This window comes from Chionomys nivalis, chromosome 11 (genome assembly GCF_950005125.1).
Source record: "Chionomys nivalis chromosome 11, mChiNiv1.1, whole genome shotgun sequence".
Taxonomy (NCBI): Eukaryota; Metazoa; Chordata; class Mammalia; order Rodentia; family Cricetidae; genus Chionomys; species Chionomys nivalis.
The window spans coordinates 56,646,442-56,790,620 of record NC_080096.1 but is presented as its reverse complement, the minus strand read 5'-3'; the positions used below and the strand labels follow the sequence as shown (position 1 = coordinate 56,790,620).

Genomic DNA, 144,179 nt, shown 5'->3' with positions numbered 1-144,179 from the left:
TTCTTTGGGACTTAATAACTGCGAGAACTGGGCAGGACAGAAAACTCAGACAGCAACACAGTACAAACAATGTCCCTTTACTTTCTAAAACTGTTAGAGTTGAAGAGCTGTAGAGTATGGCATTTATATAACTTAGGGTTCTGTAGATGTGAGACACAATTGCTCCTGGCAGCACCCATCTATTCCCGAGAGAATGTTGAGCACAGAAGACACTCCCACTTGGAGCTTGTTTTCTTCTTTGCAAGACTGGCCTTTAGGAAAGGAACTGTCCATGCACCAACCACTGACAAAATGTATGATGTCCAGGCAGGAAAAACAGGATAAATGAAAAAAGACTGTCAAATCTTGCCAAGACAGGGTAAGACAGTTTTGAAAATTTTCTTGCCTCTGAAAATGGTCTGTCAGTTATTCTAGGCCTTAGCCAAAGCTGGTTGCTCCAACATTGCAAATGAGACTTGGGGTAATTGTCCAGGTAGCTAGTTGTCTCTGTCATTTGTTGCACATTTTGGAAGTTGCTTGATTACACTTCCTGCTTACTCAAGTAATATTATTTCCCTTCTCGGATCTTTGATGGGGTCGATGACTAGATAGTTGAAGTTACTTTCCTCTCATGACTTGGCCAAGCTATTTATATATAAGACTTTAACTCATTAAGATAGGATAATTATTGAAACATTTATCACATATTTCTTGCTTGATATTGTTTATGCTGGTTGTATTTTTAATTTTTATACCTGATATTTGTTCTTATTGTACATAACTTTGTATTAGGCTTAGAACTTTCTTATTTAAACAAAAAGGGGAGATGCTGTAGGAATTCCTACTGACAGTAGCCTTTAAGTTACCCGCCTACTTGGGCATGGCCTCATCTACTATTTATGCCAATGTAAACGTGCATCTGGCCTCTTTTCTGGCTGTAGGATTTGGTTGCTATTCCCCATTCCAGCAGAGGATTGTGATCTGTGAGTCTACCCCTAAATAAATAACCCTCTAATATACTCAATTCTGAGCTAGTATGGGATTTCTTTTAAGTGTCCTTCTTCAGGAGGTTGCTTTTTAAATGGCTTATTGCTGTATTTTTCACATGCCTTTTTAAAGTGATTGGTTTGGCTAACAGTATTCTGCTCTCAGGGTAGTACTGGGGATGGGTTCCAGTGCTGAACTCAGAACATCCATTGAGCTTTAACTCCAGCCTTGGGGAGAAAATGACACCTCAACCTTACTACAACCCTGTCCCAAATTAAGATGGTAAATATTGCCCTTGAAAGAATAAGGGTGATTTAAAAAATTCAGCCACTGATATAATCTCAGATGTGCAATTACAAATACAAAGTCACAAAATTGTGAAAAGCCGAGGTAACATTAGTTAGTAATCCCACAGGAATGGCTCCCATTATGAGTTAGATGAAGTCTCAGGTGAAGAATTTACTACTGTTTATAAATATCCTCAGAGATATAAAAAGGGACACAGATTAACTCCCAAATGAAATTCAAAGAGAACACAAAAAATAGTTAATAAAATAAGGAAGTTGACACAGGATATGAAAGTGCAATTTAATAGAGATAGAAATACTGAAGAACATGAAATATTGGAAATGAGAAGTTCAATAAGTCAAACAACAACAAAATAGTTGAAGGACTCAGAAATAAAATAGATCAAAGAGAGAATACAATATCAGAACTTGGAGATAAGATCTATGAATTAAAATATTCTTACAATGACACAGATAAATTAATTTAAAAAGTACAAATAGGACATATGCTATCTATGTGACACTATGAAAAGATTAAATACACAAGCTGTGGGCATAAAAGAAGAATTTTATGCTAAGGACAAAGTATTTTCAATAAAACCACATCAGGAAATTTCCTAAATATAGAGAAAAAGGTGCCAATTCAGGTAGGGCGGCATGAAGAACTCCAAACAGGTGTGACCAGAAAAGAACTTCCTCACAGCATAATATAGTTAAAACACTGAATATGCTTAACAAAAGTTCAAAAGAGAAACACCAGTCACACAGAAAAACAAATCTGACAAAATAAAAGCACATTTATTCAACAGAAACTGGAAAAGCAAAGAAAGCATGGAATAATGGTCAAGAGCTAATAAACATAACTGCCAGCCCAGATTCTACACACCGACGAGACAGATGGACGTACACAAGAAGCCACAGGGGCAAACAAACTACAATAGATCAGGAGAGAAGAAACATTACTAAAACCTCGGAACAATGACTGAATATGTACCTTTCTACAATTATTATAAATAGTCTCAGTTCCTTAATCAAAACTAGCAGTTTGAATTAAGACACAATATCCATGCATTTCTCTGAAAAAAAAATTAACAAAACAAAACACAGCCTTAGGGTGAAAAGATGGAGTTAGATAGTGGAGGTTGATAGAGTAAGCAGGTGTGGCAGTTCTATTCTCTGACAAAATAGACTTCAGGTCAAAATAAGAGACATTTAACGAGTTGTAATATTCACCAAGAGGACATCACAATTCTAAACACACAGGCATCAAACATGGGTGCACTCAGTTTCTTGAATCAAATACTACAGGATGTAAAGATACAGACTGACCTCAACACAATAATAATAGGTGCCTTCAATACTTGTGCTCACTGATAGACAGAGCATACCAACAAAAAATCAGCAAAGAAACAGCAGAGTTAAGTGGCATCAGATCAAATGGATTTAATAGACAGTTATAAATATTTCACCCGAATGTTGCATTGTAAATATTATCCTCAGCTTCCCATAGAACTGCCACTAGAATAGACCATACTGAGGGACACAAATGTAAATCTTAACAAAATACAGGGAAATTGAAATAATTTCTTGTATTATTGTATCCATCTGATCACAGGGGAATAAAGCAAGAAATCAATACAAGAGAAACTACAGTATGCTCACAAATTCATGGAGATTGAAGAACACATTATTTTTTTTCTAAATTTATTTATTTATTAAAGATTTCTGCCTCCTCCCTGCCACCGCCTCCCATTTCCCTCCCCCTCCCCCAGTCAACTCCCCCTCCCTCAGCAGCCCGAAGAGCAGTCAGGGTTCCCTGCCCTGTGGAAAGTCCAAGGACCTCCCACCTCCTTCCAGGTCTAGGAAGGTGAGCATCCAAACTGCCTAGGCTCCCTCAAAGCCAGTACGTGCAGTAGGATCAAAACCCAGTGCCATTGTTCTTGACTTCTCAGCAGCCCTCATTGTCCGCTATGTTCAGCGAGTCCGGTTTTATCCCATGCTTTTTCAGACCCAGTCCAGCTGGCCTTGGTGAGTTCCCATAGAACATCCCCATGTCTCAGTGTGTGGGTATACCCCTCGCGATCCTGAGTTCCTTGCTCGTGCTCTCTCTCCTTCTGCTCCTCATTTGGACCTTGGGATTTCAGCCTGGTGCTCCAATGTGGGTCTCTGTCTCTGTCTCCTTTCATCGCCTGATGAAGGTTTATATCCAAGAGGATAACTATATGTTTTTCTTTGGGTTCACCTTCTTATTTAGCTTCTCTAGGATCACGAATTATAGGCTCAATGTCCTTTATTTATGGCTAGAAACCAAATATGAGTGAGTACATCCCATGTTCCTCTTTTTGGGTCTGGCTTACCTCACTCAGGATAGTGTTTTCTATTTCCGTCCATTGTTTTTTACTGCTGAGTAGTACTCTAATATGTATGTATTACATACTTTCTTCATCCATTCTTCCATTGAAGGACATCTAGGTTGTTTCCAGGTTCTGGTTATTACAAACAATGCTGCTATGAACATAGTTGAGCATATACTTTTGTTGTATGATGGGGCATCTCTTGGGTATATTCCCAAGAGTGGTATTGCTGGGTCCAGGGGTAGGTTGATCCCGAATTTCCTGAGAAACCGCCACACTGCTTTCCAAAGTGGTTGCACAAGTTTGCATTCCCACCAGCAATGGATAAGTGTACCCCTTACTCCACAACCTCTCCAGCAAAGGCTATCATTGGTGTTTTTGATTTTAGTCATTCTGACCTGTGTAAGATGGTATCTTAAAGTTGTCTTGATTTGCATTTCCCTGATTGCTAAGGAAGTTGAGCATGACCTTAAGTGTCTTTTGGCCATTTGAACTTCTTCTGTTGAGAATTCTCTGTTCAGCTCAGTGCCCCATTTTATAATTGGATTGATTAGCATTTTACAGTCTAGTTTCTTGAGTTCTTTATATATTTTGGAGATCAGACCTTTGTCAGTTACAGGGTTGGTGAAGATCTTCTCCCAGTCAGTGGGTTGCCTTTTTGTCTTAGTGACAGTGTCCTTTGCTTTACAGAAGCTTCTCAGTCTCAGGAGGTCCCATTTATTCAATGTTGCCCTTAATGTCTGTGCTGCTGGGGTTATAAGTAGGAAGTGGTCTCCTGTATGCATGTGTTGTAGAGTACTTCCCACTTTCTCTTCTATAAGGTTCAGTGTGTTCAGACTGATATTGAGGTCTTTAATCCATTTGGACTTGAGTTTTGTGCATGGTGATAGATATGGATCTATTTTCATTCTTCTACAGATTGACATCCAGTTATGCCAGCACAATTTGTTGAAGATGCTCTCTTTCTTCATTGTATACTTTTAGCTCCTTTATCAAAAATCAGGTGTTCATAGGTTTGTGGGTTAAAGTCCAGGTCTTCTATTCGATTCCATTGGTCGACTTCTCTGTTTTTATGCCAATACCAAGCTGTTTTCAATACTGTAGCTCTGTAATAGAGTTTGAAGTCAGGGATGTTAATGTCTCCAGACAATTCTTTATTGTATAAGATTGTTTTGGCTATCCTAGGTTTTTTGTTTTTCATATAAAGTTGATTATTGTCTTCTCAAGGTCTGTGAAGAATTTTGATGGGATTTTGATGGGGATTGCATTGAATCTATAGATTGCTTTTGGTAGAATTGCCATTTTTACTATGTTGATCCTCCCAATCCAAGAGCAAGGGAGATCCTTCCATTTTCTGGTGTCTTCTTCAATTTCTTTGAAGAACACATTATTGAATGATGAAAGGGTCATCAGAGAAACCATAAAGAAAAAATCTTAATTCCTTGGATCAAATGAAAATGAATATACAACATACCAGGGCCTATAGGATATAATAAAAGAGTTCTAAGATGGAAAGAATTTTATCGGTATAAGTGATTAAAGATTAAAGTTTTTTCAAATGACTAGTTTAATAATATACATTAAAGCCTTAATAAAACAAGAACAAACTAAACCACAAATTAATGAGACAAAGAAATAATAATGATTGGGGCAGAAATTAGTGAACTGAAACAATACAAAAAATCAATGGAACAAAGTGTTAGTGGTTTTTTTTGACATGATTAAGATTTACAGACCCTTAGTGAAACTAACCAAAAGAAAGAGAAAGGAGTTTCAAATTAATAAAACTACAAATGAGGAGACACTACAACAGACCAATGAAATTCTGATGATTACTCAGACATAGTAAGAAAATCTGTATTCCAGTGAATTAGAAAATATAAAAGAAATGGATATATTTCTAGACACATATTACCTACCAAAATTAAACCAAGATATTATAAACATCTTACACAGATGTATTAAAAGCAACAAGATTAAAGCACTAATAAAATATCTCTCAACTAAAAATGCTTACATCTAAATGAATTCAAGATGAAATCTGCCAGACTTTTTAAGAAGAATCAACACTGGTTCTCCTCAAATTTTTCCATAAATAGAAAGGAAACAATACTGGTAGTTCATCTTATGAACTCAAGGTTACTCTCATAGGTACAATGGACCCAGGGACATGATAAGAAAGTAAAGTTGTAGATCAATCTGTCTGATGTCCATAGATACAAAATTTCTCAATATACTTTCAGACAATGTCAGCTACATATCAAAAATATCATTCACCATTTCTGAGTGAACTTCATTTCAAGGATGCATGGATAGTTCAATGCACACAAATCAACAAATGTAATATATCACATTAGTAGACTCAAGGACAGAAGTACCATTATCATCTCACTAGATGCAGAAAACTTCCTTGACAAAGTCATACATCCCTCATGATTAAAAGCCTGTAGTTGGAGCTGAATTGAAGACCTGGAATTAATCAACATTCCTTTAAACACCTGATTTTTGACAAAACAAATCAAATGGAAACAAAGAAAGCATATTTAACAAATGGTGCTGGCATAAGTAGATATCAACATGTAGAAGAATGAAAAAAAGACCCATATCTATCACCATGCACAAAACTCAAGTCCAAATGGATCAAAGACCTCAGCATAAAGCCAACCACACTGAACCTTATAGAAGAGAAAGTGGGAAGTACACTTGAACGTATTAGCACAGAAGACCACTTGCTAAATATAACCCCAGCAGCACAGACACTGAGAGAAACAATTAATAAATGGGACCTCCTGAAACTGAAAAGCTTCTGTAAAGCAAAGGACAACAGTGAACAAGACAAAACGACAGCCTACAGAATGGGAAAAGATCTTTACTAACTCCACATCAGACAGAAGTCTGATCTCTAAAATATACAAAGAACTCAAGAAATTGGTCATCAAAAGAACACATAATCCAATAAAAAAAAATGGAGTACAGACCTAAACAGAGAACTCTCAACAAAGGAATCTAAAACAACTGAAAGACACTTAAGGAAATGCTCAACATCCTTAGTCATTAGAGAAATGCAAATCAAAACAACTCTGAGATTCCATCTTACACATGTAAGAATGACCAAGATCAAAAACACTGATGACAGCTTATGCTGGAGAGGTTTTGGGGAAAAGAGAACACTTCTGCATTGCTGGTGGGAATGCAAGCTGGTACAGCCCCTTTGGATATCAGTGTGGCAATTTCTCAGAAAATTAGAAAACAACCTTCCTCAAGACCCAGTAATACCACTTTTGGGTATATATCCAAAGGATGCTCAATCATGTCACAGGACATGTGCTCAACTATGTTCATAGCAGCATTGTTTGTCATAGCCAGAACTTGGAAACAACCTAAATGCCCTTTGATCAATAAATGGATAAGGAAAATGTGGTACATTTACACAATGGAGTACTACACAGCAGAAAAATATAACATCTTGAATTTTGCAGTCAAATGGATGGAGCTAGAAAACATCATTTTGAGAGAGGTAACCCAGATCCAGAAAGACAATTATCACCTGTACTCACTCATAAGTGGTTTTTAAACATAAAGCAAAGAAAACCAGCCCACAAATCACAATCCCAGAGAACCTAGACAACAATGAGGACACTAAGAGAGACATACATAGATCTAATCTACATGGGAAGTAGAAAAAAACAAGATCTCCTGAGTAAATTGGAAGCATGGGAATCTTGGGAGAGGGTTGAAGAGAAGGGGAGAGGCAGGGAGGGGAGCAGAGAAAAACGTAGAGCTCAATAAAAATCAATAAAACATTTTTGAAAAAGTGCAGGAGAATTGTCTGTATTCTGTTAATCATGTTATAAATAAATGCTGATTGGCCAGGCGGGAAATATAGGCGGGAAAACCAAACAAGAAGTAGAAATAATGTAATGAGAACAGGAGAATTTTGATTAGGAGGAAATTGATTCCTCCCACTCCTGCCCAGACCACAGAAGCAGCAGGATGTGAGCTGCCCCAATGAAAAAGGGCACTGAGCCACGTGGCTAACATAGATCAAAAAAATGGGTTAATCAAGATGTGAGAGTTAGCCAATGAGAGGTTAGAACTAATGGGCCAATCAGCTTATAATTTATGGAGACCTATGTGTGATTTTCTTTGGGAATAAACAGCTGGAGAACTGGGCAGGACAAAAACCACAACAACAAACAAGCAGGCCTGGCCCCTCCTTGTTACAAAAAAGGGTTAAAAAAAAAAAAAGAAATCCTCCTGTTTCTACCTCCCACACTGCTGGTGTGTATGGCCATGCCCAGTATTTCAAACAGTGTCCAAACTCAAGTCCTCATGCTTGCTTAGCCAATGCTGTTACCCACTGAGCCATATCTCCAGACCAGAAATCCTGTAATTAATCACATCTGATACTCTGAGTGCTGTTATTAGGGGAATTTAGACCATTAACTTTCAAATCTGTTATTGAACAATATGTGTTCATTCCTGTGGTTTTGTTGATTTTATGTGTCTGGTGTTTTTGTGTTCTTCCCTTGCCTAACCACCATTCTAGCATGGTTGGATGTGTTTACCTTTTGTTTCGGTTTGAAGAAATTCCTTCATCACCTGTAGTACTGGCTTGGTGGTCATTGATTCCTTTAGCTTGTGTTTAGTAGGGGTTTTGTCCTCCATAAGTTATGACAGATAGTATAAAATTGTTGGTATACGTAATAAATACACACACATACACACACACATTGAAACAGACAATCAGGTCTTCAAACAAAACTTTTTCAGTCTGTTTAGTGTTACTTATATGTATACAATTTCAGGACTAATTATTGGGTTTTGGATAATCAATTAGGGGACTTGTCCTTGGTGAAGACTATATATATATATATATAGAGAGAGAGAGAGTATATCAGCATTCCTTAGTTAACTGTAATTCTTTGTCTCTAATGGTGGGACCCATGATATTTCTCTTTTCCATGTTAGTGTATCTGTGGACATTTCCTGACCCTTGCTCAGGTCCTGTTTAGGCAGCTGTATTTTTGAGATATCTTGGGTGAAACCTCCCTGCTGTTTCCATAGGCATAATCTCACAATATATTTCCTGGTTCTCGGGCTCTCACATTTTCCCCACCCCTTTCTTGCATGGTGGTCCCTGAGTCGTAGGTGTAGGAATTGTGCTGTAGATGTACCAACTGGCGCCAGACACCTCAGGATCTCTGCATTCTCACCAGTTGGGATTTTCTGCAATGGTCTCTGTATAACAGACAATTTGCTGGATAAAGTAATCTGTAGCCAAGCCTTCATTAAGACTATTTAATTATCACCTTAGACATATTTTTCTTAGTTATGAGATTTTCTACTTCCTTACTGAGATATCTATGTGTTCATTAATGTCTACATTGATGATTTTTTTTTTTTGAGATAGCCTTTTTCTGTGTAACCCTGGCTGGCCTGGAATTCACTATATAAACCAGAATGGTCTCAACTTCACAGAGATTTGACTGCATCTGCTTCCCAAGTGCTGGAGCAGAAGGAGGGAGAACATGAGCAAGGAAATCAGGACCACGAGGCGTGCACCCACCCACTGTGACAGTGGAACTGATCTATTGGGAGCTCTCCAAGGCCAGCTGGACTGGAACTGAATAAGCATGGGTTGAAACTGGACTCTCTGAACAAGGCGGACAATGAAGGCTGATGAGAAGCCAAGGACAATGGCACTAGGTTTCGATCCTAATACATGAACTGGCTTTGTGGGAACGTAGCCTGTTTGGATGCTCACCTTCCTGGACCTAGATAGAAGTGGGAGGACCTTGGTCTTCCTGTAGAGCAGGGAATTTGGACTGCTCTTCAGTATCGAGAGGGAGGGGGAGTGGACTGGGGGGAGGAGAAGTGGAGTGGGGATAGGGGGAGGGGAGCGGGGGGAGGGGGCAATATGTGGGAGGAGGGGGAGGGAAATGGGAAACGGGGAGCAGTTGGAAATTTTAATTAAAAAAGAATAAAAAAAAGAGAAGAAAAAAAATAAAATAAAATACAAAAAGAAAAAAAAAGATAGTAGTAGTGGTGCTACTATGTTTAGCCTCCCTTAACACTTTCAAATACAGTTATTGTATTTGAAATACATTTCAAATAAGGACAGTTATTTTAAGTCTAATTACTCTGACAACTATAGTTTCTCTGATATCTACTTCTGTTGTCCTTTTCTCTTGCCCTTTATGCATTATAGATTCCTTACTTTTGCATGTTTGATAATTTTATGGTTAGATATTTTTGATGACTCTTGTTGAGAACCTGAAATTGTTTCCTCTTGCAAAGCACTGACTTTTGTGTCAGCAGGCAGATAGTTTGCTGAGTATTATTTAAATATTTAAGTATTGTTTAGCTGTGCATTATTTAAATTCTTATCCTTGTTATTTGTTTGCTTCTTGTTCTTTGTAAATTACTTGGTTTATTGGTATCTGTTCAGAGTTAATCTGGAGCAGCCATTACCCAAGAGGAAGAGTCACCCTTCTGGTCTAAGGGTCTTCCTTGAGTCTGATATAAACCAGGAGGTCCTTGGTGGAGTCTAACTGTTATTGAATTGAACACCAACACCAAGGTGGGAAAGGCCCTGGAATTTGGCTTTAAGACACACGTTGCTGCTGGCAGTCAGGCGTCTCCAAACTTGGGCCTGGGAAGTTTGGTATTTGGCAAAACATGCCTCTTTGCAGGTACCTTCCTTTCAAATTCCTTTACTACAATCCCGCCCACTTCAGAAAACCTTAGCCTTCGTTTCTGCTGTATCTACCCAGAAAGACAACTGCTCTCTGCTGGGATTTACTTCTTGCACTGTAGTTTGGAAAAAGACATCAAGCAGAAGGCTGGTGTGGATATATAGTTCAAGCTACATAGTCCCACCCCACCCTGTCACCTGAGCAATTACAGCCCTGCACTGTCTCTCATCCAGTGATGGAAAACAGTAGGTTCATTTGGTTTGTTGTGTTTCAGAATTCGATCATAGTAAGATCCCGATTCCTCCATCATGTTAGAGTCAGAACCATTCACACAGATGAATGTCCTGCAGATTGACTCTTCAGCCACAGAAATATGAAAAATAAAAATATTAGTCAAAATCATTATAGACTATAACACCTATTTTCCTGACATTTAAAATCAGGTAGTAAATACTATGTAATCTTTATTAAGAACTTAGTCATAACCATACACAAAATTTGTTGTGCTAGATAGACTAACAGCAGTGAGAGTTGTTCAAAACGAAGAGAGCAAGCATGAACCTTGTATGTGATCTGTCACAAAAAAGAAGCAGAAAAGTAATGAACCATCCAGTGTTTCAAGGAAAAGCTAGAGACGGAGGCCTGGAAAGCAGCAAGAAGGTAGGTGATGGGAAATGTAGCAGAATTGAAAATGGAAAAGCAGAACAGAGAAAGGACAAGCTTACTCAGCTTCAATTCCAGATCCCAGGATGGGGGTGAAGGAGCCTAGGGACACAAAGGGACAGGGAAGAGTAAGCAGGGGAGTGCCAGTTACCCCTGGCAGTAGCATATCACTGACAGTGGAACTGCAGGAGAGCTTCCTGGTCCTTGATGGCTATGACTTCGTTTTAGGGAACCGGCTGGTCTACAGATGACTGCTCTGCTCCAAAGAGGAAGTCCTCTTAGGGCTCTTCAAACTACTAAAGCAGCCCCCTTTAGACGCGATCTCGCCTTAGAGCTGTGCTCCTCAACCTTTCCGATTCTGTTATCCTTTAATACAGTTCCTCATGTCATGGTGAGCCCCAATCATAAAATTTTCACTGCTATTCATAACTTAATTTTGCTTCTGTTATGAATCATAATATAAATATCTGATATATAATCCCTGAGGAATGCCATATGACCCCCACAGGGGACATGACTCACAGGTTGAGAATCACTGACTTAGAGGCTAGCATGTACCTTGGTACCTCTGGAGACCCTAGCTGGTGCATACCTTACTGGGCAGAAGACAGTCTCCCCAGAATCCTGCTATTTCAGCTACTGTAGCTCAAGCCAGGGCTTCACTTGCACTGGCTCCTCAGGACCCACAAAGTCTTTTTCCCAAACTGTAGCTTTATGAATGCAGCTGCTGCTGAAAAATCTCAGCCAAACTGCATCTGTCCATCAGGTGATGGGAAAGGTACAAGGTTCATCATGAGAAATGAGTTCCAGTGGCTCCAATTCTTTACACCACCTGGACTTGCCCAGAAGGAACTAGGGACAATCTCCTTCTAGTCTGTGGCCATGGGACTATGGCTGCTCACACAAAAGCCATGGTACCACCCTAGATTGTCCCTGTGTGCCAGGACAAGGTATGATCTATGTTCTTAGACCACCAGGACTGTGGATAACAATGCCACAAATGTCCAATCAGTGCTTTCCTTGTGCTACTTAGGGACACACTTATACAGTACATATTCCTATCTTGTTGTATGCATAAATGAGTGAGGTCTTCCTCTTCAACTAATCCAATTTAGCTAATGCTTCAAAGACATGCCCAGAGACTTATTTTCATGATGATTACCGATCTTGCCAAACTGATAATTAATATTAATTATCATAGTAGGGAAGGTATTTATAATGTCTGAAACTCCAGGAATATGAATACTAGTATCCTAGCCCAAATAGTTCCTTATGTGTACCAGGGGACCCAGGGAAGGCATCCCCACAACACCCAGACTTGGTTGCATAATAGCTAAAGGCCCTGTGCCTGTACATGTGTTTGTCACTTTGGACCTTCCTAGGTTATGTAGATATCTCAGATGAATATAAGCAACTGATAGACCCATAAAGTGCCACAACTGTCCCCATAGGATGAAGGAAAGTCCTTTCATTCCCCTACGGCCTTGAGTTCATGGTTATCAGAACCACAAATCCACAGCATTTTTGTGCCAAGTCATGAAATGAGAGTAGAAGGTTCTATCCAGTTTTATGGTTCCAAGTCCATTGGTGCTGATACTACAGCCACAATAATCTTAGTTAATCCTGAGAGTCATGAGCAAAGTCTCTTTTGCATGCTACGGCTTAGGAACCATGGGTCGGATGCCATAACTCTTAGCATTATCTTTGCATGCCATTAAGGACTTAGGATAGTGCTCTTCCTATCCCATACCACGGATAATATGGAAACTATTGCCATGGTCCCATTGCTATCAATGGTAGGCTTAATGAGGCCTGAGGATACACCACTTTGGAAGCCATGTTCATTGTAATATTGTAAATTACTGTCATTAATTGTCGGATCCTAGACTGTTAACTCATAGACACTGCTGTCATCAATCAAAGATGAATAAATCACAGAGACTACACCTTTGAGTTCCTCTAAAATTATACCCAAAGCACCCATCTAACTGACATCCTGTAGGACACCTGAGTCTTTTCCTAAAATTGCTATTCTATAAAATTGACAGAGGTGTATGTTATACTAGATATGCAGACATCAGTGAAGAAGGGTATGACAGACATAAAAAAAAGACACTTCCATGTGAAGACAACAACTCTCTAAAAATAGAATTTGAAGGGAATTTGTACACAAGCAGGAGAGCGTACACAAGTAGGAGAGCATGGTGGATTCCTTCTGCCATACACAGAGATATTTCCAGGCCGTGCAGTGCATTGCAGGACATATTCGGTCATTACTCAGATAAAGAGGGCTTATGTGCTACATGCTCATTCTCAGAGTTAAAGTGCTGAGCACAGCTCCTAACTGATGGTCGCAAAGCTGGCAGTAATAGTACCTCTACAAAATTGACTTTAAATTTGTATCAATAGACCAAGATCCATACCAATGTAAAGTATTCGTTTCTATATCATATCCCCTTTTAAATGAAAATGAACATTTATAAACAATCATTTTGGGAATTTTGGCATAGTTTTCTGCTGTTTGTTGGCTGAAGTATTTTTAGGGTTCATGGAAACCTTTCAGGGGGTCATGTTACATCAAACCACATTACCCTGGAAAGAATCCACAGGTTCCCATCCTCTGTGGAAACAAAAGCAGAACCTCTTTTCCAAAGCAAAATATCCTTAGACCCAGATTTTGAAGTCAGTATACCTTTATGTTTTTTTGCTTAGCAGCCCCAGAATCAAATATCTCTCTGCTGTCAAAAACACAAAGAAAACACAATAATATACGTAATTCAGACTCTCTGTGTATATTTCATCTTTATGTGGATTATTTTATTCACTCCTTTAATCTATGATTGTCTGTTCTCTTTTATATTACTTTTACTATCTCTTTAAAGATTTTATTTTATTTTTTAAACCTATTTCTTTTTATAACTGTCTATACTCTTTTTCTTCTCTCTCCCAAGTTGGACATTTGTCCAACACTGTGACCCATTCAAAGGTCTTTTTCATATAAACCTGTCTTAATTGCATATCTGTAATCATTTTTTGATCAGGAGAACTTTTTTTTTAAATGCTAAGCGGGCACGACTAGAACTAAGGCTTCTTTGCTTTTTGGCTCCACCCAGTTCAACATGGAAGAGGTATGTTCCCTGCCAATTCTGCAAGTCATGCTCACCGCCCCAGCTCCAGTGACGCAGTGGTCCTATGTCACCATTAAGTAATTTGTGACACACTGCTCACAGACTCCATATCTGTGGAGGCCCTCCCAAAACAGTCAGAGTTTGTTCTGCTAGCATGAACTAGGAAGCCCGATCTTAAAGAAACTGTGCAATATTTTGCCGCTAACACTGAATCAGGAAGACTTCTCTTAAAGGAACCATGTTTCTTCTTGCCACCAGGAATCAGAGTCTGAAAAAAATGTAGCTACCAAGATGCTGTGCTTAACTCTGTTCTTTTGTGTCTGAAAATTCCTTCCCAAGCTCTTTCAGTTTTTATGTGGATGTAGTTGCCCCACGTTGGTGCCATTTGTAGATGGAGACTGCTTGTTTGTTTCCCAGCCTCCCAGAGCCAAATAATCACACAGAAACTATATTACAGCACTGCTTGGACGATAGCTTAGGCATATTCCTAGCTAGCCCTTATATCTTAAATTAACCTGTTTCCTTTAATCCGTGTACCACCACAAGGGTGTGACCTACTGGTAAGGTTGTATACTCTTTGGCAGCTACATGGTGTCTCCTTGACTCTACCAACTCTTTTTCTCTATCTCTATCTCTGTTCGGATTTCCCACCTGGCTTTGCTTTGCTAAGCCATTGCCAAAGTAGCTTCTTTATTAACCATTGGTAATGAAACATATTCATAGCATACATAAGGGAATCTCACATCACTAAGCAATGACTTTGTCCAAAGACACAGGCAAAGAAGGAAAAGCAGCTAACCTGGATTACATCAAATTAAGACACTTTTGTGCAGCAAAATGAAACAGTCAACATAGTGAGAGGAAAATTACAGAAGCAGAATAATTTTTTCAAAACATTCTTCTACCAAGAGATGAATATCTAAACAAAGAACTTCAAAATTTGAACATGAAAACATCTACTTAAAAGATAAAATAAACAACTAAGGACATAACTAAGAAATACAAGAGTAAATTGGGTACTAGCCCAGGCTGAGTAATGTTCAACCTATCACCCAGGTTACTAAATGAAAGTCTCAGTGTGGGATGCTTCCTGATGAATTGATGGCTGGGGTGAGAGTGGGGGCTCCAGAAGCCCCCAGAACATCAACACAGGTTCTTGCCATTCCCCTTGTCTTGCTTCCCAGAAATGGCTGATAAATCTTTTGCTGAAGATGCCATATATCTTGGATGCAAGATACAGAAAAAGATGGAAATTGAGCTTAAAGGTTTCTTCCTTCTGGCCCAATTTCACAGTGCCATAAGGAGCAATACAGGCTAAAGGGGTGCAGCTAGGGATCCATGGTTTCAGCCGCTGAGAACCCTACAAAGTGCAATATCAACCTGCCAGGGAAGAGGTGCCCACTCATGCAGTAGTGGCTTGGCTGCTAGGGGATAAAGGACACTCTATCGTAATTTCTGAGATCCATTCCTCAAGAATAAGCCCTTGCCTGGTACTACACACCCACTTAAGAGCCCATGGCTGAAGACATCTTAGGCCTATCTGGGACAATTAGCATTTGGCTAAGTTGGCACAGCACCAAGCTGCCTTCTAAATACTTGTTTGTTCTCATAGATGAATGCTATTCTCAGACTTAAAAGAAGCTGCTCTTCATAATGAAAGATTAACGCAAAGGTAGATGGCTGCTCAAGGTACTGACAACAAACGTTCAGCCCTACATAGCATTCATACCACCCACTCTAAAGTTCGGGGAAATGAGACCAAAGATGGGGTGTAAAGAAAGTCTGGAATGCTTTCAGCTTGGCCAGAGAAGCTTCTTTTGCTGTGGGTAGCTTTCTGTGCAGACTCAACATGGGTCAAAGTGCTGAGAATAAGTGACTGAGTATTGAGCCCTAAATGGAACATTGATGTCAATCACCTCTTCTCAAGGCCCAGGGAATATTGCAGAAGAGTAGGAAAGAATGTACAAGACAGAGAATGGACCAGAGAGCTGTGAAATGCTACTCAACTCACAGCAACTTTAGTTACCTACTCATTATTTACACAAGATCAAGCCAGTCAAAATTTCTGTGTTGATGACAGACAAGGCTCCGCACCTAGCTAAAGAGGCACACCAGTGGATGATGTGTTGGGCAAGAGAGAGAATCTTTTTTGCTTGGGTTTATGGCCATTGGTAGATAGCCCACTGGTAGATGGCCCCACACTTGTGTGTGTGTGTAAGCAACCCAAACTGGATGCAGAGGGATGAAAAACAGAAGACATGAAGTTGGGTGTGTAAATGCTGGAGGGGGTCCAGGAAGGAGGCGGGGATATGATCATAATACACTGTTACATTATGAAATTATCAAATGATAATTTAAAATCTCAAGTAGACATTTAAAAGCAAGTGAACACATCTATGAAAAATACAATATCTCATTAATCACCAGGGAAATGTAATCCAAATCAGCATGAACTGATGTAACTCCAGTCACAATGGTTATCACCAAAAATGTAACACAACAGCCATGAGCAAATAATGCCGGTGAGGATACATTGGTGCATGGGGATGCAAGTTAGTACAGCCAATATGGAAAATAGTTTGAGAACTCCTGGAGAAAGCCAAAGCCTGAAGTACCTTATGATCCCAAGATTCCATTGCTGGGAATCTAGCCAAAAAATAATAATAAAATAAAATCTTTACTCCAAAACAATAATTGTGTTCCCAGTTTTGGTGGTTTGTTTTTTTTTTTTTAATTTGTTTATTCATTTTATGTTTATAAGTGTTTTACCTTCACATATATCTGTGCACCACTTGTGTACCTGGTGTCTGTAGAGGCCAGAAGATCCCTTTGGGTTGCAAAGGGTTGTGAGCTGCCATGTCAGTGCTGGGAATTGAAGCCACATCCTCTGGAAGAGCAGTCAATGCTCTTAACTGCTGAGTCACCTTTCCACATTCCCATTTTTATTATGACACTGCTTGTAATACCTAAAATATGGAATCAACCTAGATGCCAATAAAGGGATGAATAGATATAGGAAATGTGCTATATAGACAGACTGGAGTACTATTTAGACATTAAAGGATGAACAACTGACATTTATAGCAACATGTGTGCAATTCGAGGTCACTATGTTAAGGAAAATAGCCAGAGAAAGACAAATGCCACATTTCCCCACACTCTCAATCATTTCAGAAAACAAATAAGTCAATAATTTTTAGAATAAAATGGAACTACAGTTGCTAGAGACTGGGGAAGGCAAGCCAGGGTGGAATCAGAAAGATGTTCAATAAACGGCATCAAAACCCAGAGAGCAGAAATTCATTCATTCTGTTTTTCTCCCATAGCATAGTGGGAGTAACTATGGGTTAAAACAATGTATGTTCTATTTAAAGGTTACTAGAAGAATATTAATTTCCAGCACATAAAAATGGCTAAAGGGGCTGGGGAGATGGCTCAGTGGTTATGAATACATACTGCTCTTGCAGAGAACCCAAATTCAGTTCCCAGCACCCACAAGGCAGTTCACAATCCATGATAATGCCAGCTACAGGGGATCCAGCATCCTCCTCTGGCCTGTGTGGATGGACACCTGTACTCATGTGATGGAGGAGGGTCATCTGTCTATCTGTTGCTTTCATTGGTTAATTAATAAAGAAAGCTGCTTGGCCTGATAGGGCAGAATTTAGATAGGCGGAGTAAACCGAACAGAATGCTGGGAAGAAGGCAGTGAGGTCAGTCGCCATAGCTCTCCTCTCCTAGATGGATGCAGGTTAAGAATATTCCCGGTAAGACACCACCTCGTGGTGCTACACTCATTAGAAATGGGTTAATCAAGATGTGAGAATTAGCCCGTAAGAGGCTAGAGCTAATGGGCCAAGCAGTGTTTAAATGAATATAGTTTGTGTGTTGTTATTTCGGGGTATAAAGCTAGCCGTGTAGGAGCTGGGGCCGCAGCCCACCGCTCCCACCATCGACACTCATGTGCACACACGCACACCTACATATAATTTAAAATTAAATCAAATCTTAACGTTGGAGAAAAGGAGAGTCTTGCTCTACCTAGATAAAGCATGCGGTATATACACATCAGATTACCATCATCTACCCCATGTGCTGTAGGGACGCTACCCCTCAATAAAAACAAGTTTCTTTTTTTCTTTTTTTTTTTTTTTTTTGGTTTTTCGGGACAGGGTTTCTCTGTGGTTTTGGTTCCTGTCCTGGAACTAGCTCTTGTAGACCAGGCTGGTCTCGAACTCACAGAGATTCACCTGCCTCTGCCTCCCAAATGCTGGGATTAAAGGCGTGCGCCACCACCGCCCAGCTAAAAGCAGGTTTCTTAAGAGGAGACTTGGCCTTTCTGAATGATCAAGCTGTTGCTAAATTTCGCCTTGGACCCCCTTCCCCTTCAGTGTTGTTCTCTTACCTCTCCAACGCCCTCTACTTCGTACCATCCGAAAACTCAATTTCCCTGGCTTACTTCAGCTTATTCACAAAATGAAAAAAAAAAAAAAACCTACTCCCTAAATTACTCTTCTTTGATTCATCTCCAAATGCTTACTAGAAATGCTTTCGGTTTTACTCCTCTAGAATGGTCTCCCACACTTATGACAGGTATGAATCGCCAAGCGTTTCCACTTCCGTTTCTGTACTGCCGCGGGTGTCACGCCTGTCGGTTTTCCAAGAGGAGTTTAGATTATGTTCAACTCTTTAACTTACTTCCGGGAAATTCAACACACTGGCACATATCACGTGCCAGCTTTTCTCCAGGCCTGGGGCTAAATGCTGTATCTTAAGGGTGACTTGGTGCCTCTTCCACAAAAGGAAACATAGAAACACACTTGCTGGGCTTCTTAGGAAAAGCCCCAATGTTGAGGAGCTGTTCTTGCACTCGGCTCTCAACTCGCTCAAGGCTTTACAAAACTTCAGGCTTCTTATGAGTATCGTACATTTGGATGTCTCACTACAAATCGACATTTCTTCCTGTTAATTTCTCTTCTCGCATTAGTCTTTACCTCGGTACAATTCTGTTTACTTTAACGTTTGCATACTGTGTGACCCAGGTGCAGTGTGATAAACAGAAGGGACTGAGCCTATAATCTAAACTATTACTTCACTTGTTATATATAGAATAACTCCAGGTTGCTTTGCAGTCGTGATGTCTAACAGGATGGCTGTTGGAGTTTACCAGAGTCTGGTCTGTATGGGAGAGGGCCTGTGAGCTGCGTCCTAACTGTGACTCAATCGGGTAGGGCTCATAGTACATTTTCCCCACTGTAGCCAACTCACCTCATTTGTGAAACCTTATAAAACAAAGAAAGCAAAACATGCCTTCTGTTTGTGCCCACTAGAAGATCAGATGATGGTGTGAACAATTACAAATGCTGATGACTGCTAAGTCCCTCCAGGGCCATCATTTCCAACACCTGATGTGCATCAACCCATTGGAGCCGCCAGCAAAGCTGGGTGCTATTATTTTTCTCTCACTGATGAGGAAACCGGAAGGCGGATCGTTGGATTGTGCGAGCCAGTGTGGACAATTCCAGGAAGCGGGAAAGTTAAGACTTGGACGCAGGCTGACTCACGTGACAGAGCAGAGCCTTTGCGCTCAGATCTCTGCCCCCCACCCCCCACCCCCGAAAAAGAAAGATTCAAATATTGCTGCAGAACCCTAGAAGGTAGTGCTTGCTAAACAAACAGGATTTTGGCTAGCCTTCACACTACTCTCCAATTCCAGACTGTGTTTTCTCCTCCGACTTAATTTAATTACACGTGAAGCTGTTCTGATAGCCATCCGTCACTGTTATATTTTCCATGGCAGCTGTCAGCCAGACAGAAAATCTTCATATTAAAGCAATTGAATCGATCCCCCTCAAGGCATGTGAAGCTAACAGGCCCTCTCCTGGGACGGTGCTCTTGCTCCAGCTGTTGCTTTGCAGTCAGGCTCCGTGTCCTTTCCAGACTTCATCTTCTTGACTTCTCTGCCAGTTGCTAACCACTTCCTGTTTCTCTAAACCTGCTGTGCTGCGCAGCTGTCCTCAGCCATACTATGCCCCTTCTAGCTTGTATTCACTCGCGTTCTAGTTTCGGTCCACCCCAACCCCCCGTGTCTGTGGTGTTTATGTGTATGGCACACGTGTATGGATGTGCATGTGTAAGCCAGAGGTGGATATCACATGTCTTTCTTATTTCTTGCTCACTGTGCACTTTAGATACTGATGCAAAACCTCTCACTGGAACCCAGATTTGGCTAGTCTAGCGTGCCAGCTCTCCCTGGGGGTCCTCAGTCTCCACCTGAGAAGAGCTAGGGTTACAGGTTTACATTTATATGGGTGTTAGAGATTAAAGCCAGGCCCCCATGCTTGAACAACAAGCACATCACTCAGTGAGCCATCACCCCAACTCTGGATCCTCATTCTTATTTATTCTTATTTATATCACTCTGGGCTATACCATGATCATTCATTCGTCTGCTGTTTCAACACACTTTGGGGCTAGGCACTGTCACCCCAATTTTGCATGGTGCCAACTGAGCAGCCACCCATGCTAGGGTGTTTAATGTCATCTGAGACAGCTGCCATTAAGAATATTGAGGTAAGGGGAATCTTAAGTCTCGAAAAATCGTGGGTATTCCTGCCAAGGAAAGTTTTCTCCATACTTGGAAGATTAAGCCTATCTAAAGGCCCAGGGGAAGAATGGGCTGAAGCTTCAGCATTCTTCCAAAAGACAAAACACTTTATAGTTTGAGTGGAATCAGGGGAAGGACACTAGGGAACATGGAAGAGGCAGCTATCCTTACTGTCTCCGTTCAGCTTTCCTCAGCTGAGTCTCCTTCTCTTTCAAAGAATAAATGTGTTTAGAAGTTACCCTGAAAATCAGAAATGTTCTGATAAGAAATTGTTAGTTTCTCCCAAAACATAGCATGTTAAAGTTCAGTGTGGTTAGGTATTTAAGGATTTGAGAGTTACATTCTTAGTGTAGTGGTTTCAACACACACACACACACACACACACACACACACACTTGAGTTTATATACACAGGCTAGGAAGCTGGGGTTCAACTCTGTGTAATTTAGCCCCCCAAAATGTACTTCTCAGTAGGCTACTATACAGGGGTCACAGTGCTGGATGGATCTGTCTTGTATTTCCAGGGAAAGTACATTTTGCTGATGTTTGGATGCAATCCTCACAGATGTCAGAAATTATGTTAAATGAAAGAATAGTGATGAACCAGAGAGGAAAGACTTCAGAGTGATATTTCAGCCATAATGAAACAATGTCCAAATGGCAGGCATCTTTTCAGCAGTCACGTGAATACACTGGTCAGGTTAGTACCTAAGAAGCCTCGGTAAGGGGTTTTACCCCATCACGCCCTTAACTTTATAGTGGTAACCACATCATCATAGTCAGGAAGGAATTTGGCATGTTCTCCAGAGACAGACTGGTAGGATCTAGAGTCAACTGCTGTGTAGGAACATTATATTCATGGCAGATCACATGCACACTGGTGCCCTGATGAGATTCTTACCAAGTGTGTTTTTGGCATTTTGGTTTGTACCAGTATACCCTTCTACACTCACAAAACAATGAACGTCCATAGCATTGCGTTTTTCAGGACCATTTAGAGATCTTTGAGAGGAAATATACTTCAGTATAGGGGTTCAGAAGTTCAACCACAGGCTGTCTTGAGAACAAGAAAGCAGCTGTGTGCTCAGTTCAACTCTGAAGACTGAGAGTAAATAACATTCGGGATTACAGACTGAGGCCCCAAACTGGAGAGTAGCAGGTAGAGTAACTGTGTGGAAAGTGGAAGCTCAGAGAAGCTGATATGTTGACATGGACAAATGTTGACATCCATGGACAGAAGAGAAGAGGCATCCTAGATGCAGAAAAGGGAGCAATAATTTGCCTTGTGTTTCTGATCCTTTTGGTTCCCTAGCTGATTAGATGTTGCCCACCTACATTGAGGGCTGGTCTTCATCACCATACCAATTCACATACCAACATCTGCTGTGGGAGATCCTTCTGTCTATGCATTGCTTTTATTGGTTAATGAATAAAGAAATTGGCTTGGTCTATAGCAAGGGAGAAGGAAGGCAGAGTCAGGGAGAAGCCATGGAGCCACTGCTGGAGAAAGACATGCTGAAACTTTGCCGGTAAGCCACTGCCACGTGGCGATACACAGATTAATAGAAATGGGTTAAATTAATATGTAAGAGTTAGCCAATAAAAAGCTAGAGCTACTGGGCCAAGCAGTGATTTAATTAATACAGTTTCTGTGTGATTATTTCTAGTCTCGGTGTCCAGGATGAACAAGCAACCTTCTTTCCCCAACAAACATCCTCCAAAAAGAGCTTCACAGGACAACAAGTGAGTCTAATCAAAGGCAGGTCACCCATGTTTTCCCTTCAACAAAAAAAGGATTGGGTTCAGCACTTGTAGGAGTAGAGAATAGATAATGCTTTACTATCCTTTAGGGAGCTCTTCAGTCAATGTCATAAAACCACCATCACTGCAAGTATGTGTGCACATGCATGTGTGTGCAAATTCACACATCAGTATGGTCCTTAGGACACTCTTTCAATATAAATTTGATAAATTACTCATTAAACTGACCTTTAAGTATGACACACCCATTTTAGAGCTAAAATGGTTTTGCTGTTAACCAATAGAAATTGACATGCTACCGAATACACACACACACACACACACACATACATACACACACACTGGTAGTTTAAAAGTAATCAGCCCCCATAAACTCATGAGGAGTGGTACTTTTAGGAGTTGTGGTCTTTTCGGAGTAGGTATAGCCTTGTTGGAAGAAGGTGTCACTGTGGGGGTGGGCTTTGAGGTCTCGTATATGCTCATGCCACACCCAGTGTCTCAGATAACTTCCTGTTGCCTGTGGGTCAAGATGTAGGACTCTCAGCTCCTTCTTCAGCACCATGTCTGCTTGCATGTTGCCATGTCCCACCATTGATGATAATGGAATAAACCTCTGGATTGTAAACCACCCAATTAAATGTTCTCCTTTATAAGAGTTGCAGTGGTCATGGTGTCTCTTCTCAGCATTAGAAACTCTAATACACACATGTGCATGTGCACACACACACACACACAGACACACACACACACAACATTATCTCATCCAGAGAAGTCAGGGAGCAATAAAAGTTGTCCATCTCAAAAAAAAATGGTAACTTCCTTATTAAATAACTATGTGGTGACTGACTGCTTCTTCATGTCTTGAGTTTTAAGGGCAAGTAATGAAATGACATTTTCTTGAGTTGGCTTTCAATGTATTTGTTGGTAGGAAGTTTGACCTTCATGTTTTGCTCAATACTTATTTCCACAGCCTTCTTACCAAGTGTGAAGGGATGATTATTATTTCTCTAGCTCTGGAATTTTGAAAACTGAGCTACAGAGGGATGGACTTTGAAACCAGGTGACATTTGACGATTCAAAGCGGGTGCTTACATGAGCTGGATTTTCTACGCCGCCACGTAACACTCAGGCCCCCTCACTTCTCTCCCTGCTGCTTCAATCATCCACTGGGATTGAAAACTTTTAACTCAAGGGTGTCTAGGACCATCACCTGGGTTTTAATCAGCTCTCGCAGGAGAAAACAAAGCTGAAGTATTGCGCCTCCCTTGTTATCCAGCATCCAAAGCTGGATTTCTCCCTGTTGCTATGGATGCATTTTTCTAGTTCAGTAAAATATCTAAAGCGTATTTCCCAAGTCATTAGAGGCCGGAACCAAGGAAATCTCCGGAAAAGTTTTATACTTTTCAAAAGACCAGTTTTTATTCATAATTTGTTTTTTCTACTTCTTAAATTGTATTTTAATTCTTACACCCTCTAACTCACACAGGGTGTGTATTCTCCATTAAATGCACTAACCAGGACTCAAGAATTTTTATCTCTTGATTTAGCAAAGAAAACAGGAAGAAGGAGGAAGAACAAAAATTAACACACACACCTCACCACCACCAATCAACCGACTGATTGCTTTGAGGTGAATAATCTCTGAGTAGGAGGTTTTAAAAAAAAATCTATATTCTTTACCACTAAAATTAAGGTCATGCTTTAGTTAGGGTTCAGGGGCTGTGATAAAACACTGACCAAAACATGGGAAGGAAAGGGCTCTTATTTGGTTTACTTATCCTGCATCGCTGTCCAGAAGCCGAGTCAGGAACCTGGAGGCAGGAACTGAGATGAAGCTATGGAGGAACACTCCTTACTGGCTTGCTCCTCATGGCTTGCTCAGTCTGCCTTCCCACACAGACCAGGACCATCTGCCCACAGGTGGTACCGCCCCCAGTATCCTCTGCATCTCTCCTATTCTCTGCATCTATCACTACTCAAGAGTATGCCCACAGACTTGCCCGCGGGCAATTTGATGGAGGGATTTTCTCAATTGAAATTCTTCTTCCTAAATAACTCTAGCTTGTGTCAAGTTGAGAAAGATTCAGCAGGACAGGTCAGTATTGTGACAGAAATGATCAAATCAAATAAATTTGCCGTGAAATGGGTAGGCTTAAAACAACAGAGCTCCATTATCACCCAGGTCTAAAGCCGGAAGTCCAGAACCAAGATGTTGGTTTGTAGGGATATATTCTCTTGAAGGCTTTGGGGACAATCCTTCCTTGACTCTTCCAAGCTTCTCATGACTGCATTTCTTGACTTTGTATTTGTCCTCACATGCCCTTCCCTGTGTGGTGATGCCCAAATAAATGCTCCTTGTCTAGAAAGAGCCATGGTTGTTGGGTTAGGGCCCACTCTAATCTAGTGTGCCTCCCTTGTAATCACATAGGTGAAAAGCCTGTGTCCAAATGAGTTCATTTATGAGTCCATTTGTGGTAAGGATGGTGACCTCAGCAGATATTTTTGTCAGGACACAATGGAGCAGACAGTGTCAACAGAGTAGAAAGATGACTGTCCAGTTACGTGACCATGGAGGAGGGCATTACACATATTTATGGGTGGCAAGCGGCGGGAGATACATAACGTGCTGTGCTGTCAGATGGTGGTTCCCAGTTCAGAAGCAGCAGGCGTTATCTGGGTCCTAATTAACTATGCAGAATATCAGACCCCACTTGAAGTGTGTACTGAATCAGAAGTTTTGACAGTACTTCCAGGTCGGTGACTTTTACATCCAAGTCAAAGGAATACCACTTGGAACTGGTGGCTTTTGAAGCACTGGTCTCAGCACCTTTGACTTCATTCAAGCTTGTAAGATCGATAATAATTGATTCCATCTAATCCACCGAGCCATAATCTCTAGGGGTGAGCCCCAGAGAACTGGTTCAACAAGCTTCTGGATGGCAGGAACTCCAAGAACCACAGACTAACAGGAAGTAATTGAGAGCTATTACTGATAAACAACTGGTAGAGAGAAGGAGTTTCCTGGATACAGATATGGGAGGCTCCAGAACTAAGGAAGTGTAACAAGAAATACCCCAGCACAGGGAAAATAGCAAATACTCTCTAGCCAAGAAAATGTGTTTTATTATATTGGACAGAAGTCAACTGGTGACAAAGAGTATCTCGAGGGTTGCGGAATTGGTAGAACCACGAGCAACCTGCAACTCCTGTTTATCATTTGAAAAGAGAAGGCTTAGGACAGTGGCTCTCACTCTGTATTTACAGAACTGTATATATGAACCTTCCCATCAGAAACAAGAGGGACTGGAGCTGAGGACACAAATATACAGTCTTAGGAAGCACCACAAACGGTTTGAATGGATAGCTATGGTTGGACTTCCTTGCCTCAGACGGAAAGAACTGATGATGAAATAAAGCCATAGCTATTTGATACAGAATAAAATTTGCTCGATTGTAGTCTTTTACTGTCTATACATATGCCTATGAAATAATTGCTGATAAATCTAAATGCAGTCAAAATGTGTGGCCTTTGTTCTTTTCAATGAATTCTGTATTTATAAAATTGTATTCTAAGTTAAAGAATACTTTTGTAGACTCAAGAGAACCTCAAAATATGACAAATTCACTGGACAATCTATCTGTCACTATTTGCTACCTATTTTATTTATTGAAAATATTTGAGACAGATTCTCATTATGTCATTCTGGTTAGCCTAGAACCCACTATGCAGACCACTGGCCTCGAACTCACAGAGGTCCATCTGCCTCTGCCTCCTGTGTGCTCGGATTCAAGTCACATATGACCATGACTGGCTACACTATTCTTTATGGAGACAGTCAGGTCAGTAACTGTTCAGGTGCTCGTGACAAGAATGTGACCTGTACTTGGCTGTGGGGGGGGTCATTCATTTACCCATGGGCCTACATACCAACATGTACATAAATACATGATTAAATAAAATTCTCAAAAATGCTTGTTTTGTGGTGATTATGCTTACTGGGAGAAGGTCAGGGAAAAAAATGACAAAGTTCCCATTTTCCAGATGGCAATAAATGGGGCAACAGCCTAGACAGTGTTGGGCACAGGGACTGGCCAGGAAATGCCTAGCTGAAAGGGCTGCTTTCTAGGATAATAGTTAGATAAATGTTGTGTTTATAGAGGCTATGTTTGTATAAAGAACGAACCAAAGTAGCTTCAGTTTCTTTTACCCAGAAACTCTTGAGAATGTAGAATCGGGTAACCCAAAGTGACTGTGACTAGGTGTGTGTTGTACTGAAATCTAACTTAATTAGAAGTTAATTTCACAATCAATTCCTGTCACACTAGGCACGTTTAAAATGTTCAATAGTCATGTGATTACTGTCTATAATATCAGGCAGTGCAGTTAACTCCTTCCACCCGGGGAGGGGGGGCAGAAACAAGGCCCCACCCATTCTCCTAAGATCCCAAGGACAATGCAGGCATGATTCTACCAAAGCTCGTTCTGGGGAACCAATATGTTTACTGGGCTTCATTACAGAGCACAGGTCAGGAGTTTGCTTGTAGGGGTGTGGGCACCCCTCTCCAACAGGCTGCACAAGGAACCTCGTACACAGCAGGGTTGATGTCCCCCCCCCACCCCTGGGTAGGGTAGATGGAACCCCACTTCCCCGTCCTTCCCTCTCTACCACTAGCCCCTCCCCAAGGCAGGATACAATTAAGACAGTGTTCCAAGCAGTGTTTGAGAACTCAGGGGAGGGCTTTGTGAACCCTCCTCACCTCTCCATGGGGCAATGTAAACAGCCAACAAGCCCAACTGGGGTGATAATCTTTTTGCAAGGGGCCATAAATGAATTCCCCAAAATGGTGGTTGCTAGGCTTGGAAAACAGTCACACACTGCAGGCAGCAAAAACCATTTCAAGTGTTGCGGAGAGTATTATTGGACAGCAGCCTATCTGCATTTAAGCATCAAGAACTAATTTACAGGGAAGCGAATGGCACTATGGCTTAGTCAAACACTTCAGAGTAATATGGGAGAAGAATAGCAACCTTTGAAAAATATTTCTGCATTTTCAACTCAAGCCTCCCCATAGAAATGTACACATGCAATTGTAAACACCTGGCTTTCTTTGTGAAGGCAAATGGCCCTGTAATCTTGTTCCCACTCAGTCATTCTCCCCAGTGAACAGAATCTTTTCATGCTGTTTTTAAGACTTAAGTTGGCTCTCAATTACACCTAGGAACATGAAAATATTTTTTTAAAACCTAAACCATTGTAATGATTTTGAGAATATTTCCCAGGTTACCCATAGGTTTAAAAATAACACCAAAAACAAACAAAAAAAGGACACCCCCCCCAAAATAAAATAAAAACAAAAGCCAAAAAAACAAAACCATGTACTGCAGACTGATGACGCATTACGTATGACTTGGGAGGGGGATTTAGCCATGGAACAAGAAGTCCAGAAAGGATGTGAACATCTTCAGGACTGTCCTAAAGGTCAGGTCCGTAGAGCCGGGAGCCGAGCATCCTGGGAGTCCCCACACCATCCTTTTACTAAGGTATGATCTGAAAGTTTGTATCCAGCCGCCGTGAGAAGGGTACCTGAACCTCTGGGGAAGGGATTGGGTCCTGATGATACAAGCTTTATGGAGGGATTAAAAATACTCACAGAAATTTGTGTGCTCTTTGCTGTTTCTGGGGGACACAACAAAAGACTATCATGAACTAAGCCAGGCGGTGACCAGAGACTGAACCTGCAGATGCCTTGACGTTAAACTTCCTTATAAATCGTCCAGTCTACCTTGCTAATACAGTCTAAGCGGACAGAGGCAGCAGCTCCCCCAAGTCTCCTTCTCTGCCAGCATCTTTGTTTCCAGCTTTCTTCTGTTCTACTTCTCTTAGGGAATTACATAAAACACACGGATTATCAGATGGGCAAGCTCAGGATCTGGAAAGGAGCCAGCGCGGGGCCTGTTCCTGCTTCCCCCCGAACCTCCACCCCCTCCACCCCGCCCCCCACCTAGCAACACCACACACCCACCCACCAACTTCTGGACTCACTGAGAACAGAAAATAAAAATTATTCAGCCATAGCCACTTTATTGGGCTTCTTTATCACACTGTTTGTCCTGTCGTTAATCTGTTTTAATACTTTTAAAAGATGTTTTTTCTTCTTAATGGCGAGAGGTCCCTAAGACAGTTTGAGATTATTTATCAAATAAAATAGTCGGAAGAACACTCTTCAAGCAAAGCTGAAAGAATCATGAATATAAGAGATACTGATTATAAAATCTAAAACACATGCGTACTTTAAAACTACTTTATATAAATAAAAATCATCAAACAGTGTTTCAATAATAAAGTAATGTATATGAATATTTAACTGTGATAAGAATAATCTTATTAATGCACAAAGTTGAAAATAGCCCAAGTCATCAAAAAGATGCCCGGACATATCAAACTGATTTCAGAGGAGCCACTGAATCTCCTCTTGGTCCAGGAGACTTTTTGTGAGTTGTTCACAAAAAAGAAAATATTTCTGCATAGACAATCTCCCAGGCACATTTGCTAGACTATTGTTCTTATAAATGGTCACAGAAGCAATGTTTTGTCCAGGTTTGCTCTTTTCCTTTGGTGAGGAAGCATGACCCTGCTGCTGGATTCCCTGCTCCAAGCATGTCTTCCGACCTGATCTCCATTTACAGGTACAGTGCCGTGAGGAGCCTGCCAATACCGTGTTCCTCCCTAAGAGTCGGGAGAGCGCAGACTGAAGGTGTCTGCTACAGCACTTCTGGGCTGGCTACGAGGTGCCTTCCTTTGGAAACGGCAGAGGTTTTGAAACCTGGAGGAATCTGAAGTTGCCCCTGACATTTAGACCTCACAGAGGACATTTTCCCCTAGGGTTCCACAACATAAGATCTCCCAGTCACCTTTGGTCCTGGGACGGTGACAGTGGAGAAGGACTTCCTGGGAAGACACAGAATGGAGTCCCATTCCAGCAGGCTCCAGAGGGTCCCGTAGACCCTCCCAGGACTGACCCTGCCTGGGAGAGATGGTTTGGGTGGGCATCACCTGTGCTGTGTAAATCCCCACAATCTCCAAATTTACATTTTTTGGGGGGCTTTGTCTTAAAGTTGCCATTTCCCACACCTCCTCCCTCACGGTCTTTTATGCTTTTTATTTACTACTTTCCAAACTTCAAAGTGATTTTAGGCAATTATGAGTATGTTTATTTTTAAAATTGTTGGGATATAAGCTATCTTTTTGAGGGGCCAGATGCTTGGCAGGTATAGGCACTTGCTACCAAGCTTGATAAATTGAGTTTGTTCCCTGGGCCTCACATGGTGGAAAGTGGAGAAAGACTCATGTTGTCTTTTGACTTTTACACGTGCGCCTTGGCAAGAAAGCACACACACATGCCACGCGCACAGAAAGAATAAATAAGAAAATAAATAAAATATATACTTTTAAAATAAATACAAATTGACCATCTCCTCTAAAAGATCAGCCATCACTTTGATGAACATGAAGCTGAGAGTTCACTAGAATTACATTGTGAATCCATTCCTGCCTTCTCTCAATCTCGATCATTGATATTTTCCAATCTCTGTAAAGCAGTTAAGGCAGAGCCTCATATGCTCTCAGTTTTCAATGACTTTCAACTGCCCCAGTGGTGACCAAGTACTGTCATAGAGAGCCTCTCTGCTGGCAGCAACGATTCCTCAGAGTGTACAAATTAATAAAAGTCCAATTGTCAATAGCCCCCATGGCTCCATTTGTTTTATTGCTGTTTGGCCACATGTAGGACACTGTTCTAAATACTAGGGATTTAAAACCAGCAAGAAAAATAGAGACAGACTTGTTGCTTCCATTTTCATAACTTCACAGATGTCTCTACTTCCATGACGTACTTAAAATCCCAAGTCCTGACTTAAAATATACCTTCCCTGGGCAGGAAAACAGGGCAATACTAGAGTAACCAGTGGGTATGGCCCAACGCTGCTGTGAAGCACTTGTTCTAGATAAACACCAGTATGTTCGCCATAAAGCTCACAACTTCTTCGATAAGGGTGAGAAAACGGGAATATGCTTGGATTAGAATGTAGGCTCTAGAGCCAGATTCCTTGGATTTGAATCATTAATCTCACTAGGAGTAGCTAAGGTATAGGGGTGGAGGGAAGCACACTTATGGAGAACAAATCATACTATACACGTAAAAGCAGCCTGAGTTTCCTAAAAGAGAAAGCTGGTCTGGGTGGGAAAATGTAAAGGAAAACAATAGGAAAACCTACGCAGCATTGAAAGTAATAATCATTCTGCATGTTTGCCTTCATACAATGCAACACAAATGTATAATGTTTCTATGTGTTATTTTTATATCAACTTAATATGGAGTATCTCATTTGACAGGTGAAGAAAGTGAGTATTAGTAAGGTTGACAGATGGACTCCAACCACACAGGTGAGAGAAAATGTCACCAGGTGAAGGCGCTGCAAGGCTCAGGGACAGGCTGTAACCTGGAGCGGACAAGCGTCATTCTCAGTCATGTGGGATTCCTCTTCTGAATTAAGGATTCCTGAGAACTGAAGTTCCTCATAAAATATGTAGATATGTATCTTCTTTACTTCGCACAAATAAAGCAGGAGTTCACGCTGCAGGGTAAGGGGAGATTCAGAAGAAAACCAGGGAAGGGTGACTGTAAACTTTAGAGGTTTCCAGGTTCGGAAGGTTTTTACAACCTGCAATTGTCAAACAAAAATTACAACCCTTTTCCTCCTGGCCCTAGACCATTTCCAAGCCAGCAAACAGCAGTAGAAAGTCCTAGTTGAACTTCCATGGTCCCAGAGAAGTCCTACAACCCACTAAGGTCCAACTTTATTTTCTTTGTTTATTTTATTTCTTTATTTTTATTTTTTTTGGTTTTTCAAGACAGGGTTTTGTTTTTAATTTAATTTAATTTAATTTAATTTTTTTGGTTTTTCGAGACAGGGTTTCTCTGTGGTTTTGGAGCCTGTCCTGGAACTAGCTCTTGTAGACCGGGCTGGTCTAGAACTCACAGAGATCCGCCTGCCTCTGCCTCCCGAGTGCTGGGATTAAAGGCGTGCACCACCACCGCCCGGCTTGTTTTTTAATTTTTAAAACAATCTTATTTTACACACCAATCCCAGTTACCACTCCCTCCTGACCTCCAACTCCCCCCCTTCCTTTCTCCCCACCCACCCCCCATCCACTCCTCTGAGAGGGTAAGGCCTCCCATGGGGAGTTCACAAAGTCTGTCACAACACTTGAGGCAGGACCAAGGCCCTCCAACCCTTCCAACCCCCCCCCCCCCATATCTAGGCTGAGAAAGGTACCTCTCCATAGCGAATGGGCTCCAGAGAATAAGGTCAGACTTTATGAAGAAAATACAAAACAAAACAAAACAAAACAACAAGAACAAAAATCCTGAGTAAGAGGAACATATCTATCTTTGTTACTGGGTGTGAGGATTCACAAATGTCAACAGAAAAGTATTATCTCAAGATCCTGAACCAGGCAGTTCTAACTGCAGGGTCAGCCAGCGCCAGGCAGCACCTGCTTCTTCATGAATGAAGAAGGTGAGTCCCCTCTTTGTGCTTCCTCAGCCTGCCCTCACGGTTCCTGTGGCATGTGTGTGCTTGCCTGTGCTTAGCTCGCAGCGGAAAACCACTTCCCCTCTACGTGGCCCTGAAAATCAGAACCACATGTGGTTCCAGTCTTTCTTCTCAGTTTTATTTTCCAGGTCTTAACTCATAATTGCCCTCCGGGTTTCTGAACTGGTAAGGGAATGTTTTCAATTGAAACGAGAGTTCCTGCCAAAAGGAAAGCGCATGAAAACACAGTCTTCGTCTCATATTTGGTAAATCCCCTACTTTCCATTTGAATTCAGAATGTGGAGGTTAAATTACAAGAGCATTTTCAAGTACTGTTTAAAAAAAAAATCTGTGTATATTTCAAACCACAGGCAATCTTTGAATGAGCCTGAGTATTTAAATTGTTTACATGCAATTTATTGAGAAAACTTTTTGAATGGAAATGGACAGTCTACCAAAATAAACACATTAATTCACTGCTTAGCTTCTATTGTGAAATGAAAAGGTTCTTCCGTTGGATTGCTACACATTGCGATCAATGGCGACCTTTTCAAAGTAAGTTGTTCTTGCCAACGAAAAGAAGAGATGACTTGGATTTCGGATAGGAAGAAGTCCTCTGCTGGTACCCAGGAAAAGTGATGGTGTTGAACCGTCTCTTCTGCTCATCTTTCTATTGATTCTCACTTATCAGCAACATGTCTCCTTACATTTAACAAAAATTGAGTTTCCTTAGCCCCAGTTTTCTATATTATCTCTTACCAGGACTTAGTATTTGAACTGAGGTTAGTAACTGCCGGAACTAGTGATTCTCAAAACCTCGCCATTGCCAAATACTCCTTTGTGCCAAGAGATTTTAGAGCAATAGCTCAATTGGTGAATCTTTAAAGTAGACAATTTTATTATCCTTGTTCAAGGGAGGAGGATGGGCTTCAGAAAGTCAAGAAATTTGTTCAAGATTACACGATTTATTAGTGTTTGAGTGAAGATTCAAATATACACTTCCACCACTCTCGTTAAAGCCAGAATTTCTGTTTGGGGTCTACACAAAACAGCAGAAAAAGCCTTTTAGATTTAGTTATAATCTCCAGTAGAGAAAGAAACCAGATAAAACATTACATTTTGGAGTGAGAAATGCTAAATTCATGAACAACCGAGGCTTTGCAAAAGCTGCATGAGTCTCTAAGGATCTCGGAGAGCAATTTACCCACAAAACTTAGCACTGAGAAGGGAGAAGTACCGAAACCTCCTAAGCCCCAAGGTTGTCCATTTCCCAATAATGATAAAGGTTTAGGACTGGGTAATTATGTTTTAAGATTTCATTGAAGTATGAAATACTACCATTATGTGATTCTCAGAAATTAAATCAAAAGTTATATCAAGTAGAGCTTATTTTTGTGTTCTCAGGAAAATGGAGTGATAAGTGGAACTCTGGGTAGCAGGGCTGAACACAGGAACTCGGGGACTAAGATTAAAGCCAATATATCTTGATCTTACAATCGAGATTGCTTTAGTATTATTAAACGATTATAAAAAAATCATTATCTGCTCCTGAATATGTTCATCGTTCAGACAATATACAGAAAAAGAAATAAGTTGAATCCTAAGTCTCAGATACAGTTTCTTTACAATTTTGCCATTTGGGTTTAATAGGCTTTATCCATTTCTTACCTATAGATGTTTTCTCATGAACTATGTGAAATTATCATTGGCACTTAGTGTCTTGGCTCTGGAGTGTGTGTGTGTGTGTGTGTGTGTGTGTGTGTGTGTGTGTGCATGTGGGTTTATGATCAGGTGTGTTGCTGTTCCTGCTTGGGCTGCACATTTAGCAATCAGAGGCTGAGACTGGGTATCAATCTCTAACCTCAGCTTATTTTTGTTGTTTGTTTAAATTTTTTGTTCATACACCTTATGTTTGAGACAAGGTCTCTCGCTGAATCTGGAGGTTAATGAGTCAGGTAGACTGACTGGCCAGTGGAGCCCCTTCAGCTCTGGGTCTGCAATCATTTAACTCTGTACCCAAGCTTCACATTGAGGCTGGAGATGCAAAGTCGGGTCCTCGGAAGCAAGCACTTTACTGCCTGCACCAGCCCCTCAGCCTCACTGTTCTTAGTGGGTATCACACGTTGCACTGTGAAACCTTAGCAAGATTCAATTGATCTTCCAGGACTTGAAATTTATATTTTATCTCCCAGTTGCAATTATTGTAAACTCTTACGAATAGATGACACTAACATCTTTTCAAAATTTGTTCAATAATTTCCTTAGCAGAAAATTATAGAACAGAATGGCCAAATCAAAGGAATAAACAGTTTTGACCTGCTATTGATTCCCACAGTTATTTCGTTTGCTAAATATTTGAGTATCTCAAATAACTCAACTTGGAACCCATACCATTGTGTATAGTCAATGTGTGTCTCTTCCACTAATGTTAGATGTCCACTATTTTGGAAAGCAGGGATTGGAGACTATTTCGTGTTTCTCAAGGCTAACAAACAGATGGGGTTTGACACACTTAGCACAAATACTGTACTACTTTTTTCTATGGAATTTCTCCTAATGTAGTGGGCATTCTAGTTCTTATTTCAGAGATTGGAAAGAAAAATAATAGGAAAAAAAGGACGTTAAAGGAAGGAAGTGATTTCAGAAGAAATATATATTTTCTTGGCTCTCCTCTTAGCTGTGGAGAAATCATGAAATGCACGAAGCTTAGTCTTGAACCCTCTTCTCTGTGTCTACCCTTTCTCTGCTCTGGCTCTGACCCCTCTGTTGTCCTTTCTGTGCCTTCATGGTTGTTCCTATTAGGGTCATCACTGCTTTTCCTCAGAGAAAGCTAAGGGAATGAACATCATTTATGCACATGTGAAATATCTGCTCGCATGGGCACTTCAACTGATCTTCAAAATTTTGAGACTGTCTGACGTGGGTGCTGGGAACTGAACATGGATCCTCTGAGAGATCAGCAAGCATTTTTAACTGCTAAGCTGTTTCTCCAGACCCTACAAAGATATTTTAAACAAAAAAAATATTTAAAATTCAAAAAGTCACATGAAATGACAAAAGCTAGAACTGCGATGGTCTTCAATTTGATAAGAGCCACCTAGGTCTGTGATTGTCACCAGTATATGCTGGAAAAGGCAATCAACCTGTTCAGCTGTTTCTAGGTTCTGGATTGCCAGACTACTGCTATACTAAAGCACCTCTCCATGTATTAACTTAAGGTTCAAATTCAGCTGTTAACATCAGACAGATTGCAAGGAATTACCTTTAACTCCAGCTCTTTGTCATCTAATTCTCTCTTCCGGGCTCTGTGGGCATCCATATGCATGTGTGAGTACACACATGTAGATCACACACACACATACACACACACACACATAATAAAGAGGGAGATTATTGGCCATCTTGAGTCTCAAATGTCACCTCTCCTGTAGTGTCCTTATCTCTGGTGGGTATTTCCATCCTGTTGCGTAGCTCAGTTGCTTCAAAAAACCAGTTAGTTTTTCTTCCAAGGCACACAGATAAAGATAATCAGAAAATCCGGTCAGTTTCTCTTGGGCTCATCTGGCATTTCTTTTCTTACTATTGGAAATTGATAGCATGAGCAAGTCAGCTGTATAGTTGTTCCTGCTGCAGAGCTTAGACTGAACACTTAGCCTGGTAACCACATAGTAACCACTGTAGGACTGTAGGACCTGCCAGTTCCTCAGGAACTAGACAGACTAGGCATTAGAATAAAAGGATATTCTTCACTGTGACCTCCTCCACTGTGAGTGTGCGTGTGTGTGAGTGTGTGTGTGTGTGTCTGTGTAAGCATCCAATTATCTTTATTAGCCATCACAGCTACATCACACAGCTACAGATCTAGACTTCCATTGCTGGGGTTCTTATTATCCGCTGTGTTCAGACACAGCCTGGGAGAGTGGATGACTGAGTTTAGGGAGATGTGTTGTCAATCACAAAGATGCCCTGAAAGTGTTTTTGCCCATCTGTTGTGGAAGTCTGTTACTAGCCCAGCTCCCTCACTTTGAAGTTATGGACAATTCTACCTTCCAATAAATTCCATTTCCACATAACAGGTGAAAGCTAAGTTTCCATTGTTTTTAGCCAAAAGATCCTGAAGGTAACTCCTGAAATCCTCGCCTGCCTCTGTAGGGCGTCTGGGCTGCTGGGTACAAATACAAAAGACCCAGTCAAGCTGAGGTCTAGTTATGCTCAAACAGGTCGCTGAGGCTGTGTGTCTACTCTCACAGCTAGCTGACTGCAGTCATGGGTGTTGAGAAGGCTTTGACTCCGTTCCCTAGGCTTGGTGGCCCTCTCATACCTCTGTGACTACACTTAATGTCCTCCCTTACTGTTCATCTTCACCTCTAGATCAAGACTTCCTGAGGACAGGTCTTGTGCCTCTAATGTTCTGGATGCTGTAAACTGTCCAGTACGCATGTGCAGAATGATGGCTACATAGAAACACAGAATGTGAAGGGTTTTTCTGCTGCCATCCATTGCGAGTGTATTCCAAACAGTCTCCCCCGACTGACGAGAGTTACTACACAATGAGCTGGCTGGAGCAATCCAATGTTGGGATCAATCTGAATCTGGCTTCTCATCTTTACCCAACACTTAAAGAAAATGCCAAATTTTTAGCACACAGATCTCTCATGTGAACTGTGGCTGGTCTAGTTCCTGAAGTTTAGAGACTGTGCTGAAGGCTGTGACTTAGATGACATTGTGACTCAGAGGTGTAGTCCTGGCTTAGTCGTGTAGTCAAGGTGTGATGCGTACCTGGTTGAGAACTGTCACAACCCTTGAGAACCTTATTCCTGTGTGAATGAACTGGGGATGCTTATGAAAGGTATTTCTCTCTATGTTGGCTTTATTGAGAGTGGATGAGATCACCGATGGCCAACTCACCCGAGGCAAATCTATTCTGTGTACAACCAGGTGAGTGACCATGTAGTATGAAGGCAGTGTGCCATCATCAGACAAAGAGTGCCACACAGAGGCAGCCTCTTCCCAGTTTATTCAGGGCAACCAATCAGAACTTTGGGGCACCCTCTAAGTCCTCCCATTATCGCTTTCTTTTTTTGGATCATCACTGATCAAATAAAAAAAATGGGGGACGAAATTAAAGAAGAGGAGAGAGAGGCAGGAGCAGCATCATGAGAGGCCTTAGCCTTGGTGAAGATGTCACAGCTTGGCGGTCCACCATCCTTACTCAAAGCCTTTAGAAGGCCTTTGGCTTTGGAATTCCTAATTACTTAGTCTAAGAATTATCTGTGGTTTTCACTTTCTAAGTCAGGACTAGAGAAGTAATATAAGAAGCGGGGAATGAACAAGACTGGTACCAATCCCTATGATAAAACTTCTAAAGACGGAGAGCTTCTGTGCCACTGTGTGTGTGTGCACATACATGTGGGTTTTCACATGGCTGTATCACCAGGGAATAAGGAGTGAGGTCAGCCTGGAAGTCCGGGGTGGGACACAGAGCCTATTGAGTTTCCCAGCAGGAGGCTGTTGGGGCAACAACGTCTGTGGAATTGTGTGATAAGAAACGGTGAGCTTATTGAACACAGACCTCAAAGATGGAAGTCTAAGTCATTTCCTCATCCTACAAATAAATTTGGGATACTCATGAACACTGTATTTCATTGCCTAAATATGGGATTATCATACTGCTCGTCTGAACTACCTAGAATAGGTCAAAAGTTTGAGCTAATCTGGATTTTGTGAAATTTCTATTTTGGCAAAGGGGTGTAGTATTTGGTGATAGACAGCCTTGTATTTCATCAAGAGAATAATAGAGAATAATTTCCTAAGGAGATGAAGGGGTGCTACTGTTTGTTGAGCACCTAGGACATGCCAGGCATCCTTTTAGAAACAAGCAGAACAAGTGGCAGGTGAAATATGGGCCTGTCCCCACCCTCTCCTTCCATATACTTCCCAACCCAACAGGAACTTGGGGTGAAACTAAAGACTTAAGATGAAGCAATTTGGAAAAAAAAAAAAAACCTTTTTCAATCAGAGAAGCCACTATAATACGGCTCAGAAAGTTTGAACTCTTTGGGTTTATAAATTCAATTAGACTATAAAAAAATATAAAAATATATAGAAAGAAAATGAATTCCTCATGTAGACCACATTTATTATTTTAAGGGCGTGGTTTGGAGCCAATATTAAGCTATGGGACTCAAAGCTATGTAAGAGTTTAAGAAAGATCATGTTGCACCCTGCAGGGGAAGAAGCCAATGGCACTGCTCCTCCCTGGTGTGGTCTGTCTTTCCTCAACGGGTGCCAAGATTCACACATGCACAACAGAGACCAGTTGGTCCCAAGCCAGCTCATCAATTCTCTGCTTGTGTTTTAAGCTATTTATAAAGTTTGCAGCAAGCATGACAGAGAGGATGGTTTCTAGCATCTTTTGAAGATCTCTGTGGTACTCAAGTTGCTTGTTTTCCAAAATGAAACCTAAATGGTTCCATTGCAACATTGTTTCAGGAGGTTTGACATTGTCTGTGCTCCAGCTTCCTGCTGCTGCAGACGGAGGAAGCTGAGGTGACCAGAGGAGACTCTCGGGGAAAACTGAACAAAAGAGGGGGCACACACAAAGCGCTATCCATGAGAGAAGACAGAGAGTAGCTCATCTCGTATCACGGGGTGAATTGTCTGTTCATCGCCCACATGCTGCAGCTTGAACCCCTGACACTTCCCAACTTTGATCTGTGGAAATCGGATTGTCGAAGGGAAACTGGGACAAGCCAAGCTGGAGGAGAGTGGTCAAGATGACTACCACCTTGTATAAAGGGAGAGGTTAGGGGACACATACACGCAGGGCGAAGCATGCTAGAGGCAGAGATAGAGTTAGGAGAGAGGCCTTAAAGAACCTCGCAGATGTCTGAGAGAGTCAACCCTTTCCAACACCGTGTTCTGGGATATTCTTCTAAGACTGTGAGTCAGGACATTTCTGCTTTTCTATGTCACTTAACTTGGGGGACTTTGTTACGGCAGCCCTAGTAATCAGATACACTATACCTATATTTCACCAGCGTCGATGTACGCAGGTGTGAGATGGGATATTAGGCAGAACTGCCATGGCCCCGCTGGGCATGGAGAACACACGTCCTGTGTAGTCGAAGGCTTGACACTATTCTCCATGGCAGTTGCTTGGGAAACAATTTAAATACCATTGAAACCATGTTGTGTGATGGTCTACACTTCACATTTATGGGGGAAATGTCAATCTACATTAACCTCGAGTGACTTCTTATGTCCAGACAATTCTGGAAGGTCTCTGCTGTAGAGACACCCTGGTCAGCCCTCTTGGAGGTTCCGGGAGCATGGAAATTATTCATCAGTAGCACCAACTGTTGCTTCTGCTCTGATCAAGAATTGGACTTTCAGTCCTTTCAAACATTGGCCATACGAGGACGGACACTCTGGGCATGTGTGGAAAGAGAAGCTCCGATGAAGGCTGAGAGGTTTACAAGGATCTGATCCTGTGATCTATGCCCACACACTCACCCTCAGCCCTGCTGCAGGCCACCGAGCCTTTGACCCAGACTCTCAGCTTCCCCTCCATTTCCAGTCACACCCTTCTCCCGTCTATCCCTGCTATCTATGAGCAGAGGTTTCTGTCCACAATGAAGATGTGGCCACGCCTCTTAAAAGCCCAGCTTGCTCAAGCAAGCGTCCCAGCTTTAAATGTCAAACTCCCCTTCTGCCCACGCTAGCCCAGGCCCTCCTTTCTTGTCACGTTGCACGTCACGGCATTTCCTGAATAGACCATGGGGTTCTCTGCCCCCTTCTTTTCATTTTAAAACGTTCGTATGGTTCCAAGTCCAAGTTCAAGTCTTACCTTTATAGAGTCTGCTCAGATCTTATCAGATAGATACAGACTCTCAGCTGCGGTTCTGCAGGAAATCGTTCATTGTAAGGATGGCATTTATCAAGTTATCTTCTTCAGACCTACACATCTGTTTCCTTGTGGGAAAGAGCTTCTTGAGTCAAGAGTCCGTATCTGCTGTCTGTGTGAGCTCAGGGCTGATGCAGCGTTTGGTACTGTGTGAACTAAGGAAATGCAGGTTGAATTTCATGGAATGACATAGCTATGTGCTTCCACTATGTCATATCTGAATAAAAATGAGAGGGCAGTTAACACGGATGCCCTAGTCATCTTCCTTTAGGGATGTCACTGAACCCCAGATTAAAATATTAAATAGGAGAGGACTGAAGGTTGCATCATAAATCTCTAACTTTGGTTAGTGTACGAGCATCAGCTCGTGGAGGAGGGACAAGCAATGTCCCAGACAGGCATGAGTGAAGCCCTGTCTCTACTTTGAAGGTGGGCCTAGGGAGTAACCCTCACAAAACTTAGGGTGAAATAAACATATTTGGGTTATGCTACAAGATGGGCTATTGCCCGGGAACATAGGTTTCTAGATTATCTACACCCCCTTTACTATTTTCAAACTCAGATCATGTAAACATGCTGAGAGGTTCCTCTACCTCAGAGGCAGCTAAACAGTATTTTCAGACACATCTTTTCCCCCAGCTGTCCTTTGAGCTGGCTTTCTTCAATCAGTCCCATCATAGAAGAGTGCCACCTAGAGGACAACCGCGCACAGGCCGCATGCTGGTGAGGCAAACTTGTCCTTAGACCTAAGGCTGGACACGCTGCTAGTCTTCCTAACTTCATGGCTCTAGAAAGACTTTGGTCTATACTACCATGTCCTAATTTGGGGACATATGACTCTTTATTATTAGTGTTCATGGGCATGAGATGGCAATATTGTCAGGAGCCCAGTCCAGGACAAATGTTAACCCTCCCAGAGTTAGGGGTTCACCTGATTCTCCCAGGATGAGGTGCTGGCCCTGGGGCTGATGGGTAGAAACAGATGTCTAGGACTATACGGAAACATTATCAAAAATCAGTGAGGACTGGTACTCCTTCTGGCTCCTGCTTCTCCACACCCGAGCCTGTCCGTTATCCACCTTTTCCTCGCCATTTCAGACACTTGAAATAACTGGCCTTGATTTCTAAGTAGCCACATATCAGAGTTGGAATTTTAGGAAAGCATTATGCATGCTTGTCATCACGGATGTTCAATATACAGATACTTACCCAGCGTCTGCAACTGTGGTAAAGTGACATTTATGTAGATTCCACTGCGATAACGGTTGGTTCTTCATCAGCAGCCTGATGACTCAGAGCTGTGGGGAGGTCTTTCTGTGCGCTGCTGTGAATTTGTGTTGCTCTCATTGGTTGATAAATAAAGCTGAATTGACCTAGAACAGAATAAGGATGGGTGGGAAAGCCAAAGGAGGATGGATTCTAGACAGACTCCCTCAGCCAGATTTCCTGTAATTCATGGACCACAAGGTGATAGGTAGATGGGTTAATAGAAATGGGTTAATTTCAATGTGAGAGCTAGCTAGTAATAAACTTGAGCCATTGACCAAACATTTGTAATTAATATAAGCCTCTGAGAACTGGAGGGCAGGAGAGAAAAGTCTCAGTTTATTCCTCGGGACTTAATTTCAGGAAGGATGTTCCAGAAAGCACACCTAACTGGTCTTAAGAAGTTCTCTGGCAGTGGTGGTGCACACCTTTAATCCCAATACTTGGGAGGCAGATGGATCTCTGCTGAGTTCAAGGCCAGCCTGGTATAGAGAGCTTCCAAGACAGGCTCCAAAGCTACACAGAGACACCCTGTCTCAGAAAAACCAAAAACCAAACCAAACAAAACAAAAAAACCCACAAAAAAAACCAAAAAAAGGAAAAAAAAAGCAATTCTCATAATCTTTATTCACTTTGAAGTTAAAGATTAGGCATCGTCTATCAGCTCTTTGCTGGACCAAGTCAGGCAGCCTACCGGCTTCTCACAGCAGCTCTGAAGGGCTTGGGGTAGGATTATTTCCAACTTTACATAATGTTTCAATATGATCCAGTTAGCAAGTGGTTAAGCCCACAGCAGTTCTCAGGTTTGTATTACCATGTACTCTGAGTTTTTGCCCCACGGTATACCCAGCCTTAAAAAATATATATATTTCAACCTTTAAATTCATGGTTTCTAATTCATGTATCTGGATCAGTAGTCTATCTTCTGCGTTGGAAGTGGTCTTACTAGTGGGTTTTCCAACGAAAACAGAATGAGCTAATCTGTTCAAGAGTGAAGAGAAAGAGAAATGCGCCGCATCTCTCGATGGAAAAATGTAGCCCGTTTCCATTTTTTAACATTCCTATGAGATAACGAAAGCAGCGCGGGCCAGACTTGAAAAGGAAACTACACACAGGAGTTTCACGCCTGTGCAGGATAAAACCAGAGTGGTTGAAAGAAGGAAATGCAGTCAGCCTGGGGCTTGATGACTCAGCGCAGTCAGTCACCTCCAGAACCTTCCTAGGAGCTGCTGTCTGGATCCTGGGAGGGGCAGAAGGAGGAGGAAATGTCTGGACATTCCCTCTAGGGTGGGACAGGGTCCATTCTGAAAGGGGATGGAAACAGTCTTTTCTGCCATAGGCCCCAACAAGCCCCGAGAGGTTAGTGCAACTCTCGGAAAAAAGCCAGGGGCTGTAATACTGCAATGTGAGCCGCTGCCCCATCTCCTCAACTGTGACGTTAATGCTCCGTAGTTGAATAAAAATAACAATTGACATGGTAGTAGATAGCAGCAGAAGGTGATTTCCCGTTACAACTGTGCCTCCACTTTTTTTTTTATTCTTTTTTAATTAAAATTTCCACCTGCTCCCCGTTTCCCATTTCCCTCCCCTCCTCCCAAATATTGCCCTCCCCCCACTTCCCTCCCCCTATCCCCACTCCTCTTCTCCTCCCCCCACACCATTCCCCCTCCCTCTCGATACTGAAGAGCTGTCCAAATTCTCTGCCCTGCGGGAAGACCAAGGTCTTCTATCTACGTCCAGAAAGGTGAGTGTCTAATCAGGCTAAGCTCCCACAAAGCCAGTTCATGTATTAGGATCAAAACCTAGTGCCATTGTCCTTGGCTTCTCATCTGCCTTCATTGTCCGCCATGCTCAGAGAGTCCAGAATCAACCCATGCTTATTCAGTCCCAGACCAGCTGGCCTTGGTGGGCTCCCAATAAATCAGTTCCACTGTCACAGTGGGTGGGTGCACCCCTCGTGGTCCTGATTTCCTTGCTCATGTTCTCAGCCCATGCAGCCTGCTGAGCCTCCCTGAGCCTCCCTTGGTCTCCTTGTGGGCAAAGATTCCTCGAAGTGTGTCAGGACGATTATACAAGAGGACCTCTCTGCCACTCCCCACGCTATCTATCTGTTCTGCAGCAGAATCCATTGCAGACAGTATTTCCTTAAGAAACATTATTTATCACTATCATATTTGCATTACTCTACTGCAAATATTTGCATCATGATGAACTTACATGATCCAGCAATTTTTTTTTCTGAGTATGCCCTCCAAAGAAGTCAAAGACGGGACTTGGTTGATGTTTGCATGCTCATGTTTACAGTGTTTATAGTGGCTGATTGGTGTATATGGTTTGGTGTGTGTGTCTCTGTGTGAGGTGTGTATGTGTAGTATGTATGGTGTTTTGTGTATGTGTGGTATGTGAGTGTGTTTTGTGTGTGATGTATGTGGTATTACTGTATGTAGTATCTGTGTGTGTGTATGTGGTATGTCTGTGGGGTGTTGTGTGCAGTGTATATGTGGTGTGTACGTGTGTGTGGTATGTTTGCACTTGCATCATGAAACTTGAATTTAGTAAAAAATAATGAAATAAAATGGAGACAAGAAACTATGTATCTAAGGCAAATACTTTGTTACAGCTTGACAAGCGTGTACGTTCCGAAACCATTACCACAGTCAAGTGACCAGCCTTGTCCTCTCAGGATGCATACTGTGTGACACTGTCATCTCTCATTCCTGGTTCATTCCTGGGTATAACTGCCTCAACCACCAAGTAACCACCAATCTTTCCGTGTCATGCAGAGTAGCTTTTCTAGAATTCGGTACCAATAGAGTGATACAGAGTTTACGCCTTTGGGACCACCTTCCTTTTAAAAATAACACTGTCTTTTCTAATTCCATATCATGTGTTCTGATGATATTCACCCTCTAGCTCCTCTCAGATCCTACTGCCCTGCCATCCAGTTCTGTGTCCTTTCTTTAAAAATCTACTATGGCCGGGCGGTGGTGGCACGCGCCTTTAATCCCAGCACTTGGGAGGCAGAGGCAGGTGGATCTCTGTGAGTTCGAGACCAGCCTGGTCTCCAAGAGCTAGTTTCAGGACAGGCTCCAAAACCACAGAGAAACCCTGTCTCGAAAAACCAAAAAAAAAAAAAAAAAAAAAAAAAAAAACTACTATGTTCAGTTTATGCTGCATAAATACCCCTGGGTGTGGGGCTATTCCTACAGTGTGATCAACCCACTAGACTAGTTCACCCACCTTTGTTTATTTATTTCTATTATTTAATTAAAAATTTCCATCTCCTCCCCTCCTCCCATTTCCCTCCTGCTCCCCCATCCCCCTTCTCCTCCCTCTCCAGTCCAAAGAGTAGTCAGGGTTCCCTGACCTGTGGGAAGTCCAAGGTCCTCCCCTCTCCATCCAGGTACAGGAAGGTGAGCATCCAAACAGACTAGGCTCCCACAAAGTCATTACGTGCAGTAGGATCAAAACCCAGTGCCATTGTCCTTGGCTTCTCAGTCAGCCACGTTGAGGGAGTCCGATTTGATCACATGCTCCATCATCCAGCTGGCCTTGGTGAGCTCCCATTAGATCAGCCCCACTGTCTCAGTGGGTGGGCGCACCCCTTGTGGTCCTAACTTCCTTGCTCATTGAACCACCTTTTTATACTCGACACTCAACATGATTTTTTTTAGAGATTCCTTAATGTGGCTGCATCTATTGGTGATTCATGCCTTCATTCTATTTCATTTTTACTGCTAAGAAGCATTTCACTGTGTGGATCTATTTATTCTCCCATTTGTGATATGTGGTCTGTTAATCCTTAATTTCAGGCTATTATAAAACTCCTAGAATATTTATATACAAGTCTCTGTATGGATACAGTATGTATTTGGGGGTGGACTTTTTGAATCACATGTTTGGTATGTTTTGCCTTTTTAACGAACTTGAAAATGACTTTCCAAAGCAGCTTGGGGTTTTCGTTTGAGGGATAGGGAATGAGAGTTGCAGTTACTACATATTTTTGTCAATGCTTGATTCTTCTTTCAACTTTGGCCATAATAAGAACTCTGTAGTGGTGCCTACTATGGATTAAGTTGAATTTACTAATCCATAGTGCTTCACAACCTCTTGCTCTACGTGCCAAGTGTCTCTTTTGGTGAAGCAGTGGTCCAAAAGTTTGCTCATCTTTTAGTAGGTCATAATGCTTTCTTATCTCTGAGTTTTTTGTTTCATTGCTTTTTCTAGGCAGGGTTTCTCTGTGTAACAGCTCTGAACCATTGAGTTCTAAGAGTCATTTATCAGCTGTATGTGGCTGGAAGGTCTATTCTCTCAATCCGTACTGTCTTTTCATTTTGGAGTGGACTGTATTTGTTTTAAATTAGTTAATTATGAGGGAACATAATTTAAACTGTGTTTGGGGCCATTCTAAGAGCACTCATAGAGGGATTTGCAAACCAGCAGGGATTTCAAACAACAGCAACTGAAACCGGATATGTTGAATGGAGAGAGCCGTTTGGTGGGAACCAGTTTCTGGAGTACTCTTCATTGAATCAATTAATGAGTTAATTAACTTGATCTTATTAATTAGGAGAAAGCTGTATGGCACTTCTAGTCCAGCACTGGTGTTTGTTGAAAACCGTTAATTCTGGGGGATTTAAGACAGTTAAACAGAGGGTTTAAAAACAACATGGAGAAGAAAGAGATTTAGGAAAGAGTCTGTTGCTCAGGTCAACGATCATTGTAACAGATTTAGAGAAAATGCCCATGGTGGGCAACAGTGTAGCTCTGATCTACTCTCAGCTCTAGCTACCTCTGCATTTCTCACAGCTAGAGAGGAAAGACAGAAGCCCAAAATGGTTAGGACCTTGTCATCTCTCCAAGGCAAATTTCTCTCGGTTCACACCCAGGTGCAGCCAAGACGGGCAGTGACCACAGCATGACCTCGTGCTGGAGCTGGCCACTTCACATTCCTTTATAGCCTGACTGCCCAGGTCTTCAAGCATGTCTTCACCCTCTTCGTGTACTTAATGATTCCATTGTGTCTTATTTGATGGAAGTGCCATTTACATACACTAATCATTTTATTGGCCTGTTTTCTGACTATTGTATTTTCAGAGTATTTAAAAATACATACGGCAAATATTTTCACATAATCCATGGCACACTCCTCATTTTCTTAAAGCATGTTATGAGTAAATACACAATCAGATGTTGTCTGGGTACCTAGAATGGCTTAATGCCACTTAAATATCTAAATATCAATTTTTGTTAACTACAGGAAGGGCAATACAAACATGTACTTAGGTGTTACCATGTCTACATGTCTAGGCAACACTTCTATTCCCATGTAGCCTATTGCTTCTGAAGATCCCTATCATACTCATGAGCTTGAGAAGGCTGCCCTGCTAATCAGCCTCTTTAGAATCAGTGTCTTGATGCTTTACGCAGAAGCCTGAGGTAGCAGAAGGCAAGGGAAGAACTGGTGCTCTCTCATCGCTTAGTCTTGTCTGGTCACCCCACTATCGTCTTTTCTCCATATTATTTCACAAATGGACCTGGACACTTTCTGTTCCTCAGATATTAAAATTCTCCACAAACAGGGCTTTGAGCAGTTTTGTTTTGAGACAGGGTCTCACAATGTCTCTGTGGCTAGCCACCATGCCCAGTTTGAATGGATTCTGGAGGTTTGAAGAGGTTGACAGAGAATATCCTGACATCAGTACACACCACTTCAAGTTTCGAGTGAGACTGCCTGTTCTGAAGAGTCTGGTGTGTCTCCAGCAGGAAGTTGTCTGACTGACTCCAGGGAGCATCATATGTCCAGGACATTTGAGGGGTTGTTTCCTCTGTCTCTCTTCTTCTCAGAACAAATTAACATCCCAAACATGTTATCTTAAACCATTTTATGTTCCTGTCATATCATAATCAAGAGTAAGTAATTTGCAAATAATAGAGGTTTCTTTTGGCTCCCAGTCCTGGAGGCTGGGAAGCTTTAGATTAGGCAACCACATCTCAGACTCCAGTCTCATAATGGAAAGCAGAAGAGAAGGGAGATGTGCACATGAGCAGACAGTTCTGAACTTCCACAAGACCGGACTCAAGTCTTCAAGAGATGGGGACTCTGCACCTCCTCCCTGTTAACACAGCCGCACTGAGGAACTGAAGTCCCATTCCCACAGACACAAACATGCTGAGGAAGCTGAAACAGCACCACATAGATGCTTTCCTGGCTTTGTGTTGCTACACTTAACGCTTCCAGCTCTACTCTTTTATAAGTCTCCTAGAGCATTATCCTCGTGAGTGTTCGGATGCCAGCTAAAATGATATTACCTTACCATAGCTTCCATACACAGTTGCCTGCTTAGGCTCAGCAGAAGCCACCCTTTAGGTTAGGGTTCTTTTGGGGGTTTTCACTGATACTGTATGCTGTGAATATGTTTTGTTAACATTGGTTAATAAAGAAGCTGCTTTGATCTGTAGCAAGGCAGGACAGAGCCAGGTGGGAAATCCAAGCAGGGATACAGTAAGAAGAAGGGGGCACATGCTAACAAACCACAGGCACAGCAAGATGTACTGGAGAGCAAATAATGCCATGAGGCCACATGCCAAAAATGTAGATTAGTAGAAATGGGTTAATTTAAGTTGTAAGAGCTAACTAGTAATAAGCCGGAGCAATAGGTGAAATGGTTTGTAAATAACATGAAGCCTCTGATTGATTATTTTGGGAATGGGCAGCTGGAAAACAAAAGCACTGCCTCCTTTTACAGTGGTGGACATACTCTTGGCACTCTGGATAGCTAGTAAGCTCAGCCTGGACTGTATTTTAAATTGCACAGAAATAGCTTTTCCCCCAGTTTATCTGTATGGTCCAGAGAAGACAGCAAATACAGTCATTGCTGAGAATACACCATTCTCTCAGCCACTCTAGACACTGGCTAGCCTATGTATTTCTATATTCTGAACTTGTATTTGACTCCAGGCAGAAGAGAGCCTTGTTGAAGAAGAACTTCTGAGAAGGCTGGGATGTGACATTGCAGGAAGTAAGAACTGTGTTTTCAGGGCACTTCACTGTTTGGGTCCTCCAGGTGCAGACTCATTGTGATGAGCCTTCTTGGTTTATCACTTTGAGTCAGGAAGGGGAGCCCTGTGCTGTCAACACAGCAGTAATTTGTCCCCGGACAGAGTTCTTCTATTGAGAGTTCACTCTTTGAGATGAAGCTCTCGGAGTTCTGAAATGCTCTCAGAGAAAATGCCTCAACGCAGTAATAACTGCCACGATTTTTCATATTGCTCTGACTCCAGAAAAATCTCCACTTGTTGGCAATAAGAACTTGGAGCAGTTACTAGACCTTTTTGAGACTTAGTTTTCTGCCTGCCCTAGAACATGAAGGAACAAAATTATTTCCATCCAAGGGGCTCATGTGGAAGATATCAAATCAATTGTGCCCATAGGTGCTCCACACAGTGCCCATTTCATCAGGGTCTCGCAAGACACAGCTGCTGCCTGTGGTACTAAGGGCCATAGAGACCCAAGTTCCCAAGGGTTGGACACAGGGACAAAACTCTAGCCAGTTGCCAAGTATCAGAGGAGTTCCTTAAAAGCTTAATTTTTCTTAGGACAGTGGGAGAAATTATTGTCCTCCGTCTCCCCTGAATACCTCTTTCTCTTATGCTTTCTCTTTTCCCACTTAGAGACCAGACATGATTTGAGTCATACACCTTGGATTTGGCCCTGAGAGTGTGCCTCTCTAGAGTTGCAGAGCAGAGGGAAGCCAGAAGGACAAATGAGGGGCCAGGAGCAGAGGACTCTGAAAGGTAAGTGGAGGACAAAACTATTCAGGTTTTGGGGGCCAAAAAGGGTCTTCTCTCTCTTTGACACATTTCTCTGGGAATAGATAGATACCCCCCCCCCCTTCCCTGAGAATCCATTAGGAGAAAGGAAAAAGACACTTAATAAATGTCAGGGGTTACTCGGGGCTTCTCAGTTATAGGCATGGACACATTCACATTTTATAAATCTATTAGAGAAAATCTTTCCTCTGACAGCAAAGGTTTTTTTAGGTAAATACAACAGCTGATGTGCTCCTCTGGCTACCCCAAGGCCCAGCCAGGTTCTAACTTTATAAGCATAGAGCCCCAAGAATAGAGTAGAAGCACAGGGCACTGGGTTCTGGCTCCAGAACCACCTGCTTGTCACTTCCTTTTTCAATCCCACAATCATTTCCTTAGAAGCTTTAGCTCCCCTGCTATCTCTTACCTTGTGTGATGCACGGGCATTCCATTGATTTTTAAATTCCTCAAAGTCGGGAGCCAGAATCCCCACTGCTTTTTAGGAGCGCTATACAAAGAACATCTTGTAAAGCAGGCCCAAGTTACTAACATTGGTGGCTACAGAAATCAGTAGAAATTATATTGCAACGTTGACTTTTATATCGTAAATATTTTATTTTCTTAGGTTAAAATTTTAAATAAAGAGTAGAAAATAATTTAATTTATAAATTAATAAAAATTTCAAGTCTTCCTTTGACCTTTCAAATGCAGTCCATTCACGACCAGTCACAAGGGCAAGACTGTGACGCCTAAAGATTGCCTGCAACCATCGTCCAGTCTCAGAGATATCAGCTCACAGGTCCTCAGTTCTGGAATATATCAGTAAGTCTTCTGATGATGGAAAAGTTACTGAGGATTTCTGCTCGGACCACCATCCAGGCGCAGCTGCTGTACCCCTTGACTTCAAGGAAGCTTTGCACCCTCCTGTAATAGCTCTTCAAACGTAGAATGGTTGGGAAGTTGCTCGGGGTCCATCTTTCATTCGCTGGCACTTCCTCTAGGATTTTGTTCAGAAAGTCTATCTGATCACGGAGTTCACCCAAGAAGCTTTCAACGATGTTCTCATTCCACCCAGTGCTGGAGGAATTGTTTTTGAAGACATTGAAGATATTCTGAAGCATCTCTTGGATGACGAAGGCAGCGTCTTTCTTCTCCATCTGTCCTGGGCGCTTCACCCCCATAGGGATCTTGAAGTTTATTCTGTGGCCAAGGCAGTTCTGTCCATCCAGCTGTTTCAGAAGCTCCAGACATACTGAATTGCTGCTGCTTTGTCTGTGCTCAAGGTCCTCGTAGTTGATGGACAGGGCTATGGAGAGAAACCCTAGCAGGAATGCAGCTTGGAGGATCCACCTGTTGGTCATGATGGAAGTTGGGCTGATGCTGGCTGCTACCTGCAAGATGAGGCAAAGACTGCACAAGGCTGCAAGCGAGAATGCTCTTCTTCCATGGTCTGAGAGGGCTTTTTATACGGGATGGTCCTTTCTGGTTCAGAGGAATTTCCCATTTTCAGTTCTCCCTTTCAGTTTTCCTTTGTCACTTTTTTCTTTTTGTAACAGCTTCTAATATTCATTTTACTTACATCCATGCTGATTTTATACACTATACATATTGGGTTAAAATATATACAAACTGTAAGGTTCTCTAAAATGTCTTAAGTTTCAATAATTGCTGAAACAAAGGAAGAGAAACACCCAGGAGAGAACAAAGGAAAGCAGGCAACCCTGAAGATAAAAATAACTCAAACAGCCAAGGTGTCAACGGAAAGCCAGGCAGAGTAGCAGTTCATTCGGGATGGCTTGGCTTCTGCCCACTGAAATAGTGGGCTGGTGGGAGAGGACCTCTGTGAGTGCCAAGGGGGCTTGCAATAGTGTTCTACAGGAGAAACTTCCTATCAGCAAGCTACAGCTCCCTTGGGAGAGGGCTCCATGCCATAGGAAAACTGCTCAAAGTGGGATCCAATCTGAGCTGTGTAGAAACAAAAGAGACCAAGGAAAGGAAATCTGTTGGGTGGGCAACTGAGAGAAGTGGCCGCTTTGCCCAGCACTTCCCCCAAATCAACAGAAGAGGGAGCACTGAGAAGCGAGGAAAACCACCCAGTCTTTTCTAGAGCCCGGGTGGATGAGCTGCCACAGGAGAGATTACTGGTTTAGAACCAATACAGAGTTATAGTAGCACAGTGTTTCTAGAAGAAGGAGAGTATTCCAGAACCACAGGCACACAGCACAGATCACAGCTCGGTGCTCTCATCTAAGAGCATGGTGTATTTAGAAATTATTTAGAAGAGCATAAACCAGAGTGGGAAGCTCAAGAAATGAAGGAGGTAAGCAGAAATACAATTTAAAAATGGGTTTGGTTGAATTAAATACAGTCACCAAGGTGAGCTCTTTGGGAGAAATCTCCATTGGAGGAAAACCTTGAATGTTTTGAAAACTGTCAGCAGCTACAATCCAACAATACATAAACACTATTACATTGACTAGAGGGAACGTGAGGTTTGTTCAATATCATAAGACACATAAAGCACACCAAGTGGATGAGAAAGTCAAATGATCAAACTCCAGGAAAAAAATGAAGGAATATGAAAAGTGACGGTGGAACAAGGGTGGTGTAGTACATCAATATGTGAACCCCAAGGCATAGCGGAAAATACTGATCATGTGACTGGAATCAAATTAGACAATTTTGGTGTGTCAAAGCCACTCAGAAAGTTGGAGGAAGAGCAGGGCCAGAACCACACTGACGGTGCACAATGAAAGGCTCCATTTTCTTCACTCTCCAAAAGGTCCTGAACAGAAAAATTTATAGGAAGCCAGATACCAGGAAAAGAAACTTGGGTTAATAAAGATGGTATCTGTTCAATGTTACTAGGTTTAAAAACATACAAATCAAACAAAAAACAGGGCAGTTATTTTTATTTTATTAATTTTGAAATGTACATTTATTTAGTGGGGGTGGGTATGTGGGGTTGTGTGGGTACCACAGTAGGCAGATAGGAAGTTAGGGGACAACTGGTAAAAGGTGATTCTCTCCTTCTGTCATGTAGGTTCCTGGAATCAAACCCAAGACTCTGGGTTTAGTGCTGAGTACCTTTATATACTGAGCTGTCTCACTTGCCAAGGTAGCCATGTGCAGTAACTGTATTTTCCAAGGGCACAAAACAGTGAAGCCATCAGCTCAAATGTCATAAATTTATTCAAACATTTTAAGTCTACAGATTTTGTTTTTCAAAACCAGGTGGAACAGGGGTTGCTATTTCGTATGATTTTAGGTTTTTCCATGGAAAGGTAAGGGGTCTGTGTTTCCTTTGGGGTCTGGGCAAATTTTTTTTTGTTTGTTTAAGAGCTAATAGTGATTTTGGAGGGTAGATATAGAAAAGTGGATATAACTTCTACTTTGCTATCTGGGATTCTTGCTCTTGAGGTTTTCAACCACTTAATATAAAGTATTAAGTCCTAAAGCCAAAAACCAAGTTGGCCATGAAGGCACAGGCCTGTAGTCTCAGCACTTGAGAGGTCAAGACAGGAGAATTGAAGACCAAGGCCAGTCTGGGCTGCACAGCAAGTCTGAGATGAGCTATGCTGGCTCATTTTATGTCAACTTGACACAAGCTAAAGTTATCTGAGAGAAGGGAACCTCAATTGAGAAAATTCCTCAATAAGTATCCATCTGCCGGACATTTTCTTAATTAATGGTTGACGTGGGAAGGACTCAACCCATTGTGGGTGGTACCACAATGGAGGCCTAAGGTTCTATAAGAAAGCAGACTGAGCAAGCCATGGGCAGCAAGCCAGCAAGCAGAACTCTTCCATGACCTCTGCATCAGCTCCTGGCAAATACATCCAATCAAGTATCAATAGAAGTTATGAAGGGATGACACAGAGAGGATTAAAGAAAACATCTTTTCCTCTTCACTTTGTACCCATAGACCTACTTGAAATGGGGCTTTCTCCATTATAAGAAGGTATCTCAAGACAGGGTCATAGGCAGCTTCATAATTTAATGCACTTTATTTGGGGTAATTTAAATATGTTATTAGATTTTGATTTCTTCATATCCCCCTTTAAACATTCTCTATCATGAGCACATGTGTTTCTTTGGATAATGGAGGTATACAAGAGTCTAGTACCCTATAGTTGCAGTAAAGAACGATTCACTCTATAATTTGTAAACATCTAAAGGAGAGTCCCAACACGAAGGCATTACACACGTCCAAGAAGTGGTATGATGGTTTTGATGTTAATTGTTCTATCAAATAGTCAATCTCCATGGAGGGCCCATTGGTAGAGTCTTTAGAAGACAAGGCCCAGTAAGATGTCACTGGACCATCGTGGGAAGGGGGTTTGTCTGTCTGTGCCTCAGTTTGCATTCTGGCCATGAGGTGAGGTGTGCCAAAGCACCCCTCGAGCTTTGGTGGGCTACATCACAACCTCAAAGCAGCAGAAAGGATCAGTAACGGGAGTGAGCAGCAGCAATGAAACTTCCCTCTCTGCAATTTTATTCTCTCAAGTGTGTATTGCAGTAATAGAATGCTAACACAGAAGGAATTCTAACCCCCTTGCTTTGATTATTACACACTGTGTGCAAAATGATTTTCACAATCTATTGTGCATACACCAGTAAAGCACTAAACACCCCAATTATACGGAAAAACAAGGTGTAAAAAACACCTCCAATGCAGCCATACAAGAATACAGGGAGGAAAACAAACAAGAGGAGGCACACCAATAGTCCTCGTAACAGTCCTTAGAAATGGGTGGGCTCTTCCTGTTTTTGTTCATCATGCGGTTTCCTAGCTTCTCACTGCTGAATATGTATTCTTAAAGAGACTCACCTAGAGCAAAATGGAATCAATGAGCCTTAACTTTTGAGTTTTGCCTGCCCCCCCCCCAAGAAGTTGCATTCTCTTTCAGCCTTTTGCCTTTTGCATGCCAGCTCTTATCAGAACTGCAGCTACTTCATGATAGTAGAAGTCTCTGAATGAGCTTCTAAGACAGTGATTTTCTTTCTCTAAACCAAAGCCTGCTTCTGCTGTTGCACACCTAGAGGCACCAGCGAGGGATTCCCTAAGCCTCAAGCTCAAGGGAAGCTCTTTCCTTTTCCCTTTCTCTTTCTTATTCTCTTCTCTTCTTCCTCCTTTTCTCTTGTTTCCTCTCCCCAAACCCCCAAGCATTATTTTTTCATTAGTCTGGAATATACATGACACAAAGACCAAAGCAAGGATTTCCGAAGGCTTTCAAGGTAGTTGCGCTGTTTCATTTAGCCAGGAAGAGACTTGTAACCTCCTAGAGAGTTGCCTTTCCCTTGCTACATGCAGTGGCCTCTGACCTTCCTCACTAGGTGGCACTTGGAGATCTCACACTCAGCTGGCATCACAGGAGAGGCAGTGGTAGACGGGGCATTTTAGTCCCCCTTTGAGGGCACTCACTATGCAGTATACTATAAAAAATCAAGCATTTTGCTTTGTAAAAATTAATGGGCCGTTGGTATTTTTTTTCTCTGATTTAGCAGATAATAGAGGTTTGATGTCCAAAACTGAGTAGCTGTGTTGGTTTGGCCACAGCATGGTTAGAGAGAATAAAGCTCTCTAAGAAACAGTATGTAGTCTGACATAGGTTTCTCTAAGCTACTGCATAGAGAGTAAAATGAAGGGACTCAAAATGAAAGTAAAATACAAGCTCTGTTAATGAAAACATATGTAAAAATAGCATCACGGGGCTGGAGAGACGGCTCAGCAGTTAGGAGCACTGGCTGCTCCTTCAGAGCCCCCAGGTTCAGTTCTCAGCACTGAAATGGCAACTCCCAACTGTCTCCAACTCCAGTTCCAAGGCAGATGACACCTTCTTTCAGCCTCCACAGGTGCTGTGTGTATGTGGATCACAGGCACACATACAGGTAAAATGCTCATACACATAGATTAAAAATAAAACTCTTTAAAAGCAAATTAAATAACATTATAAATAAAATGCGATGCAGAACTAAATATGCCAGATTTTTACATAGGGCTGAATTAAGCTATTCCAACGTTAAAACAGATTGCTGTAATTATATTTTATTCTGGTCATGGTAGTACATGCTTCCAATCTCAGCGTTTTGGAAGTAGATGCAGAAGGATCGCTTGAACTTTAGAGTTCAAGGTTACCCCAGGTGATGTAGCATGAATGTCTAAATAAATAAATAAATAAATAAATAAACAACCAGAGCAGTGAGCTGACTCCATGGGTGAAGGTGCCTGCCATGAAATCTGACGACTTACGTTTGATACCCAGGCCCTATATGATGGGATGAGAGAATTGACTCCTGCAAGCTTTCCTCTAACCTCCACATGCAGGCTGTGATGTAGGCATGCCCCCAAATCATACATACGTGCATACACACACACACACACACACACACACACACATTTTAAAAGGAAATTAAGAAATAATAGCAAAGGTGTTTTATGTAATTCCCATGATTACTACAGAGAAGAATCTGTATTACCTACCTAAGATATAAAGACAAAGAAATGAAATGCAGCATTAAAGTAAATCGCTGGAAAATATTGATAAGAGAAAGAAAAGAACAAAGGAAAAGCTCTTATCTACCAATATTCACTTTGAAAGGAAATGAACTAAATTCTCCAATAAACAAAACAAAACAGCATGGCTGAAAAGGTTTTTGAAACGTGTCTAAAATCACATTCCCTGAGAGCAATGGGAAAAGATTTCTCTTCACACAGCAACCACAGGAGAACACAGGTAGCCATATTACATTGGAAAAACAGCTGGGTTTCGAATATGAATCTCTCCTGAGCAACATGGAAGATTACTATACAATGCTAAAGGGACAAATTCATCAAAAGTGTGCGGTCATTGTAAATATATATGCACCAGACATCAGAGCACGGACAATGCAAAGGAGAGAGCAGCAGAGCTGAAGGGAAGGGGGCACAGATGCTGATAGCAGCAGAGAGGTCCACAGCACTGAGGACACTAAGCTAAGGAAAACAATAGCGAGGAAGAAAATTAATATAGCTACCATGGTTATGATAATAGTTAGAAATTTAAAATGAAATTACACATAAAGATAATGTACATAAATAATAAAGCACATTGAATGTGAGCTACCTTTTAGGATGAGCTGAGTTAACATTCATTTTCAGAACATTTTATCCCACAACAGAAGAATAAACAAAGAACATAGAATATCTTCTGGGAAGAATATGCTTTTGGCCCCAAAGTGAGTCTTAATAGTCTTAGGCAGACTGAAGTTGCAGTATCGAGCATCACACTTCTAATGGCATAAAATTAGAAGGTGTGATGCTCGATACTGCAACTTCAGTCTGCCTAAGTGGGAGGGACCCAGGGAAATATGTGGAAGACAGGGCGGTCTCCTGTACAGTCAATGAGTCAACAAAGAAATAAAAAAGGAAAGTAAAATATGTAGAATACTTGGAGGCACAGATGGAAACAACATACCAAACTCATGAAATGTGGTAGCAAATCTGACAAGAAAAGGGGGCACCTCAAAAGATAAGCCTGATATTAAACACTAAGCTAGTAAGAGAAGAGTCAGTTAACCCCATAGTTCTAAAGGGAAAAGGATGACAAAGATTGGAGCATAATACATATTTTGAAACTCCAAACAATGAGGGAAAAAACCCAACCCAACTATTGGTATTAGTTTGAAAAGATAAACAAGATGGACAACCTATGTGTTGAGTGTCTAAGAAGAAAAAAGTGAACTCAGAAATAAAAGAGGAGATATTTCAGCTGACAACAGAAGTACCAAGGATCATGAGAGTGAAATCTGACAAATAGCCAGACATGAAATGGATTACATTGTGTGACTCCAATCCCAATTCAAAATCTCCCAAGACGGGGCTGGGACAGGAGTTCCACAGAGAGTTAAAGAATGAACTCAGTGCTTCTCAAGTCTTTCTGAATACTGAGTGTGGGGAACATTTGCAGTGTACTTTGTGAGGCTGAAAGCAATGTCCTGGTTTGCTTCTCCTTTGGTGTGGTAAGCACCTTCCTAAAAGCTGCTTTGGGGAAGGACAGGATTTATTCGGTTTATAGCTTGAAGTCCATTAACAAGAGAAGCATGGTAGGAACTCAAGGTGGAAACCTAAAGGACTCTGTCCTCCCACCCCAATGGACTCTGACCACCCACCCCAGTGGACTCTGACCACCCACCCCAGTGGACTCTGACCACCCACCTCAGTGGACTCTGACCACCCACCCCAGTGGACTCTGACCACCCACCCCAGTGGACTCTGACCACCCACCCCAGTGGACTCTGACCACCCATTCAGGACGATAGAGCAGTTTCTTTATGCTCAGTCCTGCCACACAGTTTCTGTATTAGTGTTTTCTAGAGTCACAGAACTTATGAAATATCCCCTTCTCCTTTTTTCTTTATTGACCACCTTTTTTTTTAGCACAGAGAAACAAAAGCAATGTTTTTCTGGAAATGGTAGCAATCACTTAACATCTCCAGACTACCGTAAAGAGAAACAGTTGGGAATGAGAGACACAAAGGACAAGAAAGTGGGAAAATCATGCAAGTTATTGCCCTCCATGCTAACAGTGATAGCTTCAAAATCCTGCTTACACTGGGGAATTTTGTTCAGCACCCCAGAGAGCCTCTGAAACCGGGGAACCACAATGGCATCTTCCCTCCTGTTCCACCTGCTCCTTCGGGGGCATTTTTTTTTTAAAATTTTTTGTAGCCACAAGTCACAGCTGGCAGGGAGATAATCCAGTTTTACCTGGCTCCCCACCTGGCAGCAAATGCAGCCAGGGTCTACATGTTGGTGGCACCAGACACTTTCTGTTCTTTGTTTTTTTTTTTTTCCCACAGCAGGGATGTTGTCTTGTCATAAACCTTTTCCCAGACTCAGTCTTCGGGTTCCCTCGTCGCTGCCAGCTCCAGATGTTCACAGGCTGCTTCATTGTGGGCTCTGCCGAACTCTTCTACTGTTGGAGTTCAAGACGTGTTACCCCCCAAATTATCACAGCTCGGAAAACCACAGAAGAAAGTTATTTTCTTTTCTCTGTGTGATAACTATCAAAGAAGTTTTCACTTTCCTCCCTGAAGGGCAGACAGAAAATGCTCATGTGAGCAGTGTCCTGACCCACCCATGGAGGAAAGGAAACAGGAAAAGCCCAAGAGGAATATCAGCAATGTGCTCTGCTGAGCCCCCTCCTCTCCTCCTTGTCTATCATTAGATCACCCTGCCCAATCACAGTGCTACATAAAACGTCAAAACAGTTTCCTTGAGTCTTTCTTTGAAACCTCGTTCTGTTTGTTTTGTTTGGTGGAGGCAAGGTTTCTCTGTGTAGCCCTGACTGCCCTGCAACTAGATCTGTAGCCCAGACTAGCCTCACACTCAGAGATCTGCCTGCCTCTGCCTTTAAAGTGCTAGGAGCAAAGGTACGCGCTTTCATGCCCAACTTGATCTTTCATGTCTAAAGCTTCTCAAGTCACAGAACCCTGATTAAATTTGCTTCATCTTTCCTTGTTAGTCCTTGTAGGATGTTGGTCACAAACCTTGCAACTGGTAAAAACAAACAAATAAAACTTTTCTTCTTTCCTTCTGTATATAACAAATGGCTAGATGCTCCCCAAGCCTTCACTCCTTCCCACAGTTGGAATGTTCTAATCATTGGGCTTAGAACTCGGAGACACATAGGGTTGTTCACCCAGTGTTTTCTCTATATGCTGGGCCCTCCAGTCTGGTCCCATCAAATGCCAGTGATGGGGGATATCCCTCCCTGTGCTGTGGATATGTTTTATTATCATAGGTTAACAAAAAAGGTGATTTGGCCAATACTCAGGCAGAATTGAGCCAGGTGGGAAATCCAAGCAGAGATAGAGAGGGAAAGAAGGCAGAGTCAGGGAGATACCAGCAGCTGCCAGGGAAGCAAGGTGTGAGGTTATAAGCCACAAATCTCGTGGCATAATATAAATGGGTTAAGTTGTAAGAGCTGGTTAATAATAGCCTGAGCTAATAGTCCAAACAGTTTGTAATTAATATAAGTTTCTGTGTAATTACTCTGGACTGGGTGGCCAGGAAACTAAAGTGGAGCCTCTGTTTACAAATGGCTCCAGACCAATGTGGGGCCAGAAATTTCCACATAAAACCTGGAAAAGCTGAAAAAAGGGAGGGGGGAACTCCAGAACACATAACCAGAGCCAAAGACACCTTCCTAGTTGTGGCTCCCATGCAGGTCACCGTGCAGGGATGCCACAGCATTTGGACTTGCGCACAGCATGGCGGATTCATGCCATGATATACAGAGGCATCTCCAAGCCGTGCAGCGGGATGTTCATACAGACAAAAGAGTTTGTGGGCTGGCTACAGGCTACCTAATGGCAGCATTGGGGGAGTAAGTGTGATGCTCCTTGCTACCCTACCATGTTGGAAAGCCAAATGGGGTGGGCCCAGCAGCTAAAGCCTAGGCACTGGTCCTAACCATGCCCATGTAGCATTTTAAAAACTTTTCTGATCAGACGATGATTACAGATATGCAATAAAGACAAATTCAGACAAAAAGAAACCTCTAAAGAGGTCACGGTGTATTTTTAAAAAGTATATAGGTTTAAAAAAAAAGAAAAATGGGTATAGGCAGTTACAGAAAGAAATAGTTTTTTTAAAAAAATAAAACAAAGTTTTAAAAGAGACAGTTAAATAATAAAAGCCACAAAAGATGGAAAATACATAGAGTGTTTGAATTATGTATACTGTTGTGTTTTCTTTTAATTTGTCACTGTTAATGAGCTAACTACAGTGAGGTATTGAATTTTGGGGGCTGCTAAGATAAACCAACATAAAGGTATCTTGACTTCAAAATTTGGGTCCAAGGATATGTTGCTATGGAAAAGAGGTTCTACTTGTGTTTCCATGGAAGATGAGAAGCGGTGGCTTTCTTCCAGTTTAATATAATTTGATAGAACAAGACCTCCTGAAATGTCTCCAATGGAAATGATTGCCCAGGAGATCCAGAATCCAAAACAACTTCCAAACAACTGGCTGAGCTGATGCAGGCTCCTAGATGACTATAGCCAAGATTTAACTATAATTCTATTTTTTTTTCAGGAGCCCCATAAGATTACCAGCTCCTCCAAACAGCAGAAAGTAGTATAAAAAACTCTGTTCAAATTCCCAAAATATTGTTTATGAACGTTTGGTTTAGTTTAAAAGGGGGTATGTTTTCGTCTAATATCTACTTACAAGGGAGTACAGATTGCACTTATCTTTCTGAGTCTGGATTACTTCACTCAAGATGTTTTTTTTTTTCCTAGTTCCATCCATTTGCCTACAAATTTCATGATGTTGTTGTCTTTACAGCTGAGTAATACTTCATTGTGTAAATGTACCACATTTTCTTTATCCATTCTTCAGTTGAGGGGCATCTAGATTGTTTCCAGGTCCTGGCTATTGGTAAATAATGCTGCTGTGAACATTGTTGAGTGGCCTTGGGATATGACTGAATATCCTTTGGGTAGATGCCCAAGAGTAGTATCACTGGGTCTTAAGGTAGATTGATTCCCAACTTTCTGAGAAACTGACATACTGATTTCCAAAGTGACTGTACAAGTTTGCACTCCCACAAGCAGTGGAGGAATGTTCCCCTGACTCCACATCTTCTCCAACATAAACTGTCCTCAGTATTTATTTTTATCTTAGCCATTTTGAAAGGTTTAAGATAGTATCTCAGAGTCATTTTAATTTTCATTTCCCTGATGATTAAGGATATTGGGCAATTCCTTAAATGTCTTTTAGCCATTTGAAATTCTTCTCCTAAGAATTCTCTATTTAGGCTGTATTCCATTTTTAATTGGATTATTTTGTATTTTGATGTCTAGTTTCTTGAGTTCTTTACATATTTTGGCAATCAGTCTTCTGTCAGATTTGGGGTTGGTGTGTAAAGCAAAGGATAACCAGACCACAATCCACAGCTGCTGTAGGATAATGCTTTCGTACACTGTAAAGATTTGTTGCTCATATTGGTTTAATAAAATGCTGATTGACCAGTAGCCAAGCAGGAAGTATAGGTAGGGCAACAATACTAAGAGAATTCTGGGAAGAGGAAAGGCAGAGGGATGCAGTAGTCAGTCATATACAAAATGAGAATGGCTTACTAATAAAAGGTACCAAGCCACATGGCTAAACATAGACAAGAATTATGGGCGAACTTAAGTTGTAAGAGCTAGTTAATAAGCTTAAATTAATAAGCCAAACAGTTTATAACTAATATAAACCTCTGTGTGTGTCTTTGGGACTGAATGGCTGTGGGACCAGGTGGCACAGAACCTTCTGTCTACATACAGCTCCAGAGAAACTAAGTAACAAGGAAGACCCTAAGAGGGACACATGGTTCACCCTGGGAAAGGGGAATTAGATGAGATCTCCTGGGTTAACTGGGAGCAAGGGGTGGGGAGTAAAGGGGAGGGGATGTGAGATAAGAACATGAGAAAATGGGATGATTGATGGGGGAGAGGAATGGAGTTGGAGAGCAATACAACAGAGGTCTTGATAGAGGTAGAACCACTACTGAGTTAGGGAGAAACCTGGTGCTAGGGAAATTCCCAAGAATTCACAAGCATGACCCCAACTAAGACTCCTAGCAATAGTGGAGAGAGTGCCCAAACTGGCCTTCCCTTGTAAGCAGATTGGTGAATACCTCAATTATCATCATAGAGCCTTCATTCAGTAACTGATGGAACTAGATGCAGAGATGTACAACCAAGCACTAGGCTGAGCTCTGGGAATTCAGTCAAAGAGAGGGAGGAAAGAATATTTGAGCAAGAGAGGTCAAGATCATGATGGATAAATCTACAGAGACAGCTGAACCAAGCTTGTGGAAACTCAGGAACTCTGAACTGACAGAATTCACAAGCATGATCCCAGCTTGTAGAGGTTGAACTCTAGACCAATAGCTGTTGAGCCTCCATAAGATTGAACTAGGCCCTCCATATGTGGGAGACAGTGGTAAAGCTTGGACTATCAGAAGGGTCCTAGTAGGACTAAGATCTATCTCTGGTGCATGGTCTAGATTGTTTGAGCACATTCCCTATGGTGGGATGCCACATTCAGCCTCAAGGCAGGATGGAGGGGCTTGGTCCTGCTTCAACTTAAAGTGCCCGACTTAGTCGGCTCCCCATGGGAGCCCTTACCTGTTGTGAGGAGTGGATGGGGGCTGGGCTGGGAGGAGGGGTGAGAGGGAGAACTGTGGCTGGAATATAAAATGAAATTTTAAAAATCAATAAAAAATTAAAAGGGGTTGGTTATAAATGGCTAATGGTCATAGTCAATCTCTTTCTAAAGAAAAAAGGGGGATATGATATAGAAATGAATACCTTAATTTTGTTATTATATATGTATATTTATACTCTTGTTTAAAGTATTATGTTTACGCAGATCATTTAAAAATGTAATGCATAGTTAAATACAAATTATAGTCATCTATAATAGTCAAACTTTTAGTCATTTTAGTTAGGTTTTATAGATATGCAGAGATATATTTCAGATAGATATGTAATCTTCAAATACTTCAAAGACCTACATAATATGGCATTTAAAATGTTTTAAGAACTTAGACTTTTCTCAACAGAGACATGCCTGCTCCCAGCAGCACCAATTATTTCAAGAGGATGATGGGCATTGAAGAAGCTCCTTATGGAGTTTTCTCTTAATGTGGCAAGGTTAGCCATTTGAACAAGAAACTGCACTTGCCTGAACTGCTTGACTGTATGCTGTATAAACTGGACATGCAGGAACCACAGAAAAATGACTGCTGAACTTGCCAAATCAAGATGGAGCAGTCTAGAGTTCCAGCTTCATGGAAGAGTTTGACAGACAAACTGTCAATCTAGGCAGGACAGCTTCAGTTTCCTGCATCACTGAGAAATCTGCCAGACACTTTAAGCCTATAGGCGAAGATGGATACCCCAATGCTAGGGAAGAACTTTGGGTGACTGTCCAGGTAGCCAGATAACTCTGTCATTTCTAGAGTTTTAGAAGTTGCTTACAATACACTTCCAGTTTACTTATTATATCCTTGGGGTCTTTGATGGGGTTGAAGACTGGATAGCTATAATTATAGTTTTCCTTAGTTATGATAAAAGATAAATTATATATGAAACTTTAGACTCTCAAAAATAGGATAGATGGTATTTTCTTTAATTTTGCCAAAACACAAATAGCCTAAATATTATAACTATATTCCTTGCTTGATAAATGTTTTGCTATATGTAGTTTTACTATGTTAAAGTTAAAACCTTCCTTTTTAACTAGACAGAAAAGGGGAGATGATGGGGGATACCACTCTGTATGGCGTGAATATGTTTTATTACCATTAGTTAATAAAGAAGCTGATTTGGTCAATACTTAGGCAGAATAGAGCCAGGTGGGAAATCCAAGCAGGGATAAAGAAAGCAGAATCAGGGAGACACCATGCAGCCACTGAAGGAGAAAGATGCCAAAACATTACCAGTAAGCTTGGCTTGCTGTACACATTCACTGGTTAGTGATGGGTACTTGCAAGTGTCAACCTGATGGGATGAATGAATGACAAGGTGTAATTTCTGGGTGTTCTGTGAAGTGTTTTCAGAAGATGAGTTAGTGAAGTGAGTGGGAAGGAGAGGAGGAGGCACCAACCAATTTGGTCCTGGTAAAAGAAAAGGGACAAAGAGCAGGTCCCCTCTTGTCATCCCTGCATTTGGACACTTGTCTTTTGCTGCCTCTGAACACAGCTGCAGGACATGCTGGCCCTTTGGACTGACTCCACTGGCCTCTGGGGTTCTTTGCCATCTGATAGTATTCTATTCCAGTTTCTCTGGTTCTGAGGCTGCTAAACTTGGGTTGAGCTGTGCTCATGGCTTCCCCTGGGTCTTCAGCTTGCAGATGGCTAGTCCTGTGATCTCTCAGCTACTGTAATCACGTGTGATGATTCCCACAATGAAGCCATTCCCCCCCATCCCCTCTTTTTTTTCCCTCCTCTGCTCCTTGAGTGACCAAAAAGAGTTGAGCAATAGCTGAACAAGAAGCAGACCCTTTCCTTCGGCTAGCCTGCTCTCTCCATTGTTCATTTTCTCTGTGGGCTTCCTGTCTCAGTTTCTGGCCACCTACAGAGAAAGGGCCAAAGCAACACTCTCTGCATCGCTAAATTTAGAGATTGCATCACCAAGAGTTGCGTAAGGACCGACCGAGGAGCCCAGGAGCCCGGAGGCCAGGCCGAGGAGCACAGAAATAACAAAGAGGATGACGCAACAGGCGAAAAGGAAACCAAAAGGCAAGTTGTCAAGCTGGATTTGAAGAATGGGGCAAGGATTCCCCTCTAGGCTGGCCGAAAGGATTCTGGCAATCTCCTCAGAACAGGGGATTTTTTTTTTCCATTGCTGCCGTTTTCTACCCTGATGAGAGCCTTTAACTGCCTGGACAGAGAGAAACAGGAAAGAGCTGAAAACGGTGTGGCCTTGTAACCACACAGCGTGTTGCCAGGAGCAATGGCACTATTTGTAACTCAGAAATTTTGGCAGAAAGGTTGGTGTGGACATCTGGCAAATGGCTCTCTCTTCCTATTCCTTGTGAGAAAGGAAGTTAGCCTCGCAAAGTTCCCGACCAGTTCTCTTGGAACGGCTTTGCTTCTGCTCATAAACCTAGAATGTTCTAATTGTTATTATTGGTTTTAACAGACGAGCCTAGGTACAAGATGGATGCACTTACTAGCAGTCAGGTACCATTCTGAGAAAATCATGTAAATAAAGCAATTAATTCTCACCACCGTTTTAAGACATAGTACTATGTAGTCATTTAAACTTTGTGGCTCAGGAGACTGGCCACACACAGATCTATCTCCTTTTCCTGCGTGAAGACATTAAACACAGCCCTCTAGTTTTGATTTCTAACAGGAACATTCAATACCTAGAGGGCTTCCCATCTCCCACTCATAAGCAAAGAAAGAAACTTTTGATTGCATTCCGACTCTCACATTTTACTCACCTCTCATTTTTATATAACACCAACTTGCCAGCTCTGGCTTATACCCTTGCATACCCTCAACCTTCCTTTCAGGAGTTGATCTTTCCATTTTCTCTGGCAAACTTCTGTCAGTTCCAACATGATGGTTGCTTATGGCCTTCTCCTCATTTCACTCCCTGTTCTGAGCTTATGGGTCTGATCTGTAGGTTTCCTTGTCTGTCTCTCCCAGGCCATTTGAGCCTGGGCTCCCTGTCAGTGGCACAGAAGCCCAGCAGAAATGTATGAGGGCTCCTGTTTCTCCGTTTTCACTGACGTGTGTCACCTTCTTATTTGGTTCTAGCTTTCGTACTGGACCTGAAGCGATATCTCACTCTGATTTTGATGAGAATCTCCCTAGCCTGTCAATCACATCCAATCACATCAAATCACACCCCATGTGAACCCTCCTGCATGTGTCTTTTGGGTGTCATTAGTCAGGTGCCATTCCCTCCTTCCCTCCCTCTTCACCCCTGCCCCTTGAATAAAATCTCCCACAGACCTGGAAATTCTCAAGTAGGCCAGGCTGCTTGGTCACTGAGCCCAAGGATCTGCCTGTCTCTGCCTTCCTAGAGCTGGGAGTGCAAGAGCAGATGACCACACCAGGGTTTTTAAAATGTGGGTCCTGGGGCTCACACTACTCAGGTCCTCATGCTTTTGAGAAACTCTACAGCACAGGCTGAACTGTGCCCTAGCCTGCCTTCTGTCTGCTTTTAAATGAGCTTTGCCCCTCTTTACTGGGTTCTAGCAGTGTCCTCTGTTTAGTCCTGAATTCCCTTGTGAGATTTATGAATTGCACAAATTCCTCTTCTGTAACTTGACCTTTCAATTTTTTGATAATTAAATAAAGTATTTAATTATGTTGCAGTCCCATTTATCTATTATTCTTTTTTGTGTTGTTATTTAGTCTTGTGATGTCATGGATAAAAGTCTAAATCCAAGATCAAGACATTTTCATGTAAGCCTTTTATAAATGTAGCTCTTATCTTTGAGTCTTTGACCCATTTTGATTTTTTTTGAAAGCTGTGAGGGTAGGGATGCACCCTTGTCATTTTACCTGTCAATAGCTAGCCATTCTAGTAGCATTTGTTGAGAGCGTGTTCTTTCCCAATCAAGCAGTCTATGCTTGAAATCAGATGACTGTCAATATGGAGACATAGGTAGGCCTGTTATACCAGCACTAGCAGGCTGCTATTGTTATTAATTATTAGTAGTATCTCCAACTTGTTTTCCTTTTTCATACCATTTTCTGTGTTTGCCTATTTGTTTTATTCTTGCTTATATTTAGGCTTCTCTTTATGCAGACTAATTATGAGGTGTGTGCTTTAAGCCAATCAAGAATTGTTCTTTTGTTGCGTGTGTGTGTAAATATTTGTCTGAGTTATTTTTAGCATTTGTACTTGGCTCTGAGTGATGCAGATCTGTGCATCACCTTCATGGTTCAGATTGAATACTGCCTTACTCTCTGATTGTTCTTAACTTACAGACTTTACATATTTTACAAACACATATGTAAAGTGAAAAATACCTTTAATATCTTAATGTCTCAAGAGGGAGGGGGAATGGAGTGGAGGGGGAGAGGAGTGGGGGGAGGGGGAGGGAAATGGGAGGCGGGGAGGAGGCGGAAATTTTTTCAACAAAAAGATAAATAAATAAAAAGAATAAAAAATAAAAAAAATAAAGAGCTTCACCTGGATTTACTGTTCACCAGCAGTTCTCACCAGGATGGTTGGCTCTGCAATCAGCACAGTGTGTGGGAGACAGGATGGGGTAGCCATGCATGGGAGTCCATGGGCATATAGCCAGAGATGAGACAGTCTGGGAAATTAGTGACACAGATACTGACTTAGCTGTTCTTGAGAACAATCTCGATGCAATTTCATGGATCACTGCCCCTATTCCAAATGTAAGCTGGCAGTCAATGGGGATGTAACCAAGTTTAAGGCATGTTCATTTTAAGATCCAACATATAACTCCATTCATGTCCTGTAGATATCTCCCTGAGGATAGTCTCATTCTGCTCTCAAAGCATTGAAAAGTGGTAACCCTGTTTCTGGGGTAAGTCATGGCAACTCTGGCATCCTCAAGACCGACTTAAAATGTATCAAGATGTGTTACAATGAATAAAAGTACTAAAAGTTGTGTTTGACCATCACATTGGCTCTTCTTTTAAGCTGTCTCAAGCTTTACTCAAGACAGCCATGAGGCCTATTGGGTCTGAGTGTGGAACTTAAACCCCAGGGGTTACATAGTAGCACACTTTCCAACTGTCTGTGCATGCATCTGTTGGACTGTCTTTGGTGATGGATCAACAGGACAGTGGAACAGTAACAGTTTCAGGTGACAGTCATTCTTTTCTGTCCTCCAGATCTATGGTTCCATAGACTTCCTTTGACTGTGTTAAACAAATATGTAAGTTGATGTCATACTACCATCTACTGGATTGAGGGGGAAATGCTGGCTTTGAAAAAAATATTAATTAATCTCCAATGACTTCCAGCAGGGCAGAATGTGGGAAATTAGCAATAAACTAAAGGGCATTTTGGGTGTCCTGGCCACCTAAGAACAAAATGAATAATGGTAAGTAACTTGGTAACTTGTCTAGTTACAAACGTACACAAGCATAATACAAACATAAATCTGAAATTTACGTTTTCAGTTTTCATCTTTCTACCCCAGGGGGCAATTGCTGTTTTTAATTTTTGTTAAATGCCCCCCCTCAATCCACACACAATAATCACATAGAAAATTGATAAAAATGACAGCATGGATGTATTTGAGTACTTTTCATGACGTTGTTAAACCTTGACACGATGCCCCAGTAGACGGTCCTGGCAGCCCAGACTTGCAGCTGGCAGTCAATCTCTTGGCAAACCTGTGTGTGGGAACGGGACAACAGAAACAGTGCAGAGGAGACTGCAAATAAATTGATCCTACACAAAAGTGGAGGAGGACAAAAAGGAATTTTCTGAGAACAATATTTTCCAGAATACTGGAAATTAATCAAAATTTGCTTTGGGAAGCCTTATTTGAGAATGACGCCTGAATGTCATTCTCCGCGGTGTTTTAACTGGCACTGATCTGCCACACGTTTTCAGCTCACCAGTAGTCTCAGAGGTGGCAGCCCTCACTCTTGGTAGCAGCAGGCAGTGAGTGAATCTACAGTTATTGCTTTCAGGCTTCATCGCCAAAGGTTGTTCCCGCTAGCGCACGTGTTCCGCGCGGCTATGACGATTCTCGCTTGCTCGTCATGTGGTTTTGCTCTTTTGAGAGAGAGTCTCCCTCTGAACTGAACGTGCAGATCACTAATTTGGCAAACTGGCTGATCAATTCGCTCTAGTGATTGGGCCATCTCTGCCACAGGGCTGTGAATGCGGGCATCCTCGGCGGTCTCTGGCTTTTACATGGGTACCGAGGTCCTCACAAGGTCCTCACACCTGTCAGTCAGGACTCTAGCAGCCGAGCCGTCTTCCCAGTGCTTGCGTTGATTACCTAATCTGTCTAAAATAGCAACAACAAACTCAAAAGACACCGTTGTCTATAATAAATCATTAGTCATACCCTTTTAGTAAATAGTAACGTTTATTAATATCATATATATAAATTGAATTAGTGGGGTATTTATATACTATCCTCCAATAATTAAAAGTGGATAGACAAAGAGTTTCTTCAGTCTTGGTGTTGTAGGGCTGGAGACAGAAAAATAGCACCAACTCTTCCCTTCTCAACTATGATATGAAGGGAAAGAGAGGAAGATAATCCTTGAGGTAGCCTCATACCTCTGTGAACTTGGCCAAAGCTCCATTAGGCGTATCTGCCCTAAACACAATCTTCCATGGAATATAGGAGAAAAACATGGCTGTCTGTGCTTTGAGCAGTGGCCGGCTGAGCTCATGTGCACTCTGAGTTGACCAGTGAGGGTCCTTACTCTAGTTCTTTCCAGCCAAGCACTGGAAGCGACTATAGTAAGAGACCCATTCACACCCCCGTAGATTCTTACCGTAGATCTCCCTTCTCAACTGTGGTGTGGGACAGTCCTCTCTATTCAGAACAGAGGATACCCTTCTGTGCCTCTGAAGCTATGCCCACTTAACCCAGGTCAGCTGCAGATCCCCAAATGGCCCTGTGATCCAGTCTCAGTCATGTTCATCTGTGATTTCAGACCAGTACTGCCTGTGTAGAGACAGGTCTAGTACTAGTGGGAGCCCTTCTAGATGTGCAGTGGAATCCATCACCGCCTCTCTATCTGCATATAGGCCCACCATCAGCAGCTGTGCTGTGGAGCTTAAAGTGGCCCTTGCCTTGGTGCCAGTCTTACTAACAAAGGTCCAGGGACCCCAGTCTCATCCACTCAGTAAGACATCGTATGTGAGTTCAACTTCAAGTCCCTGCAAAGAAGCCCTCCAACTGCACATCACATCACAGACTTAAAAGGAGCCACATGATCTGGTCTCAATTCCACATGGTGATTTTTTAAATTTATCTGTCTATCTATCTATCTATCTATCTATCTATCTATCTATCTATCTATCTATCTATCTATCATCTATCTATCATCTATATTTGAGACAGGGTTTCTCTGCGTAATAGTCCTGCCTGTCCTGGAACGAACTCACTGAGATCCGCCTGCCTCTTCCTGCCAAGTGCTGGCATTAAAGATATGTACCACCACCACCTGGCTCCCCTATATGGTGAATTTGAAAGCAAACCATATAACTGGCAGACTAATAAGAGATTGTCCTTAGCTTCTAACAGCAGCAGGCTCAATGGCACAGAAGAAAGAATGAACAAACTCAACATTGTTTGCAAGTAACCAATGAGAAGAGACAGGTATTAAAATGAGGGAAGAAAACTCAAGAAGCTGTAGTACCCTACCAAACACATGGATATATGATTTATGGGAATATCAGAGGCATGGAGAGATAAGAGCAGGATACAATTATGTGCTGTGCTGGGACATTCTGGTTAGTAACAAACCACATACATGGTGCTGTCATCGAGTGTAATGGAGCTGAAAAATTCATTTTACCTAGTGAACACAAAGCTGAAGAGAAGAGAAGAGAAAAGCAATGGCAGGAGAAGAGAGACAGCCACTAATTTCCTTAAAAAGTTTAAGCACAGGCAGTGATAATATGCTTTGTACTTGAAAAACATTTTGAATACTTCACTGTCAAAAGATGTTAAGTGTCTCAGGATTGTGATTAAAACTTTGCACAATGTAGACATATGTGAAGACATTACACAGTATCACATAATGTGGACAGTTTTCACGTGTCAATTCCAGAATGTTTGAAATCATGACCTCAACCCTGACAGGATTTCTTTGATTAAAAGGGATGGGCAGAGACCCACATCAGAGCACTGGACCGAGCTCCCAAGGTCCAGTTGAAGAGTGGAAGGAAAGAGAATATGAGCAAAGAGGTCAAGACCATGAAGGATTCAGCCACTGAAACAGTCTACCTGAGCTAATGGGGGCTCAGCAACTCCAGTTGGACTGGGAAGAAACAAGCAAAGTCCAAACTCGTCCCTCTGAATGTGGCTGACAGTTGCATGACTGGGGCAGACTGAGGGGCCACTGGCAGTGGCCCTGGGATTTATCCCTACTGCTTGTACTGACTTTTTGGGATCCTGTTTTCTTTGGATGTAAACCTTGCTCAGCCTAGATGTAGTAGGGAGGGCCTTGGACCTTCCACAAAGCAAAGTGCCTTACCTTCTCTTAGAATTGGATGGGAGTGGGATGGGAGGATGTGTGGAGGGAATGGGAGGAGGGAAGGGAATGGGAATTTAAATTAGTATTTTTTTTAAAAAAATCTAATAAATTAAAAAATAGGGAGCAGCATATGTTTAATAAATAAGGTTCACAAAGAAAAACATTTAGGCGATGAAAGGAGACAGAGACAAAGACCTACATTGGAGCACTAGACTGAAATCTCAAGGTCCAAATCAAGAGCAGGAGACAGAGCACGAGCAAGGAACTCAGGACCACGAGGGGTGCACCAACACACTGAGACAATGGGGATGTTCTATCAGGAACTCACCAAGGCCTGCTGGCCTGGGTCGGAAAAAGCATGGGATAAAACCGGACTTGCTGAACATAACGGACAATGAGGACTACTGAGAACTCAAGAACAATGGCAATGGGTTTTTGATCCTACTGCACGTACTGGCTCTGTGGGAGCCTAGGCAGTTTGGATGCTCACCTTACTAGACCTGGATGGAGGTGGGTGGTCCTTGGACTTCCCACAGGGCAGGGAACCCGGATTACTCTTGGGGATGATGAGGGAGGGGGACTTGATGGGGGAGGGGGACTTGATGGGGGAGGGGGAGGGAAATGGGAGGGGGTGGCAGGGAGAAGGCAGAAATCTTTAATAAATAAATAAACAATAAATAAATAAATAAATGCAAAAATAAATAAATAAATAAGGTTCACAAGCTACACAAACAAACAAACAAAGGAGTGCTCTTGGAGCCGTATCTGCTTAAAGTGAATCCATGAAGCCCTCAAGCAAAGGCTGTACTGTAGTCTGGAAGGCCTGGCCATTCATTGAGGGGAGCGACAGGTGGCTTCTTCAAGGGGACTCCAGAGGAAGCACTGTCATCACAAGAGATGACTGCCTCAGAACATCCAGTGGACCAGGATGGTGCGTATGTGGGAGTGATCACTGTGATAACGTGTCTGAGTTTGTGACAAAAATCTTGGAAAGTAAAAAAAAAAAAAAATTATAAATCTTGAAATTGGTTAAAAAAGCTAATAATAGAAACACATAGAGAATTTTTTTTATTTTGTGTTTCCTTTAAGCTACATGGTATTAAAAAGATTTAAAGAGTTTTAAAAAATCTTTGTGAAGGAAAAATATCGTAGTAAGCTTATCCGCTTTTTAAAAAGTAATAAAATGTTAAGAAGCAAATTTAGTGTAGCTTACATCTCCAGGGCTGCGAAGTTTTTAGGCTCACACAGTGACATCCTAAGAGCTTGGCGTCCACGCAGCCTCACTGTCTCAGAGCCGTTCACGTCACTGAATGTCTCGTTCTCAGGAAACACCTCGAACACTAACTGCTTGACATTTTATACTTATATTTACCGTAATTTTGTGTTTGAAACATGTTTAAGTATATTGGCCTAAGTACCTTCTATTATATTGCAATTTCCTAGTCTTCAGTGTGGCTTTCTGTCCTGGTTTGTAGCCGGGAGTGAGAGGCTCCTTCATGTCTCTTCAGTGTGTAGTGGTTATAGCATTTAGGTTTGTGTAAATATATTCTGTGATGTTTGGGACAATGATAAAGTCACCAAAGTATGCATTATTGGGTTATTACCATGCTTAAGTGATCCATGCGTCTGGGACATGTACTTAAACTGTCAACAAGACAAAAACAGAAAGAGAATCTTGAAGCAACTGTTTCCTTGAGATAAACACTTACCTCACATAAGGCAAGTGCCACAAGCTACCAGTGTACTTAACAAAGCCTCGAATTCCAGCAAAGAGTGGGAGGGCACACTTGAAGTTTCAAAAGAAAGAATAAGCAAGGTAAGAATTTGATACCTGGCCAAGTACCAAATGTTACTTCATAAGTAACAGAGATAATGAACAGTATCCCAAGCAGGCGAAAGCTGATGGAATTCCTTACTGTGGGAACAGCCTAAGAGGAAATACTAACTAGTGTTTTTCAAGTTGGAATAGAAAGGCGCAGAGTAACAGTGTAAGAGCATATGACAATTTAATACTTACCAGTAAGTGCAACAGTTAATACGTATCCAAAGCCAGGCTACTCTGATGCCACCAGTGAGAGTGAACCACTTTGGACTCTAGTTAAAATGCTCAGAGAGATGGCTAGTAAAAACAGCTATGCTCTAGTCATTAGTCAGTTGGCACACAGTATAACCAGAAGAAAAATATAGCATCAAGAATATAACCCAGGCGTAAAGCAAAAGCAGGGAATCATTATTGGTGTTTACATAAGCCTTGAGGTAACCAGAAAGAAAACAAACAAACAAACAGTGGGAGACATGCAAAGGAGAAAGAGAAATACCACCAAGCCTAAGTAGGAAAGTTCCACCAGATGCACAGGATGGTGGGGCAGCTTGAGGAAAGCAATTATTAGAACCATTAACTAAATGAAGATAGGAAGTCATATCTCTAAAAAAAAAAAGGTCAAAATTTTCAATACTGATAGCAGCAAATGGGCTAAAAAATACAAAACAAGATATGTCAATTTGTGGTACAGAATGGAATGTTACTCAGCCATTAAAATATTAAATCATAAAATTTGCATGTCCATCAATGGAACTAGAAAAAAAATCATTCTGAGTGAGGTAACCCAGATCCAGAAAGACAAATATTCTCTTATATGTAAATATTAACTGTAAAGTCAATGATAACCAAGCTATTACAACCTGTAAAGCCACAGAGAACGGATATAAAGGATCTGCGGAACACATAGATCTCCCTAGGAGAGGAAAATAGAATAGATAGTTATGGATGCATGGGGTGGGGCTGGGATGGGAGGATCAAGTGGGGGAGGGGGAAGAAAGGGGATGCATGGAGAAGACAGCTAAAATTAAGGTCATTTGATTGATGGTATGGAAACTTAACACCAGTAGAGGCTTCCTAAAATATATACACATCTGAAGGTAATCTAACGGAAATCTCCAAACAAAGGGGGAGACAGAGCCTCAAGTGACCATCTCTTGCTGCCAAATGAAGCTTCCAGTGCTGGGGATGGGTTATGTCTAATTGAGTTGTCAGCCAAAGAGGTCCCATTTGAACCCCAAAACAACCCAGGCTGTTGCCAAGACTATAGGTTGCTCTCCTCAAACTTACGGCAAGGACCATTGCTGAAAATAACACCTACACAACTCACTGACCATGGAGAAGTCAAGTTAGTGCCTACAGAGAGATTTCACCTATGCATGTTAGCATCTTTGGTACAGTAAAATATTGTGCACGCTAGCAAAAGGTAAAACACCAACCGAGCTACAAACCCTCGGATCTACAATGGTTATGCTAGGACAGTAGCGGCACGGAGCTTGCGGGAGTAGTCAATGAATATCTGATTTGAATTAGGGTCCACTCCACGAGATAGAACCCATACCTCATACAACATAAGACTAGATAGTTCAGGGACCTAGAGTAAAAACCAAACAGACACCTTGGAGAGATGTTGGAACACTCAGCATTAAATCCCTCCCCTCAGGGCTCAGGGAACCATGGAAGAAGTGCAGAGAATATAAAAGTCAGAGGGAATGGAGGACACCAAAGAAGCAAGGCCCCTCGAAATCAACAGGATCAATGGGCAGATGAGCTCACAGAGAATGAGGCAGCACGCATAGAGCCTGGACACGTCTGCACCGGATGAGGTCTTAGAGCGGTGAGAGGTATATTTTCACTCTTTCGGGAGTCAGGCACGATGTGATATTTGGCATTAACTGTGAAGCCGAATTCACTCTCTTACATTTAACATTCCGTCAGATACAAGACTTCTCCATAGTTACCACTGCAGCCCCGCCCTAAGTTCCTCAGGGGTCTGTCCCACAGCGTGGATGGACCTCACACCAGGCAGGAGACACAAACCGCATTCTTTCCTGTCTCCCTCCAGCCGTTCACTGCCCGAAGAAGACATATGCTGTCTAAAGCTGGAGGCTAGATCTTTTCTGCAACAATATAACCTTAGAGAACAGTGACATTCTAGCACTGGGTGAATTTTGGCGGGGAACCCAGGGACGGACTCTGGCACTCATGCCAGTGGCGCTGGCCGGCTTCTAGGATGTGGGCTTGGTGCGTGATGCATGGCCAGCAGGGGGCGCTCCCACACACCGCTTAGCGAACCTGGCAAACCCCAAGGCTTCCTTTCACTTTCAGATCCCTCGCGTCACCCTGGGCATTCCCTCCACTCCGCAAATATTCCTCGAGACACAAATTCAAAACTTCTTAGAGCAGCTTTGCACAACTTTTGCTTTTCATTCTTCATAGAGATCGGAAGCTAAAACCACAAAGGGAAGCCGAAAACAGCTGCAGGAATGAACAGAGTGGAGGCAGGGAAGTTACTGTGGCAGGGGAACGGGTTTTGTGAGGCAGGAGGGGCGCAAGGGGAAGAGCTGGGGCCCTACGATGCTGGCCAGAGCAGTTCTTGTGACAGAGGAACCCTGTTCCATCTTTTCTAGTACTTGTTCCCAAGGTTCTCGGAAATGCTCTTTTGGGCAAGCAGAACAGACTGCAATGCTCCACCAATAAACACTGTTCTGGGGCAGCTCTGAAGAACTCAGTAGAAAGGACATTGACTGCTACGTTTCTAAGAACGCATGTATTGGTTTAATATAACAATCCAATGATTATTCCAGTCCAGTTTACATTTGAGAAACTTAGTTCCGCAGGAGTGAGGTGAGTCATCCCTGAGCACACTTAAGAACCCCACCGGGTGGAGTTTTGATGCAAAATCTTAAGGCGTGGGTTGAATGATTTCATAACTTTGTAACTGGGAATTCTTGGAGTTTTGGGTTGTTTGGATTTGGGTTTTTGAGATGAGGTCAACCTATGTGTCCTGGCTGGCCTTGAAGTCTAGTCAGTCTGCCTGCTGCAGCCTCTGGAGCGCTGGGATTATTTCTGTTAACAGTCGCTTTAAGTCCAAATTTGTATGGTTATTAAGTTATTTCTCTTGATGATTTTATCAGTGGTTGCAGCTCTGCATCCTCAGCCTCTCTTGCAGCTCTGCATCCTCAGCCTCTCTTGCAGCTCTCCTGATTTCTACAGTGACAATCTCTCAGTTACACTCGCTGTGTTTCTTCCCTCCCAGCCAGAGATGGGATCTCTGGAAGTATTTCTCTAAGGCCACTTTCACATGCTCAGTAGCCAAGGCAGATTCTTGCTCTCCCAACATCTGCCAAGGTGATCTCCAGGTGTTCCAGCTGTTGATGGAGTACAGTTCTGAGTTTACCCAGGTCACAGAGGAGCACTCTGTGTGGAAGAAGAGGTCAAAGATGGTGCAGTATCCCGTGGGTGACTGAGGTGGCTGTCACTCACTGTGTCTCAGAGGAACCAGAAGTTTTTCTCTCCTTCAGATACTAGAAAGAGAACGATTCTCCTCATTTTGACCCAAGAGCACAAAGGTTTCCTGCTAAGCATGGGAGAGTTCTGAGACAGGTCACAACCCAGAGATCCAAGGCCATCGCTGCACACCACTGGAGTGGGAAGGAGAGGGAGCAGAAGGATCATGAGGGAAAGATGCTGTTAGCCTGGCTGAACCGGACCTCTGTGAACTTTGGACCTTAAGTTCTCTGAGGACATTCTGTACGTGCATTGTTCTTAAGTAGGTAACCAAGAATGTTCATTTTATGAACGTTTATCTTAACTTTCACTTCTTTTTTTCATTTCTATTTGTGTAATTTCCATACTATCTAACAAGATATCCAAAGGCGAGACAGTTAACTTTATAAGAGAAGTTAGTTTTTCCAGTGAACTTTGGACAGACCAATCCAAATAGACTCTTAGTCAACAGTGAGAACTGCTTGGCTCCAACCCAGAAATGCTTACATGGATCAAACAATCAGGGACTTGCATACAGGGATTCTTTTTATTTTTTAAAAAAATTAATTAATGATCACACATTTCTTTTTTAGGGGCAATTTCTTTTTTAGTTCTGTACCACCATTTTTACTCTCCTTCCTTTTAAGAGAAAGTCAGGCTTCCTCACAACCTATGGGTTGCTATATTTGCCTGAGGCTTTACCAAGTCAACCATGCCCAATAAACCGGCTTGATTGATTATTTGATTCAGCAGAGGCTGAGCGTGAGCTTCTTTGGTGTTCCCTAGAACAAGTCTGTGCTGGCGTATGTGACTGCCACATGGGGCCACAAGTCAGTGTTAATGTACACATCACCCTTTATGCCCACCACTGAGGTCTGCGGTGCTCCTCCGGGTGTGTCAATCATCCTTGGACCATCCGAAAGCTGAAGACTGGAGCTGGCGAATCATCCAAGTGTGCCGGGAGTAGCAGCAACATTAGCTACTAATTTCAGTGGGAAAGATCTATGTTTTTAAATACAGTAATGTTGTTATGAAAGTTTCTATATGTCCAAGGGATCTTCATGTGCAATGCAGTCTGTCTTACTTGGGGTTTCTATTGCTGTGAAGAGACAACATGACCACAGCAACTCTGATAAAGGAAAACATTTAATTGGGGGTGGCTTAACGTTTCAGAGATGTAGTCCATTATCCTCCTGGTGGGACACATGGCAGCATGCAGGCAGACACGCTACTAGGGAATGAGCAAGAGTTCTACACGTTGTTCCAGAGGCAGCAGAAGGGTCTACCACACTAGACCTAGCCTTAGCATATAAGACCTCAAAGCCCAACCCACAGTGACACACTTCCAACAAGACGGCCATGCCTACTCCAACAAGGCTGCATCTCCTAATATGGCCACTTTTCATTCAAACACATGAGTCTACAGGGCCATTCCTATCTAAACCACCACACAATCCAAATAAAAATAAAATTTTATTTCTCCCAGAAGTTACCAAATTGTATTTCTCCCATGAAGATACCAAAGAACAAGAGCAGTGCTGTATTGGTATTGTCACCACACCTGATTTGAGATAACAGCTACATGTCTAAGAGAGTGTTACTGAGGGATTACTACCCCTACCACAGGAGCCTCCTACAGCAGATGGCAATGAACACAGAAACCAACAAGTGGTCACGGAGCAGAAAATAAAGGGCTGACTTCCTGGCCCCGAGAACCATTGCAGAAGAGGGAGCAGAAGGATTGCAAGATCCAGAGGCCGTGCATGACTGCAGCAAAGCAGTGTTCTTGGACCAGCATGGTAGCTGCACAGATGAACTGAGAGTGGCTGTGACTGAATGAACAAGACCAAGCCAGACAGCATCCCAGCTTGGAAAACGCAGGAAATTCCACTTGTAGCTGAGGAACTATGGCAACTGGTGGCTGCTGAGAGAGAGATTCATTGTCCACAGGGGTGGGGCCTCTAAGAGAGGTTATCTAAGGTTCCAGGAGATGCCCCTGTGCACAACTAGAAGCCCTAAGACAGAGGAGAAGGATGAAAAGGAGGAGGAGAAGAAAGAGGAGAAAAACCCATGAAATGGAGAGGGAGGATTAATTTCAGAGGCCTTTCACTTCCGTGGTGGGATTTATTGCAGGTATATTTTTGAGACTATTATGAATGGAATTGATTTACTGACTTCTTCTTGGTATGTTTGCTGTGGTATTCAGGCAGGTTGATTATTTTTCTGTGATCTATTTTATATCACTGCACATGATCTCACTCATATTTAGAACGCCAAACTACCAAACTCACCGAAGTTGAGAGTGGATGAAAGGTACCAGAGGTCATGGAGGTCAGAGGGAGGATTACTCTGGTGAACATGACATCAAAGAGGACCAAGTCAAAATGTGACAGGAACAAGATTCTGGACAGCATGCTGACTGTCCAAACAGAGAATACTACATCCTGGAGAGAATTAGAGGGACAGATGCAGGGTTTGTCTAAGCACTACGCTGTTGCACACATGTATCCTGCTCAATTTTTTGACATTGTGATCATTTGTATAATTTGTATGGTGTAGAGTATCCACTTAAAAATACTGGGAAAATTGGAAAATTACAGAATTAACAAATTAAAAAATGTTCTATACAGCAAAATTTAATAGAAAACAAAATAATTTAATCACACAGGATGGTTTGCTACATTAAAGAAAATATAAAACTTTAAGATTGAATTTAAATAACTTAAATTATATAAATAGTAAAATGAGTAAATAAATACAAACACAGATACACCAAAGAGGATGAAGGAACAAATGCTTTCATATGTAGACCCAAATTGTCTCTGTTCTGCTGAAACATCTAGGCAGGTTGATTGAATTCATGCCAAAATGAACAAGAGTTTTTAGTGGAGAACTTAGTGAGGTCCAGTGTCCAATCCCAGGAAACTCCTCAGGCCTTATTCCTCCTCCTTGTTCAATCCTTTTAGCAAGTCGGCTGAGAGAGACCAGGCTCTGCAGACTTCGTCTCTGACCACCATCCAAGCACAGGGGCTGTGTTTCTTCTCTCTGAGGTAGTCAGTGATCTTCCGGGAATATTTCTTCACAGGGTCTTTCCTCACCTGCTGCATCAGACAGGACCGCAGGTCATTGAGCTTCAGGGAGAGGACATCACAGAATTGCTCTCGGAGGGTTGTCTCCCATGCAGCAGATGACTCATTTGAGCTGAAGAGCATCAGGCTCTGCTGAATCACGTCATACAGTACCTTGATCACTTGAGGCTTCTGGAGCTGCTGGGCATCCATCTTCTCCAGGGGACATAGAAAGACCTTTCTTTCCTCCAAGCAGAGAAGACGGGAAGATTGCTCCTTTTGTACCAGGAGTTTGAAGAGAGTCTTGTTCATGAAGTTGTCATTCTGACTCAGGTCACAGCTCAGACAGCAGGTTGACCAGTAGCTCATCAGCACCAGGATCATCAGGAAGTCACAGGATTTGGCCATTGTGGATGTTGCAGATGCTGCTGGTCCTGTGGGCTGTGTGGTTCTGAACCTTCCCCTCTAGATCCTATGAAGACCATCATTCCTACAAGACTTATATAGGAGAAAATTAGTTTTCATTTTCTGAATGCCCGCCCCTTACTTCCGAATTGTCTTTTCACTTTCTTGAGCTCACCCTCTGCTTGTGTCTAGACACTTTTTTCTAAACCATTTTGGTTTTCATCTTTGTTTCCTCTTTCACTGCTGCCCTCAGAAAGCTGTTGTTTTCAGCACTTTTCTGTTTCTCAATGGCATTGACCGTTACACCACAGATGATCATTCCTTGTTTGAAACTTACACTATTTTATCTATTTCGAAGATAAAGTTTCTCCCAAAATTGTATTTAAAAGTTATTTAAATTGATTTTACATTGTGTTTTGTTTATATTATTTAAATAAATACTTATATCATGTAATGCCAATTACATATGCAGTACATATGTGATGCGAATTATTTCTAAATGAAAAGTATGGATGGAATGGTACACTTCAAATTGCCTTCATTAACTCTAATATTGATTTACATAAGATGTTCATTGCATCATTAGTGTTTCTTCGCTATTCTTCCAGTAATTATCATGCCATCAAGCTTGATGCGCTGAGTCCAGGGTTGAAACAGAGAAACAAACTCTCGTTAGTCGGACTCCAATGAACACATTCACACATGGTAAGAGCACATTCACACACACAATGCATGCATACACACAAAACCCTCACACCGTTACATAAAACACACTCACATAAGCACACATTTACCTCCACACAAATGCACTCACCTACACATTTACAATTTCACACATGTAAATACAAAACCACACACTCAAACACAAACATAAATTCCCACACACTCACACAGTGGTGCACACACCTGTGGGCACACTTGCAGACATGCTCTCTGTCACACACATACACACATCTATTCACAATGCTCACACACACACACTCCCGATAATACAGAGGAGTAATAAGAGTCATAACATCTCAAAACAAAAACTTTCGTTTGTCAAACTTCAGATCCTTAACTTTATGGATTTATTCACCCCATGAGGCTGGACGTCTTACGTGGTCTTCCTACCATGCTGGGGTCCAGAAGAAGTGGGCTCTAATGCCAGTGAAGGAATGGGCTTGCAATCGAGGAGAGAGCAAGCAGGCAAAGTTCAAAAGCTTTCTTCTTCAAGTCCTCTATGGGATTCCAGCAGAAGGTGTGCCTCAGCACAGAGGTGGGTCTTCCTATCTCAAAGGATCTGGGTTAAAGGTGAGTGGTCCCACCTCAAAGATCCAGATAAAAGGTGTGCCTTACCCTCCAAAGTCTTGCTTAGAAGTGGCGCTTCCCACTTCCACTCAAGAAAAATCCCTCACAGGAATCTTAGTTTTGAGGTGTTTACTTCTTATTACTCTTGTGTATGACTGTGTGTGTATGTGTGTGGGCGCGCTCACGAGCATTGTTTATAGGTATGTGTGTGTGTGTGTGTGTGTGAGAGAGAGAGAGAGAGAGAGAGAGAAAGAGAGAAAGAGAGAATGAAAGAGAGAGCATGTATGTAAGTGTAGATGTTTGTTCACCAGCATGTGAGTGTGTGCACATGTGTGTACATATGTGTGAAAATGTATGTGTGTGTTTGAGTGTGGGGGGCATGTACATGTGAGAATGTATAAATGTGCATGTGAGTGCACTTTCATGGGGGATGTGTACTTATGTGGGGGGGGAGTGTGTTTATATATGTATGTGTGCTTATGTGAATGTAAATGTGTATTTTTGTGTGTCATGCAGTGTGTGTCTATATGCAGATATGGTAGTGTGTGTGTGTTAGGTATGGAGTGTGCATGTTTGTGTGTATGTATGTGTGGGAGTGTGTACGTATATGTGTGTGTTTGAGTGTGTGTGAGCAGCCGCAAGATGGCCACATCATGAATGTGGTGGGCAGAGGACAAACTACAGGACTCAGATTTCTGCTTCAACCACGGGTTCCAGGAATCAAACTCAGCTCATCAAACTTGGACAGCAAACCTTCACATATTGAAACCTCATGATGGTATGGCAATCATTGAATAAATAGCTAATATATAGTGATTATTAAATCAAACATACATATAAATCAGTATTAAAGTTAATAAGGGCAATTTGAAAAAATATTTTTTTCCTTTGAAACGTTAGAAAAACTTAGTATCATTAATATGATAAATTTAGAAACCACGAATTTGCATCATACCTTAAATTATAATTTAAAAGTATGTATTTGATATAAATAACAACAGGAAATTTATTTACAAACTGAATTTCAATATCTTTTTATTACAAGTTTTAGAAGGAATTTATCATTGAACTATGTGTGTAAATATCAAACGTTGAATGTATATGTGTGGTTAATAGTTAATGACAATTTTACTCAGGGCAAGAAAACCTCTGATATAGATTTGTTTAGGAGAGCAATGAAAGAGGAAGCAGTAATGAAAATAAAAATGGTTGATAAAAATGCCCAGACACAGCTGAGAACGAATGAAGAAAAGTGAAAAGAGAATTGTGGAGAAGGGGAGGGCATTCAGAAAGTGGAAACCAGTGTTTGCCCTATGTAAGACATATGCACAAATGATGATCTTCAGAGAACCTAGAGGGGAAGGTTCAGGACCAGCAGCATCTGCAGCATCCACAATGGCCAGACCCTGTGCTCTCCTGATGACCATGGTGCTGATGAGCTACTGGTCAACCTGCTCTCTGGGATGTGACCTGCCTCAGACTCATAACCTCAGGAACAAGGGAGCCTTGACAGTCCTGGCACAAATGAGGAGACTCTCCCCTCTCTCCTGCCTGAAGGACAGAAAGGGCTTTGCCTTCCCTCTGGAGAAGGTGGATGCCCAGCAGATCCAGAAGACTCAAGCCATCCCTGTCCTGCAGGAGCTGACCCAGCACGTCCTCATCCTCTTCAGCTCAAAGGACTCATCTGCTGCTTGGGAGACAACCCTCCTAGACACATTCTGTGATGACCTCTATCAGCAGCTCAAGGACCTGCAGGCCTGTCTGATGCAGCAGGTGGGGGTACAGGAACCTCCCCTGAGCCAGGAAGACTCCCTGGTGGCTGTGAGGAAATACTTCCACGGGATCACTGCCTACCTGAGAGAGAAGAAACACAGCCCCTGTGCCTGGGAGGTGGTCAGAGCAGAGGTCTGGAGAGCCCTGTCTTCCTCAGCCAAGTTGTTTGTTAGATTGAGTGAGGAGAAGGAATAATCCTGAGCCAAAGTGAAGAGGACTATCCTGGACTAGGACCCTGATCTTCACTGGGCAGATTCTGCCACCTCAAAAAATCTCAGACATTTTGGCAGTAACTGACTCCACCTGCCTAGGTGCTTCAGTAGCAATGAATAATAGTGTGCTTGCTCTAAGATATTTGTTTTTCGTCCATTCAAATTTATTTATTATTTATTTATTTATTTATGTGATTTAACTTACTATTATAATTTCATAAAGTTTTATATTTTTTTGAGTTAGCCAATACTTTAGTAGCACTTTATTTTCTTTGTTCTATAAATTGTTGTGAAATGAATCTGCTTTGCCTTTTTTATTCTTTACATGTTTTCAAAAAGTTTTAATGACTATATGTAAAGATGTTTATTCCTTCATCAATTTGGGCATGTCTACATGTATAGGTTTTTATTAATTTTACTATTCACATAATATTATTTATTTAAGCTAAATCTTTCAGGTTTATATTGTCTTTACTGTAGGGAATCATCGTATGTAATTAAATTATTCTGTATTCAATTTGAATTTGCTGTATAAAACACTTTAGATTGTTTATTCTCTTTTTTATTTTTCCAATGTTTTTCCTCTTATATTCTTCATCATAAAAATTATATTTTAAAATACCAATATCCTCTCTCAATTCCATGGGTTTGCCTCCTACTCTACCTCCTCCTCTTCCTCTCCCTTTTCCTAATTCTCCTTCTTAGTCCTCTAGCTGTGCATGCACACAGGACCTTCCTCTGGAGCTTAGCTGAGGTAGCCTCTCTCTGGTGCCCCAATCCTGAGGACAACTAAATCTCTCTCTCAGCAGCCACCAGTTGCCATAGTTCCTCAGCTACAAGTGGGATTTCCTGCGTTTTCCAAGCTGGGATGCTGTCTGGCTTGGTCTTGTTCATTCAGCCACAGCCACTCTCAGTTCATCTGTGCAGCTCCCGTGCTGGTCCATGAACACTGCTTTGCTGCAGTCATGCACGGCCTCTGGATCTTGCAATCCTTCTGCTCCCTCTTCTGCAATGATGCTCAGGGTCAGGAAGTCAGCCCTTTATTTTCTGCTCCGTGACCACTTGTTGGTTTCTGTGTTCATTGCCATCTGCTGTAGGAGGCTCCTGTGGTAGGGGGTAGTAATTCCGCAGTAACACTCTCTTAGACATGTAGCTGTAGTCTCAAATCAGGTGTGGTGACACTACCCATACAACACTGCCTTTATTCATAGTTCCACGTGTTTTCAAAGTGAAACTTCTGGGAGAAACATTATTTAAATTTTGGTTTGGATTCCATTGAGCCTGCAGATCCCTTGACAATATAGTCACTTCCATATCATTATTTTATTTAATCAACATAGGTCTTTCCCACTGAGTTTTAATAGCTAATATTGTCTCTGCTCATTTGGATGGCACGGCAGTTTCTTTTTTAGATTGAATTTCCAGTGAAATTGTATTTTTTGGTTCATGGCCACAAACCAGCATTAGGGTTTTCTTTCTAGGAGAGTGGATAAGAGAAAGAAAGCAGATGTGGACACTTCTACCATCCAACCAACACCTCAAGGAGAGATAGAAAGAGCTCGTGGAAAAGAATAGACAGTTGAAGCGCTGAGAGCCTTTGCTGTCTGTCACAATCTCCTCAATATCTCTACAATGAGACCCCTTGGAACTGAAGATCAATCACGGAAATCAATACTCAAGAAGGAATACATTAGATAGAGATCCGTGTCCTAGACCAACACTGAAAGTGGCCGTATATATAAGCACATGCATTACACACGACGCACAGTTTAACAGCAGCACATACTATATATAATATTACACATACGTGTGCACACAGCTTTCTTTCTGATACACTCCCAGTCCCTCCCTGCTTTCCAGACCCCATTTTTTCAGCGTCATAGCCCTGGTTTCCTGCTCCCTGATGTGGAAAGCCCCAATGTGTGCTCCTCATTCTGTCTTCACTAACCACCTCTGTTCAGTAGACAACTGCTATCTCTCACGTCTGGATTTCCGGTGGTCATTTTTTTTTCCTGAAAATGCATAACCACAAGTGAAACCAAAAACGAAGCAACTCGAGGTTTGTAAGAAGTTCTCGTGCGAGAGAATTTTCTCACATTTTTGGAACTGACAGTGTTCTTTTAATGACCTAATGATGTCTATGGCTAAGAGAGAGAAAGAGAGATAGAGATAGAGATAGAGATAGAGATAGAGATAGAGATAGAGAGAGAGAGAGAGAGAGAGAGAGAGAGAGAGAGAGAGAGAGAGAGAGAGAGAGAGAGAGAATGGGGAAAGGAAACTGAGCAGTGCTGGCATACAGAGATAACGATCGCGCCTTTTGGTAATTGTCATCAAAGAAGTACCAGGTTCGCTCTGGCATGTTTTCCGCAGATTTCTGCTTCCTAGTAGAGTTTTCTCCTCAGATCAAATGGGCTTTTCCTCAGAAGAACAGACATCTGTTTGGAAGATTCGATTCCCTCCACTTCTTATCTGAGGGAGGGAGCATGCTCCCAGGTTCACACTGGTCGTGTCTTCTGGACGATGGACAGCTCAATGTGCACAAATAGTTACTAAGAGATTTTTTCCCCCTCTAACCTACTATAAAGGAAGTTCTCTGGAGGAGGAAGTTCTCCGGAGAAGTAGCTCTATTTCTGACCTCACATTGTTTTGAGCAGTAAGTAAAGCATTTGGAATGTAGCTGAGCAAACCATGCCCCAGGCAGGAAGGCTGTAGCATAGTGTCAACCCATAGAAGAGCTCCTTCATCTGCTGTTCTGCCTACTGAGACCAGCAACCATGGGCTGGGTAAATGCACTGACCTATGACTGTCTTGACACGTGACTTCAAAAGTTCGGGTTGCCTCTTCCACAATAGAACACACCACTTGGGGTAACACGAATCCGTGTTCTATGCCATGGTCACTCACAACTAAGAGTTTAAGTGGTGTGGAATAAACTAGTTCTTCTTCCTACTGGAGCAAGGTCTGTGTTTTGCAAGGGCACAGCTCAACAGCCCAGAGCATCTCGGACCCATCAGCCCTTTTGCAGGACACATGGAGGGGGAAAGACAATTCCCATCTGTAGGTACAGTTGCCAAGGAAATCTTATAGGTTCATCAACTCCTTCTTAAGAGTAACTTGCCAGTTGAAAATTTCTCCCTGCTGATGGGTCCTCCTCTTGACACCATGGCCAGGAGGAAGTTGTCAACTTCAGTTTGGATGAGACATGCTCACAGAAGTACTGCCCTGCTGGAGTCCTCAAGGGGTTCACAGGAATAGCTAAGGAACTTTTCGATATTACAGGGACAGGCAGGGTGGAATGTATATTGGGGATAACTGAGCCATACCAAGGCGAGCTGCAGAGTTTGAAATTAGAGAAGGCTCAGGCATTGAGTATGGTTATTGGAAGAACTGGGCTGTGTGATTGTGCCGCATCTTTTAGATATAACTCTCTGTCTCCATTCCTTGGTGCTTATTTTAAGGTAATTTAAAGTAATTTTCATCATTTTCATGCTTATGTAATGGAATAAAATACTATTAAGCAGCCCCATTCTATTACCTTGCTATGAACATATGTATAGCCCTTTAGTTTTTCACATCTTAGATAGCTACTTTTTGTTCACAGAATTGGGGAACCTAGACGCAGGGCGGAAGGACTGAGACGGGACATGTTGTGAGCTAAGAGACTGCTAAACTATCTCTCCAGCATACCTGCCTGGACTCTATTCAACCTTCTCTGAGTCTGTGTAGCAACATCTGGTCCATGTGAGAATGGCCCTGGGAGGCAGGGAACATCACACAACCCTCCATGAAGAGACAGCCAGGGATGGCAATACCATGCAAACTGGAGACAGCCAAGTCCGTCAAGCTTCTGGAGTGAGAGTGTGGACTCCATGACAGTCCTCTGTGTCTGCTGATTCCAGAGTTGCAGTGACCAGCACCCAGTGACATAGAGCAAGAAGTGGGAACACAGGAACAAAGGGAGATGGTCCACTCCAACGATCTGGCCAGTAGCCTTGCCAAATCAGTGAGTGTGGAGGCCGAAAAATGTAGGCCCATTTCTACCTTGTGTGCTGGTCAGATAGTTTTGAGACTGACAGGCATAATTGCACCTCCTAACTCAGGAGATGGTTGCCTGCCTCTTTTGAACTTAAGATAGTTCAGTGCCATCCTGATGGGTGGTCAGGATATGCGAATGAACTTCTGTTCCTTCTATTGTAACTATGAGGTCACCTACAGAAGGGTGGTCTTCATCATAAGTGACTTAGAGTACCTTAGCTACTTCTTTAGATTCCTGCATATACTGAAGACTACTTAGGACATCCAGCATGTGGAGTGAACAGGTGCTCAATTCTTGGGCCTTCTATACATTTGGTGGATATTTTTGGATTAGCTAGACCACAATCTGTAAGTTGCTCTGATACTGCACACACACACACACACACACACACACACACACACAGAGAGAGAGAGAGAGAGAGATTCTTTCTTTAAACTCTGTTACTCTAGAGAACCCTAAGTATTAGGATCTGTGCCTCCTTTCAAAGCAAAAATGTTTGAAAAATATTGGAAAGAAATAGTTAGAGACAGAGGTAGCTACAAGATTATGCATAAATATCGTAAATAAAATGAGAAAATAGCCCATGCCATGAAAGAAGAACTCAATGAAGAGATGCTATAAAGACAGAAATAGAAGTCTTAAAATTGATGAATTTTTACTGTGTAAGGAGAGAGCTTCAAAGCACACATGAGGTGTCTTCATCGCAAATGAGACTTTTAAATGAAGAGATACTGGAATTATTATTATCATTTGAGAGAATGAAGACAAACATCATAAAGTATGTGTTAAATGAAATGAATGTTAAAATTCCCTTCATCTTAAGAATATTAACATTCACATTCAGAGTATACAAAAGACACACAAAAAGGCATCATCTCCTCCCATATTACAGGTGAGCTACCTGAAGCTCAGGACAAAAATCTTGTTAAACAGTTGAAAGAAGCACAATCCTGACATGGGTGATCCTACAATCTCAACTCTACGTAACTACAAGGTTACTCGGGATGAGTGTTCCAGGCCATCTGGGAAGAGGAAGACATGGAAAGTTCTGAGTGGAGAACATTGAGATCCATCACGATTTCAATCTACAAAGTTGTGTTCTGGTAATGGAGGAGAAATGAACTTTCAGACAGAGACACAAATTAAGGTTCCGCTGTCACTAGTTCAGCCCTGCGATAAATGCTTAGCAGATCCACACATTTCTTTCACCTTCCTAATATTTGAAATTCCAACTTCAGTCAAGTCGCCTACAGGGATTTAAACAAATACAGAAACACAGACTTCTTGGATAAGGATTCCAAGACAGAGGCACCAGAAGACCATGGATATTGAGGGGGATAAACAGGCACTAAATGTCTACACAGCTAAGGAAACAATCACCAAGGTTGCTAGACATAGACAGATGAGATAACATGTTGCCAAAGTATCTGATAACAGTGTACCCTAAAAAGTAGAAGAAACTAATATTATCAACATCAGAAAAGCAAATACTCCATTGCATACAGTTTGGAGGTGAGAAAATAGGGACTCTAATGTTCTCTTACACAAAAGACCTTTTATATAATCTGAACATTATAACAATTATCTGCTGCATTTAATTAAACTAAACTTATACATAACTTACAAAATGAGGACTAAGTCTTTGAAGTTTGCAACCACACACAGTAGAAGATGTTGAGATGCTAGAACTGCCTCTATCTGATTTGATACAAACATTGTTTGTAGGTACCGAACCATATTACGATGTCCTGTGCATAAGGATAAACATTAAATGTTGATAAAAATTATTTTAAAAATTGGTATAATTTTAATATTACTTGTGGCATAACATCTGAGATTCTAAGCATTTGGAATACAAAGTTTAGATTTTACCTGTATAATGTGCTTTGGATATAAGATGTTACTTGAGATTTTCTGTGCTGGGGGTTGATAGTCATGAGAGCAGTGTTCACAGAGAACTTTGAACCTTCATTATATCCTCAAAGACAAACTGTATCAATGAAAATTTATTGATTATTTCAGTGAACGAAATATTAGTGTGGCTACACACACACACTCACACACATACACACATGCACAGGCATGCACATGTACACACACACTAACACACACACACTACCAGCACCACCAACAACAGCAGGAATTAGTAATCATTGGTATCTCTCAGAATCAATGGACTCAATTCCCCCAATTAAAGAAACAGATGAAAGAATGGTTGGGCAAAGAGGATCTGTCATTCTGGTGTATACAAGAAACACACCTCAGTATCAAAGATAGATATTATCACAGAGTAAAGGGTTGAGAAAAGATTTTCCAAGCAAATGGACTTAAGAAGCAAGCTGGTGTATTCATTTTTTCTTTTTAATTCTTTTACAACTGAGATTTTATTGGTTGAGGAGCAAAGTATACAGACATTTCAATTTTCAAATCTTGAGTCCAAACTCTGAAGAGGTATACATTGTGTTCACATACCCAAGAGCCACGTTTTGCTTCTCTTTGAACTTATTGCAGTGATGTTCAATTCATAAACTTGGCAAGTTTCCCTATAGCGTCACATAATAATAAAATGCTCACAATCTTCAATTCCACTGAATAACAATTTTATGCCACATACAGTACATACTCAAAATAAGATTAGTATAGTAAAATTGAAAAAACACAGGAAAATAATTAAAAAATATACTAAAAATGTTTTGCTCTATTAAAGAATATGTACAATTTTCACATGTATTAAAGTTTAACTTTCACAGTAAAATAAATAAATAGTTATACATAAATACAAATAACTGGATGAATCTATAAGCTAATGTCTCTACGATATGCACAGTCTTGTTCATAACTGATGAAACATCCAGGAAGGATGACTGAAGGATGTCAAAATGAGTGATATCACTGAGAGAGCAGGTTTGGTGAAGTGAGTTTCAGCATCCTAGTCCAGGAAGAGTCTTCTCCTCTTTGGCTCAGGACTTACTCCTTCTTCACGCTCAATCTTGCTAGCAACTTGGCTGAGGAAGACAGGGCTCTCCAGATTTCTGCTCTGACCACCTCCCAGGCACAGAGGCTATGTTTCTTCTCTCTCAGGTAGGTAGTGATCCTGTGGAAGTATTTCCTCACAGCCACCAGGGAGTCTTCCTGGCTCAGGGGAGGTTCCTGCACCCTCACCTGCTGCATCAGACAGGCCTGCAGGTCATTGAGCTGCTGGTGGAGGCCAGTGCAGAATGTGTCTAGGAGGGTTGTCTCCAAAGCAGCAGATGAGTTCTCTGAGCTGAAGAGGATGAGGACCTTCTGGGTCAGCTCCTGCAGGACAGGGATGGCTTGAGCCTTCTGGATCTGCTGGGCATCCACCTTCTCCAGAGGGAATGCAAAGTCCTTTCTGTCCTTCAGGCAGGAGAGAGGGGAGAGTCTCCTCATTTGTGCAAGGATTGTCAAGGCTCCTTTGTTCCTGAGGTTATGAGTCTGAGGCAGGTCACATCCCAGAGAACAGGTTGACCAGTAACTCATCAGCACTATGGTCATCAGGAAAGCACAGGGTCTGGCCATTGTGGATGTTGCAGATGCTGTTGGTCCTCTGGGCTGTTAGTCCTGCACCTTCCCCTCTAGGTTCTCTGAAGACCATCCTGTGTGCATGTGTTTTAAATAAGAGAAAGCTCTAGTTTCCATTTTCTGAATGCCCTCCCCTTTCTTCCCAATTCTTTTTTCACTTCTTACATTCATTCTGTGATCAAGTCTGGGTATTTTTCTCAACCATTTTGGTTTTCATTGTTGCTTTCACTTTCACTGCTCATCTTAACAAAGTTATTTAACAAGTTTCTACTAAATGAAGACATTAACTTACAGTATAGATATCCATATATAAATGAAATTTAGTTATATAATATAAAGGATGAAAAGAATTCCATTCATAATTGTACTAAAATCTATTGAATGCTCTGTTTCAACGTTTCTTCAACACATGCTTGAGTACCTCGTGGGTTTCTCAGCACCCATGTGAAATCCAGGCACAGAAGCACAAAACTGTAATCCTGAAACATGGGAGAAGAAGCAGACAGGACTCTAGTGTTTCAGCCAAGCTAACTCGGCTTAAATGAGAGAACCCGTCAGAGAAAGAAAGCAGGGCATAACTGAGGTAGGAACTGGCCTTTGACTTCTGGATTAACATACATGAACACTCACGTCAAAAGCAAACAGACAAAAGCAATAAAGAAATCAAAAGTGATTAAGAAAGAAGTGCACAGACAGGAGAAAAGAATGAATGCAAGGAAGACAAGAGAATTGGGAAGCACGTTATTGGCATTAAAAATAGAAATTAGTGTTTCTCCTTTTAAGACACATCCACACAATGGCCTTGACAGAACTGAGAAGGGATAATTCAGAACCAACAGCTCAGAAGACCAGCAGCATCTGCAACATCCGCACTGGTTAGGCCCTGTGCTTTCCTGATGACCCTGGTGCTGATGAACTACTGGTCAACCTGCTCTCTGGGATGTGACCTGCCTCAGACTCATAACCTCAGGAACAAAGGAGTCTTGACAATCCTTGCACAAATGAGGAGACTCTCCCCTCTCTCCTGCCTCAAGGACAGAAAGGACTTTGCCTTCCCTCTGGAGAAGGTGGATGCCCAGCAGATCCAGAAGGCTCAAGCCATCCCTGTCCTGCAGGAGCTGACCTAGCAGGTCCTGATCCTCTTCAGTCAAAGGACTCATCTGTTGCTTGGGAGACAACCCTCCTAGACATATTCTGCACTGGCCTCCACCAGCAGCTCAAGGACCTGCAGGCCTGATGTAGCAGGTGGTAGTAAAGGAACCTCCCTGAATATAAGATATTTATATTTATTCATATCAGAAGCAAAATTACAGTTATGAAGTAGCAAAAAAATTATGGTTGAGGTTTACCACTAGTTAAGGAACTGTGTTAAAGTATCATAACATAACGAAACTTAAAAACCACAGAGACACATAGTGTGTTCCAGGACATCCAGTGCTACATAGATTGTCTTAGCTTCAAAAATTAAAAATTAGAACTAAATTAATTTGAGGCTTTAAAGATTGATCCATTTATTGAAGTGTAAATATAAATACATTTTATCTTAATATTTAAATTTCTCAGATGAGGCATACTAAAAATTAATGGAAATATATAAATAAAGTGTAAGTTCTATGCTCTATGATAGACTGCTGCTCCTATGTATCAATACTTTTAACATTCACAAACATGATATAGTTATATTATGTGCTCTATATTTTAAAAATGCGACTAAAGTGTGATTTGGAATCTTTTTAATTTGACTAAAGAATCATAGAAACATTATAATTCTTTCCTAAATTAATTTTCAGCACCTTTTTCAAAACAGTGTATTAAATAGTGCTGAATTTAATTTTAGGATCAATATTTCAGGTAATATTTATTTTCTTTATATTATTAAATAAGTTACATGGTAATAAAGTTCAAAATTTATTTATAACCATAATTAAAAATACTGGGGAATCCCACAGAAGAAATGAAAGAAGGATTGTAGGAGCCATAGAGGACAAGATACCAAGAGAACACAACACACAGACTCTATTAAGCAGGTCTCATAGGGACTCAGAGAGACTGAAATGGCAGTTACGGAGTCTGCATGAGTCTGTACTAAGTCTTCTGCAAATATGTTATTCTTGTTAGGTTAATGTTTTGTGGGACTTTTAACAATGGGATTGGGGTTTCTCCAACTCCTTTGTCTGCTCTTGGGTCCCTTTTCCTCCTACTTGGTTGCCCTGTTCTGGTTGATATCCCTGGGAGGCCTGCCTTTATGAAGGGAAATGGATGATGGTTGGTTGAAGGGAGAGTTAGAGTGGGGAATGGGGAATGGGAGGAGTGTAGACTTGAGAAACTGTGATCGACAGGTATTGTGTGAGAGAAGAATGAAGAAAGAACACTGATGAAAGGGCATGCTTTTAAACTTTTCAAGTATTTAAAAATTAAAAATTATTTTCTTCAAATTGTCTTTATTTAGTTAATACTGCATTTTGTGTGAACAATTCATGCAAAGATTTTCATGTTGTCATTCTCTAATGGTTTTATGGGGGAAAGATCTTGCTGTTGAAGCCGATAGATTGATTTTAGTCCCTGGAAACAAGAAGGAAAGAGATTAGTGGTGCCTGAAAATTGTCATCTGACCTCCTCATGTGCTTAGTGGAGAATTTGGAGCTCTAGACACACACACACATGTACATGCATACAGAGACACACACACTGACACATACTCCCAGCCCCCGATTGATACACACACACACTCACACACACACACACAAAGAGAGAGAGAGAGAGAGAGAGAGAGAGAGAGAGAGAGAGAGAGTTATTTCATTTAAAACAAGTTAGTATTTATATTTGGTGGACAAGATTTGGGCCTCTGCTTCCTTGCTTACTTTAAGTGGAAAGTGATGCTCCAGGTCCCTTTGCTTCCATAACTGGGCAGGGATTGGGCAGAGCCTTCATAGCAAATCTCTTCAGAATGGAGAACCGGATAGTGCTTTTTCTCTTTCTTCCCATAGGTGACTCATACAGGAAAAGGGGTTCTCTGTCATTTCTCTCTCTCGGGAATGAATTCCTGCGGGGCTTGTGACTGTGCTTCCCTGTCTCTCAAAGTCAAGATCAGTACAAACACCCCCCTTTGTGCCCACCACTATGTAGTGAGGTCTACAGTGTCATTCAACCTGTGACAATCACCCAGACCCTCAGTGCTGGTTCCTCCTTGGTGTGTATGTGTGTTCAGAGTCTGATCCCAGGATGGTGTTGCTTCTCCAGCACCATGAGACTGAGTTAGCAGCTCTCAGATTCATTAGCGCTCTCTGCTGCACAGTGACACCACATTCTTAGCACTCCCTCTTGTATCTTACTCCATGAGAGAGGGCTCACTAGATGACTTCAGAACTCATACTGGATGTCATGTACTCTGGGTTTACATTTCATAAATCCTGGAAGATTACTACTCCTATGTCTAGTTGTCTATGTGATGGGACTGTGTTTTCAGATGTGATCGCCATGGTCAGGTCAGAGTGTCAAGAAATCCCAGCCGGGCGGTGGTGGCACACACCTTTAATCCCAGCACTCGAGGGGCAGAGGCAGGCAGATCTCTGGGAGTTCGAGGCCAGCCTGGTCTACAAGAGCTAGTTCCAGGACAGGCACCAAAGCTACAGAGAAACCCTGTCTCAAAAAAACCAAAAAAAAAAAAAAAATCCCAGATGTTAATAAGAAAATACTGGGTTGCCTCTATCAATAGGGAAATTTTGTAGTTTGTGTTAATAACAATTTAATTGATAAGTATTTGTTCTTTAATCAAATACTATTTTGTGATCAACATTTAATCAATGAGTGGTGGCTATGCCTGGATTATTAGGGGAACATACAGCATACAGTGGTGTGTATCCTGGCTTGGTTATCAGTTTTCTGGTACAGTTGACTGATTGATGCTATTTTAGTATTAGAATCTTCCCTATGAGCCATACATTGAGCTGTACTATTAAATCTGAGGATAAATACATCTGAATGAGGATGCTCACTTCCTCAGCTTCATGGCAAACATATTTGAGATGTTAACCTTGAGCCTCTGCTGCTGGGTGTTTCTCACTGTTTGTAGGACAACCTCTGAGAGTAAGTGAAGGGCACTTTCAATCTTAGTCTCAGCATAAAATGTCAAAGTCTAAAACTTAAGGCAGATTTTGTGGTGCATCCTGAGGGTAACATGATGACATCTGTCTCATTGAAATAGAGGGTGTTAGGGTGCTAAATCCAGTGCTGCTCACCTGAGCCTGGGTCTAAAGACATCTGGGGTTTGGCAATTTCACCTTAAATCCAAACACCAAATTTGTCGTGAAAGCTAGTGCTATATGGAGACCTTTAAATTAAGCAGAAATTAGATCATTTTCTTCACACTACTGTAACCTTACAGTGAAAACACATATTTGTAGTCTATATACTCACTTAGATAAAAGTGTTGATGAAGGACGATGGTGAGTATGTGTACGATTAAGTCAAACCATGTATACAAGTCAGGACTGAAAGAACGTTCAGGAGTGGAGAAGTCAATCTCCTCCTTGCATCTTTAAGTTCATTTGTGAACGATTTTAAAATGGGTTGCACAGTGCAAAAATCGTGCATTCAGTAACCACAAAAGTAAGCTTTACAAACAAGATAACACAGGAAACTGTGAGGCAATTGCGGGTTCTGAAGGATTTGTTTTATACATATTTCAAATCCCAGGCTAGACTCGTTCCAAGGGATTTTTTCAGCGGCTATCATGAATGGGTTGATTGCCAGATTTCCTCTCTGGGAGGTTGTCAGTGGTATATAGGGTGGATATTTATTACTGTGTACTCTCTTTTTATGCTGTGGTACATGACTTCACTAATATTAGCTTCCCTAAATGTTTAAATTCCTTGAAGTCGAGAGCAGAATACTAGATGTACTCTGATACAGAGTCAGGGTGGTCAGAGGCTGGTAAAGTCAGGGGTATAATTGATTAAAGGGGTCACAATCTGACAGGAGCAAGACATTCTGACTTACTGCTGTACTGTGTGATGACTGTCCATACAGAAGCATGAGATTAGTAGGAAAAATTCAAAGACAGGATTTTACAAGCAATGATTGAGAAGTATTTGATGGGTTTATATATTTGTCTGAAGAATATACATCATCCCATGCACCCACAGTAGTTTGTGTCCTGATCATGTATGTAATATTTACACCAGAATATCAGCTTAAACATTAAAAATTTTGAAAAGAGGTAAAGAATGAACAGACAAAATCAGATCAAATTTGTAATAATTTATAGGAAATGCAAATACATATCAAATTGTAACACAAAACGTTACATTACACAAATAATTAATGAATAAGTGAATGAATAGAAAATTAAACAATTAGATAAATAAATATATAAATAGATCTGGTGGATGAAGAACAAGTGTCTTTAAAGAGAGATATAAGTATTGTTCACTGCTGATGGAACATGTAGGCATTTTGATTGAGTTCATGACAAACTGAGAGTTTTGTGACTGCAGAGTCTGAGCAGTGAGGTGCAGGGTCCTAGTCCAGGGATTGCCCTTCACTTTGGCTCAGGACTTACTCCTTCTCCTCACTCAGTCTTGACAGCAACTTGGCTGAGGAAGACAGGGCTCTCCAGACTTCTGCTCTGACCACCTCCCAGGCACAGGGGCTGTGTTTCTTCTCTCTCAGGTAGGCTGTGATCCTGTGGAAGTATTTCCTCACAGCCACCAGGGAGTCTTCCTGGCTCAGGGGAGGTTCCTGCACCCCCACCTGCTGCATCAGACAGGCCTGCAGGTCATTGAGCTGCTGGTGGAGGCCAGTGCAGAATGTGTCTAGGAGGGTTGTCTCCCAAGCAGCAGATGAGTCCTTTGAGCTGAAGAGGATGAGGACCTGCTGGGTCAGCTCCTGCAGAACATGGATGGTTTGAGCCTTCTGGATCTGCTGGGCATCCACCTTCTCCAGAGGGAATGCAAAGCCCTTTCTGTCCTTCATGCAGGAGAGAGAGGAGAGTCTCCTCATTTGTGCCAGAATTGTCAAGGCTCCCTTGTTCCTGAGGTTATGAGTCTGAGGCAGGTCACACCCCAGAGAGCAGGTTGACCAGTAGTTCATCAGCACCATGGTCATCAGAAAAGCACAGGATCTGGCCATTGTGGATGTTGCAGATGCTGTTGGTCCTCTGGACTGTTGGTCCTGAACCTTCCCTTGCTAGGTTCTCTGAAGACCCTGCTGTGTGCATGTGTCTTAAATAAGAGAAAGCTCTAGTTTCCATTTCATGAATGTCGTCCCATTATCTTGCCACATCCTTTTCACTTTCTTTAAGTCATCCTCTGCTTGCGCCTGTCCTCGTTTTAGACATTCTTGTTTCCCTCCTGTTACCATTTTCACTTATAGTTTCTTTAGAGTTTATTCTTGAAATTGTCCTGGACAATTTATAGCACAGATATTCCTTACAGGTATGAAATTGCTCACATGTAAAAAAATGAAAACTTTCATCTAATAATTGTATTGGAAAGTTATTGAATTTAATACTGCAAATGAATTTTGTGAGTCATATTTACTTCTTAATAGAGTTACTTAGATGGTAATGTAAATTTTACTGCAAATTATTTTTTCTAAGTGTACAATAATGTTTTAATTTTTTTCAAATACTTGATGCGATGGTACATTACAGTTAACATCTATATGTGTTAATTAAGTGTTAAGAAATTGAGTCATATGCCTTTTTTTGCATATATCCTTGGGAGGCCTGTCCATTTCTGAATAGAAAAGGAGGAGGAGTGGCTATCGGGTGGGTTTGAAGGACACTGGCAAAGAGAAACTGAGAGGAGACGAGTGAGAGGCAACTGCAGTCTGGAGGGACAATAAATAAATAACTTGAAAAGTGGGGTCATTTTTATTCTAGCATTCTTAATTTAGTTGGATATTAATTTATATGAAAGACTACATGTGGTTTCTAGTGTATATTAGGTATTCTTTTAAATGATTATCCACAGGTTCTTATGGCTCAGTGGTAAAGAGCTTCCTGATGAAGGCTGGAAAATTGATGTTGATCCCTTGAGCCAGTGCTGGGCACGGAAAACTGATTCCTGGAAGTTTTCCTTATGGTCCACGTGCTTGCTGCTGCAAGAAATTTTTGGCTCACACTCACACATACATGCATTCTCTGTGTGTGTCTCTGTCCCTCTATCAAACACACACACAAAACGCACACACAAAACACACACATCTGTATGTATATACTATAGGTCGTAATGTATAGCATATATATCTTTGTTCTAAAAGTTTCAGCCTTATTCTTAGCACTGCTGCATCTCTGTCCTTATGATTTACAGGACGCTGTCTCGGCCTGTGGGTTCTTTAGCTGGTTAGTGCTCCAGAAGAGCTTTCATCTGAATGAAGAACAGGTGGGTCATCGGTGCTGCTGCCATCGTGACTTATACAGTGAACAGAGCTTCTCTGATATTTCTCTCCCTCTCCAACCCTCTTATGAAGCAGTTTTTTAGGTCATGGGGTTGTTCTTCTCAGTTCCTTCAATGTCAGGATCAGTGCAGACATCTCCCACTGTCCATCCTTAGTGCCCTGATTGTTCTTTGACCAATAACAGTTACGCCTATACTGAGTGAAGTTTCTTCCGGTGTGTATGAGTTTAGAGAATCTGACGCCAGCTGCTGGTATTTCCCCAGGTTCCTGTGACTTATTCAGTGGTGTTTGAGTCTACTCACACTCCCTGCTGCACACTGGCACAGTGTCCTCAGTCCTCTTCCTGCACCCCACTCCCTGAGTGTGCTCACCATATCTTGATGACTTCAGTGCTCACACACAATGTGGTGTTTACTTAGTTTTCGGCATCATAAAACCTAAAATATTGCTGCTCTGATTTTAGTGGATTCACTAGCAAGGCTTTTATTTACAACAGTGACCACATTGCCACATCAGAGTAATTTGAAACTGACCTAGATAGTCAATGCATTCCCAGTCAAAACTTCAATAATTTCCTTCTCGACAACATCAGTCTTAACACACCATGGAAACAGGAAGCTGTAGGTAGCAGGACTGTAGGAGAAGAGCAATGGCCATGGTGTCTCCCTGCCTGGTTTCTCACATCACTCTACTCCTCACAGAGGACAAGCGCATCTCTCCGTCCTCCAGAGAACCTTCCTCTTGCAATAGACGGCTGTGCACAGACACGCACAAGTGGTCAATGGACAGAGAACAGGTGACTGAGACATGGTCAGTCTGGCTTTCCTGGATCCCGAGGGTCAGTGGTCATTACACAAGAGGTCAGAGGAAGATGGCAACGCCCAGAGACAGTTGGTGACTGCAGCCAATCAGACCTGCTGATAGCAGCTGTGACTGCACGCACAAAGTCTGAATATGATCAAGGCAGACAAGACCCCAGTTTAAAGCAGGGAGGTTGTCAGGAAATCCCACTTCTAGCTGACGAACTGTTTACTACACCTGATGGCTGCTGGGGGAGGGAGATTCAGTTCTCCTTAGTAAAGGGAGCCATGAGAGGTTGCCCATCGTCCACTAGGTGGCAGTGTACCCATGCACATTTGGCAGCAAAAAGTGAACTCAAGGCTAAAAACAAAATAATAAGGAATAAAATTGAGAGGGACTAGCATAGTAACTTTATAGTAATTTCACTTCCTTTGACCTCCAAGACAGGATGATACCCAATTTTTCAGTATTTCTCAAGAAAATTTTTCAAGTTTTCTTAAGTCTCAGTGCTTATGGGAAGAGTCCTCTTTTGTTGTGTGTTATATTTCATTTGACTTTATGATCTCACTCATATTTGAATCTAAAGGAGTTTATCTGGTAGAAGTTGAGAGTCAAATGTTAGTTATCAGAGAACAGAGAAATCGGAGGGAAGTACAGTCAAGAGGACAAAGGCACAGCGTGACACAAGCAAGATGTTCTGACATCCTTCTGCACATGCTGCTGGCTACACATACTGAGCAGTGCTCTAAATGGAGAGAAGGAAGATTTTCCCATTGATAAACTAGGACTATATGATGATCTTATTCACTCACCTCTTACGTCTGTGCAGTGCACATTGCTTTCAGTATTATTTCCTACTGAGTCCAGATAGGTAATATTTATGGTGATGCAGTGAGTTTAAAACCATCAAAAACTTTTTTCAAAGATCTAATGGCTGACAAATAAGATCAAAGATGTATAGTAAAAAATTTATTGACTAGAGGAAATAAATTAACAATATTGGTTTGATACATTAAAGAAAATATAAAATTGATAGTATTATAAGGTAATTAAAATGATGTATAGTAAAACAAGCATAAAAACCAATATAAATAAATAAAACATTTGAATGAATAAATAAATGCCCTTACAAATAAATATAATAGAACCTAACATTGTGATAAATATACAGGCAAACATAATCATTGATGTCAAAGTAAAAGAGATCTTGGGGAAGGCAAAATCTGCCAAGTGAGGTGCAAGGTCCTAGTCCAGGAGAGTCCTCTCCACTTTGGCTCAGGACTTACTCCTTCTCCTCACTCAATCTTGCCAGCAACTTGGCTGAGGAAGACAGGGCTCTCCAGACCTCTGCTCTGACCACCTCCCAGGCACAGGGGCTGTGTTTCTTCTCTCTCAGGTAGGCAGTGATCCTGTGGAAGTATTTCCTCACAGCCACCAGGGAGTCTTCCTGGCTCAGGGGAGGTTCCTGTACCCTCACCTGCTGCATCAGACAGGCCTGCAGGTCCTTGAGTTGCTGGTGGAGGCCAGTGCAGAATGTGTCTAGGAGGGTTGTCTCCCAAGCAGCAGATGAGTTCTTTGAGCTGAAGAGGATGAGGACCTGCTGGGTCAGCTCCTGCAGGACAGGGATGGCTTGAGCCTTCTGGATCTGCTGGGCATCCACCTTCTCCAGAGGGAAGGCAAAGTCCTTTCTGTCCTTGAGGCAGGAGAGAGGGGAGAATCTCCTCATTTGTGCCAGGAGTGTCAAGGCTCCCTTGTTCCTGAGGTTATGAGTCTGAGGCAGGTCACATCCCAGAGAGCAGGTTGACCAGTAGCTCATCATCACCATGGTCATCAGGAGAGCACAGGGTCTGGCCATTGTGGATGTTGCAGATGCTGCTGGTACTCTTGGCTGTTGGTCCTGAACCCTTCCCTCTAGGTTCTCTGAAGAGTATCCTGTGTGCATGTGTCTTAAATAAGAGAAAGCTCTAGTTTCCATTTTCTGAATGGCCTTGCCTTGCTTCCCAATTCTCTTTTCCCTTCTTACATTCATTCTGTGACTATTTCTGGACATTTTTCTCCAACATTTTGGTTTTCATTATTGCTTTCACTTTCACTGCTCATTTAACAAGTTTCTACTATATGAAAACATTAACTTTTACAGCATAGAAAACCATATGTAAATATATGAAATTTACTTATCTAATATGAAGGATGAAAATAATTTCATCCATAATTGTACTTAGAACCTATTGAGTGCTTCTGTTTCAGCATTGCGCACCACATGCTTGTGTAGTTGTTTGGCTTCTCAGCACCCATGTGATAGCCAGACACAGAAGCACATACCTGTAATCCTGTAACTTTGGAGGAGACACAGAGAGGACTCTAGAGCTTTAGGCCAGCCAATCTAACTGCATTGATGAAGCTTAAATGAGAGAACCTGTCACAGAAGGAAAGCAGGGCTTTACTGAGGTAGCAACTGGCCATTGACTATGGCCTAACACACATGAACACTCACATGAAATACAAACATACAAAAGCAATAAAGAAATCAAAAGTGATTGAAAAAGAAGTACCCAGACAGGAGCAAAGAATGAATGCAAGAAAAACAAGACAATAGGAAAGCCAGTTATTGCCATTAAAAGATGGAAATTAGGCTATTACTGGTTGGGAGGCTTTTGATGACTGATTCTATTTCCTTGGGGTATATGAGTCTATTTAAATAGTTTATCGGTCTTGATTTAATTTTGGTATGTGTTATCTATCTAGAAAATTGTCCATCTCTTTTAAATTTTTCAATGTTGCAGAGTACAAGTTTTCAAAGTATGATCAATGATTCTCTGGGTTTCTTTCATGTCTGTTGTTATGTCCCACTTTTCATTTCTGATTTTGTTAATTTGGATATTCTCTCTCTGTATTTTGGTTAGTTTGGATAATGGTTTGTCTATATTGTTGAATATCTCTAATAACCAACTCATTATTTCATTGATTTTATGTATTGTTCTCTTTGTTTCTATTTTATTGATTTCGGCCTTTAATTTGATTATTTCTTGTCATCTACTCTTCCTGGCTGAATTTTGGTTCTAGAGCTTTCAGATGTGTTGTTAAGTGGCCAGTGTGAGATTTTTTCATATTTTTTATGTAGGCACTTTCTTAGTACTGCTTTCATAGTATCTCATAAGTTTGGGTATGTTATGCGTTCATTTTCATTGAATTCTAGGAAGTTTTTCATTTCTTCCTTTATTTCTTCCTTGACCCAATGACGAGTCAGTTGAACATTGTTTAATTCCCATGAGTTTGTAGGCTTTCTGCAATTAGTGTTATTGTTGAATTCTAACTTTAAGCCATGGTAATCTGCTAAGATACACGTGGTTAGTTCAAGTTTTTGTATCTGTTGATGTTTGCTTTGTTACAGAGTATGTAGTTAATTTGGAGAAGGTTCCAGGAAGGGCTGAGAATAAATGTTCTTTTAAGTTTGGATAGAATGTGATATAGATGTCTGTTAAGTCCATTTGTGTCATAACATCTGTTATTTCCTTTATTTCTCTGTTAAGTTTTTGTCTTTCATACCTTTCCATTGATGAGAGAGGGTGTTGAAGTTTCTCACTATTAGTGTATAGGGTTTGATGTATAATTTAAGATTTAGTAATAATTCTTTTACAAAAGGGAGTACCCTTATATTTGCAGCATAGATGTTTAGAATTGAGACTTCATCTTGTTGGATTTTCCCTGTGACAAACATCAAATATCCTTCTCCTTCTCTTTTGATTAATTTTAGTTCAATGTCTATTTTTGGATATTGGAATAGCTACAGATGCTTGTTTCTTAGGTCCATTTGTTTAGATAATCCTTTCCCATACCTTTACTCTAAGGTAATGTGATGGAGGTGGGTCTTGTATTTATCTGTTGTTTTCATTGGTTAATTAATAAAGAAACTGCCTAGGCCCATTTAATACGCCAACCCTTAGGTGGGTGGAGTAAACAGAACAGAATGTTGGGAGAAAGAAGCCAAGTCAGGGAGTCGTCATGATTTTTCCACTGGACACAGACACAGATTAAGATCCTCCCTGGTAAGCCACCAGCTCGTGGTGCTACACAGAATATTAGAAATGGGTTAGATCAATTTGTAAGAGCTAGCCAATAAGAGGCTGGAATGAATGGGCCAGGCAGTGTTCAAAAGAATACAGTTTCCGTGTAATTATTCCGGGTAAAGCTAGCCGTGCAGGAGCTGGGTGGCAGGGATGCAGCCCCGCCGCTCATCACTACAGTAATGTCTGTCTTTGAGGTGTGTTTCTTGTATGCAGCAGAAGGATGGATCCTGTTTTTATTTATTCTGTTAGCCTGTGTCTTTTATAGGTGAGTTGAGTCCATTGATATTAAGAGATATTAATGACCAGTGATTGTTAATTTCTGTTATATCTTATTTTTGTGGTGGTGATGGTGACAGTGGTAGTGTTTATGTGTTTCCCTGGTGTGGGATTTTCTTCTTATGCTGTGATTACTATTGATAAGTAATGAAACTGCTTTGGGCCTATAGCAGAACTATAGGGGAACAGGGCTAGGTGGGGAAAACAAAGCTAAATGCTGAAAGAAAAGAGGTGGACTCAGAGAAAAGCCGTGGAGCTGCCGTGGAGACAAATGTGCTAAAACTTTGCTGGTAGGTCACTACCTTGTGGTGATACACAGATTAATGGAGATGGGTTAAATTAATGTGTAAGAGTTAGCCCATGAGAAACGAGAGCTAATGAGTCAAGCAGTGATTTAAATAATACAGTTTCTGTGTGGTTATTTTGGTTCTGGGCAACTGGGAGAAACAAGCAGCCTCCTTCTACATTTCCCTTCTTCGGCATTTGCTGATATGAGGTTATCTGTTGCCTGTGTTGTATGAGTACAGCTAACTTCCTTGGGTTGCAGTTTTCCTTCTAGTACTTTTTGTAGTGCTGCATTTGTGGATAGGCATTGTCTAAATCTGCTTTTGTCACAGAATATCTTGTTTCCTCCATCTATGGTGATTGAGAGCTTTCCTGGGAATAGTAGTCTGGGATGGCATCTGTGGTCTTTTAGTGTCTACAGAAAGTCTGTTCAGGACCTTCTGGCTTTTAGATTTTCCATTGAGAAGTCAGGTGTAGTTTTGATAGGTCTGCCTTTATATGTTACTTGGCCTTTTTCCTTCACAGCCCTTAGTATTCTTTCTTTATTCTGGATGTTTAGTGTTTTGATTATTGTATGGAAAGGGAACTTTTTTTTTGGTCAAGTCTATTTGGTGTTCTGTAAGCTTCTTGTACCTTTATCGGTATATTTTTCGTAAGGTTGGGAAAGTTTTCTTCTATTCTTTTATTGAATATATTTTCTGTGCCTTTAAGCTGGAATTCTTCTCCTTCTATTCCTATTATTCTTGAGTTTGCTCTTTTCATAGTGTCTGAGGTTTCCTGGATATTTGTGTTAGGAATTTGTCGGCTTTAATTTTTTTTTTTTGATCGGTGACTCTGTTTCCTGTACTGTACCTTTGGTGCTTGAGATTCTCTTTTCCATCTTTTGCATTCTGTTGGCTATGCTTGCATCTGCAGTATCTGGTCATTTATCCAGATTTTCCATTCCCCAAATTCCCACAGTTTGTGTTTTCTTTATTGCTGCTATTTGAATTTTTAAGTCTTGGATACCTTCCTTCACTTGTTTGCTTGGTTTTCCTTAGTTTTCTTGTCATTCTTTAATGGAATTACTGATTTCTTCCATTTTATTCTGGCTTTTCCTCCATTTCTCTACAGGAATTTTTATTTCCTCTTTAAGGGCCTTTATTATCTTCATTAAGTTATATTTTTCAAGTTCAGTTTCTTCGGGTTAATCTGTATTGGGATGTTTAGCTTTTGCTGTTGTAGAAGCCTAGTTTCTTTTTTTGGGGGGGGGGTTTCGAGACAGGGTTTCTCTGTGGTTTTGGAGCCTGTCCTAGAACTAGCTCTTGTAGACCAGGCTGGTCTCGAACTCACAGAGATCCGCCTGCCTCTGCCTCCCAAGTGCTGGGATTAAAGGCGTGCGCCACCACCGCCCGGCTGAAGCCTAGTTTCTTGTGTTGTCATATTGCTCTTTATGTTGTTGAGTGTTGTCTACCCATCTCATCCTCCAATCAGTACACGTGGGGTCTGTAGTTCCAGTGGTCATTCTTCCTCTAGGTGCAATTGGGCCTTTGGTTCTGGTGGTCGCTGTCCCTCCAGATGCAGGAGGGACTGGCGGGTCCAGGTGTCACTGGTGCAGTGGGAGATGGTGGGAGTGAGAGGGTCCTGCTGTTTAGTTGCTGGGGGTGCTGTAGATGGTGGAGGGGCTGAGGCTAGAGTCTAGAGAACAAAACTCTCCAGACAAGATACCAGCAATCTGTCCTTCCAGGTGCAGGTGGGCCCAGTGGGTTTGGTGGTTCCTGGTGAAGTGGGGATAGTTGGTGGGAGAGGGTGTTGCTGCCTAGTCTCTGTTGGTGCTGTATATGGATGAGGAGCATAGGATAAGATCTAGAGAACAGGGCTCTCCGGGTGGTATATCAAACACTCACTGGCCCCTCCAGGTGCAGAAGAACTGGTGGTCCAATGGTCACTGGTACAGTGTAGGATGCTCCTGATTAAGTTTTTGAAGGTCATCTACAGTGTCAAGGTGTTCACAATCAAAATTTCAGTAATGCTACTCCAACAATGCCAATATTAAAACAATTGTGGAACAGGAAGATGTAAATAGCAGAAGCACCATGGAAGGAAAAGAACCCGAGTGCAGGAGTCTATGACCTGACTTCAAATCACAAGTGTACTTCTGATGGATTATTGCATCTCTCATTCTCATGAGAGAATGTTCTTATTACATTAGCTGACTATAAATTAGGAGATACCAACTGTTCACCATGTACAGAATAAAATTTGGAGGAGTTCACAATCCCAAATAGGACATGTCTATCACATTTTCTCCTCCCAAAGCTCAGGAATCAGAAGATGCAGTGGAATGAGTGTAAGATCTAGAGGCAGGGGATGACTCAGCAAGAGCTTTTAGGATACAACAGGACACTTGAACATATGAAATGATCATGGCTGTGACTGCTGACCACAAGGCCTGAACACATCAAGGCAGAGAGAAAAATCCCTACACAGAGCTGAGAGGAAGTCATGAGGCTCTACCCCAAGATGAGTACCTATTGGCAATTTATGTCTTTTGTCAGAGAGAGTGATTCAACCTCAGACATCAGGTCCTTGAGAGGCTATCCATGCACCAGTCAATGGCCCTGTACCCATGTACATACATGCATACATAAGTGGACACTGAACACACTCATGGGTAATCTAGTACTCATTTACTTTCTCTGTCTTTATGTATTTATTTTATGCATTTTATGGACTTAATGGTATCTCCTGCTGGTGAAAAGCAGTATGAGGGCCAATCTCTGCAGGAAACTATATGCACATATAAATATTATTTTCATCGCTTTATTTGTCTTGTGGGTTAATGTAGTCACACTGAGTGGTTCTAAGTATGTGCAAATTCATTTTCTGGACCAGACACAATGTGCATTCTGCAGGTCAAGGGGGCAGGAGTCTCTGACTGCTGTTTTAGTATCAGAATCTTCCCTATTAAATATGCATTGAACTGTACTTTTAAAGATGATAATGAATACAACTGAATGTGGATGCTCACTTCCTCAATTTCATGAGAGACGTCTTTGAGATGTTAAACTTGAGCCTAACAATAACAGTTGCTTTACATTTAATGCAGTTTTTTCCCCTGGTGTGTATGAGTTTGGTGACTCTGATGCCAGCTGCTGATATTTCCCCAAGTGCCCGTGGTTTATTCAGTGGTGTTCGAGTCTATTCACACTTTCTACTGCACAGTGGCACAGTGTCCTTAGTCCCTCAGTCCCCTTCCCTGTCCCTCAATCCCTGAGTGTGTTCACCATATCTTGATGACTTCAGTGTTAACACACAACGTGGAGTTTGCTTGATTTTCAACATCATAAATCCTAGAAGGTCTCTGCTCTGATTTTAATGGATTCACTAGCAAGGATCTTGTTTTCAGCAGTGACCACGTTGCCATGGGACAGAATGTAAAGGATCCCCAGATATTAATAGCAGATGACTCTGTGGTCTGTAGGGATGTGTAGACATTCCAGTTTGTTCTGAGGACATTTATAATCGAAAAGGATTTGTTGTTTTTCAAAAAAAATATTTTAGTAGTCAAATTTAATTCCTGAGTGCTTGCTGTGCCCGAAGTTATTAGGTGGAGATGCAGAGCAGAGGACACCGACCACAGTGCCTTGATTGGGTTTGAGTTATCTGGAAGTTTTGATTACAGATATTCACCCTGTTTGACTTTAGCAGTAAAATAAAGACATCACCTCTGTCTTTGTCCAGGTGAAATATGAACAGTGGTGAGCTTTGAGGCATTCTATCAGACAGAAGAGCTTCAGTACTGACAATTTGCAGAATTTCTCATTTAATTTTTCCATTGTGATGTTGGCTTCATGGTGAATGTCATTTCTTTTGGATTTTCATTGCATTGAATGCTTTGTTTCTTTTTTTCAGTTTCCTAGAGAGAAGATACTGATGTTGCTTGGTGGAACTGAACTGAAATTGTGATGTCATTTGAGAGCAAAATAAAAAAAGGAAATCCATCAAAATGAGGAAACAATAGCAACAATGTTAATAAAGTTTTAATTGAAAGTTCAATGGCTATAAAATAAAATGAATTTACATAAAACTGAGTGATATTTTGAAAGTGATCAAGAGTCAATGTGACCCCCATCAAAACTTCAATAATTTTCTCTTGACAACATCAGTCTTAACACACTATGGAAACAGGAAGCTGTAGGTAGCAGGGCTGTAGGAGAAGAGCAATGGCCATGGTGTCTCCCTGCCTGGTTTCTCACATCACTCTACTCCTCACAGAGGACAAGTGCATCTCTCCATCCTCCAGAGAACCTTCCTCTTGCAATAGACGGCTGTGCACAGACACGCACAAGTGGTCAATGGACAGGGAACAGGTGACTGAGACATGGTCAGTCTGGCTTTCCTGGATCCCAAGGGTCAGCGGTCATTACACAGAGGTCAGAGGAAGATGGCAACGCCCAGAGACAGTTGATAACTGCAGCCAATCAGTGGTGCTGGCGCAATGGAGCAGTCGCCTGTACCTGCTGATAACAGCTGTGACTGCACGCACAAAGTCTGAATATGATCAAGACAGACCAGACCCCAGTTTAAAGCAGGGAGGATGTCAGAAAATCCCACCCCTAGCAGAGGAACTGTTTACTACACCTGACGGCTGCTGGGGGAGGGAGATTCAGTTGTCCTCAGTGATGGGAGTCCCGAGAAGCTGACAATTTTCCATTGGATTCCAGTGTACCCGTGCACAACTGGCAGCAGTAACCAAACCTTGGGTTAAAAAATACTAATAACAAATGAAATTGCAAGGGATTAGGATTGTCTATTTTGGAGGAATTTGTCTTCCCTTGTTAGATTTATCCCAAAGGAGGTTTTTTGATGGTATTATTAGTGTAGTTTTCTCTGGATCATTTTAATGTCAACTTGACATCATTAGGAAGAAGGAATCTTATTAGGGAAGTCTCTGCAGATTCACCCTGTACACAAGTCTATAAATTATATTATTAACTGATTCCTGCTATAGGATCGTTCAGGTCACTGGGAATCGTTCAGGTCACCGCGCTGGGCAGGTGTTGCTGAACATCAAAAAAAGCAGGCCGAGCTGGCCATGAACCAAGTTGGTAGGCAGTCCTCCTCCTCGATTTCTGTACCAGCCCCTTACTTCAGGTTCCTGCCCTGTTCAAGTTCCTGCCCAACTTTCTCTCAGTAATGAAATACACTGTGGATTTTAAACCAAAATAAACCTTTTCAACCCCACATTGCTTTTGGTCATCATAATTTATCGCAGCAATAGAAACCTTCTCCAAGACAGGGCTGATGCCCAATATTTCAGTGTTTCTCAGTGGTTATAGGAAGAGTCCTCATTACTTGCTATTTTATTTTGGTTTTATGATCTCACTCATATTTCGATCAAAATGAGTTAATCTGATAGAGGTTGAGAGCCAAATGTTAATTATCAGAAGACAGAGAAATCAGAGTAAGGTACATTCTAGGAAGAGTTGATCAAAAAGACAAAGGCACTGCGTGACTCAGTCGAGGAGTTCTGGATTCCTTCTGCTGCTGGCTACACATACCAAGGAGTGCTATATAATACAGGGAAGGAAGATTTCACCATCAACAAACAAGAACTATGAGATGGTTGTATCAACTCACCTCTTAAGTCTATGAGGTACATATTGCTTTCAGTATTATTTCTATTGAGTCCAGATATGCAATATTTATGATGACAGAATGAGTTTAAAAGCATCAAAATTTTTTGAAAGATCTAATGGCTGCAAATAAGAACAAACATGTATAGTAAAAAATTTATTGGATAGAAGAAATAAATTAACAATATTGGTTTTATACATTAATTAACATATAAAATTTGGTAATGGAATAAAATAGTTACAATCATGTAAATAGTAACACATGCAGAAAAGCTAATAAATAAATAGATAATAAATAAATAAAACATACTAACAAATAAACAAATTTCCTTACAAACAAATAAAATAGAACCTAATATTATGGAAATTCAATTACAGACAAATTGAATCAATGATTTCAAAATCAAAGATATCTTGGGGAAGGCGAAATCTGTCCAGTGAAGTTCAGTGTCCCAGTCCAGGAGATTCTCCTCCACTTTGGCTCAGGAATTATTCCTTCTCCTCACTCAGTCTTGCCAGCAACTTGGCTGAGGAAGACAGGGTTCTCCAGACTTCTGCTCTGACCACCTCCCAGGCACAGGGGCTGTGTTTCTTCTCTCTCAGGTAGACAGTGATCCTGTGGAAGTATTTCCTCACAGCCACCAGGGAGTCTTCCTGGCTCAGGGGAGGTTCCTGCACCCCCACCTGCTGCATCAGACAGGTCTGCAGGTCCTTGAGCTGCTGGTGGAGGCCAGTGCAGAATGTGTCTAGGAGGGTTGTCTCCCAAGCAGCAGATGAGTCCTTTGAGCTGAAGAGAACCAGGACGTGCTGGGTCAGCTCCTGCAGGACAGGGATGGCTTGAGTCTTCTGGATCTGCTGGGCATCCACCTTCTCCAGAGGGAAGGCAAAGTCCTTTCTGTCCTTCAGGCAGGAGAGAGGGGAGAGTCTCCTCATTTGTGCCAGGAGTGTCAAGGCTCCCTTGTTCCTGAGGTTATGAGTCTGAGGCAGGTCACACCCCAGAGAGCAGGTTGACCAGTAGCTCATCAGCACCATGGTCATCAGGAAAGCCCAGGGTCTGGCCATTGTGGATGTTGCAGATGCTGTTGGTCCTCTGGGCTGTTAGTCCTGAACCTTCCCCTCTAGGTTCTCTGAAGACCCTGCTGTGTGCAGGTGTCTTAAGTAAGAGAAGGCTCTAGTTTCCATTTTCTGATTTCCCTACCATTATCTTCCCACATCCTTTTCACTTTCTTTAAGTCATCCTCTGCTAGTGTCTGTCCTCTTTTTAGACATTTTTATTTGCATTATTGCTTCCCTTTTTACTGCTCCCCCAATAAAATTTTTCGAGTTCATTCCTAAAAGATATTGTCTTAGACAATATATAGCACAGATATTTCTTACATGCATAAAATTACTCACATATAATAACTGAAAAGTTTCATCCAATAATTGCAATGAAAGGTGCTGAAATTTAATGATGCAATTGAATTCTGGTTATAATTTTTATTTAAATACACATTACAATATTTAAATTGTAATGTAATTTTTCTGTAAATTATTTTTCTACGTTTATACTAATGATATTTGATGCAACCGTGCAGGTCAACATCTTATGTATTTTAATTAAACATTAAAAAGTTGAGTCATTTTCAATGTCTTGCATATATCCAAGTCAAGGCTGTCCGTTTCTGAATAGAGAGGGAGGAGGAGTGGATATTGGGTGGCTTCGAAGGGCATGAGAAACTGGGAGAGGCATGAGGGAAACTGTCGTCCAGAGGGACAATGAATAAACGACTTTAAAAGTGGAATCATTTTATTCTAGTTGTCTTAATTTAGTTTAGTGTTAATGTATATGAAAGACTAAATTTGTTTTTTAGAGTATATTGGGTATTTATTTAATGATTATGCACGGGTCCTTATGGCACAATGGTAAAGAGCTTCCTGATGAAGGCTGGAAAATTGATGTTTATTCCATGGGCCAGTGCTGGGCATGGAAAACTGATTCCGGGAAGTTGTCCTCAACTCCACATGCTTGCTGCTGCAAGGAATTCCTGGATCCCACTCACCCTCTCTGTCTCTTTCACACACACACACATCAGACACATGCACCTCTATGTATACAAGGTGTTATAAAAGTTTATCAAATACAGTTTTGTTCTAAATATTTCAGACTAATTCTAGGCTGTGTTGCATCTCTGTCCTTATGATTTACAGGATGCTTTCTTGGCCTGTGGGTTCTTTAGCTGGTTAGTGCTCCAGAAGAGCTCATCAGGTGAAGAACAGGTGAGGCATATCTGTGCTGCTGCCATTGTGATTTATACAGTCTGATCTCTCTCTCTCCCCCTCTCCCTGTCCCTTGCCCTCTCCCTCTCTCATGAAAAAATTTTTTTTAGGTCATGGGGTTGTTCTTCACAGTTCCTTCAAAGTCAGGATCAGTGTAGACATCTCCAACTGTCCATCATTAGTGCACTGAGTGTTCTTCGACCAATAACAGTTACGCCTATATTGAGGTGCAGTTTTTTTCCTGGTGTGTATGAGTTTACAGGCTCTGATACCAGATGCTGCTGTTTCCCCAATCGCCTGTGACTTATTCAGTGCTGTTGGAGTCTACTCACACTCCCTGCTGCACACTGGCACAGTGTCCTCAGTCCTCTTCTTGTACCCCACTCCCTGAGTGTGCTCACCATACCTTGATGACTTCAGCGCTCACACACAATGTGTTGTTTGCTTGGTTTTCGGCATCACAAATCCTAGAAGGTCGCAGCTCTGATTTTAATGGATTCACTAGCAAGGATCTTGTTTACAGCAGTGATCACATTGCCATGGGTCAGAGTGTCAAGGATCCCCAGATGTTAATAGCAGAAGACTCTGTGGTCTGTAGGGATGTGTAGACATACTAGTTTGTGTGGAGGACATTTCTAAAGATAAGGATTTGCTGTTTGTCCAAAAATTATTTTTATGATCAATATTTAATCCCTGAGTGCTTGCTGTGCCCGAAGTTATTAGGTGTAAATACAGAGTAGAGGACACCGACAGCAGTGCCTCTGGTTGGCTGTGAGTTATCTGGAAGTTTTGATCACAGATATTCACCCAGTTTGACTTTAGCAGTAAATTGAAGACACCACCTCTGTCTTTGTCCAGGTGAAATATGAACAGCGGAGAGCTTTGAGGCATTCTATCAGACAGAAGAGCTTCAGTACTGACAATTTGCAGAATTTCTCATTTAATTTTTCCATTCTGATGTTGGCTTCATGGTGGATATCATTTCTTTTGAAATTTCATGGTATTGAATGTTTTATTTCTTTTTTTTCAGTTTCCTAGAGAGAAGATACTGACGTTGCTTGTAGGATTGAACTGAAAATGCGATATCACTTGAAATAAAGTAGAAGAAAGGAAGTGATGTCATCCCAGTGGGAAAACAGTAACAACAGTGTTAATAATGTTCAAATCGAAACTTCAACAGCCATAAAATAAAATAATTTTACATAAAACTGAGTTCAATTTTGAAAGTGATCTGCAGAGTCAATGCGACCCCAATCAAAACTTCAATAATTTCCTTCTCGACAATATCAGTCTTAACACACCATGGAAACAGGAAGCTGTAGGTAGCAGGACTGTAGGAGAAGAGCAATGGCCATGGTGTCTCCCTGCCTGGTTTCTTACATCACTCTACTCCTCACAGAGGACAAGCGCATCTCTCCGTCCTCCAGAGACCCTTCCTCTTGCAATAGACGGATGCACACAGACACGCACAAGTGGTCAATGGACAGAGAACAGGTGACTGAGACATGGTCAGTCTGACTTTCCTGGATCCCGAGGGTCAGTGGTCATTACACAGAGGTCAGAGGAAGATGGCAACGCCCAGAGACAGTTGATGACTGCAGCCAATCGGTGGTGTTGGCGCAATGGAGCAGTCGCCTGTACCTGCTGATAGCAGCTGTGACTGCAAGCACAAAGTCTGAATATGATCAAGACAGACAAGACCCCAGTTTAAAGCAGGGAGGATGTCCAGAAATCCATGCCTAAATGAGGAACTTTTTCATAAATGATGGTTGCTGGGTGAGGGCAATTCAGTTATTCACAGTAATGGGAATCTTTGAGAGATTGCCATCATCCACTAGATGGCAGTGTACCCATGCACATCTGGCATCAGTTAGCGAACTCAATCTAAAAAAAAGAAAAACCTAAAAAACTCAAATGAAATGGAGAGGGATAAGCTGAGAAATTTTTGAGGAATTTTATTTCCTTTGTTAGATTTCTTCCAAGGGATGTTTTTTGAGGTCAATTTCAAAGGAGTTTTTCCTGGAAAAGTTAATGTCATCTTGACACCAGCTAGGGTCATGTGGCAAGAAGGGCTCTTACTGGGAAGATGTCTCTACAGAAAAATAGATAGCCTGTAGATAAGTCTCTAGACCATTTCAATAACGGATGACTGGGATAAGAGCACCCAGCCTACTGCATGTGATCTCACCCCGGACAGGTGATCCTCAGCAGCATAGAAAACAGACTGAGCAGTTTCTTTTTTCTTTTTTATTATTATTATTTATTTATTAAAGATTTCTGCCTCCTCCCCGCCACCGCCTCCCATTTCCCTCCCCCTTCCCCGATCAAATCCCCCTCCCTCCCTCGTCAGCCCTAAGAGCAATCAGGGTTCTCTGCCCTGTGGGAAGTCCAAGGACCACCCACCTCCATCCAGGTCTAGTAAGGTGAGCATCCACACTGCCTAGGCTCCCACAAAGCCAGTACGTGCAGTAGGATCAAAAAACCCATTGCCATTGTTCTTGAGTTCTCAGTAGTCCTCATTGTCCATTATGTTCAGCGAGTCCGGTTTTATCCCATGCTTTTTCAGACCCAGGCCAGCTGGCCTTGGTGAGTTTCTGATAGAACATTCCCATTGTCTCAATGTGTGGGTGCACCCCTCGCGGTCCTGAGTTCTTTGCTCGTGCTCTCTCTCCTTCTGCTCTTGATTTGGACCTTGAGATTTCAGTCCGGTGCTCCAATGTGGGTCTCTGTCTCTGTCTCCTTTCATCGCCTGATGAAGGTTAATATCCAGGAGGATAACTATATGTTTTTCTTTGGGTTCATCTTCTTATTTAGATTCTCTAGGATCACGAATTATATATATAGCTGATAAACACCTTTGGTAATGTGGCAGGATACAAGATCAACTCCAAAAAATCAGTTGCTTTCCTATACACTAAGGATAAGGAAGCAGAGAGAGAAATCAGAGAAGCATCACCTTTCACGATAGCCACAAATAGCATAAAATATCTTGGGGTAACTCTGACCAAGGAAGTGAAAGATCTATTTAACAAGAACTTTAAGTCTTTGAAGGAAGAAATTGATGAGGACACCAGAAAATGGAAGGATCTCCCTTGCTCTTGGATTGGGACGATCAACATAGTAAAAATGGCAATTCTACCAAAAGCAATCTATAGATTCAACACAATACCCATCAAAATTCTTCACAGGTCTGGAAAAGACAATAATCAACTTTATATGGAAAAGCAGACTGAGCAGTTTCATAAGACGTCAAAACAATAGGCAGTCCTCTTCCATGACCTCCGTATCAGCCTTCAGGTTCCTGCCCTGTTCAGGTGCCTCTCAACCCTCTCTCACTAATGGATATGCTGTGGATTTAATACTACAATAAACCCTTTTCACCCCAGGTTCCTTTAGCTCATGATACTTTAACACTACCGTAGAGATCATCACCAAGACAGGGCTGATAATCAATTGTTTAGTGTTTCTCTGTGGTATAAAGGAAGAGTCCTCATTTGTTGTGTGATATATTTTATTATGGCTTCATGATCTCACTCCTATTTGGAATCCAAATGAATTAATCTGATAGAAGTTGAAAGTCAAACATAAGTGATTACACAGAGAAATCAGAGGGAAGTGCAGTCTGGGAAGAGTTGGTCAAGAGGACAAAGGCACAATGTGAAACAAAAATGTCTTCGCTTCTGTCTGCACAGGCTGCTGGCTATACATTCTGAGTAGTGGTTTATAATGGAGAGAAATGAGATTTTATCATCAATAAACAAGAACCATGAGATGGTTGTTTCAACTCACCCCTGAGTCTATGAGGTACACATTGCTTTCAGTATTATTTCCTACTGAGTCCAGATATGTAATATTTATGATGACAGAATTAGTTTAGATACATCAAAAACTTTTCAGAAGATCTAATGGCTGACAAAAAGATCGAACATGTATAGTAAAAAATTTTTATTGAATAGAGGAAACCAATTAACAATATTGGTATGATACATTAAATAAAATATAATATTCCAAGGAATTATAAAATAAACAATATCATGTAAATAGTAAAACAAGCAGAAAAACTAATAAATAAGCAAATAAATATAAAAACAATATATCTAAATGAATAAACAATGTCCTTACAAATGAACATAATATTAACTTATATTATGAAACATATACAAATTGGACCAATGATAGCAAAATAAAATAGACCTAGGGGAAAGCAAACTCTGTGTAGTGAGTTGCAGGGTCCTAGTTCAGGAGAGTCCTCTCCACTTTGGCTCAGGACTTATTCCTTCTCTTCAATCAATCTTGTCAGCGATTTGGTTGAGAAAGACAGGGCTCTCCAGACTTCTGCTCTGACCACCTCCCAGGCACAGGGGCTGTGTTTCTTCTCTCTCAGGTAAACAGTGATCCTGTGGAAGTATTTCCTCACAGCCACCAGGGAGTCTTCCTGGCTCAGGGGAGGTTCCTGCACCCCCACCTGCTGCATCAGACAGGCCTGCAGGTCATTGAGCTGCTGGTGGAGGCCAGTGCAGAATGTGTCTAGGAGGGTTGTCTCCCAAGCAGCAGATGAGTCCTTTGAGCTGAAGAGGATGAGGATCTGCTGGGTCAGCTCCTGCAGGACAGGGATGGCTTGAGCCTTCTGGATCTGCTGGGCATCCACCTTCTCCAGAGGGAAGGCAAAGTCCTTTCTGTCCTTCAGGCAGGAGAGAGGGGAGAGTCTCCTCATTTGTGCCAGGAGTGTCAAGGCTCCCTTGTTCCTGAGGTTATGAGTCTGAGGCAGGTCACACCCCAGAGAGCAGGTTGAACAGTAGCTCATCAGCACCATGGTCATCAGGAAAGCACAGGGTCTGGCCATTGTGGATGTTGCAGATGCTATTGGTCCTCTGGGCTGTTGGTCCTGAATCTTCCCCTCTAGGTTCTCTAAAGACCCTGCTGTATGCATGCGTCTTAAATAAGAGGAGGCTCTAGTTTCCATTTTCTGAATGCCCTCCTCTTTCTTCTCAATTCTCTTTTCACTTCTTACCTTCAATCTATGATCAAGTCTGGGCATTTTGTCTCCAACATTTTGGTTTTCATTATTGCTTTCACTTTCACTGCTCATCTTAACAAAATTGTTTAACAAGTTTCTACTAAATGAGGACATTAACTTTTACAGTATGTATAGATGAAATTTACTCATCTCATATAAAGAAGGAAAAGAATTTCATCCATAATTATACTTAGAATCTATTGAATGCTCTGTTTCCACCTTCCTTCAGTGCACACTTCAGTACCTGATTGACTTCTCAGCACCCATGGGAAAGTCAGGCACAGAAGCACAGAACTGTAATTCTGAAACTTGGGAGGAGACACAGATCAGAGTCCAGAGCTTCAGTTCAGCTAATCTAACTGCGTTGATGAATACCCCTTAAGTGAGAGAACCTCTCACAGAAGGAAAGCGGGGCTTTACTGAGGTAGCAACTGGCCATTGACTTCCTGCCTAACACACATGAACACTCACATCAAATGCAAACATACAAAAGCAATAAAGGAATCAAAAAACAATGGAGAAATAAGTGCCCAGACACAAACAAAGAGTGAATTCAAGAAAGACAAAAGAATTGGGAAGCAAGTTATTGCCATTAAAAGATGGAAATTAGGGTTTTCCCATTGAAGATACATCCACACAGGATGGTTTTGACATAGCTGGGAAGGGATAATTCAGGACCAAAATACTCAGAGGACCAGCAGCGTCTGTAAGACCCACAATGGTTTTGCCCGGCAATCTTGTCTACTTCCCCTATTCAGGGCAAAACCTGGGAACTTGCAGAACCTTCATCTGGCGATGGATTGAGATAGAGACAGAGACCCAATTTGGAGCAACGGACTGAACTCTTAAGGTCCAAATGAGGAGCAGAAGGAGGGAGAACATGAGCAAGGAAATCAGGACCACGAGGGGTGCACCCACCCACTGTGACAGTGGAATTGATCTATTGGGAGCTCACCAAGGCTGGCTGAACTGGGACTGAATAAGCATGGGATGAAACCGGACTCTCTGAACATGGCGGACAATGAAGGCTGATGAGAAGCCAAGGACAATGGCACTAGGTTTCGATCCTAATACATGAACTAGCTTTGTGGGAGCCCAGCCTGTTGGGATGCTCACCTTCCTGGACCTAGATAGAAGTGGGAGTACCTTGGACTTCCCGCAAGGTAGGGAATTTGGACTGCTCTTCAGTATCCAGAGGAAGGGGGAATGGAGTGGGGGGAGGGGGGAGAGGAGTGGGGAGAGGGGGAGGGGAGTGGGGGGAGGGGGGCAATGCATGGGAGGAGGGGGAGGGAAATGGGAAACAGGGAGGAGGTGGAAATTTTAATTTAAAAAGAATAAAATAAATAAATAAAATAAATAATAAAAAAAGACCCACAATGGCCAGGCCCTGTGCTTTCCTGACATTCCTGGTGCTGATGGACTACTGGTCAACCTGCTCTGTGGGGTGTGACCTGCCTCAGACTCATAACCTCAGGAACAAGGGAGCCTTGACACTCCTGGCACAAAGGAGGAGACTCTCCCCTCTCTCCTGCCTGAAGGACAGAAAGGACTTTGCATTCACTCTGGAGAAGGTGGATGCCCAGCAGATCCAGAAGGCTCAAGTAACCAGGTGGTAGAACAGGCCTTTAATCCTAGCACTCGGGAGGCAGAGATGTGCAGATCTCAGTGAGTTCAAGGCCAGCCTGGTCTACAAGAGCTGGTTACAGTCCAGGACAGCTAGGACTGTTACACAAAGAAACCCTGTCTCACCAAAAAAAAAAAAAAAAAAAAAAAAAAAAAAAAAAAAATATATATATATATATATATATATATATATAGAGAGAGAGAGAGAGAGAGAGAGAGAGGAAAAATGAAAACAAAAAGAAAGAAAAATGGAAGAAGGCTGAAGCTATTCCTGCCCTTCTGCAGGAGCTGAACCAGCAGGGCCTTATCCTCTTTACCAGCAGCTCAATGACTTGCAGGCCTGTCTGAAGCAGCAGGTGAAGGTATAGGAACCTCCCTGAACATCATATATTCATATTTTTATTCAAATCAGTAGTAAAATTACAGTTCTGAAGTAGCAAAAAAATTATTATTGAGGTTTACCACATGTTATAAAACTTAAGAAACTTTTGGTTAAGAAAGCCAAAAAGATGAACATAGTTTGTACTTACACATAAGTGGATACTAGCCATAAACAAAGAGTATTGAACCTATAGTTCATGACCCTAGAGAAGCTAAGCAACAAGGTGAACCCTAAGAAAAACATAAATAGATCTAACTGGAAAGTTGAAATAGACAAGATCACCTGACAAAATTGGGAATATAGGGGTAGAAAAAGAGGAGAGGAGAAGGGGAAGGGCAAGGAGAACTTGAGGGAATGGGATAGTCAAGATGGAGGAAAAACTGAGATGAGAGCAAGGAAAGAGATATCTTGATTGAGGGAGCCATTATGGGATTAACAAGAAACTTGGTCTAGAGAAATTCCAAGGAATCCTCAAGGATGACGCCAGCTAAGACCCTAAGCAATAGAGGAGAGGGTGCTTGAACTGGCCTTGTCCTGTAGTCAGACTGATGAATATCTAAAATATCACCATAGAACCTTCATCCAGCAACTGATGGGAACAGAGGCAGAGACCTGCAGCCGAGCACTGGGCTGAGCTCCCAGAGTCCAGTTGAAGAGTGGGAGGAGTGAGAATAGGAACAAAGAGGTCAAGACTATGATGGGGACACCCACTGAAACAGTCTGTCTCAGCTAATGGGAGCTCACCAACATCAGCTGGACTGGGAAGCATAGGACCAAATTAGTCCCTATGAATGTGAGTGACAGATGCATGGCTGGGGCAGACTGCGGGGCCACTGGCAGTGACACCAGGATTTATCCCTACTGCTTGCATTGGCTTTTCCAGAACCTATTCTCTTTGGATGGATACCCTGCTCAGCCTAGATTTAGTAGTAAGGCCTTGGACCTTCCCCAAAGCAATGTCCCTTATCCTCTCTGAGGAGTGTATGGGAAGTGGGGTGGGGGGTATGTGGAGGGAATGGGAGGAGAGGAGGGAGTGGGAACTTGTGTTTGTATGTATAATGAAAAAAGATAGTTTGTTTTCTTTTTAAACAAATAAATTAATTAATTAAAAAATTATGGTTGAGAGTTACTACATGTTAAGAAACTTTATTAAAGTAGTCTAACATAAGGAAGCTTGAATACCCTTTTCCTCCTATTTGGTTGCCTCACCCAGCCGTGATATGAATAATATTATTGTAGCTTGTTATCTGTTCTGGTGATATCCCTGGGAGGCCTGACATTTTCTGAAGGGAAATGGAGGAGAGTTGGTCTGAGGAGCAGGTACATCAGGGGAATGGGGAATGGGAGGAGTGCAGAGTGGAAAGCCTGCAGTGGGGATGCACTGTGTGAGCGAAGAATGAAGAAAGAACACTTATACAATCGCATGTGTTTAATTTTTTTCAAGTATTTAAAATGTATTTCCTTCAAATTGGCTTTATTTAGTTAATACCATTTCTGCATTTGTGTGAACAATTCATGCTAAGATTTTCATGTTGTCATTCTCTAATGGTTCCGTGGGGAAAAGATCTCGCTGTTGAAGCCGATGGATTGATTTTAGTCTCTGGAAACAAGAAGAAAAGAGATTAGTGATGCCTGAAAATTGTCATCTGACCTCCTCATGTGCTTAGTGGAGAACTTGGAGCTCTACATACACACATGTGCATGCGCGTGCACACACACACACACATACACACACACTGACACACACATGCATACACACAAACATATGCATACACACACACACTGACACGCACATGCACACACAGACACACACACATGCACACACACAAACATACACATACACACACTGACAAACACAGTTGTTTAATTCATTTAACATATTTATTATTTATCTTCAATGAACAAGATTTAAGCCTCTGCTTCCTTGCTTACTTTTTTTTTTTTTTTTTTTTTTTTGGTTTTTTGAGACAGGGTTTCTCTGTAGCTTTGGTGCCTGTCCCAGAACTAGCTCTTGTAGACCAGGCTGGCCTTGAACTCCCAGAGATCCGCCTGCCTCTGCCTCCCGAGTGCTGGGATTAAAGGTGTGTGCCACCACCGCCCGGCCTTGCTTACTTTAGATGGAAAGTGATGCTCCAGGTCCCTTTGCTTCCATAACTGGGAAGGGATTGGGCAGAACCTCATAGCACAATCTCTTCAGAATGGAGAACCAGATGGGGTTTTTTTCTCTTTATTCCCATAGGTGACTCATGCAGGCAAAAGGGTTCTCTGTCATTTCTCTCTCTCAATGAATTCCTGCAGGGCTTGTGACTGTGCTTCCCTGATCTCTCAAAGTCAAGATCAGTACAAACACCCCCCTTTGTGCCCACCACTATGTAGTGAGGTCTACAGTGTCATTCAACCTGTGACAATCACCCAGACCCTCAGTGCTGGTTCCTCCTTGGTGTGTATGTGTGTTCAGAGTCTGATCCCAGGATGGTGTTGCTTCTCCAGCACCATGAGACTGAGTTAGCAGCTCTCAGATTCATTAGCGCTCTCTGCTGCACAGTGACACCACATCCTTAGCACTCCCTCTTGTATCTTACTCCGTGAGAGAGGGCTTGCAATGACGACTCAGAACTCATACCGGATGCCATGTCCTCTGGGTTTAAGTTTAATAAATCCTAGAAGGTTACTGCCCCTGTCTCTAGCTATCAGTGTGACAGGACTGTGTTTTCAGATGTGATCCACACGGTCAGGTATCATAGTGTCAAGAAATCCCAGAAGTTAACAGCAAAACACTTGGGTTTTCTAATTGATGGGAAAAATTTCTAGTTTGTTAATATCAGTTTAGTCAATAAATATCTGTTTTTAATCAAATACTATTTTGTGATCAACATTTAATCAATGAGTGGTGGCTATTCATGAATTATTAGGTGAACATACAGCACACAGTGGTGTGTACCCTTGTGTCGTTATCAGTCGTCTGGTGCCGTTGACTATATATATGTCTATCCACTTATATCTTAGTAATGTTTCCCATGACTTCTTCTTTCCTTCAAATGAAAAATGAGTGGTAGACATGTTCAGGCTATTCTGTCAGGAAGAAGAGCTCTCTATTCTTCAGCTGTGAATAATTTTTCCTCTAACTTTACTGTTCTGGTGATAGGTTAATGGTGGATGCTTCTTTCAGCTTCTCTACTTCATGGTGAAGACAGAGGGCGTGAAACAAACAAACACAGGAAGACAAGGTCATCCTGATTGATTTTTCTGTTAAACCTTCCTAGGAAGCGATTCCTAATGTTGTTTTGTGGCAGAGAACCAAAAAATATGAGTCCACTTGAAATGAAACCAAAGAAAGTGGCATATCATTCGAATGGGGAAACAACAGCAACACTAAAAGCACTGCTTGAATCTGAAGTCGCAAAGCCCCTAGAAAAATAATTAATATGATATGAAACTGATTTTTTTCTGTTTCTTTTTCATATATTTTATTAAAATTTTTATTTTTTATTTTCCATTTCAATCCCAGTTCCCTCTCCCTCCAGTTCTTATGCTCTCCCACCTCCCCTCTTTCCATCCCACATCCACTCCTCAGAGGGGGTAAGGTCTTACTTGGGGAGTCAACAAAATCTGGCATACCATCTTGAGACAGGACCAAGACCCCACCCCCACCCCCATATCAGAAGTGAGCAGAGTATTCCACCATAAAGAATGGGCTCCATAAAGTCAGTTCTCCCTCTGCACCTTGGAAAGGTCCTTGTGCCACTCCACTGCCAGCCCCCGTCCCAACACATCAAGCTATATAACTGTCACCCACATTAGGAGGGTCTAGTTAGGCCACATTCAGGTTCCCCAACTGTAAGTCCATAGTCTGTGAGCTCCCACTAGCTCAGGTCAGCTGTCTCTGTGGTTTTTCCCATTGTGCTTTTGACCCACCCCCTCCCGTCTTCATATGATCCCTCTTCCCTCTCTTCAACTGAACTCCGGGATCTCAGCTTCTGTGTGGGTTACTGCAACTGCTTCCATCAGGTACTGGATGGAGGATCTATGATGACAATCAGGGTAGTCACTAATCTGATTAAAGGGGAAGGCCTTTTCTGACACCCTCTTCACTACTGCTAGGAGTCTTAGTGGGGGTCATCCTTGTGAATTCCTGAGAATTTTTCTAACACCAGGTTTCTCTCTAGCCCCATAGTGACTCTCTCTAATGAGATATCTCTTTCATTGCTCTTTCCCATCTCATCCCTCCCCCAGCTGTGTCTTCTTGATCCTTCATGTTCCCATCCTCCATCCCCTTCCTTTTACCTCCTCCCCCTTTCCCCAGGAGATCTTAACTATGTTACTTCCTGGGGCCCTCTATGTGTGTCCCTCTTAGGGTCCCCCTTTTATCTAGCTTCTCTGGGGTGGTGGATTGTAGCCTGGTTATTCTTTGCTGTATATCTAATATCCACTTATGAGTGAGAACTTACAGTATTTGTCTTTCTGCATCTGGGTTGCCTCACTCAGAATGTTTCTTCTAGTTTTGTACATTTGCCTGCAAATTTCAAAATGTTATTGATTTTTACAATGAGTAATACTCCATTGTGTAAATGTACCACATTTTCTTTATCCATTCTTCAGTTGAGGGGCATACAGATTTTTTCCAGGATCGGGATATTGCAAATAATGTTGCTAGGAACATAGTTGAGCACATGTCTTTGTATAGTTGTGCATCTTTTGAGTATATGTCCAAGAGTGGTATTGCTGAATCTTGAGGTAGATTGATTCCCAATTTTCTAACAAACTGCTGTATTGATTTTCAGCTGTTGTACAAGTTTGCATTACCAGCAGCAATGAAGGAGTGTTTCCCTTATTCCCCATCCACTCCAATATAAGCTGTCATCAGTGTTTTGGATCGTAGCCATTCTAATATGTGTAAAATGGTAACTCAGAGTTGTTTTTATTTGCATTTCCATGATGGCATAAGATGTTGTGCAATCCCTTAAATGTCTTTCAGCCATTGTGTTTATTCTGTTGAGTATTATCTGTTTAGACCTGCTCCCAAATTTTAATAATATTCTTTGGTATTTTGATGTGTAGTTTCTGCAATTCTTATATATTTTGGAGATAAGCCCTCTGTCAGATGCATGGTTGGAGATGATTTTTTCCCCATTCTGTAGGATGCCATTTTGTCTTGTTGACCAAATCCTTTGCCTTACAGAAGCTTCTCAGTTTCAGTAGGTCCCATTTATTGATTATTGCTCTCAGAGTCTGGGCTATTGATGTTATATTTAGGAAGTGATTTCCTGTGTCAATGCATTCAAAACTACTTCCCACTTTCTCTTCTGTTAGGTTCACTGTAACTAGATTTATGTTGAGGTCTTCAGTCCAATTGGAATTGAGTTTTGTGCATGGGGATAGGTATGAATGAATCTTTTTACATTGTTCTACATGTTAATATCCAATTATTCCAGAGCCATTTGCTGAAGATGCTTTCTTTTCATTATACAGTTTTGGGCTCTTTGTCAAAAATCAGGTGTTCATAGGTCTGTGGGTTAGTATCAGCATCTTCAATTCGATTCCGTTGGTCCACTTGTCTGTTTTTATTCCAATGCCAAGCTATTTTTATTACTGTAGCTCTAGAGTAGAGCTTGAAGTCAGGTGTAGCATAAATAATAAAAACCCAGAGACTGATATTGGAGTTCAAGCTGAAGAACAGAAAAGCAAAGCAGCCAGCGACTAGAGAGACCTTTTACCTCTGCCAAATCTTCACACCAGAAGGGTGGGTTGTTCTCTCTAGAAATCATCAGACGCCTCACTCCAGTGAGTTCCTATCTCTTCCCCTTTATTTTCTTCTCTCTTCCCAGTCATATTGTTTCTGTCTCCACCTCCCTAGTGCTGGGATTAAAAGTGTGTGTGACTCCCAAACACTGGGGTTTTATTGTGTGAGCCACCACCACCGGGATCTGTTTCTGGATTTATCTTGTGTAGCCCAGGGTAGCCTTGAACTCTGCCTGCCTTTGCCTCCCAAATACTGGCCTGGGATTAAACGCATGCCAACACTCCCTAGCCTCTAGTAGCTTAGCTTTGCATCCTGGTCTTCAGGCAAGCTTTATGTAACAAAATACAAATAAATATCACTACAGTCAGGTATGGTGATGCCTTCAGAAGTTCCTTTATTCTACAGGATTGTTTTGGCAATCCTGGGTTTCCATATGAAGTTGAGTATTGTCTTTTTGGGGTCTGTGAAGAATAGTGTTAGAATTTTGATAAGAATTGCATTGAATCTTTAGATTGTTTTTGGTAAGATTGCCATATTTACTCTATTAGTTTTACCTATCCAAGAGCATGGGAGATTTTTCCTTTTTCTGATATCTTCTTCAATTTCTATCTTCTCGGAGTCTTTTGCCGGGCGGTGGTGGCGCACGCCTTTAATCCCAGCACTTGGGAGGCAGAGGCAGGTGAATCTCTGTGAGTTCGAGACCAGCCTGGTCTACAAGAGCTAGTTCTGGGACAGGTACCAAAGCTATAGAGAAACCCTGTCTTGAAAAACCAAAAACAAACAAACAAACAAACTTAAAGTTCTTGTCATATAGGTCTTTCACTTGTTTGGTTAGAGTTACGCTAAGATGCTTTACGTTATTTGCGGTTATTGTAAAGAATGATGTTTCTCTGATTTCTTTCTCAGCCCATTTATCATTTGTATATAAAAGGGGTACTAATTTTTTTAAGTTAATTTTGTATCCTGCTACATACTGAAGGTGCTTTTGCGCAGTAAAAGTTCCCTAGTAGAATTTTTAGGGTCACGTATGTGTACTATCATTTCCTTTGAAATAGTAAAAGTTTGACTTCTTTTTTTCCCAATTTATATCCCCTTGATATCTTTTTCTTGTCTTAGCTCTAGTTAGAACTTAGAGTACTATAAATAGATATGGAGAGAGTGGACAACCTTGTCTTGTTTCTGATTTTAGTAGGATCGCTTTGAGTTTTTCTCCAATTAGTTTGATGTTGGCTGTTAGCTTGCTATATATTACCTTTATTATGTTTTGATACATGTTTTATATCCCTGATCTCTCCAAAACCTTCATCATGAAGGGGTGTTAGATTTTGTCCAAGGCGTTTTCAGTATCTAATGAGATGATCATGTGCTTTTTTCTTTCAGTATAATTATATGGTGAATTAAACTGGCAGATCTTCATATATTGATCCATCCCCACGTCTCTGAGACAAAACCTACTTGATCAGGGTGTATGATTTTTTTTGATGTGCCTTGGATTCAGTTTGCCAGTGTTTTACTGAGTATTTTTGCATCAATGTCCATGAGGGAGATTGGTCTGTATTTCTCTTTCTTAGTTGCATACTTGTGTGATTTGGGTATCAGGGTAATTTGTAGATTCATAAAAAGAGGTTGTTTGGCAATGATCCTTCTGTTTCTACTGTGTGAAACAACTTGAGGAATATTTGTATTAGCTCTTCTTTGAAATTCTGGTAGAATTCTGCACTGAAACTGTCTGTCCCTGGGCTGTTTTGGTTGAGAGACTTTTAATGACAGCTTCTATTTCCTTGGAGGATATAGGTCTATTTAAATTGTTTATCTAATCTTGTTTCAACTTTGCATGTGGCGCCATTCAGAAAATTATCCATTTCTGTTAAATCTTCCAATTTTGTGTAGTACAATTTTTTTGAAGTATGACTTAATGATTCTCTGGATTTCCTCTGTGTTTGTTGTTTTGTTCCCCCTTTCATTTCTGATTTTGTTAATGTGGATATCCTCTCTCTGTCTTTTGGGCCTAGGGTCTAGAGAGTCAGGCTCTTCAGCCAGGGAAACAGACACTTACCTCCCCGCCGCAGGTGCAGGTAGGGGCCAGTAGGTCCAGGAGGCACTGGTGCAGTGGGGGATAGTTGGAAGAAGAGGGTCCTGCTGCCTGGTCACTGAAGTGCTGTAGATTTGGGAGGGGTGGGAGCTAGGGCCATGAGAACAGGGATCTCCATCCAGGATGTCAGACACTCCGCAGGGGGGACTGGTGGGTTCTGTGGTCTCTGGTGCAGCAGGGAATGGTTCCTGATTAAGTTTTTGAAAGTCATCTACAGAGTCAATGTGATCACAATCAAAATTTCAATAATGCCACTCCAACAATGCCGATATTAAAATAGTTATGGAGCAGAAAAACTAAATAGCAAAAACACGATGGAAGAAGAGGAGCCACAGTGGAGGCGTCTAACACCTGACTTCGGATCACAGGTGTACTTCTGATGGATTACTGCATCCCTCAACCTCATCAGAGAATACTCTTTTTACATTGGCAGGCTATAAACTAAGAGATACCAAACTGATTACCAAGCAGAGAATAAACATTGGAAGAGTTCTCAATCCTAAATAAGATATTTGTATCCCATTCTCCTCTCCCAAACTCAGGAATCAGAAGATTCAGTGGAAAGAGTGTAAGATCTAGAGGCAGGGGGATGACTCAGCAAGAGCTTTCAGGATACAACAGGACACTTGCACATATGAGATGACCATGGTTGTGATTGCTGACCACAAAGTCTGAAAACATCAACCCAGACAAAATCCCTGCTTGGAGCTGAAAGGAAGTCAGGAGGTTCCACACCAAGATGAGTACCTATTGGCAATTTGTGTCTTTTGTCTGAAGGAGTGATTCAGCCTCAGACATCAGGTCCTTGAGAGGCTATCCATGCACCAGTCAATGGCCCTGTACCGACGTACATACCTATGCATGTACGTGGGCACTGAGCACACTCATGGGTAATCTTGTACTCATTTTTTTTCTCTGTCTCTAAGTCTTTATTTCATACACTTTTTATGGACTTAATGGCGCCTCTTGTTGGTTAAAAGCACTGTGAGAGCTGATCTTTGTATGAAGCACTATGTACATATAAATAGTATTTTCATAGCTACATTTGCCTTGTGGGTTTATATATTCACATATCATTCATTGTAAGTATGCGCAAATTCATTTTCTGGACCAGACACAATGCGCATTCTGTAGGTAAAGGGGGCAGGAGCCAGCCTCTGACTGCTATTTTAGTATCAGAATCTTCCCTATTAAGCATGCATTGAGCTGTACTACTAAAGCTGAGGATGAATACAACTGAATGATGATTTTCAGCATCAGTTTCATCTTTGAGATGTTAAACTTGAGCCTTTGCTGCTGGTGTTTCTCACTATTTCTAGTACAGCCTGTGACTCTAAGTGAAGGATGCTCTCAATCATAGTCTCAGTATAAAATATCCAAGTCTAAAACTTAAGGTAGATGTTTATGGTGCACCCTGAGGTTAACATGATGATACATGTTTCATTGAAATAGAGGGTATTTGGGTGTTAAATTCAGTGTTACTCACAAGCTTGAGTCTGAACACATCTGGCGTGGCAATTTCACCTTAGTTCCACAAATCATATTTGTTGTACTATGTGGAGAACTTTAAACTAAGCAAAAAAGTGCACAGTTTTCTTTATACCACTGTAGTCTTACAATGGAAACTCATAGTTATAGTATACTTAAGTTCACTTAAGGTGAACGTGTTGATGAGGGATGATGGAGGAGTATGTGTGTGATAAAATCAATCCATGTTGGATTCTTTCCCCAGTTATACAACTGAAATTTGAAAGAATGCTCAGAGGTGGAGAGCTCAACTGCCTCCTTGATTGTTTGAGTTTATTTGTGAAAGAATTTTTGCTGTGTTTCAGAATATAAAATTGTGTATTCAACAGCCACAAAAATAAACTTTACAAAGAAGATAACACATGACATTGAAAGGCAATAGTGGGGTTCTAGAGGATTCATTTTATACATATTTCCAATCCCTGGCTAGATTGGTTCCAAAGGATGTTTCCTGAGGCTATTATGAATGGGGTGATTGACAGATTTTTTTCTCAGGTCGTTTGGCTGTGGTTGGCAGGGTGGATATTTATTACTGTGTGGTCTATTTTCATGCTGTGGTACATGACTTAGCTAATATTTGTTTCCCTCAACGTTTCAATTCCTAGATGTTGAAAGTAGAATACTAGATCCCAGAATCAGGGAGTTCAGAGGCTGGTAATGTCAGGGGAATAGTTGATTGAAGGGGAGTATGTTAAAATTTGACAGAAGCATCCTATTCTGGCCTACTGCTGCACTGTAGATGACAGTTCAAACAGAATTATGAGAAAAGCAGCAGAAATGGAAACACAGAATTTTACCAGAAATGAGTGAGAAGCACGGGAAGGATCTATACACTTGTCTGAAGACTGTGTACCATCACATGTACCCACAATACTTTGTACCCTGAGCACGTATGCAATATACTGCAGAATACCAGTTTGAACATTAAAAATTTTGAAGGGGGGGTAAAGAATGAACAGATGAAATCAGATTGATTAAGTAATAATTTATAGAAAATACAAATATATAAAAATTTAACCACAAAATATGTTACATTATATAAATATTTTATAAATAAATAGGTATATAGACAGGCAGACAGACAAACAAACAAATGAATGGATCAGAGGTTGTGGGGAACAGTCCCTTTACAGATAGACAGGAGGATGGTTCATTGCTGCTGAAACATGTAGGCAGGTTGACTGAGCTCATGACAAAATTACTGAGATTTTTCTGACTGCAGATTTTGAGCAGAGAGGTGCAAGGTCCTACTCCAGGAGAGTCCCCTCCACTTTGGCTCAAGACTTACTCCTTCTCCCCACTCAATCTTGACAGCAACTTGGTTGAGGAAGACAGGGTTCTCCAGATTTCTGCTCTGACCACCTCCCAGGCACAGGGGCTGTGTTTCTTCTCTCTTAGATAGACAGTGATCCTGTGGAAGTATTTCCTCACAGCCACCAGGGAGTCTTCCTGGGTGAGGGGAGGTTCCTGCACCCTCACCTGCTGCATCAGACAGGCCTGCAGGTCATTGATCTGCTGGTGGAGGCCTGTGCAGAATGTGTCTAGGAGGGTTGTCTCCCAAGCAGCAGATGAGTCCTTTGAGTTGAAGAGGATGAGGATCTGCTGGGTCAGCTCCTGGAGGACAGGGATGGCTTGAGCCTTCTGGATCTGCTGGACATCCACCTTCTCCAGAGGGAATGCAAAGTCCTTTCTGTCCTTCAGGCAGGAGAGAGGGGAGAGTCTCCTCATTTGTGCCAGGATTGTCAAGGCTCCTTTGTTCCTGAGGTTATGAGTCGGAGGCAGGTCACATCCCAGAGAGCAGGTTGACCAGCAGCTCATCAGCACCAAGGCCATCAGGAGAGCACAGGGTCTGGCCATTGTGGATGTTGCAGATGCTGTTGGTCCTCTGGGCTGTTGGTCCTGAACCTTCCCCTCTAGGTTCTCTGAAGACCATCCTGTGTTTATGTGTCTTAAATAAGAGAAAGCTCTAGTTTCCACTTTCTGAATACCCTCCCATTATCTTCCCACATCCTTTTCACTTTCTTTAAGTCATTCTCTGCTTGTATCCGTCCATTTTTAGCCATTTTTTGTTTCCATTTTGTTTCCTTCTTCACTGTTCCCCCCAACAAAGCTTCTTTAGACTATATTCCTAAAAGATTGTTTTGACAATTTTCAGCACAGATATACCTTATATGTTTGAAGTTACTCACATGTAAAGAATGACACTTTCTTCTAATAATTGTACTGAAAAGTTCTTCAATTCAATACTGCAATTGAGTTTTGTGGGTCATTTTTACTTCTTAGCATAGTTATTAAATTTGTAATGTAAATTTTGCTGCAAATTATTTTTTCTTAGTTTACAATAGTGATGTTTGATGCAATGGTACTGATCAAATCTTATATATGTTCATTAAGAGTTTAAGAAATGAGTTATATGCCATGTTTTGCTTATATCCATGGAATGTCTGCCCATTACTGACTAGAAAAAAATGCGCGGATATGGGGGTGAGCTTGGAGGGAGTTTATAATATCCAACTTTGTGCTAAAAGTTTCAGCCTTATTCTTTGCACTGTTCCATCTCTGTCCCTATGATTTACGGGATGTTGCCTCAGCTGTGGGTTCTTTAGCTGGTTAGTGCTCTAGAAGAGCTTTCATCTGAATGAAGAACAGGTGGGGTTTTGCTGTGCTGCTGCCATCGTGACTTATACAGTGAATGGATGTAGCGCGCCAAGGCGCTCTGCGCACCACGGCGCTGTCAGCTGTCATGTTCCGATGTAGCGCTCCACGGCGCTCTGCATGCCAGGCGCTTTGCGCACCTCGGCGCTGTCAGTTGTCATGTTCTCAGGGTCTGGCACTAAGCCCGTTGCCGCCATTTGCTAGGGTCCCTAGTACAACTTCTGCGCACGCTCGCTACCGGCCCAAGAGTGGTTTGAATCCACCTATCAATTGCTCACACGTCTTGCTCACGCAATTGCATCAGTGTGGTCCGAGCCAATCAAGCAATGACACATCATAGGCGGACCAGGCACTGTATAATATATATTCCCCGCGCGGTCGGGGGGTCTTTTCGCCTCCATCTTATCTTCAGTTTTCTGCACTCCAATAAAGTACGTTCCAAGAAGAATCCTGTTGTGGTCGTCTTCTCTGCTGGCAGAGTTGCGCGCCGCAAATGGAGCTTCTCTGATATTTCTCTCCCTCTCCATCCCTCTTATGAACCACATTTTTAGGTCATGGGGTTGTTCTTCACAGTTCCTTCAATGTCGGGATCAGTGTAGACATCTCTTTTCTGTCCATCATTAGTGCACTGAGTGTTCTTCAACCAGTAACAGTTATGCCTATATTGAATGAGGTATTTTTCCTGGTGTGTATGAGTTTACAGCTCTGATGCCAGCTGCTGGTATTTGCCTAGGTGCCTGTGACTTATTCAGTGGTGCTCGAGTCTACTCACACTCCCTGCTGAACAGAGGCACAGTGTTTTCAGCCCTCTTCCTGAACCCCACTCCCTGAGTGTGTTCACTGTATCTTGATGACTTCAGTGCTCACACACAATGTGATGTTTACTTGGTTTTCAGCATCACAAATCCTAGAGGATCACTGCTCTGGTTCTAGTGGATTCACTAGCAAAGCTTTTGTTTTTAGCAGTGACCACATTGCCAGGGGTCAAATTGTCAAGGATCCCCAGATGTTAATAGCAGAAGACTCTGTGGTCTGTAGGGATGTGTAGACATTCCAGTTTGTCCTGAGGACATTTCTAATAGATAAGGATTTGTTGTTTTTCCAAAAGTTATTTTTTATGATCAATATTTAATCCCTGAGTGTTTGTTGTGCCTGAAGTTATTAGGTGGAAATACAGAGCAGAGGACACCGACAGCAGTGCCTCTGGTTGGCTGTGAGTTATTTGAAAGTTTTGAACAGATATTCACCAGATTTGACTTTAGTAGTAAAATGAAAAGACACTATCTCTGTCTGTCCAGTTGAAATCTGAACAGCGGAGAGCTTTGAGGTATTCTATCAAACAGAATAGCTTCAGTACTGACAATTAGCAGAATTTCTCATTTAATTTTTCCATTCTGATGTTGGCTTCATGGTGGATGTCATTTCTTTTGAAATGTCATGGCATTGAATGTTTTATTTCTTTTTTTCAGTTTCCTAGAGAGAAGATACTGACGTTGCTTGTAGGATTGAACTGAAAATGCAATATAACTTGAAATAAAGTAGAAGAAAGGAAGTGATGTCATCCCAGTGGGGAAACAGTAACAACAGTGTTAATAATGTTCAAATTGAAACCTCAACAGCAATAAAATAAAATAATTTTACATAAAACTGAGTTCAATTTTGAAAGTTATCTGCAGAGTCAATGCGACCCCAATCAAAACTTCAATAATTTCCTTCTAGACAACATCAGTCTTAACACACTATGGAAACAGGAAGCCGTAGGTAGCAGGACTGTAGGAGAAGAGCAATGGCCATGGTGTCTCCCTGCCTGGTTTCTTACATCATTCTACTCCTCACAGAGGACAAGTGCATCTCTCCGTCCTCCAGAGAACCTTCCTCTTGCAATAGACGGATGAGCACAGACACGCACAAGTGGTCAATGGACAGAGAACAGGTGACTGAGACATGGTCAGTCTGGCTTTCCTGGATCCTGAGGGTCAGCGGTCATTACACAAGAGGTCAGAGGAAGATGGCAATGCCCAGAGACAGTTGATGACTGCAGCCAATCAGTGGTGTTGGCGCAATGGAGCAATTGCCTGTACCTGCTGATAGAGCTGTGACTGCACGCACAAAGTCTGAATATGACCAAGACAGACAAGACCCCAGTTTTAAGCAGGGAGGATGTTAGGAAATCCCACCCCTAGCTGAGGAGCTCTTTGCTCTCATGACTGCTTGCAGAGGGAGATTCAGGTATCCTCAGTAATGGAAGCCCTGAGATGCTGACATTTTTCTACTCGATGGCTGTTTACCCATGCACAATGGGCAGCAGTAAGCAAACTCCAGATTACTTGGGCAGTTTGGGGGGCCACTTGCAGTGACTTATCCCTAGTGCATGAACTGGCTTTTTGGAGTCCATTTCCTATGGAGAGATACTTGCTCAGCCTAGATACAGGGGACAGGCCCTTGGTCCTGCCTCAACGTGATATGACAGATTTGGGTACTTTTTTTCATTTCTTATTTTATTTGAGGAAAAAAAAACCTTTTTCATTTCACATACCAATCACAGTTCCCTTTGCTCCTCTTGTTCCTTTCACTTTCCCCTCAACCCCACTTCCCATCCACTCCTCAAAGAGTGAAAGGCACATTGCTTTAAGGAAGGACCAAGGCTCTCGCTACTGTATCTAGACTGAGCAAGTCATCCCTCTAAAAAGTATGGGTTCCAAAAAGCCAGTGCAAACAGTAGGGATAAATTCTGGTGCCACCTTCAGTGGCCCTGCTGTGCAGTCTCTCCCAGCCACACAACCGTCACCCACATCCCGAGGGCCTAGTTTGATTCTATGCTGGCTCCTTCCCTGTCTGGCTGGAGTGGTGAGCTCCCATTAGTTCAGGTAGACTGTTTCAGTGGGTGTGCCCACCATGGTCTTGACCTTTTTGCTCATATTCACACCCCTCCCACTGGACTCTGGGAGCTCAGTCCAGTGCTCCGATGTGGTTTTCTGCCTCTGTTTCCCAGTAACTGAATAAGGTTCTGTGGTGATATTTAAGATATTCATTAGTCTGACTACAGGGAAGGCCAGTTCAGGCCCCCTCTCCTCTATTGCTTAGGGTCTTAGCTGGGGTCATCCTTGTGGAATCCTGGAAATTTCTCTAGTGTCAGGTTTCTTACTAGTCCCATAATGGCTTCCTCAATCAAGATATCTCTTTCCTTGTTCTCATCTCTGTTCTTCCCCCATCTTGACTATCCCATCCCTCAAGTTCTCCTCCCTCCTCCTCTTCTCTTCTCCCCCTCCACTTCTGCACTCCCTTGTCTCCCCCACCCCCATGCTCCCAGTTTTCTCAGGATATCTTGTCTATTTCCCCTTCCCAGGAGGATTTATGTATGTTTCTCCTAGGGTTCTCCTTGTTATTTAGCCTCTCTAGGGTCATGGCTCTTTATCCTTTGCTTTACAGCTAGAATCCACTAATAAATAAGTCATACCATTGTTCATCTTTCTGGGTCTGGGTAAACTCACTCAATATGGTTTCATCTAGTTCCATCCATTTACATGCAAATTTCAAGATGTTATTGCTTTTTACCACCGAGTATTGCTCCATTGTGTAAATGTGCCACATTTTCTTTATGCATTCTTTGGTTGAGGGGCATCTAGGTTGTTTCCAGGTTCTGGCTATTACAAATAATGCTGCTTTGAACTTAATTGAAAAACTGTTTTTATCATATGATTGAGCATCCTTTGGGTATATGCTCAAGAGTGGTATTGCTAGGTCCTGAGGTAGGTTGATTTCCAGTTTTCTGGGAACCTGACATACTGATTTCCAGAGTGGTTGGATAAGTTTGCATTCCCACCAACAATGGAGGAGCGTTCCCCTTACTCCACATCCAGGCCAGCATAAACTATCATTGGTGTTTTTGATCTTAGCCATTTTGACAGGTATAAGATTATATCTCAGAGTCGTTTTAATTTGCATTTCCCTGATGGATAAGGATGTTGAACATTTCCTTAAGTGTCATTTGGCCATTTGAACTTCTTCTGTTGAGATTCTCTGTTTAGTTCTGTACCCCATTTTTATCTGGATTATTTAGTATTTTGATGTCTAATTTCTTGAATTCTTTATATATTTTGAAGTTCAGTCCACTGTCTGATATGGGGTTGGTGAAGATCTTTTCCCATTTGGTAGGCTGCCTGTTTGTCTTATTGACTGTGTCCTTTGCTTTACAGAAGCTTCTTAGTTTCAGGAGGTCCATTTATTTATTGTTGCTCTCAGTGTCTTTGCTACTGGTGTTTTATGAAGGAAGTGGTCTTCTGTGCCCATGCATTGAAGGTTACTTCCAAATTTCTCTTCTATTAGGTTTAGTGTGGTTGGATTTATATTGAGAGCTTTAATCAATTTAGACTTGAATTTTGTGCATAGTGATAGATATGGATATATTCAAATTCTTCTACATGTTGACATCCAGTCTTTCCAGCACCACTTGTTGAAGATGCTTTCTTTTTTCCATTGTATAATTTTAACTTCCTTGTCAAAACTCGGGTGTTCATGGGTGTGTGGATTAATATCTGGGCCCTCAATTTGATTCCATTGGTCAACCTGTCTGTTTTTATGTCAATATGAAGTAGTTTTCATTTCTGTAGCTCTATAATACAGCTTGATGTCAGAGATGGTGATGTCTCTAGAAGTTCCTTTATTGTACAGGATTGTTTTGGCTATCCTGAGTGTTTTTTTTTTAATATGAAGTTGATTATTGTTCTTTCGAGGTCTGTGAAGAATTGTGTTGGGATTTTGATGGGAATTTCATTGAATCTATAGATTGATTTGGGTAGGATAGTCATTTTTATTATATTGATTCTACCTATCCAAGAGCATAGGAGATCTTAACATTTTCTGTTATCTTCAGTTCCTTTCTTCAAAGACCTTAAGCTCTTATCAAACAGGTCTTTTATTTCTTTGGTTAGTGTTACCCCAAGATATCTAATGTTATTTGTGGCTATTGTGAATGGTGATGTTTCTCTGATTTCTTTCTCAACCTGTTTATCATTTATATGTAGGAGGGCTACTAATATTTTGAGTTAATCTTGTATTATTATATATTATATTGTATTGTATATTAAAGGTATTATATATTATATTATATTGTATATTATTAAAGGTATTTATCAGCTATAGGAATTCCATGGAAGAGTTTTTGTAGTTACTGATGTATACTATCATATCATCTGCAAAGAGCAAATGTTTGACTTCTTTCTTTCCAATTTGTATCCCTTTGATCTCCTTTTGTTGTCTTATTGCTCTAGCTAGAACATCAAGTAGTATATTGAATAGATATGGAGAGAGTGGACAGTCTTGTCTTGTTCCTGATTTTAGTGGGATTGCTTTGAGTTTCTCTCCATTTAATTTGATGTTGGCTGTCGGCTTGTTTTATATTGCTTTTATTATGTTTAGGTATGCTCCTTGTATCCCTGATCTCTCTAAGACCTTTTTCATAAAGAGGTGTTGAATTTTGCTGAATTTTTTTTAGCATCTAATAAGAGGATCTTATGGTTTTCTTTCCTTTCGGTTTATTTATATGGTGAAATACGTAGATAGATTTTCAGATGTTGAACCATCCCTGCATCTCTGGGGTTAAGTTGACTTGATCATACTGGATGATTTTTTTGATGTGCTCTAGGAGTCTTTTTGCAAGTATTTTATTGAGTATTTTTACATCAATGTTCATGAGGGAGACTGGTCTGTAATTCTCTTTCTTGGATCTTTACGTGGTTTTGTTATCAGGGCAACTTTAGCCCCATAAAAAGAGTTTGGCAATGTTCCTTCTGTTTCTATTATGTGGACATAATTTGATGAGTATAGGTATTTGTTCTTCTTTGAAGTTCTGGTAGAATTCTTCACTGAAACCACATGACCCTGGTCTTTTTTTCGGTTGGGAGGCTTTCGATGACTGCTTCTATTTCTTTGCAGGTTATAAGTATATTTAAATTATTCACCTAGTCTTGTTTTAATTTTGGTATGTGGTACCTATCCAGAAAATTGTCCATTTCTTTTACATTTTCCAATTTTGGGGGCGTACGGCCTTTTGTAGTATGACCTAATGATTCTCTGGATTTTCTCAGTGTAGTTTCATTTTTGATTTTGTTATTTCAGATGTTCTCTCTCTGCCTTTTGATTAGTTTGAGTAAGGGTTTGTCTACCTTGTTGATTTTCTCAAAAAAAAAAAAAAAGCCCACAGCTCTTTGTTTCTTTGATTCTTTGTATTATTTTCTTTGTTTCTATTTTATTAATTTCAGTTCTTAATTTGATTATTTCCTGGAAAGGCTTTGTTAACACCACATTGGAGGCCTTACACTCTCTGAGGTGTGGGTGGTGGTTGGCAAGAAGGTGGGGGTAGTGGGAGAAGGCGAGACAGGGGAACTCATATTGGTATTTAAAATAAAATATTGTTTAAAAATAATAATAACAAATGAAATTGGGAGGTATTAGCAGCGTCACTTTCAGAGAAATTTCACTTACCTTGTTACATTTATTCCAAAGGGTGTTTTTTGAGGCTATTGGGATAGAAGTTTCCCTGGACAATTTTCATGTCAATTTGATACCAGCTAGGGGCAGATGGGAAAAAGGAATGTTTTTAGGGAAGATTTTTCTACAGAATCACCATGTAGACAAGTCCCTAAAGCACTTAATAACTGATGTCTGCTGTAGAAGTGCCCAGGTCACTGTGGCACTGAGCAGGTGGTCCTTAACAGCATAGAAAGCAGGATGAGCAGACCATGGGCCCTCAAGGCAATAGGCGGTGCTCTTCCATGACCTCTCTACCAACCCCTGCCTTCAGGTTTGTGCCCTGCTCAGGATCCTGCCCAACCATCTCTCACTAGTGGAATATGTTATGAATTTTAAACGAAAATAAATCCTTTCCACTCCCAGGTTCCTTTATCACATCAACATAGACCATCACCAAGAAAGGGATGATACCCCAATTTGTTTCATGCTGCTTTGTGGTAAGGTTCTCTTTGGTTGTGTGCTATTTTTCATTTTGGTTTTATGATCTCACTCATCTTTGGAATCCAAATGTGTTAATCTGCTAGAAGGTGAGAGTCAAATATTAGTTATCAGAGGCCTGAGAAGGCAGAGGGAGGTACAGTCTAGCAATAGTTGATCGAGAGACCAAGGCGAGATATGATACAAGCAAGATCTGGGCTTCCTTCTGCACAGCATGCTGGCTATACATTCAGAAGATACTATATAATGGAGAGGAGTAAGATTTCACCAGCAATAAACAAGAACTGTGAGGTGGTTCCATCAGCTCACCTCTTAAGTCTGTTCAGTGCACATTACTTTCCTACTGAGTCCAGATATATAATATTTATGATGACAGACTGAGTTGAAGAATATCAAAAACTTTTTCAAAGATCTAATGGTTGACAAGTAAAATCAAACATGTATAGTAAAAATATTTATTTGGCGATGAACTGAGTTTTGGTTTGATACATTAAAGAATATATAAAATTCCATGGTATTATAAAATAATTAAAGTCTTGTAAATAATAAAACAAGCAGAAGAACTAATAAATAAATAAATAAATAAATGTGTGTCTGAATGAATAAACAAAAGCCCTTACAAATCAACACTATATAACTCAATATTGTGCTAAATATTCAGGCGAATGGAATCAATAATTTCAAAATAAAGGAGATCTTGGGGAAAGCAAAATCTTTCCAGGGAGGTGCAGTGTCCTAGTCCAGGATAGTCCACTTTACTTTGGCTCAGGACTTACTCCTTCTCTTCACTCAATCTTGACAGCAACTTGGCTGAGGAAGACAGGGCTCTCCAGACCTCTGCTCTGACCACCTCCCAGGCACAGGGGCTGTGTTTCTTCTCTCTCAGGTAGGCAGTGATCCTGTGGAAGTATTTCCTCACAGCCACCAGGGAGTCTTCCTGGCTCAGGGGAGGTTCCTGCACCCCCACCTGCTGCATCAGACAGGTCTGCAGGTCCTTGAGCTGCTGATAGAGGTCATCACAGAATGTGTCTAGGAGGGTTGTCTCCCAAGCAGCAGATGAGTCCTTTGAGCTGAAGAGAATCAGGACCTGCTGGGTCAACTCCTGCAGGACAGGGATGGCTTGAGCCTTCTGGATCTGCTGGGCATCCGCCTTCTCCAGAGGGAAGGCAAAGTCCTTTCTGTCCTTGAGGCAGGAGAGAGGGGAGAGTCTCCTCATTTGTGCCAGGAGTGTCAAGGCTCCCTTGTTCCTGAGGTTATGAGTCTGAGGCAGGTCACACCCCAGAGAGCAGGTTGACCAGTAGCTCATCAGCACCAGAGCCATCAGGAAAGCCCAGGGTCTGGCCATTGTGGATGTTGCAGATGCTGCTGGTCCTGAACCTTCCCCTCTAGGTTCTCTGAAGATCATCATTTGTGCATCTGTCTTACGTAGGGCAAACACCAGTTTCCACTTTCTGAATGCCCTCCCCTTCTCCACAATTCTCTTTTCACTTTTCTTCATTCGTTCTCAGCTGTGTCTGGGCATTTTTATCAACCGTTTTTATTTTCATTACTGCTTCCTCTTTCATTGCTCTCCTAAACAAATCTATATCAGAGGTTTTCTTGCCCTGAGTAAAATTGTCATTAACTATTAACTACACACATGCATTCTACTTTTGATATTTACACACATAATTCAATGATAAATTCCTTCTAAAACTTGTAATAAAAAGATATTGAAATTCAGTTTGTAATTAAATTTTCTGTTATTTATATCAAATACATACTTTTAAATTATAATTTAAGGTATGACGCAAATTCATGGTTTATAAATTTATCATATTAATGATACTAAGTTTTTCCAATGTTTCAAAGGAAAAAATAGTTTTTCAAATTGCCCTTATTAACTTTAATACTGGGTCTGGGTCGGTCCAAGGTGCGCTCGGGTCACCGGAAGAAGCCCTGCCAGCTGGAGCAGTGAGCAGAATGAATACTTCCCTGGAACAGAGCGGCTGCCACAGTAACAGAGAGACCCTTCTCAGGCGCAGTGATGCACGGAGGGAGCTGGAGCTCGCTATCGGTGGAGTGCTCCGGGCTGAACAGCAAATTAAAGATAACTTAACGAGAGGTCAAAGCTCAGATCCACAGTTGCATAAGTCGCCATCTAGAATGCCTCCGGAGCCGTGAGGTCTGGCTCAATGAGCAGGTAGAACACTATCCTGAGCGAGGTAAGCCAGACCCAAAAAGAGGAACATGGGATGTACTCACTCATATTTGGTTTCTAGCCATAAATAAAAGACATTGAGACTATAATTCGTGATTCTAGAGAAGCTAAATAAGAAGGTGAACCCAAAGAAAAACATATTAGCATCCTCCTGAATATTAACCTTCATCAGGCGATGAAAGGTGACAGAGACAGAGACCAACATTGGAGCACTGGACTGAAATCTCACGACCCAAAGGAGGAGCAGAAGGAGAGAGAGCACGAGCAAGAAACTCAGGACCGCGAGGGGTGCACCCACACACTGAGGCAATGGGGATGTTCTATCGGGAACTCACCAAGGCCAGCTGGCCTGGGTCTGAAAAAGCATGGGACAAAACCGGACTCGCTGAACATAACGGACAATGAGGACTACTGAGAACTGAAGAACAATGGCAATGGGTTCTTGATCCTATTGCACGTAATGGCTTTGTGGGAGCCCAGGTAGTTTGGATGCTCACCTTAATAGACCTGGATGGAGGGGGGTGGTCCTTGGACCTCCCACAAGGCAGAGAAACCTGCTTGCTCTTTGGGCTGAGGAGGAAGGAAGACTTAATTGGGGGAGGGGGAGGGAATGGGAGGTGGTGGCGGGGAAGAGGCAGAAATCTTTAATAATTAAATAAATTAATTAATAAAAAAAATTAAAAAAAAAAAGAGGAGACACTACAGCAACAGGCTCAGCAGCTTTACTGGCTAATGGGCCAGTTCAGTTGTCTTATTCATCAGCTAGAGCACACCCAGAACAAAGATCTGGCCAATCAAGTCTCTCTGTGCCTAGAGAGACTGGGTAGTTTGACTCTTAAGCCTGAAGATTCAACTGTCCTGCTCTTTGAAGCAGACACATCTGCTCTGCCCCAGACCATCACCACATTTGGATCCCTTAAGACAATTCAAATTCCTGAGCACCTGATGGCTCATGTTAGCTCTTCAAATACTGGGCCTTTCCTAGAGAAAAGAGGCTATACCCAGGTGCCAGAGCAGAAGTCAGCATCCAGTAGCACAGCTGCTTCTCTCAGTGAATGGCTTCTTGTGAGCAAACCTGCTGTTATTGGTCATCAGGCTCCTTATGTACCTAGTACCAACCCACAGGACTGGCTTATCCCAAAACAGACCCTGGAGAACAGTCAGACTTCTTCCAGAGCCTGTAGTTTCTTCAACAATGCCTGGGGCAATCTAAAGGGCTTAGAGAACTGGCTCCTCAACAGTCATCAAGACAGTCCTGGAAAACCAAGTTCCTCAAAGTCTAACAGCCATTGCAGCACCAGCTCTTTCTCTACTGAAGCTGAAAAGGTCCAAGATATAGAGCTCCTTGATCAAGAAGAACTGGACCTGTCGGACTTGTTGGTGACTCCCCAAGAACCCTGTGAACTGGAGAAGCCTGAGAATGCCAGCTGTGAAGCCAGTGAGAAGTTTAACCTCTTATTCCAGGTGTTCAAAGAGCCCTACAATGTGAATGATTGGCTTGTCAAGCCTGACTCCTGTACCAACTGTCAGGGTAACCAGCCCAGAGGTGTGGAGATTGAGAACCTGAGTAATTTGAAATGCCTGAATGACCACTTGGAGGCCAAAATCCACTTACGGTCCCCGGCATAAGCACCGAGGGCTGGCTTGTCCAGAACCATCAGGACGCATGTAGAGTAGAGGAAGTATGCAAAGCCAACGAACCCTGCACAAGCTTTGCAGAATGTGTATGTGATGACATCTGTGAGAAGGAAGCTGTGTATAAATGGCTTCTGAAGAACGAAGGAAAAGATAAGAATGGAATGCCCATGGATCCCAAATCTGAGTCTGAGAAACGCAAAGAGTTCCTCAATCTGTGGCTCTGCACTTCCAGAAATGAGCTAATAGAACAAGCTAAGGCACCCAAGGCAATGACTCCTGCTAGAATTGCTGATCCCTTCTAAGTCATAAGGAACAGTTGCCTGTCAGAGTGGCTTATTCGGCCCACATGCAAAGGAAGAAACCCTAAGGAAGTGCCCAGTACTGGGGAGAGAGCTGGTAAAGAAATGCTTAAAGGCCCTATGACCACTTCCTGGCATCCTTTTAATACTGCTGACTGGGTCTTACCAGGAAAGAAAGTGGGAAACCTCAGCCAGTTCTCCTCTGGAGAAGATAAGTGGCTACTTCGAAAGAAGGCCCAGGAAGTATTTCTGAATTCACCCCTGCAAGAAGAACATAACTTCCGTGGCCTCCCTGCAGTGTGTGATCTTTTTGCCTGTATGCAGCTTAAAGTTGATAAAGACAAATGGCTGTATAGAACTCCTCTACAGATGTGAAGCAATGGACTACTAGAACTGAGCAGCTTTCCTGTAGATCACCACATCCTCGAGCTGAGCGACTATGACCTGCCAAGCCATTGTTTATTCCAGGCCTGACTAGTCAGCTTCATTCCTCTCGTGCTTAGTTTTGGACTAGTAAACAGAAATCATCGAATTATGAGCTAGTGTGTGAAAGAGGCTTAATGCTAAGGTATTGCAGTTCCTTCTTATGGAAGCACTACCACACTGACTCCCTTACTAGAAACAGCCTTTCAGAACATTGGCCTTTAGCAGCTTCAACTGCAAACACTAGTTTTAAAAGTGAAATATTTCTATATCAAGTGTATTAATGTGTTCTAAAACTAGTAAACTTTCATGACTTTTGATTGCCTTTGAAACAGCCTTTCGGAACATTGGCCTTTAGCAGCTTCAACGGCAAACACTAGTTTTAAAAGTGAAATATTTCTATATCAAGTGTGTTAATGTGTTCTAAAACTAGTAAACTTTCCTGACTTTTGATTGCCTTTTAGCTGTTTCTCTTGCTATGAACTTCTAGGGGTTTGAAATTTTTCTGTTCAGTTGATATATAGAATATTTCACAGAATTAACCTTGCCAATACAGTATATTTCCCTCTACTAAATGTCTATTAGTTATATTGCAATTTTTGATACTAATCAGATGTTTAGGCTACATGTCATTTCTAACATTTTTCATTCAAAAGAAATTAAGCTACTGCAATTGCTGCCTTAATTCCTTTCCAAGTATCTACTAAGCTCTTTATTGCTTCAAGACCACTTTTAGGGCAGTCAGAGCCCCTGAAGTTCTACAAACCTTGCTTTAAAGAGCCCCAGGCCAACAAAAACAGAAAGGCAAGATGTGTTAGGAATGCAGTACTGACCACCTGTCACCCTGTGTAAATGGAAGCTGAGCTTGACACCTGGTGCTCTTAACTAGGGATAAAGTCAATGTCCTGTCACTTCAAGCACAGCATCCTGAACCTCCAAAAGTACAGTGCAGTGACATCTTGATCAACAGGCTGTGCTCAACACTTGTGCCTTGGAGTGTTTATTGAATCTTCATAGAACTGACGTCCTTGAGTTATGATGCTTACATTTTAGAAAGTTTCTCTGTAGGAGAGTAGCAGGATTTATGTTTTACAATTCTCCAGGATAACTTTAAGCCTTTGAACTGCCTATTGGAAGTACTTGTGGGAAAATTTTACGGTCTCATACTGACATTACCATACAGCTCTGGATCACAGCTGAAAAGAGCCTCATATTTTCTTATGTCCCCCCAGATACCACTGAGTATTAAGTTGGTGGGTAAAAACAATTTAAAGAGCCTTCCCAACATCTTAAGTTGCAGGGAACTTTGTAGTTTCTCTTTTGAGGTCTAACACACTGTATTTTACATTATTAAAATGTAATTTAAGTTAATCACTATGCTAATGATACATAAACCATTCTTTTGCATTGATAAATTTTATATCTCCATTAAAATCATAATGGCCACAAAAAACTTTAATACTGATTTATATTTATGTTTGAGTTAATAATCACTGTATATTGGCTATTTATTCAATGATTGCCATGCCATCATGAGGTTTCAATATGTGAAGGTTTGCTGTCCAAGTTTGATGAGCTGAGTTTGATTCCTGGAACCCGTGGTTGAAGCAGAAATCTGAGTCCTGTAGTTTGTCCTCTGCCCACCACTTTCATGATGTGGCCATCTTGCGGCTGCTCACACACACTCAAACACACACATATACGTACACACTCCCACACATACATACACACAAACATGCACACTCCACACCTAACACACACACACCACCATATCTGCATATAGACACACACTGCATCACACACAAAAATGCACATTCACATTCACATAGGCACACACATATATACACACACACTCCCCCCACATAAGTATACATCCCCCACGAAAATGCACTCACATGCACATTTACACATTCTCACATGTACATGCCCCCACACTCAAACACACACATACATTTCCATACATATGTACACACATGTGCACACACTCACATGCTGGTGAACAAACTAGTGAACAAACATCTACGTTTACATACATGCTCTCTCTCTCTCTCTCTCTCTCTCTCTCTCTCTCTCACACACACACAAACACACACACCTATAAACAATGCTCGTGTGCGCACATGCACACACACACACACACACACAGTCATACACAAGAGTAATAAGAAGTAAACCTCAAAACTAAGAATCCTGTGAGGGATTTTTCTTGAGGGGAAGTGGCAAGTGCCACTTCTAAGCAAGACTTTGGAGGGTAAGGCACACCTTTTATCTGGATCTTTGAGGTGGGACCACTCACCTTTAACCCAGATCCTTTGAGATAGGAAGACCCACCTCTGTGCTGAGGCACACCTTCTGCTGGAATCCCATAGAGGACTTGAAGAAGAAAGCTTTTGAACTTTGCCTGCTTGCTCTCTCCTCGATTGCAAGCCCATTCCTTCACTGGCATTAGAGCCCACTTCTTCTGGACCCCAGCATGGTAGGAAGACCACGTAAGACGTCCAGCCTCATGGGGTGAAT

The 144,179-nt window shown here is 41.7% G+C and overlaps 11 protein-coding genes and 1 pseudogene across 11 annotated transcripts; 3 read left to right on the top strand and 9 right to left on the bottom strand.

Annotated features, from left to right (window-relative positions):
- Positions 1-49,845: 49,845 nt before the first annotated feature.
- Ifnb1 (interferon beta 1) lies at positions 49,846-50,403 on the bottom strand. The gene has a single exon (XM_057783632.1). The coding sequence runs from the start codon at positions 50,401-50,403 to the stop codon at positions 49,846-49,848; it is 558 nt and encodes a 185-aa protein (XP_057639615.1).
- Positions 50,404-78,999: 28,596 nt separating this feature from the next.
- LOC130884364 (interferon alpha-12-like) lies at positions 79,000-79,539 on the bottom strand. Its single transcript, XM_057785458.1, has one exon. It carries the CDS (start codon positions 79,537-79,539, stop codon positions 79,000-79,002), a length of 540 nt encoding a protein of 179 aa, XP_057641441.1.
- A 2,682-nt stretch (positions 79,540-82,221) lies between these two features.
- Positions 82,222-82,794, top strand: LOC130883794 (interferon alpha-12-like). Its single transcript, XM_057784570.1, has one exon. The coding sequence runs from the start codon at positions 82,222-82,224 to the stop codon at positions 82,792-82,794; it is 573 nt and encodes a 190-aa protein (XP_057640553.1).
- A 7,020-nt stretch (positions 82,795-89,814) lies between these two features.
- LOC130883820 (interferon alpha-12-like) lies at positions 89,815-90,387 on the bottom strand. Its single transcript, XM_057784608.1, has one exon. The coding sequence runs from the start codon at positions 90,385-90,387 to the stop codon at positions 89,815-89,817; it is 573 nt and encodes a 190-aa protein (XP_057640591.1).
- An 899-nt stretch (positions 90,388-91,286) lies between these two features.
- Positions 91,287-91,627, top strand: LOC130883759 (interferon alpha-9-like; annotated as a pseudogene).
- Positions 91,628-95,946: 4,319 nt separating this feature from the next.
- On the bottom strand, positions 95,947-96,519 carry LOC130883755 (interferon alpha-12-like). Its single transcript, XM_057784517.1, has one exon. The coding sequence runs from the start codon at positions 96,517-96,519 to the stop codon at positions 95,947-95,949; it is 573 nt and encodes a 190-aa protein (XP_057640500.1).
- Positions 96,520-99,874: 3,355 nt separating this feature from the next.
- Positions 99,875-100,447, bottom strand: LOC130883754 (interferon alpha-12-like). Its single transcript, XM_057784516.1, has one exon. It carries the CDS (start codon positions 100,445-100,447, stop codon positions 99,875-99,877), a length of 573 nt encoding a protein of 190 aa, XP_057640499.1.
- Positions 100,448-109,327: 8,880 nt separating this feature from the next.
- Positions 109,328-109,900, bottom strand: LOC130883753 (interferon alpha-12-like). The gene has a single exon (XM_057784515.1). It carries the CDS (start codon positions 109,898-109,900, stop codon positions 109,328-109,330), a length of 573 nt encoding a protein of 190 aa, XP_057640498.1.
- A 5,467-nt stretch (positions 109,901-115,367) lies between these two features.
- On the bottom strand, positions 115,368-115,940 carry LOC130883756 (interferon alpha-12-like). The gene has a single exon (XM_057784518.1). The coding sequence runs from the start codon at positions 115,938-115,940 to the stop codon at positions 115,368-115,370; it is 573 nt and encodes a 190-aa protein (XP_057640501.1).
- A 12,822-nt stretch (positions 115,941-128,762) lies between these two features.
- On the bottom strand, positions 128,763-129,335 carry LOC130883752 (interferon alpha-12-like). The gene has a single exon (XM_057784514.1). It carries the CDS (start codon positions 129,333-129,335, stop codon positions 128,763-128,765), a length of 573 nt encoding a protein of 190 aa, XP_057640497.1.
- Positions 129,336-137,874: 8,539 nt separating this feature from the next.
- Positions 137,875-138,447, bottom strand: LOC130883757 (interferon alpha-12-like). The gene has a single exon (XM_057784519.1). It carries the CDS (start codon positions 138,445-138,447, stop codon positions 137,875-137,877), a length of 573 nt encoding a protein of 190 aa, XP_057640502.1.
- A 557-nt stretch (positions 138,448-139,004) lies between these two features.
- LOC130883760 (nuclear receptor coactivator 4-like) lies at positions 139,005-143,104 on the top strand. Its single transcript, XM_057784522.1, is given in 4 exon segments — positions 139,005-139,199; positions 139,201-139,306; positions 139,994-140,905; positions 140,908-143,104. Coding segments are annotated over 4 exon segments (1,860 nt in total). The 5' UTR covers positions 139,005-139,064; the 3' UTR covers positions 141,615-143,104.
- The last annotated feature ends 1,075 nt before the right edge of the window (positions 143,105-144,179 follow it).

What these genes read in the sequence shown, in the direction of transcription:
- Ifnb1 (XM_057783632.1), bottom strand. Translation starts at nt 50,403, where the DNA reads ATGACCAACAGGTGGATCCTCCAAGCTGCATTCCTGCTAGGGTTTCTC.
- LOC130884364 (XM_057785458.1), bottom strand. Translation starts at nt 79,539, where the DNA reads ATGGCCAAATCCTGTGACTTCCTGATGATCCTGGTGCTGATGAGCTAC.
- LOC130883794 (XM_057784570.1), top strand. Translation starts at nt 82,222, where the DNA reads ATGGCCAGACCCTGTGCTCTCCTGATGACCATGGTGCTGATGAGCTAC.
- LOC130883820 (XM_057784608.1), bottom strand. Translation starts at nt 90,387, where the DNA reads ATGGCCAGACCCTGTGCTTTCCTGATGACCATAGTGCTGATGAGTTAC.
- LOC130883755 (XM_057784517.1), bottom strand. Translation starts at nt 96,519, where the DNA reads ATGGCCAGATCCTGTGCTTTTCTGATGACCATGGTGCTGATGAACTAC.
- LOC130883754 (XM_057784516.1), bottom strand. Translation starts at nt 100,447, where the DNA reads ATGGCCAGACCCTGTGCTCTCCTGATGACCATGGTGATGATGAGCTAC.
- LOC130883753 (XM_057784515.1), bottom strand. Translation starts at nt 109,900, where the DNA reads ATGGCCAGACCCTGGGCTTTCCTGATGACCATGGTGCTGATGAGCTAC.
- LOC130883756 (XM_057784518.1), bottom strand. Translation starts at nt 115,940, where the DNA reads ATGGCCAGACCCTGTGCTTTCCTGATGACCATGGTGCTGATGAGCTAC.
- LOC130883752 (XM_057784514.1), bottom strand. Translation starts at nt 129,335, where the DNA reads ATGGCCAGACCCTGTGCTCTCCTGATGGCCTTGGTGCTGATGAGCTGC.
- LOC130883757 (XM_057784519.1), bottom strand. Translation starts at nt 138,447, where the DNA reads ATGGCCAGACCCTGGGCTTTCCTGATGGCTCTGGTGCTGATGAGCTAC.